Raw genomic sequence first — 101,762 nt, forward strand, 5'->3', positions numbered from 1 at the left:
GGTTTGCACTATTTTGTAAATTCTTCAAGCAAACTAGTTGACTACAGAGCAAAATTAGATAAATGTATCTTAAATTCTGCTATACTATGTTATATATATTACTATATGCTATATATAAACTATTATACTATTATATATTATAGACTTTAAAGATCTACATTAACAAAGTTTATGGCAAAGATTCTAGATTTGTATACATGATCCTATTACCTGATCATATTACCTTTCTAATAAATTATATAAATGCTCACTGCTGATAAAAAAAATAATGTTCACCAATATGTCATATGCATGGTTAGTGTTTTATTCTTTGAAGAGTGGTTCTGAAACATCACACTAAGTCAGGTTGAAAGGAAAAGTTTAAAATAGTTTTATAAGGATATAACATATGTACTGACTGTTCACTCTACAAAATCTTGATCATAGAGCTTATGATACACCTAGTTAGCAGTAGCACCCAGGTTTTCCAGATAGTCATTATTTCTCTCTTGTTTGCATAGACTTCCTCTCATTGGCTGCCTTCTGCTTTTGTTGCATGATCTCAGAGTCCCTATAACGGGGAAAAAGGCTGTAAGTCGTTACAGAAAAATTATGTTCTCCCTTGTATTCTATAATAATCCATTCAGTATCATAGAAGACAATTTAAAAGAAGACATACAGTTTCATGTCTTTCCATTTTCATGGGTGGAGATGGAATGAATGGGAAGGCAAAGAACAGAAATGCTTTGAAGTCTTATTTTGAATACAATTTGTGTTCAGGTATGTGTGTGTGTCCTTATGTTTCATATATACCACACATCTACACATCATTTGACAAGAGGCAGTTATATGCAGAAATAATGGCAGTTATTCTTGGTTGTCAACACAGTTAATTCACTCTAAATTTTTTCATGAAAGGGGCATTTCAGAAGTGTTCTAGGTATCTTAAATGATACCTAGGATTAGGACATAGATGTCATTATATTAAGCAATTCAGTTTCTTACAAGCCAAAAGCCAAATAGCTAGTGATGAAAAATGGATTACACTCAAGCAGGATATTCAGGGCATTTTCTTAACCCTTTGTGTCTCTGGTTGAACAGCAAGTACTAAGAACTAAGACCAAACTACCTGGGCTGGATGGTCCATGAGCCCATATTAAAAACATATTACACCACTGTATATTCAACAGCTCCAATGTGCCAGGCATTTTGCTGGCTCTGAATTAAATCCCACAACAACTTTGAGTTATTGTCTTTATGTTTCAGGTTAAAAAGTTAAAGGCTTAGAGCTAACTCATCTGCCTCAAATCATAAAAACCAAGGTTTGTCCAGTTTCAAAGTCGAGGCTCTTTCCTATATTGTCACTGCATATTTCATATTAGGCTTTAATTCAGGATAAGTAGCTCTGTCCGTGTCATTAAGACATTTCTGTAAAGCCAATAGCAAAAATAAAGAATGAGAAGGAAGGAAAAACAAGACAGTTACCCAAAAAAAATGAGGTATCCTGAATAAAAAGTTACTTTTCTGTTTGTGACCAAACTCTGCTGTGTTTGCTGTATGACACTAGTAGTGTTATTGAAGTTCAGAGCCTCACTCTCTCATTGCATGCATTGAGGCTAATACTGCTTTTCATGATTGTAATGAGTAGAGGTTGATATAGAGCACCTAGCACAGAGCTTTGTAAATAGTGGGTAGTCATTACGCAGTGGCTATCACTAAGCCACGCTGTACTAGGTCTCCCAACAAAAATATGATTTCAGCGTTACTGACCTGTATCACTCCGCTGATTAGTTCACCTCTACTCCTATCTAAGCAAATTTAAAGCAAAGCTTATCACTTTAACAATAAATGTCACAGAAAATGTGAAGTGGTAATTAAGGGATTCAACCTCATTAAACTCTGGCTGTATATCAGAATCACCTAGGGAACTTTTAAAGTCAGGTTTAACTTAAGTATAATAAAATGTACTACCTAGAGCACCTTTCTGGGGGCTCTGTAGCATGGTGGCATACGGGATCTTAATTCCAGGGCCAGCACAGAGTCTTAGCCACTGGACCACCAGGGAAGTCTCCCTAAAGCACCTTTTAATGTCCAACCCCAGACCGATTAAATCAGGACTGGGTGTAAGGCACAGGTTTGAGCAGACGTGAAGGTTTCCCAGGTGGTTCTAATGTGTAGCCAGGCTTGAGGACCGCAGAGAAGCCATAATGAACCCTGTGTCATCAATTATTCACCTGATCTCCAAGTTTCACATGGACAACAAAATTTGATTTTAGAAAAAAATTAAATTTTGCTAACTTTTTTTTAGAAAAATGAATGATTTTCCTAAAAAACCCTTAAGCTGTAAAGTATTTCTGTAGCAACTTTATATTATTTGTCATTTATAGTCATATATCAAGGCTGTATATCTGCATTCTCTCCAATTCAGTGGCTTCTGAAGATATAACTACATATACTTTGTATCTTTTTCAAAAGAGTTATCAATATAATTGGTGACCTGTCATACAGACAAGTATAGGCAGGTTGTCTGCTTTGAAAATGTTTATCCTTAGCACCTAACAATGCTTTGCACACAGAAGCTAAATGAAATTCTTATGGTTGTTGTGGAGTTGAATGAAATTCTCTGCAAGACAAATTATAGCTTGAGAGCTTCAAATTCTTCATCCATGAGTTGGGATAATGACTACCCTACATAGTTTTAGTATGACTGGCACATAACCGATAGGCAACTGTTACCTGTTCCTGCAGGTTAGGCCTCATTCTACTAAGGACTTAAAAACTGCTTTCCATTCTTCAGAATGAAAACTTCTGTGACTTGAGAATTCCTTCACTATCACTTACCGCTGCTTCCTCTGAGAGGTAGTCAGGCTATCCTCTTTTCTTTTTCCCTTACTAATTTCCTGGGATTTCTTCATGTTTTTCTGGCGGGCAAGTTCTCGTTGATTTCCACCTACAAAGAGAAACAGCCATGTTATTTTTCCATCTCCAAAATTGATAATTCCATTCTAGGGCTCTTATTTAAAAGGATTTGAAGTTTGCCTTTGACAAGATGAGCCAGCAGAGTACTGCATGGAAAGGTGTTTAGGGATCTGACGACAAGAAGGAAGCTTAAAGGTAAATACTTAAGGTCTTAATAATATTATGGTACCCCTTAAGGTGCTCCCTGACTATAAATACCAGACCTCTTAAAAGAAGCATTCCAATGGTCTGTCTATATGGACCAGTATCCTAAAATAAAGTCTGGCTTTTTGAGATGAAGAGAGAAAGATCCATACCACAGATCATATCTCGCACACATTTTGTTATTTTTAGTCGCTCATTTGTGTCCAACTCTTTTGCGACGACTGTAGCCCGCCAGGCTCCTCTGTTCATTGGATTTCCCAGGCAAGAATACTGGAGTGGGTTGCCATTTCCTTCTCCAGGGGATCTTCCAGACCCAGGGATCGAGCCTGTATCTCCTGTATTGGCAGGCGGGTTCTTTACCGCTAAACCATCAGAGAAGCCCTCGCATAAGTTGGCCCATTGTAATTCAACCGTTAAGCGAGCAAATACAGCTGCTTCCAAGACAGTACCTTCCAGAGCCAAACAAAGAACTAGAGAGGAGACCCAGTGCTCGTTAGGCCTCAGGACTTTAAGTAGTAAGTACCAGCATAAACCACCTCCAGACCTAGGACCTCGCTCCCTGGGATCTCCACACACCTCACCTCCGGGGAGGGGTTCCTTACGTGTCAACTCGCCCCAGTGAGGCGGACACCTACCTGCCGGACCTTTCAGGCCGGACCAGACTCCAAAGCCCCTCTCCCTCCGCGGACTAAAAACCTGGTCCCCGTAGCTGCTAGACCGAAGGGGTTTCACCAGCCCGCCCCTGCCTCCTCGCCCGCCACGCCGCGGAGCTCGACTTCCTCGCAGGACACTCCCCGCCGCTTTCCCTACCCGTCCGCACACTCACGGGCCATGATGACAACCGGACCGAGCCTGGAAGAGAGCGACTCGGAAAAGCAACGACCGCCTCGCACGCTCAGCCGCCGTCCCCACCCGTTGATCTGGAAGACTAAGCCCCCGCCGGCCCCTCGCCGGGATACGCCTGGGCTCTGCCGGCGGCCCCGCCCACCGAGACCCGACAACAGCCGCCGGCGTGGCCGGCGAGCGACTGCGCGTGCGCGGCCAGGGGGGCGGGGCTGTGCTCTGCTGGGGCTCCGAAGCCGCAGCTGCCAGAGTAGGGCCGTAGGTCGGTCTCAGGGTTCTCTTTGGCCGTGCAAGTTTGGTGGCGTCCTGAAAGCGGGTCCTTGAGTCTGAGAGATGTATAGGCGTTTGGGGATTTCCCCCTCTGTATCCGGGGCACTGGGGCTTCACTAGCCCCCATATTTTTGGTAAAGACGTAAACACAACAGTATCTATAACTTTTTCGACAAAGAACGTTAGTTTTTTTGTTGTTGTTTCACCGCATCCCATTGTAGAGGCCGAACAGAGAGAAGGGGGACAGAACAGGTTGAAGGTTAATTGTGAAAGGCAGTGTTGGCCCTTTACATCTTTTCCTTCTTTATTCACGCACCAAGCCTCAAGGTAGGCTTGTGCTGTGCTGTGCTTAGTTGTTCAGTCGTCTCCGACTCTGCGCCCTCAGGGACCGCCATGGGATTCTCCGGGCGAGAACACTGCAGTGGGTTGCCATGCCCTCCTCCAGGGGATCTTCCCAACCCAGGGATCGGATCCAGGTCTCCCAACATTGCAGGCGGATTCTTTACCATCTGAGCCACCAGGGAAGCCCAAGGTAGGCTTAATTCTCATTTTAGGAAAGAGGAGCCTGAGACTCTGAGACCAGAAGCGCAGACCTAATAAGTAGGGACTGATAGAAGTGAGATTCAAATTTAAAAAGGACTCTCAAAGTCTCTTCATTTCCCATTTGATCCCAGTGCGCTTGTCACGGTGGATAGTACTTTAGAGTTCTGTGGATCTGTGCTTGGGTTGTGTGATGGGGAGAGAGTGCTAGGGAATGCAGTCTTATCACGAATTCAAAATAGCCGAGAATGTAAGTTATGACCAACCTAGATAGCATATTAAAAAGCAGAGACATTGCTTTGCCAACAAAGGTTCATCTAGTCAAGACTATGGTTTTTCCAGTAGTCACGTATGGATGTGAGAGTTGGACTATAAAGAAAGCTGAGCACCAAAGAATTGATGCTTTTGAACTGTGGTGTTGGAGAAGACTTTTGACCGTCACTTGGACTGCAAGGAGATCCAACCAGTCCATTCTGAAGGAGATCCAACCTGAGTGTTCATTGGAAGGACTGATGTTGAAGCTGAAACTCTAATACTTTGGTCACCTGATTCGAAGAACTGACTCATTTGAAAAGACCCTGATGCTGGGAAAGAGAAGGGGATGACAGAGGATCACCAACTCAGTGGACATAAGTTTGGGTAAAATCTGGGAGTTGGTGATGGACAGGGAAGCCTGGCGTGCTGCAGTCCATGGGGTTGCAAAGAGTTGGACACAACTAAGCGACTGAACTGAACCTAAACTTACATAAAAGCCATGGAGCATTTGCCCGTGCTAGAAACAGACATGGATGATTGGTGCTTATTTTCTTTGTTTGTTCCTCTATTTCAAACTGAGAAATGTGTAGAGTTTGTCTGGACACCCTAAAATCACCCTATTTTTTTTTAAGTTTTTAATTTGGAAGTTTTTTAATTTTTAAAGTTTTTAATTTTAATAATTCATATATATATGAATATATATAAAAAAGTATAGAACATACCATGATGGACCTCTAAGTATATATGACCAAGCTTCAACATTTTTTATTTCACCTCATAAAAACTACTTTTTGAGGGTTCTGGATGTGGAATGTCTGGATATTGAAAGCCCAGCTTTCCCAATGAGTAGGTGTGTGAACTTGGGAATGTTATTTCATTGCATTAAAGCTTTCTTACCTAAAAATTGGGGAGGTAATTGTGCCTCCTTCACTCATCGAATGAGTATATGTGAAGTGCTCAGTGCCCAGCACGGGAATGCACTCACATGTTAGTTATATTTGTCATCATTCTTTCAACCTCCCAGAGCCTTTCCTGCTTACCATTGTCCCTGAATCCCACTCGTCCTCCTCAGTACTCCTCACAGGCCAGGTGTCTGTTTCCACGTAGAGTCCTCTTCTGCAGTAACTTGAGCAGGGGGAAAGAATGATTTTTCTGGCACTTTATAGAGATAAAGAGATCATCTAAAGAGGAAGGGAGGGGAGTTTGGGATTAAAGTTAAGTGGTAGAGTTGTTTCTGTGTGTGGTCTTAAGAGTCTAATTGAGTTTTTTCTTTGTAGCTACAACTATAGTTATTGAGCTGCAGGGATACACATGGTATATACTATGTATACAAGTAATATGTGTGTCTGCCAGACAAACCTGGGGACTTTTAAAATTATAATACTGATAAGACTATACCAACTTTGATATGTAAAAATATCTTATGATTTTATCTTAAATAGTAAAATTGAATCTGACTCTAGTCCCATCTCTTTACAAATAGGAAATTAAATCCTAGTCATTTTTTACTTCTTTACCCGCAGAATTGTGTGAATACCATAGACTCTGAGGTGAAACAGAACATTAGGGGAAAGGTCTGGTGTCTTCAGTGTATACCAGAATATGCTGTCCAAAGCTGTATGGTTCTGGCGGTAGCTCTAAGATTTTTGAGATATCTTCAGCAGGGGTTATTTTTGTCAAGTCCTTGAGCTGTCTTTCAGGATTTTCCACAGTTTATTGTGAGCCACACAGTCAAAGGCTTTGGCATAGTCAATAAAGCAGAAATATATGTTTTTCTGGAACTCTCTTGCTTTTTCGGTGATCCAGCGGATGTTGGCAATTTGATCTCTGGTTCCTCTGCCTTTTCTAAATCCAGCTTGAACATCTGGAAGTTCACGGTTCACATATTGCTGAAGCCTGGCTTGGAGAATTTTGAGCATTACTTTACTAGCGTGCGAGATGAGTGCAATTGTGCAGTAGTTTGAACATTCTTTGGCATTGCCTTTCTTTGGGATTGGAATGAAAACTGACCTTTTCCAGTCCTGTGGCCACTGCTGAGTTTTCCAAATTTGCTGGCATATTGAGTACAGCACTTTCACAGCATCATCTTTCAGGATTTGAAATAGCTCCACTGGAATTCCATCACCTCCACTAGCTTTGTTCATACTGATGCTTTCTAAGGCCCACTTGACTTCACATTCCAGGATATCTGGCTCTAGGTCAGTGATCACACCATCGTGATTATCTGGGTCTTGAAGCTCTTTTTTGTACAGTTCTTCTGTGTATTCTTGCCACCTCTTCTTAATATCTGTGGAAATTCTGAAAGAGATGGGAATACCAGACCACCTGACTTGCCTCTTGAGAAATTTGTATGCAGGTCAGAAAGCAACAGTTACAACTGGACATGGAACAACAGACTGGTTCCAAATAGGAAAAGGAATACGTCAAGGCTGTATATTGTCACCCTGCTTATTTGATTTCTGTGCAGAGTACATCATGAGAAATGCTGGGCTGGAAGAAGCACAAGCTGGAATCAAGATTGCCGGGAGAAATATCAATAACTTCAGATATGCAGATGACACCACCCTTATGACAGAAAGTGAAGAGGAACTAGAAAGCCTCTTGATGAAAGTGAAAGTGGAGAGTGAAAAAGTTGGCTTAAAGCTCAACATTCAGAAAACAAAGATCATGGCATCTGATCCCATCACTTCATGGGAAATAGATGGGGAAACAGTGGAAACAGTGGCAGACTTTATATTTTGGGGCTCCAAAATCACTGCAGATGGTGACTGCAGCCATGAAATTAAAAGACGCTTACTCCTTGGAAGGAAAGTTATGACCAACCTAGATAGCATATTGAAAAGCAGAGACATTACTTTGCCAACAAAGGTCCGTCTAGTCAAGGCTGTGGTTTTTCCAGTGGTCATGTATTGATGTGAGAGTTAGACTGTGAAGAAAGCTGAGTGCAGAAGAATTGATGCTTTTGAACTGTGGAGAAGACTCTTGAGAGTCCCTTGACTGCAAGGAGATCCAACCAGTCCATTCTGAAGGAGATCAGCCCTGGGATTTCTTTGGAAGGAATGATGCTAAAGCTAAAACTCCAGTACTTTGGCCACCTCATGCGAAGAGTTGACTCATTGGAAAAGACTCTGATGCTGGGAGGGATTGGGGGCAGGAGGAGAAGGGGACGACAGAGGATGAGATGACTGGATGGCATCACTGACTCAATGGACGTGGATTTGGGTGAACTCCGGGAGTTGGTGATGGACAGGGAGGCCTGGCATGCTGCGATTCATGGGGTCGCAGAGTCAGACACAACTGAGCAACTGGACTGAACTGAACTGAGCTCTCTGAGGTGTGTTTGAGGTCTTGTTCCCTCTCCAGAGTACTGGAGGGAGACCATGTCAGACCTTCATTTCCTTCTCAGTCTTAAAGGAATCTCTTCTGATTTTTCAGCCTTGTTTTCCTACTCTTAAAAACACTTGTCTCTTTTCTTTCTGTTTCTGGATGAACTAGCAATCTCTTTAATCAGTTCAGGATTTTTTTCCTTTGACATTTTGTTCTTAATGTAGTAAGATGTTCTTATAGAATTTTCTTCTCCTTCTAAGAAGGAAGTCAGGTCTTTGTTTTCCTCCTATGAGTCAGGGGACTTGTATAACCAGTTAGAACACAGGCCCACAATCTACAGAGTCAGTCTGTTCTCTGGACATTTTCCCTCTCATCATAGAGTACTTCCCTAACCACCCTGCATAAGGTAAGCCAGCCTCCTATTAACCTCTGTCATAATTTCCTTTAAATTTCTTTCATGGCATTTAATAATTCTTAAATTATCTTGTTCACTTGTTGAATTTTTTTCTCCCACCCAGTATTCCTTGCTTATTGCTCTATTCTTCCCTCTTGAAGCATATTAAGAATGCTCACATTAATTGACAAAGTTTAACTATAGTAACTTTTAAATTTCTTTTAATTTTTGACTGTGTCACAAGGTTTGTGGGTCTTAGTTCCGTGATCAGAGATGAAACCAGGGCCCTTGGCAGTGAAAGTGCAGAGTGCTAACCACTGGACCTCCAGGGAATTCTCATTAACTATAATAATTTTTGAACAGGGATTATATTCACGTTTAACAGTAAACAAGGTATACAATGAATGTTGTTCTTCCCATGACTTACTTCTCAGAAACACAGTTCCCTTTCTGGAAATTAACTGTTACCACTTTCTTCACACTTGAATTTCTAATCTACATTCTACTCAATTTAGAATTTTTTGGAGAACTTTATTTTTTACCTTATTTGTTTGTTTATTTATAGCTGTGCTGGTCTTTGTTGCAGCTGGTGGGCTTTTTCTCTAGTTGTGGTGAGGCAGGGCTACTTTAGTTGCTGTGCAGGGACTCATTGTGGTGGTTTCTCTTGTTGCTGAGCACAGACTCTAGGACCCAAGGGCTTCAGTAGTTCAGCTTGTGGGCTCTAGAGTTTGGGCTCAGTAGATCTGGTGCAGGGGCTTAGTTGCCCCTTGGCATGTGGAATCTTAGTTCCCGGACTAGGGATCAGACCCATGTACCTTGCATTGGATCAAGGATTCTTAACCACTGGACCACCAGAGCAGTCCCTTCAATTTAGAATTTTTAAGCCTTAGGACGTGGTGACGAACAGACAGTGTTCTACAGGACCCTCTAAAAATGGCCGGTGGCTCAGAGAATAAAGCATCTGCCTGCAATGTGGGAGACCCGGGTTCAGTTCCTGGGTTGGGAAGGTCCCCTGGAGAAGGAAATGGCAACCCACTCCAGTACCCTTGCTGGGAAAGTCCCATGGACAGAGAAGCCTGGTAGGCTACAGTCCATGGGGTCGCAAAGAGTCGGACACGACTTTGCCACTTCACTTTCACTAAAAATGTCCAGTAGTTTAAAAAGAATTTTTTTGGTCACACTACCTGGCAGGTGGGTTCTTATTTGCCCAACCAGGGATGGAACCAGTGCCCTCTGCAATGGAATCACTGGATCATCAGGGAAGTCCCAAGGCCAGCAGTTTTAATAATTTCCGTAAAAGTGTGGGCTGAGGGATTACTACTTCCTTCTCCTCTTTTGAACGCCTCCTAAGGACCCCTGGAGAGAGAAGAGCACACTGCCACAAGTCTTTCTTTCAGTATTTCCGGTTCTCAGGTAACCCAGGCTCCCTAGCTTGACAGTTACCATGGCTCCGGTCGCTGTACGTCATTCTCCGGCGCTGGATGATGACGTAATCAGTTCCGGCGCCCTCCGAGGGCGGGGGAGCAAGGTATAGGAGAAAACTTAGCTTTTAGTGTAGCAGGGTCATGAAGAAGAGGCGGCGGCGGGAGATCCCGGGCGGTGGCCGGGGCGCGAAATTGCGGTAGCTGGCCGCTGGGCTGGTGGTGTGGCTTTGTGAGAAGGGCGTAGTTCTAAAGCCCTCTCCGGGCAGCGGCCGGGGCTCGGGGCTGCGAGCGGCCCTGGGGCCGCCTCCCCGGGCCCCCTGGCTCCGCCATGTTCCGCAGGGCACGCCTTAGCGTGAAGCCGAATGTCAGGCCCGGAGCAGGCGCCAGGGCCTCCACCGCCCCCAATTCCCAGCGTGAACAAGAGGTTCCAAGGCCGCAGGAGCCTGCCGCGGCCTCTGCTCCGAAGCCGGCGGAGTCCACAGATGTGCCCCCGGTGGATTTCGGGGAAGCGCAGCCCCAAGAAAAGACTCCCAAGAGCAGGTAAGTGCTCGCAGAGGGGAGCATTTTCATTTGCCCCTGCCTCTCCGGGCGCGTCACCTGGAAGCTGAGCAAAGAAAGTTTACCGTAGAAGTACTCCCTCGCTTGCACTAAGCCTGACAGTTGAGGCCCACGAACACGCTGCCAAGTGCAGTTGGTCCCTCTGACCACGGTGTGGCAGGTGTGGGTTTTGTTACAGGGTGTAGATTCTCGGGGAGAGGACCATGTCTTCAAGTGGTGGTGGGAGGAATCCCGGTCTAACCGTCTTCGGGAAAACTCACACGTGGTACTATTCTTTAGAGCCTGTAGGTTACCACTGTTTTCATCCTTTTGAAGTACATTGTAGGGGTAAGTGTGTAAATTTGTTTGTTTTTTTAATCTTGAAAACACTTATTTTTAAAAGAAAAGCAGTGTTATTTTGATTCTGCTGATTTATGTCAGTGGAAAGGAAGTCTGGTTACTTGTTTTGATTTGTGGGTGTGCCCCTTTAACTATGGTGAATCTGTTGTCTGAACAGAAAAGCATGTATCATGTACCACAGTTGGATTCAGGATTCTTCTACTTATTTTACAATTTATAGACTTTGCTCAGGCAGAATTTACTCATCTGCAAAGTGGGGATAACTCTCACTTCAAGAGTTATTGTGGAGATTAGAGATAACTGATAAAAACTGTCTTGCACAGGACATGCGGAATAGTTGCCTATCTTTAGGTGTTTAAAGGTGAGGCAACAAAGTAGTTAAAGTGAAGATATGTTAAGCTAATAATGATCTCTGTTTCTATACTATAAATGTGAGGGGACCAATGAAAATCAACCCTATTAAATAACAGTGAGATGGCATAAATTTCTTTTATATTGTGACAGGAAGGTGACAATTTATTTTTTATTCCTTTTTTTGGCCTGACTTCTGTTGATCTCAAACTGGTACTTAGTAATTTCCAAGTTTTTTACATGAATTTTTTTCAGAATTTCTCCCAACAATGGAATACAAATAGCAGTTACTGTAGTGTTGGGACCAGCTGCAGTTGGCAGTGTTCCTGGGCTTCAGCTGTTAAATTAATAAAGTTCACAGAGATAATGTACATGTGATGCATGATTATTGATAATTTACAAAATTACTCATTCTGTAGTCTTGATCTGTTTAAGTTCAAGAATACAGCTTGACATTTTGGGAATATGTGTGTTTTTTATCATATATTTCCTATTTTTTGGGTGGGTCTTTGCTAATTGTAAGAGCCCATAGATTGTATGTTCTTCTCCTTATGGCAACCTCTGTTTAAGTCATTGATTTTTAATAAGTGATTATGATTTTAATAATCCAAAAGGCTTTGCTGTTTTGAATTTTTGTCAGACTAGTACTAGAATGTTTCAAAGAAGATCCATAATACCGTTTTTTTTCTTTTTAAATATCAACAGTGTTGAAAAGACTGATGATGGGAAGGATGTTGAAGAATCCAGTAAGCCTTCCTCTACTGTTTCACAGAGAAGAAAGCGAATACCAACTACTTCTAGTCTGGTCAAACCTAGTGTCAGTGTTCCTTCAGAACCTCATCCATTATCTACAGTTAATCAAGAAGCTCCACAGCCAAACCCTGTTCCAACAAAAGAGAAACAGCCATGTTCAGACAGATACCGAATATACAAAGCCCAGAAACTGAGGGAAATGTTAAAAGAAGAATTGAGGAAAGAGAAGGTATGATAGAAAAATCAGAATTTTGACTGTTGCCTTCTAGGTTTCTGTTTTTATGTTAGTCGACTTGTCATTTGGAGGAAAAATAAGCATCTGTAACATTAAAATTTTTTTTTATTTGGCTGCGGTGAACCTTGGTTTGATCTTCGCTGCAACTTACAGGATCTTTAGTTGTGGCATGTGGACTCTGAGTTGTAGCATGTGGGATCTAGTTTCCTGACCAGGGATGGGACCCCAGGCCCTCTTCCTTGGGAGCAGAGTCTTAGCCACTGGACCACCAGGGAAGTCCCAAGCATCTATAGCATTTTGATGTGGGAAACAAAACCAAATAAGATCCCTCGTATTAATAGAGTATCTCCCTTTGTTGAGAGAATGATTGAGAAGCACAATGGAATTATAAGCTATTTTTGCCCCGTATTAATTTTTCTGTATTTTATTCATCTGTATCTTTCATTCTTTTTGGTGGAGGCCACAGATAGAAGTTTCACATTTGCACACTCACATATACAGATACACAAACAAATGTATTTATAAACTAATCCTTCAGTGAGATTTTTCGCGAGGATGTCCAATTGAGTTAGATTCATTTGAATTATGACACGTGTAGTTGAGCAAAATGAATTAGTAATATTTTCTAAATTGCTGCTGCTGCTGCTGCTAAGTCACTTCAGTCGTGTCCGACCCCCATAGACGGCAGCCCACCAGGCTCCTCCATCCCTGGGATTCTCCAGGCAAGAACACTGGAGTGGGTTGCCATTTCCTTCTCCAGTGCATGAAAGTGAAAAATGAAAGTGAAGTCGCTCAGTTGTGTCCAACTCTTAGCGACTCCGTAGACGGCAGCCCACCAGCCTCCTCCGTCCATGGGATTTTCAGGCAAGAGTACTGGAGTGGGGTGCCATTGCCTTCTCCGTTTCTAAACTGACAATATGGGAAATTATGAATGGGGGAAATACGTGTGTATATGTATAATAGAGTCTGCATTCTTTTTCTGAGTGCAATGTAACAGAGTAGTGAAACATGTAACCTCTAGAGTTTGATACTTAAGGGCTGAACTTTAGAGTCCTCCCTTACTATTAATATGTGATGTTGAACAATTTAAGTAATTTTCCATGTCTGTTTTCTCATTTGTAAAATAGACTGGTAATAGTGTCCATCTGCATTGGAAGGTTGTGAAGCATAAATGAGTTAATATGGGTAAAACACATTTAGACTAGTGTCTACCAATTAGTAAGCCCGGCAAATGTCAACTTTTATTATTAGTTTGTAGAGTGCCTCCCTTTTTAACTAAGAGAAAGGCCCTTATCTTGGTGCCTTTTTTTTTTTTTTTTTTGGCCACGCCTTGAGGCTTGCTGAATCTTAGTTTCCTGTCTAGGGATTGAACTCTTGCTCTGGGCAGTGAAGCGTGGAGTCCTAACCACTGGCCCTCCAGGGAAGTCCTTCCTTGTGGTTTATGTCTATCTCATTCAAATATCTCAATTGTATGAAATGGCTGTCACTATTTATTTAGGAGGAAATAAGCTCCGAGAGGTTTTATGTGCTACAAGTTTTTGATCAGTTTATAAAATTTTTCCTAAAATTAGGCATAATTGTTATGGGAATAATACACTCAATAACACACTTGCAATGAATGTAGTAAATATATACATCTAAAAATCTCTTTTTAAAAGTATTAAAAATTTATGTATTTTTTTTGGCCCCCAGCAGGAATTGAACCGTGTCTCCTGCAGTGGAGGAAGCACGGAATCTTAACCACTGGACTGCCAGGGACTTCCCCTAAAGCTCTTCTGTATTTGTCAAATAACAGTGCATGTCTGTGTGTTTGTGTATCTAGAAGCAATGGAAAAACAAGTATGCCGTAAATGAAACTCAGAGGCCACTGGATCGTTCCAAAATGACTATGAGAGACTTCATATATTATCTACCAGAAAGCAATCCAATGACGTAAGTAATCTTTATTTCTATTTTACTTTCTTTGAGTGTGTAGTGATTTAAGTATCACTTTTAGAGTTCAAGTTTTCCAAAAACATGTTGATGAAATGTTTAGCACGTGTGATGTCCATTTGGATAAGAATTTTATAACAAAAATTAGTGTTATTTCAGGTAACTATTTTCTTGGGATGGTAAATGATGACCTTTACCTCTGAGATTAAAGATAAATTTCCTTTGTTATATTACCAAGATGCAGTAAAAACCAACTAAACAGCTTTTCTCTAATCTGGATTGCCATTTATATTTCTTACATACTATAATGTGGTCTAAAGGGGTGATCTAACTTTTATACCCTACCTCCTAATTAAACATAGCAACATTTGATTAACCAATCCTACAAGAACAAAATTTGTTTGATCAAAGTTAGTCTGGGGAGGCAGAGAGATTATAATACACCTGCTCATTGTTGTGTTGTTGATGGGGTAGAAGGTGAATGTAGGAGTAGTGGCATATTTTCAGTGTAGCCTGTTTCACATTCAGCAGGTCTTTGACCTACTTGAGGGAAGGGCTGGAAACCGAGATTTTGAGTTGTTTGACATCTAGGAGTTGGAAACAAGCCACCGAGTTTGCTTCATGCTTTTGCTGAGGAATTGAGGGAACAGTGTTTCCTTCTTAAGGCCTAACAAATTATTTATATTGATAACAAAAGTTCCTAAGTGAAAAATTGAGTGTAGGACCACACCATCATTAGTGTTAGTGTTATGGTATATCATAAAAAAAATTGCAAGGTAAATTATTTGCTTCTTGCCTCAGATGGAATTGACAAACTGTAAATTACTTGTTTATTAAAAGGTATGTTTTAATTTGTGATTGATAGTTCTTCACTGGAGCAGGAAAAGAAAACTGAAAAATCATCAACACCAGTCCGAACACGAGAGTAAGCATCTCATCTGTTTTGAATATATTCTGTTATGGGTACATTTAAAAAGAAATGAAATCAAATGATTCTTCCTATTTTAGTTAAATTACACGTGATAGGAATTTTTAGACCCACAACAAGAAAAAAAGCTGCTTGATTTAAATCAATATGGAAGCCTCACACTATGTATTTGTACTTTGTGTGTTACATATATAAATAGTATTATGATTTTAAAGTTTTTAGACTTAAAAAGGTTTTCTTTTAGAATAATGATATTCATATGGTACAAAATTCAAAAGGGACTAAAATACTGAGAAAATCTTTCTGACTTTGTTTTCTGCCACCTAATCCTTCTTTCTGAAGGCAACAAATGGTCAGTTCAGTTCAGTTCAGTCGCTCAGTCGTGTCTGACTCTTTGTGACCCCATGAATTGCAGCACGCCAGGCCTCCCTGTCCATCACCAACTACCACTCTTTAAATGTATCTTTTTAGTCTAGTCTGTCTCTCCCCAAGCAAACCTATTTTTTTCTGTTTCCTTTTCTTTTCTTTGTTTTCCATTTTCTCCTTTTGCCTTTTCTTTTTCTATCTTTCCATTTTTTTCCCTTAGCATTCTGTATATACTGTCCTTCAGTAGGTATAGTTTTGACACAACTGCAGAGTCCCTTTTTGCATACAAGCTTTCACTGTTATATATATTAGTTTATTCCTAAGAAATGTCTGCAAAAAGGACTTGCCTGGTGGTCCAGTGGGTAAGACCCTGTGCTTCCACTGCAGGGGGTGTGGGTTCAATCCCTCGTCCAGGAACTAAGATCCCATGTGCCACACGGCACGGCCCAAAAATAAAGAAGAAATCCCTCCAAGACACTGGAAGTTATTGTGGACTTGTAATTGTGGAAAAATAGCAGAAACATTGGAATTTTGTGGTTATTATTTCAAGTAAGAATCCTTAAGTAATGATTACTTTTTTTTGGAGTGGGGGATCATACCACGCAGCTTGTGGGATCTTAGTTCTGTGACCAGGGATTGAACACAGGCCAGGGCGGTGAAGTGTGCCGAGTCCTAACCACTGGACCGCCAGGGAATTCCCTGTAATGACTAATCTTTTTCTTAGAATCTGCATTGTTTTATTTTTTAATGAATTAATTATTTTGGCTTCCCTGGGTCTTTGCTTCTCCCTGGGCTTTCTCTAGTTGCAGTTGAACAGGGGCTACTGTTGAGTGCAGTGTGCGGGCTTTCTCTTTGTGGTGACTGCTCTTGTGGAGCACAGGCTCGGCGGGCAGGCTTCAGTAGTTGCAGCATGCAGGGTTAGTAGCTGGGACTCATGGGCTTAGCTGCTCTGTGACATGTGGAATCTTCCTGGACTAGAGATTGAACTCCTGTCCCTTGCATTGGCAGGTGGATTCTTATCCACTGTAGGGAAGTCCAGAAATGGGTTTTGTTTTTACAGATTTATAGGTTATGCCTCTTTCAGTAAGACCTTAAAGTGATAATCTAATTGAATGGAAAGTGTATGGAGTTTGGAACCATTATTTGGAAAACTGTGTTTGGCTTCTTGGTCTACTCTTATTGTTGTGTAGTCTAGAGCAACAGTAATTTATCTTCTCCAGACAACAAATGGGTGTGAAAATCTAACCCCCAAGGATTGTTCTGAAGAGGTAATAAAATGATCTGGAAATTAATCCTGTATGGATTAATTTTATTAATTTTATAATATCTGTATGGTTTACTCCAATGCTCTATTGAGATAGAATAGATGAGCATTTATTTCTCTTTTCAAAGAGAGTAAAGACTCCTATGAAATGCTACTAGATACAATTTGAGGAAATCTTATAGCCATGGTCTCAATAACATAGTATTTTCAGTTAGGTTATAGCAAAAGTGGGAAATAGCTATTAACAGAAGGTTGAAGGTGCAGTAGTTTGTTTTAGAAGTTCATAGTACTCAGGGGATGTCTCTGATGGCTGTATGAACTAACCTACCTTGACATTTGGTAGGCAAGAAAGCAAGACTACTCCTGATGGTGAAGATAACGAAGAAATAGAAGAAGAGTTGGATGATGGGCCCTTGCTGGTTCCTCGAGTAAAAGTGGCAGAAGATGGTTCTATTATTTTGGATGAAGAAAGGTAAGTTAAGAGAGAGAGAGATTGTGGTTTTGAGAACAAATGAGTTTTGTCTAATGAGCGAGATTGAATTTCCGTATTTCTCACTGTCACTTTGACTGATATTTATATTTGCGTAATAGATGTTATAAATAGAAGGGTGGGTTAGATTTGTTTATAATTTTTAGCAATTTTTTATAATTGTGTCCTTTACATGAGAAGATGGTACTGCTGACCTGCCGCCCACTAACCTACTACCATTGTTTTACTAATTTTACTGGTAGTTGAAATGAGCTATTGAACTAATCACATACTGTCCGCAACTAAGAATACATTTCAAAGATTAATTCGGCCTTGATGTCAATATTTATTAACTATTACCATATTCTGGTGTGTGGTGTTAACTGTTGAAAATTCAATGAAACATATTTTATGGTTTTTAATTAACTTTCTGGCTTAATTTCTTAGTTATAACATTAAATTTCTCAAATTTGGCAGTGTGAAACTTACTTGTCTTTCCAATGTGTGTTTCTTTAAAAAAGAAGATAAACTAGGAAGAAAAAAAAAGAGATGGAAAGTCTCCTTACAGTTTAATTAATAATAAATTGGTTTACAGGATATAAATTCTATGATAAATGAAAATATAATGCTGTTAATAATAATTGTTTATGCATGTTGTTTTGCACTATTTTGTGATGATGATTTTATTGTTAAAAGCATTACTTAACTGCTTTGTGTGCAGGAATATAAAATGTAAATATAAAATGCTTATATTTCTCAATATCCCCTATTGGGTATTGCATGATAAGCTATGTTAAATGTAGGAGACATGCAGAAGTCAGTAAAAAAACAGTTATTTAGGTGGCCCAAAGATATTTTACAGATTTTATATTTCTATTAAGGATTTTAAAAACAAGTTGGCATTAATTTTTGCTCCCTGGCAATCACATTTTAAGTGAAAATTGGCAGATTCTTAGAAAATATGCATACTTCAAATGTATATTACTTTTTTGTTTTGTGTATTATACTTTTGATGTGGTTTTTGGCATGGTAGATTTCAGAATATAACTATTAAATCTCATTTACTGTTTGTTTCCTTACATGTTTAGTGTGGATCTATTTAAAAATGTTTCTTTCAGTTTAACTGTAGAAGTTTTAAGGACAAAAGGTCCCTGTGTGGTTGAAGAAAATGACCCCATATTTGAGCGTGGTTCTACAACTACATATTCCAGCTTTAGGAAAAGCTACTACTCTAAACCATGGTCAAATAAAGGTAACTGATTTTCATTTTGAATTATGTAGATTATTTATTGGAAATGAAGTGAATTTGTTTCTTGGTTTCTGTGTTATGCCAGGTATCCCCTGAGTAAAAAATAAATAAATAAAATGCAAACCAGCTAGTTTTTTCTGTAGCTAATTTTATTGGCACCTTTCCCCTGCCCCACCATAGAACTATGCCTCTGACTTTACTTTCGACATCTTTTTAGGGGTTAGCCTTATGATCATTTCAGCTGGAATATTCTTCATTGTCAAATCCTTGTACAGCAAACATCATTTTAATGAAAAATTACCAATATTTTTAGTGCTCATAATAATATTCTACCTCACTATTGTATAATACAGTCTTTAATGATAAAAAGTACATGTAAAAAAGCATATATTACCTACTGCAGGCTGTTGTTTGTTTTACTTACTTTTTATTATAAAAATGGTACAGTTTGTTTTGGGAAAAAATTCAGACACAACAGAGTAATACAGAATGAATTTCTGACTTCCCCAGCCCTGTTCTCTTGAGGCTAGTTCTGTTCCTGAGTGTTTTTCTAGCTACTTTTCTTTTGTGTACTACTTAGCACATCTTAGTTGCTTACATTGCAGCAATATACTGGTTCTTTTTTTTTTTTTTTTAATGTACTGGTTCTGACTGAAAGTTTTCTTCAAGGCATTTGAGACCAGATAGGCAGAATGTCTTTTTAAAAATTCCAGCTACTTTGATATGAACATGCAAATTTCTTAAACCATATTTTTATATAAAAGTTTAACGAAGGTGTTTTTAGATCCATGAGGCTCCTTGCAGTAAAATTGAACTGTCTATGTGTTCATAGGTATATTTCTATGATTAAAGATTTGATGGACTTTAATAAAAACTTCAGTATTGTCAAATTTACTTTTAACTCAAAATACATACTTACGTAGGGCTTCCCTGGTGGCTCAGACGGTAAAAAATCTGTCTGTGATGCAGGAGACCCAGGTTTGATCTCTGGGTCGGGAGGATCCCCTGGAGAAGGAAATTGCAACCCACTCCAGTATTCTTGCCTGGGAAATCCCATAGACAGAGGGGTTTGGTGAGCTATAGTCCATGGGATTGCAAAAAGTCCGACACGACTGAGCGACTTAACACTTTTATATACTTGTGTAAAATTTTTTTCCTCTGAAATATTTATAAGATTAATTCTCAGTCTTTCTAAATCTTTTATTTTTACAGAGACAGATATGTTTTTTTTAGCCATCAGCATGGTAGGAACTGACTTTTCTATGATTGGACAGCTTTTTCCTCACAGAGCAAGAATAGAAATTAAGGTAAAGTAAACTCATTACATTTGTTGATTGAAAAGAGATTAAAAATTACTGTCTTTTAAACCTTTGGTTGAAATCTCAGTCCATCCTTTTTTGCTACTGTGTTTTTGGTACATCTGTCCTTTATCATTCAAAAAGTAGTGTAATATAATATTTCTCAGTTCTAAAATGAGTATTGTCTCTTTAACCCTCAGTATTATATGTTCTTATTTATCTTTTTCCACTTCTATAAGGGATTTGAGGGCGTACCAACAAAGCCAATGAAACTGAGATAAAAGTACAGTTAGATAATGAAGAGGAATAAATGTACCAGAATTTTGGGGTTAAGGATAGATTTTGAACACAAAATGTATCTTTGAATTTTCTAGGAAAAGAACACGCTGAGTTATGTAGTTCTCTGATTGTTGCTTTCCTAGGCCACTTTAACTTTGAGGACAACCAGTGATACTAATTTTTGTTTTTTTTTAAGTGATACTATTAACAACAGCAATGATGTTTATCAATTAGTGCTTAAATATGCCTAAAAGAATGATCTTTCTCTGTCGTATAGTTCTTTTTGTTGAGAAACCTCATCATAAGTTTCCTGTGTTGGAGTGCATTCGAGTGCACACTATGTTGCTATAATGCATTTCTAATTCATAGTGAGATTTTTATGTGACCATGGGCTTTCTTTTTCATTAATTGAAGGGACTATTAGGAAAGTTAGGTTTGTTTTTTTTTTTAAATAGATCAGGCATAGACTGATTTACTGGGAACCATTGTATAGCATAATGGTCTTTCTATTTCTGTAGAAGATGAGGGATCTTTTATATTCTTTATGTTCCTTTTTGAATATTGATCTCTGATACAATGAGAACAAAATGTTAAAGTGTTTGAAGGCTAGAAGTTGATTGTTTAGGGGAGCTCTTGGATCTGAGTATTTAATGATAAATTTGTCACTAGACTGTTCATGGAGTTGCAGAGTCGGATACGACTGAGCGACTGAACTGAATTGAGACTGTTTCTCTTAAAAATAGTTTAGATTCTTCCCTTAAAAATTTAGTGTGAAAAAAAAAAATTTAGTGTGGTCCCAGCAAGTCTTTGGGCAAAGTACAGAAAAGTAAAAATGGACTAGTAAATTATATTGAGTTTCAAATTTTGAACCAACATTGCGTTGCTGTGATAAATCCCAGTTAGTCATACTGTATTCTTTTTATATGTTGCTGATTTTTAATATATTTTCTTGAGGATTTTTTGTATCTTTTGTTCATGACAGTATTGGTCTGTAATTTTCTTTAGTGTCTTTGTGGTTTTGGTACCAGCATTTTGGTTGTCGTGGAAAATGAGTTGGAAAGTGTTCGCATCCTGAACTCTGAGAAACTTTATTTAGGATTAGTATTATTTCTCCTCTTAATGTTTGATATAATTTACCAGTGAAATCATTTGGGCCTATATTTCCTTTGGACGAAGGGTTTTCATTATAAATTCAATTTCTTTAATAGAGATACGGGTATTTATATTTTCAGTTTCTTCTTGTGTCAGTTTAGATGCTAAGTTGTTGAATTTATAGGCATACAAATTTCATACTATTCACTTACCGTTTTAATGCTTGTAGGATTTATTGTAGGATGTATCTTACTGATTGATGATTTTTCTTTCTCTCTTTTTTTCCCTTGTCTTGCTAAAGGTTTTTGACTTCAAAAGTCTTTTAATGAACCAACTTTTAGCTATGTTATCAATTGTATGTATGTTTTCATTGTTTTTTTTTTTTAAAGTCTAGCATTTCCTTCCTTCTTCAGGCATACCTCATTTTATTGCACTTCACACATACTGCAATTTTTTTTTTAATTAAAGGGTTGATGATGGTTTGTATTTTTTTTTGTATTTTCTAACAATGAAGAATTTTTAAATTAAGTATATACGTTGTTTTTCTAGACATAATGCTATTGCACCCCTAACAGACTGTCTCAGTGTAATGTAAATGTAAACGACTGTTTTTTGCACTGAGAAACAAACGAAAATCTGTGACTCGCTTTATTGCAATATTCACATTATCGTAGTGGTCTGGAACTGAACCTGCAATGTCTTCAAGGTTTATGCCTATACTTACTTTGGGTTTAATCTTCTCTTATTTTTTTCCCTTAGCTTCCTTAGATGAAAACTTAGAATGTAGACTTTAAACTGTTCTTTTTTTAATTGAAGGCATTTAAAGCTATATAGTTTCATATGAACTGTAGATTAGCCTATAATATCGATAAGCTGTTTTCATTGTCATTCAGTTAAAACTGTTGTCTAGTTTCCCTTGTGATTCCTTCCATGACATACCAGTTGTTTAGAAGTGTGTTTAATTTCCAACGTTGGGACATGTCTTAAATATCTTACCGTTATTGTTTTCTTTGACACTGTGAAAGTCACAGGACATAATCTGTAAGATTTCAGTCTTTTTGAAATTTGTTGAGATTTATTTTAAAGCCTCTCGTACTCTCATCTCGATGAGCATGCACTTGAACGTGCATTCTGCAGTTGTTGGGTGTGGTGTTGTCTGAGAGAAGAGTTGATGCCTCTAATCACAGTTATAGATTTGTGTTTCTCCTTTTAAATTGATCAGTTTTGGGTGTAATTTGAACTTCATGTGTATTGAAGTTCTTTTATTGGGTGCATTCACATTTTAGCTTGCTGTTGAATTGATCCTTTTATTAGTAGGAAATGTCCCTATTTATCTTTGCTATCATTCCTTGTCCTAAAATGGGGGTTAGGAGTCCTGATCCTCCTTACAGTCAAGAATATAACTTCTGGTTGGCCTTATGTATCTGTGTTCCCTGTTTCTGGTACTCCACTTATATGAGTGAGTTTGTGAGACATTGTACTAATGCTCTGTCCATTTTTTTCCCAGTCTTTTTTCTTTATTTCAATTGGTTAGCTTCTGTTATCATGTTCATAGGTTCACTGATCTTGTCTTCGGCTGTTTTCAATCTGCTAAGTCCTTTCAGTGATGGTTTCATTTATGGGATTTCAGCTTGGTTATTTTTCTTAGTTTCCATTCCTCTGCTGAGATTTCTGTATCTGATCATTCCATATTTTCCTTTGAATTCTTGAACATATTTATAACAGCTGCTTAACTTTCTTGTCAGCTAATCTCAACATCTGAAGTCTGTTTCTGTTGACTCTTTCCTTGACCATGCAGCACCTTTTCCTATCTTTTCTCATGGTTTTTTTTTTTTTTTTTTTAATTGCAGGCTGGACATGGTGGATAATGTGTTACACAGTGTTTGGATTATGTTTGTTTTTATTTTTTCCTTCAGAGTGTTTATGTCTGTATTGTCAGCTCTCCTTATTCTTATGAAGTCTTGGTTTTAGGCTTTCTTAAGACTGATCCTTACTCTAGGTTTCTCATCTGAATTACAGAAGATAATTTGAGTTACTGTTTTCTGATTTTTCCAAGAACGGTCATGTTATACCATTCTAGATATATAGGGAAGAAGATAATTCATTACATATAGTAGGTCCCTTGGGGGCACTGGGGCGTAAATCTCATGCTACAAACCTGTCTGAGAAGGTTGCTCTAAGGTGTGACCCTGTCTCTAACTGGTGCTTGTTCTGATGTCTGAGGTAAATGTGTGGGTGTTAAACAAAGTCTTTGCGTTCAGGTATGATGAACCCTGTCATCTCCCTATGTTACGTGGCTTCTAGGATCTTCTTTCTGCTCCCATCCCTATAGTAGCTATTCTCTACTAGACTTCATGCTCAGGGCATACGGAACCCAGATGTGGACCAACCACCTATGGAATACCTCTACCAGATCCGTGAGACTCCTTTTTAAATAGCTCTCTTCTCTGTAGAACCTGCCTATGAAGGTACTTTACTTCCTCAGCTCAGTGGGATCTCTGGGCTCTGTTTGGCCTTTCTCTCTCCGTGGTTAGGAAATTTAGCCCAGGCAGAGAGTCAGGGCGAAAGTTGGTATATCTTTAGTGTTCCCCTTCTTTCTGAGATTGTGGAATTGTGGTCTTGCTCTCCCAAGATTGTAGTCTTGTCCAGTGCTTAAAAATAGTTGATGCGTTTGTTTTGTTCAGTTTTAAAGGTATTTATGATGGGTTGGATGTGTGGAACAAGTCCATTACCAGTTACTTTGTCAAGGCCAGAAGTGGAAGTTATGGGGTTTATTTTATGATCATGGAATTTGGCTTACAATGATTCCTGCATGGATTCAGTGGCTAATATCAGGGAATTCCCTGGTGGTCCAGTGGTTGGAGCTCTGTGCTTTCACTGCTGGGGCCCAGTTTCGATCCCTGGTCAGGGAACTAAGATCTCACATGCATGATGAGGCCTAAAAAAGAATGGTTAATATCAATACATCTTAAAAGTTTTAAATTGTTCTGGACTATATTCTCAATTAGATAAAATATGCTGTAGCCGTGTTTTAGAATTGAATAATGCCTAAAGCCTATTGGCATTCTTCAGGATGTTTAGTGATTGTAGCCTGTCACTTTTTATGTAACTTCTGTTATGTGAGATATGACTTTTGTTAACTTTTGAGGAAATATTTAAAGAATAATATCATCTTTAAGGGAGAAAGATGATTTTCTTTGGAAACTTCTATTTTACTTGGTAATAAGGGTTAGGAAGAATGGAAAAGAGGAGTAATCTGTAGATTGAAAAATGTTAGTCATATAAAAAATTGTGTCCAACTCTTTGCACCTCCATGGACTGTGACATGCCAGGCCTCTGTCCCTCACCATTTCCCAGAGTTTGCCCAAGTTCATGTCCATTGCATCAGTCATGCCATCCAGCCATCTCATCCTCTGACGCCCTCTTCTCCTGCCCTCAGTCTTTGCCAGCATCAGGGACTTTTCCAGTGAGTCAGCTGTTCATATCAGATGACCAAAATACTGGAAAATATAGGAAAGGTTAGACTATAGAGCCTAATGGTGTACCCTTGGATGAGAAACAGTAAGGAAGTGCAGGAAAGTGATTGCTTTAAAGTCAGGTTAGCGGGTGGTTTCTTTTGGAGGGAAGAAGGGGTCAGTGAAGAGGTTATTGTGTGTGATTTCTCTCTCTTTTTTCAATAATATGATTTTTGTATTCTTAATAAAAACTTTTAGAGCACTGATCTGTAAAGGGAGAGACTGGCTAATCATTCCCTCCCCTAGGATGTGTATGTGTATGCCCTCAGACTTTCTGAAGGTCTTGGGATGCATTGAACCTTAAACCTTAACCATCTCCATCTTAAAGGAGGTTGTTTGGAATAGAATTGGATCTTAGGATGCGTTGAGCCTTAAACCTTAACCATCTCCATCTTAAAGGGGGTTATCTGGAATAGAATTGGATCTTAGGATGCATTGAGCCTTAAACCTTAACCGTCTCTATCTTAAAGGAGGTAATCTGTAGTAAAATTGGGAATGGGGCTCTTTAGTGCTCAGGAAAGCATTAGGGAATAAAGAAGGTTCTAAAGATAAACTTGGGCAGCTTCAAAGTTTTTCTCAGCTGTTTTTGTACAGTCTCCCCTTCATGCTGTTAAAAACATTAGAATAATAATGTAAGAAGTTTAACTTGATATAAATATATTAATTTTTAAAGAGTTAATACTAGTTAGCTTAATTGATCACAGTTTGATCTATTCCCATGCTAGTCAACTTTATTTTTTATTTTCTGTCCTCGTAAATCCAGCTTCCATTGCTAATCCATGTTATTGATCTTGAGAAGCACAGAGCTTAGTAGAAATCTTTCATCTCTATTTTTGAAAAGCTAAGGGTTTAAGTAATTTACCTATTAGCAAGTTATTTATTATTCTCTATTAGAGAATCATATGTTATAAGAATTTTACTTTGATGTAATTTTTTAAACATAATCTTCACTTGTTTAACAGGAGAAAATTACCATAGGGTTTGTTTTGTTTTGTTAACAGAATAAATTTAAACGTGAAGAGAAAACAAATGGATGGAGAATAGACAAAGCATTCCGTAAGTATTAACGCCTCTTTAAGAATGAATGGTTTGAAGAGCCTGGCAAATGACCAGTATTTTGTCTTTGGTTTCAGTGTGTTTTGGGTTTGTTTTATCTCCCTATATTGTCACAGGAAGAGTAGCACTGGAAATTTTTCTCTTTAGCAGTTCAGGTCTGGCAGTTGATATAGTTTATAGGCAAGGGAGTAACTAAAACATCAAGAACTAATTAAGCAGGTTTCTGAGTCCCAAGAAATTAGAGGGACTGAGGAAACCATTTCTATATGCTGTTTATTCTGGGGGAATTGTATTGAAGAAGTTCCTTGTTTCTGGAAGACACTATTAAACGATTCCTTACAATGGTAAGTCCATTATTCAGTTGGTAATGCAGACCACCTGCCCTGCCCCAGCTACTGTTGTAGGCTCTGAGAATATCATGGTGAACAGGACAGTTGAGAATCCTGCTTTTAGAGCCTTAAGTCTAAGTGGGTGGGGGAGGAATATAATTGGTAAGCAGGATAATTTCAGATAGTGTAATTTCTAAGAATCAAAAAAGAGGGAGTTTGGATATTCAGGGAAGGTCTGTCTAAAGGTGTGACATTTGAATTTAGACCTGATTTGAAGAAATGATGTATACCTTTCAATTTTTAACTAATAACCTCATTAAAATGAGGCTGTTAGTTTCTCTTTAAGTCCAGAGAAATACATCAAGGGATCTGTAAAGAAAAACAGAATTAAATGTACTGTTTGAAGTAGTTCCTGCATTCTTTGTTTGGAAGATAATCACCAACATTTCATGATAAATGTGTTCTACGTTCATTTGCTGTAGTGCTAATCTTAGAAACCAATTCTAAAGAGAGGTACTTAGATCGTGTAGCTCTGCACATTTATTTCCTGAGTATAGGCACAGAGGTAGTTGAGTGGGCCCCACACCTTGTCAGTGTGGTGCTGAGTGCTCAGGAGAACCATTCCCAGGAACGGCTCCTGGGGGGCCTGGAATGCTGTAGTCCTCAACTCTCACCATTTTAGAGAAGTGCTCTTGAAACTTTTCATTATATTTAATCAGAAAAGAATCCATAAATCTATGAACAGTCTTTATGGGGTGTGGAGTCTTTGTTAGACCATTCTAAAACCTTTAAAATTCACTGTTTGGTGCTTTATAGTAGAAATTATTTTACTGTTAATGGGTATTTAGTGGAATGGTCCTAATTAATGTTCATTTACTTCCTCCTTTGTACTTCCTCCTTTGCTGATATTTGAAAGAGTAGAGTTAATAGTGAAAGGTGGTAATAAAGTGAGGACATGAAGTGGGTGGTAGGCTTTTGAGAACTTCTTAGTCATTCCATTATTTTAAAAAAGTTTATTTATAACTATGCACAGTGCAATTTATAGTTTGACTTTTGATAAATAATTCACCTGTGTAACCACCACTTTAAATAAGCCATGAAACATTGTCATCACTCCAGGAAGGCCCCTCTTTTCCCTTTCTAGTCAGTCTCCACTCCTAATCCCAACCCAGGCAACCACGTTTATTTGAATCATCATAGGTTAGTTTCTCTTGTTCTAGATGTCTTTATTTTATTGCTCAGTGGGATTCTGTTATGTGACTGTACTATAGTGATTAAAGTTGTTTGTTCTCTTGCTGACAAGATCATTTGCTTTTGATGTTACTTAAGAAAAATTAAAACTTGGAAGTTCTTTTCCTTTTTTTAAAAATAAAAACTTGAAGGTTCTTTTTTTTTTTAAACAGAGGAAAAGCGCCCTTTTGACTTCGATTTTTTTGCTCATTTGCTTCAGAAAGTTCTTGCCGAAGAAGAGAAAAGAAAACAAAAATCTGTTAAAAATCAGAGTTCAAAGGAGAAGAAGTCGTCTAAATCACGGAAAAATGCAAAAGGTATTTATTGAAAAAAGTTATTTTACTTAGTAAGAATAGACTTACTGTATTGTGTCTAAAGTCTTAGGGCGTTCACATAGTTCAGGCAGTTGAGATCATTAAGACATCTGATTGGAGGGCATTGGTTTTTCTTCAGTCTTCTAGTTAACTGGCCACGAATAGCAGCTCCCTTTGTAATTTTATAACTGGTGTAACTGGGCTGTTAGCATTTTTCTTGCATCTGGGGCATAGTTGTAGCTAATAAAGGAGAGTTAGAATCGTGAGCTGTCATGTTTGCTTACTTATTATTTTTCTCTGTAAATCAAATCTGGCTCAAAAGTCGAATATAATGAAAAATGGAAGTCCAATACTTTGAGCTTGTGACTAAATTGTATTGTTTGAGCACAGCTTATTTCTGAGGGACTTATACCAGGTATATGTGGGTATTTCTATTTTTAGGCTTATATTTTCTTAACTATTTGAATTTTGATCTGAGGACAATGTTTAGCTATAATCTTATCATTTAAAGGATCTTTGAACTATAGGGAACCTTATGTGTTAGCTGTACATCCCAGCCCCTTTCCTTTTGTTTTAATAACCCAGAAATAACCTCAGAGATCCTCTCATTTTTTTCTTAACGTATCACAGTGTTAGTAGTGACAGCAGCAGAACTCAACCTAGGACTGTGAGAGTCTGTGATGGGGGACCCCAAGAGGACCCCCAGATTCAATTATTTGCTAAGACTCATAGGATTCAGCATATAGTTGTACAAATAGCTGAGATTTATTGCATTGAAAGAATGCAGAGCAAAATTGGCAAAGAGAGATGGCACAAAGGTCAAAGTCTGAGGGGACCATGTGCAGGTGTCTACGAGCCACACGGGATGCGCTTAATTTCCCAACATCATGCAGGAATGAGACGTGTAAGGGGGTCCAGTGCTTAAGACTCCGCCCTTCCAACGCAGGGAGCATGAGTTTGATCACAGGGTAGGGGCTCAGATTAGAGAATCTGCCTGCAGTGCAGGAGACCTGGGTTCGATCACTGGGTTGGGAAGTCTCCTTGGAGAAGGGAATGGCTACCCACTTCAGTATTCTTGCCTGGGAAATTTCATGGACAGAGGAGCCTGGTGTACTACAGTCTATGGGGTCGCAGAGTCAGACATGACTGAATGGCTAACACACTTGGGGGAAATAAGATCCCACATGCTGTGTGGTATAGCCAAAAAATAAAAAGTAAAAACTTAAAAAAAAAAAAAAATTGTCTACCAGGGAAGCTTGTTACCCAGTCAGCACCCAGGGTTTTTCTTTAGAGGTTGGTCATGTAGACACCATCTTCCTGTCATGTACCAGAATTCAAAATGCCCAGAAGGACAGCAGTTGTTCAGCGTAAACTACATTGTTTAAACAGTTTAGATACAGTGAGCCACTTTTGTCATCAGTTAGGCTAATGGAACTCTTCCCCAGACCCAAGTTTCCAGACACAGCCCATGGGCCAACCTTTTATGCAGGCGTTTCAAAGGAGTGCAGTGAGCCCTGCTTTGTTAACTCTTTTCTGCACAGAGCCAATATAGAACTTCTTTCTCTAGAGCATAGTTCCCTGTCTTTTTAAACATAGTGTTAAAGACTGCAAAGTCGTTTCATTCTTTAGTCAATTTTTTACTTTCTTTAGCCCTGGGAAACTAAAATAAATATACTAATCTATCAATAATCTTGTGATTACTATGTTACAGATGATAGCATAAGTACCCCCATTGTAACTTAATGTGAGAACTTCTCAGGTATTTTGTTACAGGTCAGCATTTAAAAATTGCTGATTATTATTCTGATAAGAAAATAATCCAGAGTATTTTCTTAATTTTAAAATCTTGTTTGACTTTTTTTGAATAAAATTGGGAGACCTGGGTTCAATCCCTGGGTTGGAAAGATGCCCTGGAGAAGGGAAAGGCTACCCATTCCAGTGGAAGATCCCTTGGAGAAGGGAAAGGCTACCCACTCCAGTGCAAGGAGATCCAACCGGTCCATCCTAAAGGAAATCAGTCCTGAATATTCATTGGAAGGACTGATGCTGAAGCTGAAACTTCGATACTTTGGGCACCTGATGGGAAGAACAGACTCATTTGAAAAGACCCTGATGCTGGGAAAGATTGAGGGAGGGAGGAGAAGGGACGACAGAGGATGAGGTGGTTGGATGGCATTACCAACTCAATGGACATGAGTTTGAGTAAACTCTGGGAGTTGATGATGGACAGGGAGGCCTGGCGTGTTGCAGTCCGTGGGGTTGCAGAGTTGGACACGACTGAGCGACTGAACTGAACTGAACCCACTCCAGTATTTGGCCTGGAGAATTCCATGAACCGTATAGTCCATGGGGTCGCAAAGAGTCGGAGACGACTGAGCGACTTTCACTTTCACAAATGACATTGAATTTTATTGTTTTTGTTTTTTTTAATGTAATTTGTTATTTTATCTTTTTTTTAATATTCATTTTCTTTTTTTTTTTTTTTACTTTTTTTTTTTTTATTCAATTTTAATTAAAAAAAAATTATACATGTGTTCCCCATATTTGGCTGTGCTGGATTTTAGTTGTGGCACTCAGATCTCCTTAGATCTTTAGTTGCAGCATATGGGATCTAGTTCCCTGATCATGGATCAAACCTGGGCCCCCTGCATTGGGAGCGTGAAGTCTTAGCCACTGGATGACCAGGGAAGTCCCCATTATTTTACCTTTTTGATATAGTTAACTGTTAATATGTCTTCAAAGAAAAGCACTAGAAATTGTTTAAAAATCTTTGCTAATAAGGTTGTTCATTGAAAAACAAAGAATATAGAAAATGAAATTCTTGAACTCTCTCTCCTACCTTGCCCTCAAGTCAAATTCTTCAGCTTTCTTCGGGATAATTATTAGTAAATAATGAGTTAGTATGAAGGTGAAAAATGCTCAGTTGTGTCTGACTCTTTGTGACCGCATAGACTGTAGCCCTCAGATTCCTCTGTCCGTGGGATTTTCCAGGCAGGAATACTGGAGGGGATTGTCATTCCCTTCTCCAGGGGATCTTCCTGACCCAGGGATCAAACCCAGGTCTCCTGCATTGTTGGAAGATTCTTAACCATCTGAGCCACCAGAGAAGCCTTTTAGTTAGTACAGTAACTCTTTTCTATAATATGCCTATATATGTTTGTGTCTTGGAATATATGTAATTTTTATCCTTAAAATAAAAATGAGATGATACTGTGTATATTGTTCTGCAACTTGATTTTTTAAATGCAACAATAATTTTTGAAATCTTATATATTACTGAATATAAAGCTACCTCATTATTTACTGCCTAGATTTCTATTGCATAAATGTATTATAACTTATTAGTCATTCTCTATTGGACAGTTTAAGTTGTCTTTAAATTTTTGCTAAGACATCCTTAAGTATTTATCTTCTCCACCTTTAAGCATTTTTCTATAGGTTGTTTTTGTAGTTACAACAATTTCTCTCACTTTCAGTGAAAAAAGTTGCTAATGATGATCGAGATGAGTCTGTGAGCACTAAAATTTCAAACCCAGGAAGGTCGCAAAAGGATGCTCAGACAGTTGAAGAAGAACTGCAGTCTCTGACTTTATCTGAACAGGATTCAGAACAAAATGCATTAGGACTAGATGTAAATCAAAAGAAAAGAAGAAGAAAGAATCAGGGTGAAGGTAGTGAACAAGAAGTGCATCTTTCAGGAAGTGCCACTGTTCAGCCAGGCTCTTCTAAAGGAGAAAAACACAGAAGTAAGTTTATTACATATTTTAACAGCCCCTATATTACTTGTGAAGACATGTATAACTTAACTATGCTTCCTCTGAATAATAGCAACTAATGATGAGTATTCATTGGTTCCGTATTCATGGTACTGTATTAAACCCTTTTAATTTAAAGAAAAAATAGTTTATTATTTTAAAAAAATGAAGTGAAATGAATTTTTTCCTCTCAATTTGTCTTTGAGAAGTGTTACCTCTTAGGTACTCATATTAACAAGGTTCCAAGTCATGTTTATATAGTTAAATGTATACTGTATCTGTTAATAAATCACGGATTTTCATGTCCTACGTCTACAGAGCCCCTCTATGAACCCAAAGTAAGTTGTTTAATTTGTGTAAAAGGGGTGTGTGTATGTGTTAAGTCGCTTCAGTCGCTCCAGGTCTTTGCGACCCTATGGACCGTATAGCCTGCCAGGTTCCTCTGCCCATGCGATTCTCCAGGCAAGAATACTGGAGTGGGTGGCCATGCCCTCCTCCAGGAGATCTTCCCGGACCTCAGGGATTGAACCTGTGTCTCTTACGTCTCCTGCATTTGCAGGCAGTTTCTTTACCACTAGTGCCACCTGGGAAGCTCTACTGAAATAAATATTCCTCCATTTTTTCTTTTGTTGAACTCCCTAGAATGTAGACATTTTGACACTTCTCAGTTCCTGGAGAATGAGAGCTAAGAGTTAAGGGACATCTTAGTCTCTTTCTTTAAGAGTTCATATATAGATTACTATATATGTGAATACGTATATATAGATTTCTGTATCTAAGTAATACAGATTACTTAAAGCAGATAACCAAGTAAGAGAGGAGGAAAAGATAGTAGCAGACTAGAACAATCTTTCTGTAGAATTTAAATTTTATGTGGTTCAGCTTCACCAAGATTTTAAGTGAATACTGATAGGTAATATAGTGTGATTTATAGGCATCATAATATTATGCTGTTTTGTGGCTTACGGTTAAAGATATTACATACGAAGGAGAAGAGCTCAACTATCAAGAAATTGCACTTTAGGCCAGTTTCATAATCCTTACTTTATAGGGTTGTATGTGAATTCCTTTGTGCTTTTTGAAATGTTTTTGCTATCATTTTTATAATAATATGCGTTTTGTATTAATAGATAAAGGCCTGTCTTTAAGTCCTGAGATTAATGAAGATGAATCCAGTAAGGAACAAGAGCTTCCCTGTGTACAGGACACAGATGACCTTGTGGATTTATCCTCTAGTGAAGACGCTGAGCAAAGAACTGACCCTGTTCTTTCACCAAGGTATTTTTTGTATGGTTACTCACTTTGTCTACATCTTCTCAGAGATGCTGAAGGAGTGTGAAATCTCCACCTGTAATTGTGAATTTGCCTATTTCTCTTTCCAGTTCTGGTTGTTTTTTCATGTCTTTTGAAGCTCCTTTGTTAGGTGTGTACATTTCTAGGATTGTTGGATCTCCTTGGTGAAATCACCCTTCATCACTTGTGTGATATCATTCTGGTCCTGCTCTTTGTTCTGATGCTTGCTATGCCGCTACAGCCTTCGTGTGGTTAATGTTTGCATAGACTTATCATTTTCTATAAATATTTTCTCTTAACTTTGGTTTTCAGCTGTTTGAATGTGATATATCCTGCTGAGAGTTTTTTGTTTGTTTTTACTCCCAGTAAAAAACACATAAGATGAGATCTACTCTTCTAAATGAGTTTTTAAAATGTGCAATGTTGTTAACTATGCACACGACTGAAACTATCTATTGAGCAGTAACTCTGTTTCCTCCCCATCTCTGGCCCCTGGTAACCACTCTACTTGCTGTTTCTGTGAGTTACTTTAGATACTTCAAATACGTGGAATCATATAATATTTGTCCTTTTATGAGTGGCTTATTTCACCTAGCATAATATTTTCAGGGTTCATCCATATTAAAGCATATGACAAGATTTCTGTTTTTATGGTCAAATAATATTCCTTTGTAGGTATATATCACATTTTCTTTATTTGTTGGTCTGTCCGTGAATATTTACAGTGTTTCCATCTTTTGGTTGTAATGAATAATGCTGCAATAAACATGAAATTGAAGAAAATTCTAAGAGCTCTGTTTTCAGTTCTTCTGGATAAATACTCGGAGAATTGCTGGATCATATGAAAATTCTTCTGCTTTAAATTTTTTGAGGCGCCTTCATACTGTTTTTATTGTGGCTGCATTTTACATTCCCACCCACAATTCATAAGTATTCCAGTTTTTCCACATTCTTACCTGCATTATTTCATTTTTAAAAAACTAATATATATTTAATTAATATATTTTAATTACATTTAAAAAATTAATACAATAGCTCCTAATAGGTGTGAGATGATAACTTATGGATTTGATTTGTATTTCCCTGATTATTGTGATGTTGAGCTCTTTAAATGCTTAAATACTTGTTGGCCATTTGTATATCTTCTGTGGAGAAATGTGTATTCAATTCCTTTTCCAGTTTAAAAAAAAAATGTTTTATTTTCTTTCTTTCTTTTTTGGTTGTACCTTGCAGCCTCCTGTGGGGCCTTAGGTCCCTGGCATTGAACCCCTGCCCCTGCAGTGGAAGGGCGGAGCCTTAACTTCTGCCAGGGAAGCACGCTTTTCCAGTTTTTTAATGGAGCTATTTGTTTTTCGGTTACTAAGTTGTAGAAGTTTCTTATCTATTTTGAGTATTAAGCCCTTGTCTGATACATAGTTTACATATCTTTTCTCCCATTCAACAGTTTGCCTTTGACTTTTGATTGTTTCCTTTGCTCTACAGCAGGTGTTTAGTTTGACATAGTCCCACTTGTCTATTTTTGCTTTTTTCACCTGTGCCTTTTGTGTCATGTCCAAGAAATCATTGCCAGTACCAATCTTATGAAGCTTTCCCCCTGTTTTCCTTTAGCTTTATCCTTTAAGGTGTTTTATCCGGGTTCTTTACGGTTTAAGCACCTTAAAGCACCTTAAAAGGTGTTTTACGGTTTCAGTTGTATCCTTTAAAGCAGTGGGCCTGGGTTCAGTCCCCAGTGCAGGGACTAAAATCCCACAAGTTGTGTAGCGCAGCTGAGAAAGGGGAAGAAAAAATGTTACCTTTAAATCTTTAATACATTCTGAGTTAATTTTTGTGTGTAAGATAAAGGTCCAGTTTCGTGTGTGTGTGTGTGTGTGTGTGTTTCTAGCTTTCCCAACATAATTTGTTGAAGAGATTATCCTTTTCCTATTGTGTAGTTTTGGCACCCTGTCAAAGATCATTTAATCATATATGCATGGGTATATTTCTGGGCTGTTTTTTCTGATCCATTGGTCTCTGTATACCCTTTCTGAAAAATCTGATGAAAACCACTTACTGTCATGTAAAATACATGTATGCACATGTGCCAATTTACTCACACAGTTCAGAAGATTAATGGTTTCTTTGAAGACAAGCCATAGACCTCAGGTCTTTAACTTGCTGGGTGACAAATATCTAAATTTTCACCTCAGACACGCAACTAACTTCATAGACTATGCACAAAACAATACTAATGACTTTTTTTAAGGGGGGAAAACAACCCTGTTATGACTGTTTAAATCCCATTGGTTTTGCAAAACAGTGAGCTGATTCCATAATTTTTATGTCCCTAAGAGTGAAGGGTCATGAATGGTAAAGACAATTTTGGAAAACAACTCTGGAGATGAAATGTATTGGGTTATTCTAAAGCTAGAGTAATCAAAAGTGTGGTTGGTACTGGAAAAGGACAAGTTGACTGAGAGGAACTGGATGTAGAATCTAGGAAGAGAAATTTAGGAATCTGATGGATGTCAGAGGTAGCATTAGCAGTTATCTCCCATATACTATGATAAACCATATGGAAAAGAATATTAAAAAAAGAATGTGTGTGTGTGTGTGTAACCAGATCACTTTGCTGAGTAACAGGAATTAACAATAAGTCAGCTATATACTTCAATAAAAATAGATAAGAAAAAACAATGTACGGTAAAAAAGAGATTAGCAGGTAAAGATTGAATTAATCATTCATTAAATGGTGTTTAGATATGAAAAAAAATGATAGTAGATCCCTATTTTACCTATTTACCCTATGCAGTAACTTTCATAGATTAAAGATGACATATATAAAGCAAATCTTTAAAACTTTTAAGAGAAACTGTATAAAAATATTTTTGTGATGGCAAGGATTTCTTAAGACATAAAAAGCACAAAGTTTAAAGGATAAAACTGATAAATTCAACTGCAGTAACGTTAAATACTTTTATTGACAAAAGCCTCCACGAAGTAAAACTCAAGTTGCTGATTATGAGGTTTTACATGTAACATCTAACCTGAAAAAGAATATACAAGGAGCACTGGGAAAAGAAACACCCAGTAGGAAAAAAAGCAGCAAAAATAAAGCATGGCTAAATGTGAATTTGTGTTGAAATTGAATGCTGGCCACTAGCTAGTCATTGTCTATATTATCCTTAGTTGAAATGTTTCATGATGCAGCAGTCCTCTCCTTCCGTGGTGCTCCGTGAACTGCAGCTTGGTATTGGAACTGCGTCCTTGATCTCCATGACTCTTGGGTAATGCGGTAGTACTGTGTGAAGGACTGCCGATAATAAATTTTAATGAGATAATTCCCAAACTTTACACATACGTTTGGTTTGTGAACCCCGTGTAGTTAAGAGTTGTTCATTTTGTAACTTGTTGAGCACTTACCCTGTTCATTGTGGCTGCTAATTGTCTCCTAAGGTACAGTAAGGAAGGACGGTGCAAGGAAGGATCTCAGAGAAACCAAAATACCCGTTTTGTTTATTCCATGATATGAAGGATCACCTTCCAGAATTTTGACCTTGTATATTTTTAAAAATCTTTTAAATGTTTAGTAGAAGATGTAAATTACTAAAAGGTTCTTTTCCCAATATATTTTCATTTCCTTCATAGTCAACAAGATGTTGTATCAGTAGCAGCTGAGACTGCAGGATCAAACACTTCAGACTTGCTTTCATCAGAAGGTGGAGCTGGAGCATTGTGTGAGGTGAACAGTGCTGAGAGTAGTCGTACAGAAGAAAGAGATGTTGACCTAAAAGATAAATCACTGTAAGTATTTTACATGGTAGGATTTTAAAATTTGTCATTAAGAAATGATGATAATGTTGTATTCTTAAGGGATTAGGAGGGTACTATAGACCATTTAGTATGTAATTGTACTGTGGCCTGAGAGACATCAAAGGTTTTTACTTTTATATTTTATTACTGAAAGATTATCTTTTATATCTGATATATAGTAGTGATAGGAGTTATAGCAAAGTGGTAACTTACAATGAAATTCTAAAATAATTTGGAAACCTAAATATTTGCTATGAGATTTAACTTTTACTTGGTCTGAGTTATTTTTCATACCTATTGTCAAAGTAGTAGATTTTGATATTGATACTTTAAAGAGATTATGTGTTATGCTTGCTAGTGTGAAAATAGTGGTTAAATTAATACCTTCAGTAAAAACAATAAAAGCACCACAAGACTCTTCCTTTGAAAAGATATCTCAGAAATTCAGATTTCCTTTTTGTCTCCTTTATAACTCCTCTGATGAGTTTAAAACCTGTTTAGTTTATGAATTTTTATTTTCAGTAAAGCATGGTCACATTGAGAATCAAATTTATTTATTTTTTAAAATTGGTTTTGGCTGAGTGGCTTGTGGGATCTAAGTTCCCCGGCCAGGGATCAAACCTGTGCCCTCCACAGTGAAAGTGCAAAGTCCTAACTACTGGACTGCAGGTAATTCCCAAGACTTATTTTTTTCCAATAAAAATAGAAACTAGTCTTTGGAATAGGTAATATATTCTTGGGGTTCAAACATTCAAAAATACAAGAAGTTACACAGTGAAGTCTCTCTTCTACCATGGCCCCATTTACCCTAACAAGTAAACAAACAGTATTACTTATTTCTGACATTCTTTCAGAGATTAAAAAATTAAAACACAACCCCCCCCCAAAAAAAAACCAAAAAACTGACATTAAAGCCAATACAAATAGACAAAGTACATAATTTTTTTTTTTACTCTTTTCAAAAACTTAGTGGTAGCATAGTATACTTGCTGTTTTGCAAGTTTTTGTCCTATATCCTCATATCTTTACGTAAAGGCCTTCTCTATTCTTTTTATAGTTGCATACTGTTCTGTTGTATGGATGAATTACAGTTTATATTATCCGTGCCCTGCTGATGACTCTATGTTGTTTTTACAGGCAGTGCTTAGAAACTTAGGCCTCTGCCCTTTCACCTTTGTGCAGTGTATTTGTAGGTTAAGTTTCAAACATGAAATTGCTAGCCCAAAGGATGTATTTGTATGTGAGTGTGTGTACATTTGTGATTTTAATAGATACTTCCAAAATGCTCTTCCTAGGAGTTACTCTAGTTTATATTTCCACTAACAACATAAGAAATGTCTCCCTTACCAACAGTGTTACAAACTTGGACTTTTGCCAGCCTTGCTAGATAGTAAAAGAAAATAGTGTCTCAGTATGATATATCTCTCCTCCTCCTTTTTGACCAGGCGTATATAATTCTATTATTTTTTTCCCCTTCAGTTGCTTATTTAAAAATTTTCTGTACCTAACGAAAAGTCAAACGAATGGAATAATGAACATTTGTATATGATTCCCCTTAGAGTCTCTGATTCTTAATATCTTTTCACATTTGTCCTTACTTGCTCTACTTTTAATTGGTATTCAATACGTTTCTCATTGGGAGTGAAATTGAGCATCTCTTCACATTGCAAACCTATCTTTATTTTTATTTTTTTTTTTTTCTGAGTTCATACCCTTTGTCCAGTTTTCTGATGAGTTATTATTGGTGTATTTTGTAGGAGGTATTTACATTTTAGAGAGGTTAGTCTTTTACTTTTATTTTTTTTTTTTTAGGTTAGTTTTTTAATAAGAGTTGTAAAACATGCCTTGGTTTGTAGTTTGTCTTACAACATATCTTTTGGCCATGTAAAAGCTTTTTATTTTTATATTGTCAGATTTCTCTCTCCTTCTTTTCTTTTTTTTTCCTTTTATGGCTCCTGATTTTTTAATCAAGTTTTAGAAAGGCTTATCCTATTTCAAATTTATAAAATAATTGATTCATGTTTTCTCTGTGGTTTCACTTAAATCTTTGATTCATTTGGAATATATTGCAAGTACAATGCAAGGGATGAAACTTATTTTATTTTATTCCCAGTATTACTAGTTTTCCCGTCACCATTTAATTGAATATTTATTAAAAAGATATATTACTTCTGTGTTCATTTCATTCTATTTTGAATTGCTAACTTTATTGTATACTAAAATCATATGTATTTTCAAGTTATCTCAGTTTTTTTTTGTTTCAGTTATCTGTTATTCATGTATTAGTACCACAGTATTTTAATTATCGATGCTGAGTATTGTAAATATCTGATAAAACAAATTAATAATCATTCATTGCTCTTCTTGTTCAGTTTTCTTTGCTACTTTTATTGTAAGTAAGCTTAAAAGAGTTCTTTTCTAGCTCTAAATGAATTTTTAAAGAATTTTCCAGAATTTCTTTTGAATATGTCTGCATGTTGGTAAAATTTGAAGGATGTTAATTTTCTAGGGAAACTGATCAAACAGAAACTGTTAAACCAATGACAAGAGGACGACTCCAGAGACCTAAACCCAATTTATCAAGGGCAGTTGGGAAGAAATCAGTTCTTTCACGAGGCAAAACAGATGCAGAGAACAAGAGTTTGCATAAAGAAACTCCTATTGAAAAGGTATGGAGTAAGAGGCATAATGGAAATTAAAATTATAAAACTTTTTTCCTAAGTAGTTGGGAATAAAAATGTTTAACTTGTAATTGTAAAGTAAATGATAAAAAGCCAAGATATAAGAAATTCACACATTAATAAATTGTCTTACTGCTACTGCTGCTAAGTCGCTTCAGTTGTATCCAACTCTGTGCGACCCCATAGACGGCAGCCCACCAGGCTCCCCTGTCCCTGGGATTCTCCAGGCAAGAATACTGGAGTGGGTTGCCATTTCCTTCTCCAATGTATGAAAGTGAAAGTGAAGTCGTGCCCGACTCTCAGCAACCCCATGGACTGTAGCCCACCAGGCTCCTCCATCCATGGGATTTTCTATTTTCTTTAGAATATCTGATATATTTTGAACATCCTTAGTCGTGATAAAGCTATCTTCTGTTTACTTATATAAGATTTTATTAAAAGTATTTTTTAAACCAGCTATAGTGAAATTATACCCACAACTCTCTTTTCTAAACACAGATCTATTCCTTTGTCTTTCCTTTATAGATTTTCTCTTTTTATGAAAATAAACATTTCTGTATTTTTTAGTTATTACATATATTACATTTAAAACTTTTTTCTCTGAAACTATTAATTTATACTCTCTTGGGGGTTAGTTGATCTTTTTAATAGCTGCTTCAGATGAACATTATTATTACTTTACCTGCCATTTCTCTGATGTTTAGGTTGTTTCCATTTTTTTTTTTTAACTCTATTAAGTAAAAGCAGTTTTGTAAATAGCAAAGAATACATTTCTAGAGGTGGTAGGGATTACTGGGCCATAGTATTTAAAATGTATTTTTGGCTCTTGTTATGTATTATCAAACTGACAGTCAAAAAAAAAAAGAATCTTAGGAACTCGCTGGCAGTCCAGTGGTTAGAACTCAGTGCTTTCACTGCCTGGCTCTGGATTCAATCCCAGGTCAGGGGATTAAGAACCCACAAGCCATGCAGCACCCCCCCCCCAGCCCCCCAAAAAATCTATTTAAATTTCTGTAAGCATTATGAATGTTTGCTTCATTATATCTTTGCCAGTATTATATTATTAAAAATGTTTTATTTTTGCTAAAATAATTCTTTGAATTTTAGTCTGCTTTTTTCCTCTTACGTGAAATCTTTCCATACTTTTTGTAATGTAGTTATTATATTCTCGAAGATATTTTTAAATTCTAGAAAATTGGGAAAATACAGACTTATGTAAAAATTAAAATAGAAATTAATTGTTTAATCCACATGCAACCAACTGTTTTAGGATATATACTTCCAACTTTTTTTTTTTACAAAGTTGAGTAGTATTGTTAATTCAGTTTTGTATACTTTGGTATTTTAACGTTTCATAAATTTTTTTTCACATCATTAAATGTCTTTTGAAAACATGATTTTTAGTGACTTCATAATTTCATAATATTCTATCAGTGAGTGTAACTAAATTTATTTAACCGTTTATTCATTGTTGGATATTTGTCAGTTTATAGTATTTGCTGTTTTGCATAGTGTTTCAGTGACCATCCTTGTACTTAAGTCTTTGTCTAAATATTTTCTTAGAGTAGCATCTAAGAAATGATATTACTGGGTCAAAGAATATGAACATTATTAAAGCTCTTGATAGATATTGGTAAGGATATATCAATTTGTGCTTCTATTAGTAATGTATGAGATTATATGTTTAAAATGTTCTCATCCGTGTTTATGATTTTAACAACTCTCTTCTAATAATTAGGTAAGTACAAAAAAGATAAATTTTATTATTTCCACTTATTTATTTATTATAAAGTTTTTATGTTAAGTAGATTAAATGTAAAAACTTAAATTTGTAGAATCCCATGGAAAAGGATTGTATTTCTGGAATGGAGAATACAGAGAAAGGGAACCCAGAACCTGAGACTGTATCTAAGTAAGTATTTAGGAACTAGAATAAAAATAGTAACTCTTAGGAATGATTGTAATGGATTGTTTTCTACTTGCTAATGTCTGAATTTTATTTTCAGCTAGTGTAATTAAGTCCATTTTTAATTATATGGATTGTTGAAACATTTAATAATGTTATTTATGCTTGGTATTACAAGCATAATAAATACACTTAAATAAATTACGGTGTGGGTCCACTAGTTAACCAAATTTTGTTAGATACATTAATGGTTAAGATGTTTGATGATGGGTAATTTTATTTATAGCAAGGGGTTTCAAAAGGGCATATTTAGGGGAATTCCCTGGTAGTCCATGGTTCAGGCTCTGTGCTTCCCCTGCAGGTCACACATTCAGTCCCTGGTTGGGGATCTGAGATCCTACATGGCTGCTCGGTGTGACCAAAAAGAAAAAAACAACAGAATATTTAACACGGAGTGAGAATTATAATAGGTCTTGGTCCAATATAAACCTGAACCAGTGGATTCAGGACTGTATATTTATGCCATAATCTGTGTCTAGTGCCCTGAAGATGTATGTTACACAGTGCTATCCTGAGTGGGTAATAATATTCCATATTTGTCGGGTATAGATTTTTTCCAATTTTGTGGTGAAAATTTGATTTAAAAATTTTTTTTATAGTCATGCTTCTAGGACTGTGTCTGTTCTAGAGAGTTAAGGTATTAAGAGGTATGTGTATCTTTGCAGGTGTTCTTGACACTTGTGACTTATTTTGTATTTCCAAATGGTTTAAAATAAGTCTCTCTGTGATATATGAGTAATTATGTGACTTCAGAATAACCACTGATTTTATTCCTTTGTAATTACTCTAGTTTGAGTGAAAAAACTTGTGTGCAGGAAGATGATCAACCAAAGGCTTTCAGACCTGCACGACTAATGCGGGGCTTACTACAAAGGCCAAAACCAAATGTAGGTAAAGCTGCTGAAAGAAAAGAAACTGTTACATCACAGGAAAAACCTGGTGCCAGTATAGAAAAGAATGAAAACGAATCCTGTATCAACAGAGATGTAAGTATTCTGATGCCCTCCAGTGTTTTGTTAAACAAAACATAAGCCTCCTTTCATCTCCCGTTTTAAAACATCAATATTATACAATTATCTACACTGTTCTTTAAATTTAATGCCTGTATGTCATAGCCAGAAGCTTTGCTAATTGTGAAGTCACTTAGCTCTCAGCTCTGTGGATTTTAAGCATTTATATAATGAATCATCTGCTTTTACCTTATGCATGTTTGGACTTGCCTTCTTCCCCCATCACTCAGCAGGTATGATTACACTTCCCTTTTGAAGGGAATTACAGGATTATACTTCTCTTTCAAAAATATAGGTAGGTGTCTGAATTTTAACACTGATTTAAACAAATAGAATGTTAAAAGCTCCCTACTATAATATTCCTTCAACAAACATTATAAACTTTAGATATTTACATAATAACTGGTCTTTGTGATAAGAGTAAAAATTGGTATGGTTTGAAATTGGAATTTCTTTTGTAGTAATTCCCAAGGTCTATAATGTGATTTTAATAATCCAAAAGATTTAGAAAGACAGAACCCAAGGAATAATTTTAACAGATTACTTGCTTTCTGACTGGGAAGGAAAGAATAAGGGCTTTGAGATGAGATAAAAGGTGTGGCTTATGAAATTTTCTATATCTTAAGAAAAAACATTAAAAAGTGCCTCTTAGGAAATTCCCTGGTGATCCAGTGGTTAGGATTCTGTGCTTCTGCTGCTGGGGGCCTGGGTAAGATCTACTAGCTGTACAGCCCAGCCCAAAAAGAAAAGTGCCCCTTGAATATCATTTTACAGTTTTGAAATGTTTACCATTTTCCTTGTACTCAAATTGTACATAATGAGTGAAATCTTTTATAAATGGGTGTTTCATTCTAAGACCTAAAACTTTTTAAAAAATGTGTTTGTTTTATTAAGACTCCTGAACAGCTAGAAGATCAGTCATGTGAAAATTTTGAGTGTGAAGACATTGCATCACAATCTGAAAAAAAAGACAATTCCTTTCAAAATGTGCAGTCAGATGACCCCAAGGCTGTTAATGAATGTCTGAGGTAAGCATCATCTTATTGATGGTATAATATTTTAATTATATGTAAAGTTTTAGAAATCATCAAACATTTTTTAAAAACAATAGCAAATCAGATTGATTTGTTATCTGTTTATCAAGTTACATAGTTATTTGCAAACATACATTCACCTTTCAAGGCAGTTTATCTCACTGCCTTCATGTTGATTTCTCACTTATTGGTATTTTGATGAATTTTACCCATCACAAATTAGACCTTGAGTTATTAATAACATGCATAGTTACTAATATCACTTGACAAGCATATTAAATTATATGTCTATATCCAAATGTGAAAATCCTACTTACTTTAGTATTTGTTTCTTTAGGCTTAGATTGATCACACATATGTAGATCGTATATAATACTTATATATATAAATTGATACCTTTTTACAGCCAGAGTTCTCTGTATTTGTTATTTCCCCTTTGGAGGATACCAAACTAGATCGACAGAGCTATTAGTTAGCTTTAACATTTTTTTTCCTTTTGGGAATATTCAGTGCACAAAAGTAGTGAGAACAGAATAACAGATTCCTGTGTACCTACTATCGAGTTTCAGCAGTTATTCATATTTTACCAATCTTTGCATTCACAGTCTGGCCTATTGTATACTTTAAAGCTATATGAACCCATTTAAATACTACCTAACCTATGAGTCGGAGAAGGCAATGGCACCCCACTCCAGTACTCTTGCCTGGAAAATCCCATGGATGGAGGAGCCAGGTGGGCTGCAGTCCATGGGATCGATAAGAGTCAGACATGGCTGAGCGACTTCACTTTCACTTTCACTTTCATGCATTGGAGAAGGAAATGGCAAGTGTTCTTGCCTGGAGAATCCCAGGGACGGGGCAGCCTGGTGGGCTGCTGTCTATGGGGTCACACAGAGTCAGACACGACCTGAAGCGACTTAGCAGTAGCAGCAGTAGCAATAACCTATCAGTGAAAACTAAGTTTCCTGAACTACTCAAAAGGTCTCTGTTAGAAGACAAAAAAATTCCTTTATTCCTCTCTTCTTTCTCTCTTCCTTTGCTTCTTAACTTCCCTCTCTGTATCCTCTCCCTATGCCCCCAACCTATTTCTCTGCTTTGCCGTAGAAATCCCGCGTAGAACCTTATACATACAACTGCATTGCTGCTGCTGTTTAGTTGCTAAGTTGTGCCTGACTCTGCTACTCCATGGACTGTAGCCCACCAGGCTTCTCTGTCCATGTGATTTCCCAGGCAAAAATACTGGAGTGGGTTGCCATTTTCTTCTCCGGGGATCTTCCTCACCCAGGAATTGAATCTGCGTCTCCTGCACTGGCAGGCGGATTCTTTACCACTGAGCCACCTGGGAAGGCTGTACAATTGCATTATTACATAGCTCTGATACAAATATGAATTACAGCCTGACACTGTTGAAAAAAATCTAGGGACTGAAAAAAAGAGGAATATCCCTACAGGCAAATGCCCCAGGAAAGGGCAAAAATGTAGGTGAAGTGGAGACAGATTTGAAACTGGAAGAGAGATTTCCCCAAGGGAGAAGATACTGGAGTTTATTGATGCCACTGAGGAAGTAGATTTAGAAGAGACTGAAAGAAGAGAAATACCTACACCAGAAAAGGCCTAGGAGATCAAAATATTAACCAGTCACTCGGTGGTTTTTCATTCAGTTGTATATTTTTATTGGCTTTACCACCAGTATGATGATAAAGTGCACAGCAGTGTGCTGCTGCTTTTTTGGAAAATAAGGTACTTGGAGTAGATAGTGATAGCATTCAGCAGACTGCACGATGTTGTTTATTTTCTCTTTTGTTTCATTCCCAGTTTATATTATGAAATCACAAGCTTTTAGAGAAATGACTGTATAGGAAATCTCAAATTGAATTGTTTTTAAAAAGTGAGGAGGGGTATACTTAGTTTTTAGTCATAAGACTGTATCTTATTCAAATTATACCTCCATCCAACTATTTGAGATCTTGGTTAATTCTGGCCATATAAATGAGTTCTTTAACTCTTATCCAGGCATGTGTCTGGATAAAGGGTAGTAAGGGTGAAAAGGTAGAAATAGCAGATACAAATTGATTTAACTCCAAGTTGAGAATGGAAGAGTCTTTCTCAGTAGGTATTTGCCAACACTGATGTGGATGACAATTAGCGAGAGACTATTCAGGCCCAATTTGCTATTATTCTAATTGACCTAGGGCTGCTGTGGTGACTCAGACAGTAAAGAATCCACCTGCGAAGCCCCTGGGTTCAATCCCTCGGTCAGAAAGATCCCCTGGAGAAGGGAATGGCTGCCCACTCCAGTCTTCTTGTCTGGAGAATTCCATGGACAGAGGAGTCTGGCGGGCTGTAGTCCATGGGGTTGCAAAGAGTTGTACACGACTGAGTGACTAACACACTTTCACTCATTGACCTTATTGATAGATTTAATTATTTTTAAAATTTACTGTAATTTCCAAGGATGGAGTTTTTTTTCTCTCCTTTAATTTTTAAATTTGGCCCAAAGAGTCCTGGTGCTCCATTAATTTTTTTTGTTAATTTGAGAGTTCCTGATTTTTCAGTAGTTATTTCTTAACAATCACATCTTCAATTGACAGGTTTAAAATTTGATTGTGTGTGTGTTTTCTTTCTTTTTTTTTTTAGTATTCAGGAGGATAATAGAGCAAATAAAGATGTTCGAATTCCAAAGACTCGATTTCAGAAACCAAAGCCAAATATAGGAAGGAGAACTGGAAGAAGAGGAATTTCCTCAAAGGAAGAGGTACCAAAGGAGGTAATTGCCTCTGAGGCGATGACAGCAGCTTTGAGAGAAACTGCAACACTGGAAACCTCACTAAGGGAGAAGGAACCTGTGGAGACTAATACTACTGAGGAAATGGAGTCAGATTTAAGAGAAATTGGAAGAAAAGACATCTCTTCCAGGGATATAATGCCAGAAACGAGTGATGTCACTGTGGAAATGGAGACTGATTTGAAAGAAACTGAAGAAAATGACATCTCTCCCAGGGAAAAAATGCCAGAAATAAGTGATGTCACTGTGGAAATGAAGACTGATTTGAAAGAAACTGAAAAAAATGACATCTCTCCCATGGAGAAGATACCAGAAATGATTGATGTCATTGCAGAAATGGAAACAGATTTGAAAGAAACTGGAAAAAACGACATCTGTCTCAGGGAGAAAATGCCAGAAATGAGTGATGTAACTGCAGAAATGGAGACAGATTTGAAAGAAACTGAAAAAAATGACATCTCTCCCAGGGAGAAAGTGCCAGAAATGAGTGATATCATTGCAGAAATGGAGACAGATTTGAAAGAAACCGGGAAAAATGACATCTCTCCCAGGGAGAAAATGCCAGAAACGAGTGATGTCATTGCAGAAATGGAGACAGATTTGAAAGAAACCAGAAAAAATGACATCTCTCCCAGGGAGAAAATGCCAGAAACAAGTGATGTCATTGCAGAAAGGGAGACAGATTTGAAAGAAGCCAGAAAAAATTATATCTCTCCCAGGGAGACAGTACCAGACATGATTAATGTCACTGCAGAAATGGGCACAGATTTGAAAGAAACCGGGAAAAATGACATTTCTCCCAGGGAGAAAATACCAGAAAAGATTGATGTCTCTGTGGAAATACAGACAGATTCGAAAGAAACTGGAAAAAATGACATTTCTCCCAGGGAGAAAATGCCAGAAATGAGTGATGTCACTGAGGAAATGTGGACAGATATGAAAGAAACAGAAAAAAATGACATCTCTTCCAGTGAGAAAATACCAGAAATGATTGATGTCACTGCGGAAATGGAGACAGACTTGAAGGAAACTGGAAAAAATGACAACTCTCCAAGGGAGAAAATACCAGAAACAAATGTTGTCAGTGTGGAAATGGAGACAGATTTGAAAGAAAATGGAAAAAATGACATCTCTCCCAGGGAGAAGATGCTAGAAATGAGTGATGTCACTGCAGAAATGGAGACAGATTTGAAAGAAACTGGAAAAAATGACATCTCTCCCAGGGAGAAAATACCAGAAATGATTGATGTTGCTGCAGAAATGGAGACAGATTTGAAAGAAACTGGAAAAGATGACATCTCTCCCATGGAGAAAATGCCAGAAACGAATGTTGTCACTGCAGAAATGGAGGCAGATTTGAAAGAAACTGGAAAAAATGACATCTCTCCCAGGGAGAAAATGCCAGAAATGAGTGATGTCACTGCAGAAATGGAGACAGATTTGAAAGAAACCAGAAGAGAGATTTTCCCAAGGGAGGAGATAACAGTGGTGACTGATGCCACTGAGGAAAGAAAGACAGATTTGGAAGAAACTGAAAGAAGAGAAATGTCCCTACAGGAAAATGCCCCAGAGGAAGTTGATACTATCGGGGAAGTAGAAACAGATTTGAAAAAAACTGAAAGAGAAATTTCCCCAAATGAGGAGATAACAGAGATGCCTGATGCTGCTGAGGAAGTAGAGACAGATCTAGAAGAAACTGATAGAGAAATATCTACACAAGAAAATGCCTCAGAGGTCAAAACTGTAGGTGACGAAATGGAGATAGATTTGAAAGAAATTGGAATAGAAACTTCCCCAAGGGAAAAGGTATTAGTGGGGATCAGTGCCACAGGGGAAAGAGAGACTGATTTGGAAGAAACTGGGCAGAGAGACATTTTCCTGATGCGGAAAGCATCAGCAAAGGTGGCTGCCGTTGAGGAAATAGAGGCAGATTTGAAAGACACTGGAAAAGAAATTTCCTTGACGAAAAGCAGATCAGAAGAGATTGAGAAAAGCATGGCAGATTTGGAAAACATAGAAGAAATAGACATTTCTCTAAGGGAAAAAGATCCAGAGGACACTGGGACCTCAAGTCAAGCTGAGGCAGATCCTTTGCAGACCAGTAGTGATGACTCCAGCACTGTGTCTTCACTGACTAATAGAGTATGTATTTTTCTGTCCTTTAAAAATATCTATGAATAGTTTTTTTTGGAGAAAAGTTATCAAAGTAATTCCAGGATTATTGGCCTTAAGTCCAATAACATAAAATCACTAAAATTTTTTAATTGTGGCAAAGTTACTGTTCTTAATGTCAATTTAAAGTTACTCTTAGATAAAAGGAGTATAGGAAATTGGACTGAATTTGTGCTAATGCTCGTATGAACATACAGTGAAATTGTTTCTTTTGACCGTACCTGTATCAGTTTTTCTCTTTATTTCCTGCCCCACCTCATTTCACTTTACTTTTAAAAGTTCCTTTTATTGAAAGTTTCCAGTTCATTGAAGTTGCAGATATTCTAACATTTTCTAGTTTTCTAACTTTTTTTGGATAGGTAATGGTGTTTCTAGTTTGGAAAAAACATAATGTACAATATATAGAAAGACTTTCCTAAATTCTCTGTTTCACCATTTGTAAATTAAATTTAATTTTATTTAAAAATGAAAAACCTCCAAACTTCCGTATTTTTAAAGACAATAGAATATGTAGGCTTTTGTTTGAAATGTATGACATGGCCAAGAAGTTGATTTCCGTTTTACCATAAGCTCTTTTCACATAGAAAAATCTGAATGAACTTTTTGGCCAACCCAGTATATGTGCCGATTTATTTCCAGGACTTGGGCAGGGAAGTGCTGTCCGTGGTTCATACATCTGTAGAAGAAAAAAATTCTGAAAAGGAAGTGTCAAATCAGTTGAGTCATTTGAACATTTCTTCGCAGTCTTCGGAACTTGATAAAGTAGAAGACCAGAGGATGCGACCTCCAAGTGTTCCAGAGCAGTTTTCAGATATTAATTTAAGGTACAAGTATATAGGTCTGTGTGCTTTTGAAGAGAAAGATATAAAGTTAAATTTGCAGATTATGTTAAACTAAGGTTTTAAGACATACCATCTGTAGCACAGTGTTGAAAATTTTAAGCTGGTTTGGGGGAAAACTGGGAGAGGTTTGAGGTCATTTTGACAGTAGATTGTGAGAATCACCAAACATACAAAATTGTGTGCAACACATACTTTTAAGTCATTACAGGTGTGACAAACCTGTATTTTCTTTGTGCAAAGATACTATAATTCCTGGGCTTATTCCTGGATTGTACCACTCATGTTTTTCAGGATCTACCAAATAGTCTGATTTGTTTTCCTGTTAAGACTTAGAATTAAATATTTACTGCCAGTCTTTAAGGTTGTCCTAAGACTCCACTCCCACTGCCCCTTCATTTCATCCTAAAGCTTGATAATCCTTGTTCCAAAAGCAAATCTCTTCCTCAAGAACAGACGCCATGTGAAATTAAGCTGACACCTTTTGTGAGAAGTAGATTCAAAAGACCTAAACCAAACTTAGCAAGAGCAGCTTCAAAAAGAGAGACTACGAAAGCAGAAAAGCATGCACCTGGGAAGGAGGCGGAAGCTGATAAAACAGAGACGGTTGTGATACAGCAGAACTGTGAACAAATGAGTACTTTCCCTTCTCAACATGTGAGTGTTATTTAAAATGGAGGTTTTCTGTCTTAGTTATTACAATTATTAAAGTAAAACATTTGGAGTGAAAGTTTGCAAATATTTTCTCATGTTATTTTAAAAATGTATTTGTTTGACTGCATTGGCTCTTAGTTGCAGCACGTGGGATTTTTGTGGGCTTCTCTTTAGTTACAGTGCATGGGCTTAGTTGCGCCAAGGCATACAAGGTCTTTGCTCCCTGATCAGGAATCAAATCTTGAGTTCCTTGCACTGGATGGTGGATTTGTAACAACTGGACCACCAGGGAAGTCCTTCTCACGTAATTTTTACTGTGTTCGAGATTATTGTTGCTGAACTTAATGTACCTCATTATTCCACATGGTTTTTGTAAGAATCTCAAATCTCTGATGATGGACAAATATCAGGGGAAGGATTTTAAGAGGCCCCAGCTGTAGTTCAAGTTATTGAGCTACATTATGTGACCTAAAGTTCATTATGTGACCATAAGCCATATAATGCAGCCACTTTCTTCACAGGGAGATTGAGAATGACAATCCATCTTTATTTCACTCTGTTGTGAAAGTAAAATAAAAAGTTAAAAAGCTTGATATGAGTTAAAGGAGATGATTTTTATTTACTTGATTAACGTAGTCTATAAGAGATCAAGAAGTATGATACAGCATCAGAAACCTTGAAATGAAACGTTCACACTAATAAGTTGAGTGCTGTAAATGTACAAAGTACTTTTTTGAATTAAAGTTCTTTTACAGCTTAACTTAATTCTTACTATACTTGAATATTTGTGCTTTTTCCTCCTAATCTTATATTTAAAAAAGATAAATCATGGAAATACCCTGGCAGTCCAGTGGTTAGTATTCTGTGCTCTCACAGCTGAGGGTCTACGTTCAGTCTCTGGGGAACTAAAATTCCATAAGCTACATGGCATGGCCCCCTCCTCAACCCTCTAAATCACTTTATGTTGATTATTTTATCCAATTATAAAAATTTCAAATTAAAAAAAATCATCTAAAAAGTTAGTCCTTTATAATGTTCCATCTCTTCCTCCCAAGTTAATCCCAAGTAGCAATTTAAAATATGTCTATCTAAATTTTTCTGTATAGATACTTATTTATATAAATAATAGAATGTGTTGGTATTTTCATTGTTTTCCAAAAATAGCATCATATCTTATAATTTTTTTCATGTACAATATTGTGAACATCTTTTTGGATCAGTATATACAAGTTAAACTTCTTTTAAGTGACTGTATTATTACATTGTAAAGAAATTATAATTTATTTATTCAGTTGCCTACTGATTTGTCTTATTTCCAGTTTTTTTTTTTCTTTTTTGGGGAGCTAGCAGCAGCAGCAGCATTATATTGCTACAATAAATATCCTTGTTAAAAAAATAAATAAATAAATATCCTTGTTATAATTTATTAGATCCTTATTTGAGTGCTTTTATAAGATACATTTCTAGAAGTAGAATTGCTGGGAATTAAAATTATTGATTGATACTGCCTTATTGTCTGCAAAGACTATATCAATTCTAATCGTTTATAAAGTTCTTATTTCCCTATACTTTTACCAACCCTTGATGAAGTTTTTTTTATCTACCTTCTAGGATGTGGCTTCTCTAATGAAATCAAGAGAAAAAGACAAATTAGATCACGGTCCAGAGGAGACTGTGATATTACCATGTGTGCAGACCGAAAAGGACCTTTCACCTTTGAGTTCTTGTGAATCTAAAGAGGAGTCTCAGTCCACACAAGCCCAGGAAAAGGAATTACTTGTTTCTATGGGGTAAAAAGTGATAGTATTTTAAAAATCTAAAATAGAATCATTTCAAGTATTCATTTTTTTTAAGATGTGTTAGTGTAGTTTAAAAGTGAGTATCAAGAGTAGTTGGTTTATTTTTTATTCATGTGGCAGACTGCCTAAAATAGAAAATCAGTTTTACTTCAACACGTTTCAACACTTGCCTGCTTATATTCACTGTTAGCTGCTTAGAATCTTATGCAAAGCAATGAATTTTAAAAACATGTGTGTATAAGGTATGTATTGATTACCTCTTTAAAAATTTTAGTAAGGTACATATGGGCTTCACCAGTGGCTCTGGTAAAGAATCCACCTGCCAACAATGCAGGAGATGCGGATTTGATCCCTCAGTTGGGAAGATCCCCTGGAGAAGGAAATGGGCAGCCCACTCCAGTATTCTTGCCTGGAAAATGCCATGGACAGAGGAGTCTGGCGGGCTGCAGCCCATCAGGTCAGGGAAGAGACAGGACTTGGCGACTAAACAACAACAAAGATACATATAAAATTTGCTATCTAACCATTTTTAAGTGTATTGTCCAGGGCCATTAAGTACATCATCAGTACACCATCACCACCATTTATCTCCAGAACATTTTCTTCCCAAACTGAAACTCTATACCCAGTAAAGAAGAACTTCCCATTGCCCCTTTCTCCAGTCCCTGGCAGCCACCATCGTACTTTCTATTACTATGAATTTGGATATTGTAGGTAACCTCACTACCTTTTGAAAATTGAAATAACTTTTTTTTAATAAAATGAGTTATAATCAGAAAGTAATTTAATTTTCCTTTACTGTACAAAATGTTTTTATAGTTTTATTAGATTCAAATTTTATATTTTTACAGTAATTTTCATTTTTTACAATCAAGCTTTCTCTTTTCTCCTGTCCCCTTATCTAGGACTCATAATATAAACACTTTTGAACAAGGAATAAAGGAAAGGGTTATCCAAACTGCTCCACTAGTAAGGGGTCGACTTCAGAGACCCAGACCAAACTTAAGAAAGGCTGGCCAGAGACAAGTAATAGAAATTAGTGAAACCAAAGAAACAACTAAGGAAGAAAAGATGCTACAAAAAGATGAAACTGGAGAGAAATTCCTGACTGTGGTGAGTTATTGCTGTGTAATTAAATCAAGCCCTTTAATGCATATGAGAATATCAAATGGTAGCTCAGACTTGGCTTAGAATATAAGCACCTGATGTTTACTCTAGTTAATTAATACATAACATATTTACTTTTGTTTCAGATTTACTATTGTGGATTTTTTTTTTTTTTAATGAAAATAGATTCCCCCTCCCCCCCACTAACCTATTCATTACAAAAATGTTCAGAATGGGAGAAAATAATAGCAAATGAAGCAACTGACAAACAACTGATCTCAAAAATATACAAGCAACTCCTACAGCTCAACTCCAGAAAAATAAATGACCCAATCAAAAAATGGGCCAAAGAACTAAATAGACATTTCTCCAAAGAAGACATACAGATGGCTAACAAACACATGAAAAGATGCTCAACATCACTCATTATCAGAGAAATGCAAATCAAAATCACTATGAGGTACCATTTCACACCAGTCAGAATGGCTGCGATCCAAAAGTCTACAAATAGTAAATGCTGGAGAGGATGTGGAGAAAAGGGAACCCTCTTACACTGTTGGTGGGAATGCAAACTAGTACAGCCACTATGGAGAACAGTGTGGAGATTCCTTAAAAAACTGGAAATAGAACTGCCTTATGATCCAGCAATCCCACTGCTGGGCATACACACTGAGGAAACCAGAAGGGAAAGAGACACGTGTACCCCAATGTTCATCGCAGCACTGTTTATAATAGCCAGGACATGGAAGCAACCTAGATGTCCATCAGCAGATGAATGGATAAGAAAGCTGTGGTACACAGTTATCAAGACAGTATGGTACTGGCACAAAGACAGAAATATTGATCAATGGAATAAAATAGAAAGCCCAGAGATAAATCCACGCACATATGGACACCTTATCTTTGACAAAGGAGGCAAGAATATACAATGGATTAAAGACAATCTCTTTAACAAGTGGTGCTGGGAAATCTGGTCAACCACTTGTAAAAGAATGAAACTGGACCACTTTCTAACACCATACACAAAAATAAACTCAAAATGGATTAAAGATCTAAACGTAAGACCAGAAACTATAAAACTCCTAGAGGAGAACATAGGCAAAACACTCTCCGACATACATCACAGCAGGATCCTCTATGACCCACCTCCCAGAATATTGGAAATAAAAGCAAAAATAAACAAATGGGACCTAATTAACCTTAAAAGCTTCTGCACATCAAAGGAAACTATTAGCAAGGTGAAAAGACAGCCTTCAGAATGGGAGAAAATAATAGCAAATGAAGCAACTGACAAACAACTAATCTCAAAAATATACAAGCAACTCCTACAGCTCAACTCCAGAAAAATAAACGACCCAATCAAAAAATGGGCCAAAGAACTAAATAGACATTTCTCCAAAGAAGACATACAGATGGCTAACAAACACATGAAAAGATGCTCAACATCACTCATTATCAGAGAAATGCAAATCAAAACCACTATGAGGTACCATTTCATACCAGTCAGAATGGCTGCGATCCAAAAGTCTACAAATAATAAATGCTGGAGAGGGTGTGGAGAAAAGGGAGCCCTCTTACACTGTTGGTGGGAATGCAAACTAGTACAGCCACTATGGAGAACAGTGTGGAGATTCCTTAAAAAACTGGAAATAGAACTGCCTTATGATCCAGCAACCCCACTGCTGGGCATACACACTGAGGAAACCAGAAGGGAAAGAGACACATGTACCCCAATGTTCATCGCAGCACTGTTTATAATAGCCAAGACATGGAAGCAACCTAGATGTCCATCAGCAGATGAATGGATAAGAAAGCTGTGGTACATATACACAATGGAGTATTACTCAGCCATTAAAAAGAATACATTTGAATCAGTTCTAATGAGGTGGATGAAACTGGAGCCTATTATACAGAGTGAAGTAAGCCAGAAGGAAAAACACCAATACAGTATACTAACGCATATATATGGAATTTAGAAAGATGGTAACAATAACCCTGTGTACGAGACAGCAAAAGAGACACTGATGTATAGAACAGTCTTATGGACTCTGTGGGAGAGGGAGAGGGTGGGAAGATTTGGGAGAATGGCATTGAAACATGTAAAATATCATGTATGAAACGAGATGCCAGTCCAGGTTCGATGCATGATACTGGATGCTTGGGGCTGGTGCACTGGGACGACCCAGAGGGAGGGTATGGGGAGGGAGGAGGGAGGAGGGTTCAGGATGGGGAACACATGTATACCTGTGGTGGATTCATTTTGATATTTGGCAAAACTAATACAATTATGTAAAGTTTAAAAAAAAAAATGTTCAATCAATACAAAATAATACAATAATTACCCCAAAGTCTCACCACTCTGAGGCAAGCACTGAAAACCTTTTGATATGCATGTGTGTGTGCATACTTACATAAATTTATATAATAAAATCATTGTATGCATATTGTTTTGTGACTTACTGTTTTTCGCTTGTTATACTAAGTGGTTTTCTATGTCATGAAATAGGAAGTTAAATAATTTTTAACTGCTGGGTAACATTCTGCTATTTTGAATGACAATTTAATCAATCTCTTATTAATGGAGCTTTTGATATTAGAAAGAAATCTTAAGCAGTTTAATGCCCCATTTCAACAGATCTTGTTTTTCTGTTCTTTTTTTCTCTACTAAGGGAAAATCTACATTTAAAATAAAGTGAATGTAATCCTTATTTGCTCCCTCCCCTAATTAAAACCAAATGTATTGAACTCTTTGGGAAGGAGAGTCACAGTAGTTGATTATTGTAGTTTTTAAAGCGTTACACGAATGTATTACTGCAATAATTGAAAATTTCTCTGAATTGGCAGTTTTGTTTTGGGCAGCAAAACATGAACATTGCATACACAAGTTTGAGATTTCATTTTAAAAACCTAAATACCTTTCTTAATGATGGAAATATTTTAGGAAGTATGTTCTGTTGCTTAAAAAAAAAACCCCAAAACAACTAATATAGTTTTGTCATTTCAGCCGAATTCTCAAATTGCAACCGAAACTGAAGTTGTATCCTCTGAAGTGTCAGAAGGCAGAGTGTCTGAAAACCAGAGCCACGTTCTTTTAGAAAACCTTCATATTAACAAGGTAGATGTTTTAGGTGAAAAGATGAGGTGAGTTTGCTTTTAATTAGAAAATCGTAAAACCTTTCAAAGATAAAGGTTGGATATTTGAATAATTGGTTTTATGTAATTTCACATTTCATAAGTTTTATGAAAGAAAAATAATTAAGGAATTAGAATATTTTAAATCTGCTTCTTGGGACTTCCCTGGTGGTGCAGTGGTTAAGAATCCTCCTGCCAAGGCAGGGACACAGGTTCGATCCCTGGTTCTGGATCCACATGCTGCAGGGCAGCTAAGTCTGTGCACCACAAGGACCAAGCCTGCGCTCTAAAGCCCACATGCCCTGGAGCCCGTGTTCCCCAACAAGAGAAGCCACTGCAGTGAGAAGCCTGTGCAGTGTAACTAGAGAGTAGCCCCTGCTCACTGCAACTAGAGAAAGCCTATGTGCAGCAGTGAAGACCCAGCACAGCCAAAAATAAATAAATAAAAATTTTAAAAATCTGCTTCTTCAAATACCGTAAGAATTACGTGACTGGTGTTCTCTTAGTTTATAACTTAGCTGAGAAATTTGGCAATCATCCTCATTTTTAAAGTAAACTTTTATGGGAGAGGTTCTTAAGTTCTTTGCATCTTTAGAAATTTACAACCTACTGATAAAATTCATAAATAGGAAGTGCTGTAAAATACTTCCTATGTGCTGTCCTTGAAGTTGTGTCCCATGCCAAATGATAAGAATGTTGTGTTTTAAATGGAACACTAGATGGTTGAAGATATTTTAGCACTAGTCGTTTTATTTATCACTGCAATCTACTTCATTATTGATACAGGAGCCCCTGGTGGCTCAGACGGTAAAGAATCTGCCTGCAGTGCGGGAGACCTGGGTTCGATCCCTGGGTTGGGAAGATCCCCTGGAGAAGGAAATGGCAACCCACTCCAGTATTCTTGCCTGGAAAATCCCATGGACAGAGGAGCCTGGCAAGCTAAAGTCCATGGCGTCGCAGAGTTGGACGCAACTGAGCAACTTCACTTTCACTTTCTTTTATTACTGATGATGTTAAATTAGGATTTGTTAGTTTCTTCTTTTTTAATATGTAAGGAAAATTTTTAAATCTTCCCTTTCCAGATATGGTTCATGGTCCATCTAATTTTAGTTTATTACACTATTTTTGTAACTAGGTCATGTTTTAGTGAATATTTATTAGTTTTCCTCCAGAATGTCTTCAGCACTTGCAGATTGACATTTGAACATTCTAGCTTTAATTATATGGAATTAACTTGATTTTTGGGAAATGAAAAAGAGATGGTGCTGTATCATTTTTTCACTCTCTGAAGCTGTAAGAGTAGGATTTGGGCATGATGTCATCTGTTTGAACAAGTTATGCTATTGATTTAGCTTAACTTTATACAGTCTACTTTCATTAAGGCATACTTCTTACATGAAGCACTTACTGTTTTAGTATGAATTTCTGTCATTTCTTTTGTTTCCCTTTATGTGTGTGTATGTGTGTCTTGAAAAGCCTTTTTATATTTGTTTTTCTTTTAAGACTAAGTCTTTAATTTAAATTAGCAAGTGATAAGAGAATGCTTCATTGCAAGAGTCCCCTTGGAGAAAAGCCCTAAATGAAGTGCAGGAGCAAGTCAAGGGATTTGTGGGGAAAGAGGGAACAGCAGTTGAGAAGTACTTCAGGCAAAATCATGTCTGACATGTTTGAGGGCCAGCAAAGGGGGCCAAAGTGAAACGGGACGAGAAAAGAGGAGCAGTTACATGAAAGGTAAAGACTGAGCGGGAGAAGCACAGGTTATGTGGGGCCACTGTCAGGATTTTGAGTTTTACTCTAAATGAGCCTTTAAAGACTAGTGACCTTTGAGTTCAGCCTTTCCTAATACCTCATTTATGACTGACTGTAATTTATAATAGACCAGAGGATTTAAATGGCTTGCTCAAAGTAACATTGGCAAGTTAGTTTTTAAACTTAATGTTTTTAGAATTTATGACTTTTAGACTAGCAGATTCCTTTTTACACTCAGCCTTCATATTTTTTAATGAGCTAGATCAAACTTTCAAATGTGGATATGGAAACCCCTTCCTCACCCACCCCTTTTAGTTTGTTTGTTTAGTGTTGGCTGCGCTGGGTCTTTGTTGTTGCTGAGAAGGCTTTCTCTGGTTGTGACGAGTGGGGGTCACTCTTCACTGCGGTGCTTGGGCTTCTCACTGCGGTGACTTCTCTTGCTGCAGAGCACAGGTTTTAGGCTCGCAGGCCTCAATAGCTGTGGTGCATGGGCTTAGTTGCTCTTCAGCATGTGGAATCTTCCCAGACCAGGGATTGAACCCAAGTTCCATGCATTGGCAAGTGAGTTCCTATCCACTGTACCGCCAGGGAAGTTCCCCACCCTCCTTTCCAGCTTTTAGCTTTACCATTACTGATACTTTCTTCAAAGTATGTATTCAGTCTAGTTTTAAAGTTAGCATATTCTTACGTCCAGCAGTTTTTTTACCTCTTTTAACCCCAGTAGCAGATTGAGCTTATATATATATTTAATAATCAAGTACCTTTGTAGAATCACATTTGACTGTAAGTTACTTATACTTGAATATATCATGTTTTCCCAAATACCTACACTGGTAATGCCTACACTGGAATGTATTAGCTAGCATCATAACCTTGTTAGAACATCTTATGAAGTTCCTTGGTGTTTCACTGCTGGATGAACTTAGCAGGATTGGAACATTTAGAAATGTAACTACTTTGTTTTCTAGGTAATTTATTAGAAATATTACTTAAGATTAGTCTTTAATGCAGCTCTTTCAGAGGACTCACGATCGATACTTACATATCCAGTTTTTCTTTATCCAGATTGTATTAGTTTTAAACTTCTTAATTCACATGGTTGCCAGTTATTAAATATTTCACAGGAAACTTTAGGATAGCTGTTTGTGTTGCCTTGGGATCTATGGCTACTGTATTGAATGTTAAAACCTTGTCTTTCTCTGACTTGGCAGATAGATATGGGTTTATTTTGATTTTTATGACATTGCTGTCAATAAACCCTTTTCTATGAGTTGACAGGCATGTGGTGGGAGAACAGACTCTAGCTTTCAAATCTGCTTTTGAACTAGAAGAATCAAGGTTGTTGGGACCAGTGTATATTTGTTCATGCTTCAGAGCCCAGTTGAGGGATTTGTTTTAAAGTGTCATTATGAAATCCATCTTCAATTACTGGCATTTTTGTTTTGTATCTAGTTATTTCTCTGAAAATTAAAGTAACATGAAGCCACACTCCAGAATCAATGAATGAAAGCTAAAAAAGATTGAATATTAATATATTAATGTGAAACTATTCTTCAAGCTAAGTGGAAGTTCTAAAAGCTTTTAATGTTCTTCATATCAGCACATGAGGTTTCATTTTATATGTTTAGTTTTATAGCCTATTTATGTCCTTCGAACATAGAATTGGTTTGTACCCAGAATTGTTTAACTGCACTTGCATCAACAGGAATTCTGATTTTGGTTCTTCAACATGATTTGTATTTCATTCTAGACATGGACATGAAACGTATGTTCCTAGTCCACCGCAAATGATAAGAAGACAGTTCCAAAGGGCTACGCCAGACTTGGGAAGAGCACAAAGTAAGAAAGAAGCATCAGACATAGAAGAAGACAGAGCAGATCAGAGGAAGGCAGGGAAGCCAGAAGACAGTTTGTCGCAGCATGAAGATTCTGACAGCCAGCTTCTTCAAAAAGTAAGTTTGAAAAAAAAATTTTTTTATTAGTGGGCTCTGTTGTATCTATGTTATGAAAGAGAACATTTAAAAAATAATTTTGCTTTTTGTATTATAACTATTTTCATGAAAGCTGATTGACTCCTAATATTTTGATAGTTTAGAAACCAATCAGTTGCGTATACGTATGTAAGCGCAGCGCTTTAAACCAAACTACCAAACCAAATTACCATACAGATTGTTTCCATGATAATATCAGCTGTTTATTCTTAAATTTAAGGGAAAACCTGAGTTTCTGACATCTCTGGAGGTTTCAGCAAGAAAAGATTCTGTAGGTTCCAAGGAGACTGAATTGGCAAAAAAAGATGATCAATCAGAAGTTGAACCATCTGGAAGTGTTGGAGAGAAGACTGGAGAGGATAATTCTGTGTGTGCAGTTGTTGAAAAGCAGTGTGTCAGTAAACCAAGGTAAAGTTTTATTTAACAAGTGCTTTCAGAATAGTAAATACAAATAATATTCCTTATGGATGTCCTACTCTAATTTATTGATAAGAGTAAAAAGATTTGTTAACAGAAGTGTGGGTTGTTTTTTACTGACAGGTCTGTTTCTTTCCCACTTTTGATTTTTATTTACTCAAATTTACTTTTTAAAAATAATCTCTGAAAGATTTTTCTTTCCTACATTTAAAATTTCTGGGTATTGAGTATATTAGGCATGAGCAGGAACCTGACTAAAGAGTAGTGTGTATTGCCTAAATAACTAGGATGCTAATTTGAATGGAGTCACAAACACAAGTGAAGGGTATCCTTTTCCCATAGTTTTCAAGGAGAGTGGAAGGGAGCCTGAGTTCTAAAAAAACATTGCTTTATTGGATTTCCATCTTTTTTATTTTAACCTAATCTGTTTACCTAGTAAGATAAACCATATGACTTTTTGATCTCTTATTTTGTATTTATTGGCCCAATGTTCTTTATCCTTTTTTCTTCTAATAATTTCCAGTCTTGTATTTCATCATCGCTTAAACAACAAGGGGAAAAATGGCTCACAATTAAAAACTTACTGTGAAAAATTTGTAGGTAGATAACTAAGATTTAACTCTTGAGTGAGAAACTAGTAACTGTAAATTCCTCTCATTCTCTTCACAGCATGTGTTGACAGAATGGGTGGTGAGCATTTTATATTAATGGCTTGAATTGAGATTTCACTTTAAAAGTTGAGATTTCATTATAATCATCCTTGTGCACGTAATGACTATGTTGCTATTTTGATTAAACATCCAGCTCCCCTCAATTGTTAAAAGAACCAGATAACTCTAAAATTGCTCTGGATCGAAGAAGAGCGCTCTCTTCTGCCTCTGAGCGTGAGATAGATCGTAGTAGAAGGAGAGTACGTCGAAAGGTTAAACCCAGCGTCCCCAAAGGGCGTGGCTCAAAACGAAGCCGGACTAAGACTTCTAAGAAGGAGCCCAGAGCTTCCAGGTCTGTGCTGGTGACTCTTCGAGCTTCCCAGGAAGAAGACGAAGATGATGGTGAAGACTTTGACTATGAAGAAGAAAGCTATCATCTTGCTCCTGAAGAAGTAAACAAGGCTCCAGTGTTTGTACCTATTGGTCTCAGATCTCCCGAACCCGTTCCTGTTCAGATTGAGGAAACTATGGAAGAGGTAGTTTGACTTTGGAATCCTTGGAAGTTTATCTTACTTGTTTTTTGCTTTTGGTGGATCATTATCTCTTCTCTTAGCGATATTAGAATCTGAGGATTACTAGTGTAATTTGTTTGGGGCCTAAATTAGTAGAAATAGACTTGTGTGACCCCCTGTGTTTGCTCAGCCCCTGCAGCTCAGGCCCAGCTCAAGGTAGTGAGTATAACAGCACTAAGACAAATTAATTTCACTTGCAGGCAGGGACCAGCTTGTCTTACTGAGCTATGTATTCTTGTACCTATAGCCTTCTCGTTTTTAGGAAGCATTTCATAAATGTTGACAGACTGATGAGAGAAATTGTGGGAAAGTAGGGACAAGTTGGGGATCATGGAAAGTAAAATGCTGGTTACTAAGAAAACTAGCTCTGGATGTTTTGCTTACCGTTTGTCAGAACCACAGACCCTTCAAAACCCTTAAATGTTTCATTTTTGCCAAGATGATGTCAGTCAATAAGAATTACTGTATTGTAGGTTTTTAAATTGTGTATGAATGTGAATTATCTCTTCAGTTTAATATTTTATGATTCGTTTTGTTTTCCTGTGATGGTATGCCAAAATGAAATAATGAAACTTTTCATGTTGGCAGCTTGTAATCCCCACGAATGTCACAGATGAAGGATGCATAACTGTTGTTGAACATCAGCTTTCATCAAACATAGATGTGATTCCTCAAGAAATGAGACAAGAAGAAAATTTGAATACATTATCAGTTGTAAGCATCCGTTTTATTATGTTTTACCTCTAATTCTTTACTTTCAAAAGACTCAGTTTATTTTGAAAGCTGTAGGTTTATAGTTAGTTCCTAACTTGTATGATTGGCATTATTATTTCTAGGAGCTGAAAGTGTAAATGGTAGAAACTAGTGAATAATTTATAGATTTTATATTTGACTTGAAAAGAATAGATTTTTGTGTACAGGAATAGCTCTTAATGTTAAAATTCTGATGCATTAAATATAAACTAAATTTCAGTTATCTAAAACATACTTAGTTGCCTTTTGCTTGGCGCACTCTTGCTCACTTGCTTGGTATTTAACTTGTTTTTGTAAATGAAATCTTATAACTTTTAAAAAAAACAGCTTTATTAAGATACAGTTCACACACCATTCAGTTCATCCATTTGAAGTATACATTTCATTGGTCTTTAGATATCGGCATAGTTGATTTTAGAACATTTTTGTCACCTCAAAAAGAAGTCTTGTGCTCATTGATAGTTGCTCCTCATTTCCTTCCAGCCTTCCCCAGACCTAGGTGACCAGTGACCTATTTTTGTCTCTATAGATTTCTCATTCTGGACGTAAACACACAGTATGGTCTTTATTCATTCATCTCTTCATGGACGTATAGATTGTTTCCATCTTTTGGCCATTATAAATAATGCTGCTATGACCATTCGCATCCAAGTTTCTGTATGGACATATTTTTCATTTCTCTTGGGTACATTCATGGAAATCTAATTGCTGTATTATATGGTAACTTTGTTTAATCATTTGAGAAACTAGCAGACTGTTTTCCAAAGTTCCTGCATCATTTTATATTCCCATCAGTAATGTATGAGAATTCCAGTTTCTTCACATCCTGACTTTTTTATTTTACTTTTTGGATCTAACTGTCCTAGTAGGTGTGAAATGATACCTATCATTATGGTTTTAATTTGTATTCCCTAATGATTAATGATGTTGAGCATCTTTTCATGTGCTTTTATTGGCCATTTTTATATCTTCTTTGGAGAAAATGTCTGTTTGGAGTCTTTGCCTATTTAAAATTTATTTTGGTCCATTTGTTTTTTTTTGTTTTTTTGAGTTGTAAGAATTTTTTTATATTCTTGATACAAGTTCCTAATTGTATATATGGTTCTCAGATGTTTTACCTCATTCTGTGGGTTGTTTTTTATTTTCTTGACAGTTTTTTAGAGTACTTGGAGTTCCATTTATCTATTTTTGTTGTTGTTGTTGCTCATGCTTTCACTGTCATATCTAAGAATCCTTTCCCAAAGCTAAGGTCTTAAAGATTTACTCCCGTTTTACATTTAAGTCTTTAATCCATTTTGACTTATTTTTCTTTTTTTGGCCATGCCATGTGGCTTGCGGGATCTTAGTTCCTTGACCAGAGCTTGAATGCGGGTGCCCAGCAGTGGAAGCACCAAGTACTAACCACTGAATTGCCAGGGAGTTTTCCTCATTTTGAGTTAATTTTTATATGGTGTGAGATTAGAGTCCCAGTTCATTGTTTTGCGTATGACTGTCTAATGGTTGCATCATTTCTTTGAAAAAACTGTTCTTTCCCCGTTGAAGTTTTTTTATTTTTGTCAAAAATTAGTTGGCTGCAGATACGTGGACTCTCAATTCTATTCCATGGACTTATTTGTCTGCCTTAATGCTGGAGAGGCTCTATTGTTTTTTGTTGCTCTGTAATAAGTTTGGAAATTTAAAATAGGATGACTTATACTTTTTTTCTGTTTTTAGGATTGTTTTGGCTATTGTGGGTCTGTTGGAATTCATATGAATTTTAAAATCAACTTATCAGTTTCCATAAACATGTCAGTTGAGATTCTGATTGTGATTACATTGAATTTGTAGATCAGTTGGAGGAACAGGTATTGCCTTCATAACAATGTTGAGTCTTTCAGTCAATGGACATGGAATATATTCCCATTTACTTAGCTCTTCTTTGATTTTTTTTGACAGTGCTTTGTAATTTTCAGAGTATGAGCTTTGCGCTTCCTTCATTTGCAAGTATATTTTTATTTTTCATGCTATCATGAATGAAATTGTTTTCTTTAATTTCAAATTTGGCTTGTTTATTACAAATTTATAGGACTGCATTTGATTTTTGTATATTGATCTTGTATCCTGCAACTTTGCTGGACTCATTTATTCTAACACTTTTTCAGTGGAGTCCTTAGGATTTTCTACATACAAGATCATGGCATATATGAATAGAGGTAGTTTTACTTCTGCCTTTCTGTATTACTTTTGTAGGGCTACTGTAACAAAGTACCATGATCTGAGTGGCTTATTCTGTCATAGTTCTGGCGGCTAGAATTCCAAAAGCAAGGTGCCGCTGGTGATGGCAGTTGCTGGCAGTCCATGCCATTCCTTGGCTTGTGGCAACACAGTCCAGCCCTGCCGCCCTGGCCCATGATGTTGCTCTCCCTGTATGTGTGTCTGCTTTTCTTATGGGGACAGCAGTCTGACTGGATTAGGGCTAACCCTAACCCACTATAACGTCATCTTCACTTGATTATATGTAGAAGACCCTGTTTCAAAATAAGGTCACATTCGCAGTACTGGGGGTTAAGACTTCAGCGTGTCTTTCTGGGGGATATAATTCAATTTATCACACATTCCAGTCTGGATGTCTTATTTCTTTTCTCGCTTTAATTACCATGTCTAGAATTCCAGTACAGTCTGAATATAGGAAGGGAAAAGCATCCAGTCTTTCACCATTAAGTTTGATGTTCAGGTCAGTTCAGTCGCTCAGTTGTGTACGACTCTTTGCAATCCCATGAATCGCAGCACTCTGCGCCTCCCTGTCCATCACCAACTCCCGGAGTTCACTCAAACTCACGTCCATCGAGTCAGTGATGCCATCCAGCCATCTCATCCTCTGTCATCCCCTTTCCCTCTTGCCCCCAATCCCTCCCAGCATCAGAGTCTTTTCCAGTGAGTCAACTCTTCGCATGAGGTGGCCAAAGTATTGGAGTTTCAGCTTTAGCATCATTCCTTCCAAAGAACACCCATGGCTGATCTCCTTCAGAATGGACTGGTTGGATCTCCTTGCAGTCCAAGGGACTCTCAAGAGTCTTCTCCAACACCACAGTTCAAAAGCATCAATTCTTCGGCACTCAGCTTTCTTCACAGTCCAACTCTCACATTCATACATGACCACTGGAAAAACCACAGCCTTGACTAGATGGACTTTTGTTGGCAAAGTAACGTCTCTGCTTTTGAATATGCTATCTAGGTTGGTCATAACTTTCCTTCCAAGGAGTAAGCGTCTTTTAATTTCCTGGCTGCAGTCACCATTTGCAGTGATTTTGGAGCCCCAAAAAATAAAGTCTGACAGTTTCCACTGTTTCCCATCTATTTCCCATGAAGTGATGGGACCGGATGCCATGATCTTCTTTTTCTGAATGTTGAGCTTTAAGCCAACTTTTTCACTCTCCTCTTTCACTCTCATCAAGAGGCTCTTTAGTTCCTCTTCACTTTCTGCCTTAAGGGTGGTGTCATCTGCATATCTGAGGTTATTGATATTTCTCCCAGCAATCTTGATTCCAGCTTGTGCTTCTTCCAGCCCAGCGTTTCTCATGATGTACTTTGCATGTAAGTTAAATAAGCAGGGTGACAATATCCAGCCTTGACGTACTCCTTTTCCTATTTGGAACCAGTCTGTTGTTCCATGTCCAGTTTGATGTTAGCTCTGGATTTTTCATAGGTGCCCTTTTCCAAATTGAAAAGTTCCATTCTGTTCCTACTTTGTGTTAAGTGTTTTATCATGAAAGACTGTTGGAATTTGTCATATGCTCTTTCTGCACCTCTTGAGATGATCATCTAATTATTATCTTTTATTATATTGATATGATGTAACACATTGATTTGATTTTTGGATGTTAAACCGAAAAATTGCATCCCTGGGATAAATTCTTCTTAGTTATGGCATATAATTTTTTTATGTTGTTGGATTCAATTTGCTAGTATTTCATGGAGGATTTTTTTTGTCCATATTCATAATAGATACTAGTCTATTATCTATGATAATCTGGTACCAAATTTTTTGTGATATCAGGAACTGAAAGCCCTCCAGCTGTGGCCCACAGGGAGAAAGGTCCCAGTTTTGTTGGTTGCAGCAGTCTGAGGTAGAGTTTCTGCCTCACTGAGTTGAAAGGAGGGAGAGAACAGTCTTAGTTCAAATAGGACGGACTTTCACCTTTGTTACTGAATTTTCAACAGTTTTTCAAACATATGAGCATCTTATGCCTTTAAGATCTAGAGGCTTTAAATGGTGGCTCTTTAATAAATGTTGCCAGTTTCATTGGGGAGAGGGCCAGCAGAGCTCCTCATGTTGCCATGCTGGGCATAAATCCTGTAACTACTTCTCTCTCTCTCTTTTTTTTAAATTTTAATGCATTATTTATTTATTTAAATGATTACTTAATTTATTTTGGCTGTGCTAGGTCTTGGCTGCTGCACTGACTTTCCTCTAGTTGCAGAGAGCAGGGGCTACTCTAGTTGCAGTGTGCGGATTTCTTATTTTGGTGGCTTCTCTTGTTGCATAGTAGGGGCTCTACGGCCTCTGGGCTTCAGTGGTTGCAGAATGTGGGCTCAATAGTTGTGGCTCCCAGGCTCTGGAGCACAGGCTCAGTAGTTGCAGGGCATAGGCTTAGTTGTTCACGGCCTGTGGGATCTTCCTGGATCAGAGATTGAATCCAGGTCTCCTGCATTGGCAGATTGATTCTTTACCACTGAGCCATCAGAGAATCCCCTATACGTTCTTAATTTGCTAAAAGTTTTTAAAGTTTGAAGCCAACTAGTAGTATAAAGAATTCATGATATTCTTCCGACCTTGGTTTCCATTGGGTCAAAACTAGTAGCAGGTATGACTAAAGTTGAAGGATTATGAAAGTGAATAAGAAAGGCAGATGCTTGTTACATATGACTACAGTTAAAATTTGCATATAAGGAAAAGGTAAAAGAAGGAGCAAGAGTTGAAAATATTTGACTGTTAAACTCCATTTCTGTTGTTTTATGAAATGTTATAAATAATTATAAATTTCTACTCCATTGTAACCACAGGCACTGAAAGACCTGTAAAATGTAGTGCTTTTTGATATACAGAACATGTATTTGGGAAAATACATAAGATATTATTAATGGTTTTCTTTTGCTGTTTTAGGAAATGACCGTAGGTGGACATTCCCAAGCTGAAACAGGTAACTGTTAATAAGGAAACTGCTAAAAATTCTTGGTTAACCCCAACAAGCACAGTGATTTAGCAGTGGTGATAGTAAATGAGTCAGTTTGCTGAAAAGTTGAAGGAGAAGATTTAGCAGGTGAATGTATTATTTCTAGGAGAAACTTGGATTCTTGGAATGCTGGTTTAAGAGTGATTAACTGTTTAATAAAGGAGTATGTATTTTCTCTGATAATGCACAGATGTGAATATTTCCTTTGAAGCTATTGAGTTATTTAATGGGAAGGAGGCACTTTCAGTGGGTTAAAGTCAACAGTTGTTAACTTTCTTTATTTGTAGTATATAAACTGAATGAAACACTACCCTGGTAAGGGGTTAGTGGTATGGAAACTTGTTAATAGAGGGTAAACATCTACATTGAAATTCTTTTCTAAAGAAACAAACTTAATTTTCCAGATTCATTCTTCTATTAATGTTGGTTTGGTTTTTCAGAAAGTACCAACGATGGGAGCACTGAAGCTGCCATAACCCTACTGACTATGGGAGATCTGGTGCTGCAGTCAGAGATTAGCCCAGAACAGAGTGATGGTAAGAATAAAAGAGAAGTCCTAACAAAAGAAGAAACCTTTAAAATCCAGTGTTTAAGAGATTATACTCATATTTGAATATTAAGTGACTATCTGCCTTTTTATATTTGAAGTTAGTGTCACTTTGTTATTTTTCTAGAAAAGGTAATATGTATGTATATGATCCCTGGGTTGGGAAGCTCCCCTGGAGGAGGGCATGGCAGCCCGTTCCAGTATTTTTGCCTGGAGAATCCCCATAAACAGAGGAGCCTGGCAGACTACAGTCCATGGAGTCGCAAAAAAGTCAGACACAACTGAGCGATTAAACACACACACGCACACACACACATGTATTGATCCATCCTACCTACTTGGCCCTCCAAATGTAGTGGCCTCCGTTTTCACGTAGTGCACTGGGTTTACTAAGGATAATAGGTATTCATGGAATAGTTAATCTGCTGAATCCTCTACCTTTATCAATACCAATAAGTATCATTGGTCAGCTAAGTTCATTGATCACTGATCACTCTGTGCATGTTTCTTTGGTGGAGAAGCTGCTGCTTTAGATAGACGTCTCAATTCCATGACAGTCAAATACAGTGTGGAGGATGGTAGCAGTCACAGAGATTATTTAGACTATTATGTTAGTCTAAATATGTGTCAGCCAAGACTTTTAGTATTTTATTTTAGCCTGTGGTCTTTACTGTCAAAGTACCTTCTACTTTGTGTGTGTGTGTGTGTGTGTGTGTGTGTGTGTGCGCGCACGCATAGGCGCGCGCACTCAGTTATGTCCAACTCTTTGTGACCCCGTGGACTGTAGCCCGCCAGGCTCCTATGCCCATGGAATTTTCCAGGGAAGAATACCGGAGTAGGTAGCCTTTTCCTACTTCCCAGGGATCTAACCTGCATCTCTTGGATTGACAGGTGGATTCTTTTCCTCTGTGCCCCCTGGGAAGCCTGCCTTCTACTTTAAGTATATTAAATAGATAATTATGTTAATTATGCTGCTGTTAATTATTTTAACTGCAGGTTACTCTTGACGAGTAACCTGCCATTGAAGTGTCAGCCTTCTAGGCCTATAACTGTATAATTATCAGGGAAGTCTCTTGATTTGTGTTCCCTGTAGGACCCCTTTTTCAATGGGAAAGTATTGCATTGCAACCTGTCACAAATGTCTAGCACGTAAAATACTGGTTTTAAAAAATCATAAATAAAGATAATCCTGTCTTGAAATTCATCTGAGGTTATATAGTTACTGGAAGTAACAAAAGGATTTATTTATAATAACAAAGTTTCAGTCTGTAAGAATTATTAAACTTAGAACATGTCAAGTTGCTAGCATGAGATATGAGGTCATAAATTTAAACTTGGAACCAGAAAGAGCATACTTTAAAAATAATACAGATATTTAGTTTCTCAAATGTGTTTTACCCATTTTATCATTCCTTCAGTCCTATCCTTAATGAATTTAATAAATCTTTAACACATTGTTTACTCAAAAAAAAAATATTAGGGACTTCCTTGGTGGTCCAGTGATTAAAACTGTGCTTCCACTGCAGGGGATACGGATTTAGTCCCTGGTTAGGGAACTAAGATCCAACATGTTGTGCAGTGTGGTGGTGGCCGCACTCCCCTGCAAAAAAAAAAATTAAAAAAAAAAAAAAAATTTGGCAGTTGCTGCATGTTGAAGGATTTATTTGGACATCTATTTGTGTCAATTTTAATTTTCTGTTTTTTTCTGCAATAGGAATATGTATACTTCCTGATGCTCATTCAATCGATCAAAGCCATATTCCTTTTAGGCCAGATAATGTAAATCTCAAAACTGTTCATGAATGTCAGGAACCTTCTTCATCTGTCCATAGTACATCTCCATCAGTAGAAGAAAACAAGATTGTATTGGATGTGGATAAACAGAACACTAAAGAAGAAATTGGTTTGACAGAAGAAGTAAAGGAAAATACTATATCATCCAGGTTTATTTTGCTTTATTAAACTATTACTGTTTTTTGAGCTTTACAAAATAAATTATAGTGTTCAATTTATAAATATATATAAACCAACCATCAGCTTGGCTAATACCTTTGAGTAATAATTAATTAAATGTAAAGTGGGCAGTGCTAGTTTTTCACCCTTTAAAAGTAAGGATTAGCTGATTTTGATTTTAGTTTAATGGTTTACATATTAAAATTAACCACAGTGCATGTTTTAAGCTTTAAAGAAACCGTCCTATGTAAATATAGTTCCCGTTTTACAGACCTGGTCCAGATTCTCTTCTTTTCTCAAAGCTTTTAGATATTTCTACCATGTAATAATTTTAGCATTAAGATATAAACACCCTAGATGATGTAGCTCCTGAGAAGATGGCATTTAACTGTACCAGTGCTGGATAGAGGGAATCAATGTGAGAGAGAGACTTTTTCCACAGTTGATCAGTTTCTCTTCTCACCTGTTTCTAGGACTACAACTTCTGAAGTGACCAATAATTTGAGAAAGAGAAGTAGATTTGCCAAGCCCAAGCCAAATCTTAAGAAGATTTTAGGGACCAAGAGATTTGGTGCTCATCAGAAAGTTCCTAGTTTGTTTGTAACTAAAGGAGAAGAAGTGGAAATTCAAAGAGGTAAACTTTATTGTTCCCTTAAAAGTTACAAAATTACTTTGTCACAAGAAATTTTATTGTCATTTCAAATGGGATATTCAGTTGTTGCAATTATTTTAACCTGACTATTAAAAAGTTAAAACATACAGAAAGTAGAATGAGCTATAAAATACCCATAAATCCACCAACTAGTTTCAGTAGTTATTACCCTTTCCCTATATTTACTTGATCGAATTTTCTCTTTGTGTATATATATATATGTATGTGTATATATATATATATATATTTCTCTGTGTCTGTTTATATGTCAGTACTCAAGCATACATCTCTTAGGCATACATGCATGTGGCAGAAAACAAGACGGTACCCAAAAGGGAAAAATTTTTTAAACCCCCTCCTTTCTTGGTTTCCCAGTCCCCTAATCCCATTTCCAGTATCAGTTTTTATTATGGACTTCCAGGAATGTTTTCGAGAAGGCAATGGCACCCCACTCCAGTACTCTTGCCTGGAAAATCCAATAGATGGAGGAGCCTGGTAGGCTGCAGTCCATGGAGTCGCTAAGAGTTGGACACGACCGAGCGACTTCACTTTCACTTTTCACTTTCATGCATTGGAGAAGGAAATGGCAACCCACTCCATTGTTCTTGCCTGGAGAATCCCAGGGACAGGGGAGCCTGGTGGGCTGACGTCTATGGGGTCGCACAGAGTTGGACACAACTGAAGTGACTTAGCAGCAGCAGCAGGAATGTTTTATGCACATGAGGATCTAAATAAGGGTGTATGTATATACACACATACACACATATATGTACACACATGTATATTCCTTTCAGCAAGAACAAAAATATATGCATATTATATCTACTGTCCAGCATTTCTTGAAGGTGGTGGTTTTGTTGAGATAACTCATATACCATAGAATTCACCATTTAAAGTGTACAATTTGGGAATCCCCTGGCAGTCCAGTGGTTAGGACTGCATGCTTCCACTGCATGGGTTCAATCCCTGGTTAGGGAATTAAAATCCCACAAGCTGCGCTGCGTGTACCCCCCGACCCCCTGCCAAAAAAAAAAGTACAGTTCAGTGGTTAGTATATTCACCTTTTGGATTTTATAAATAATGCTGCTAAGAACATTCGTTTATGTGTTTGTGTGGGCTTGTGCTTTTATTTCTCTTGGGTTTATGCCTACAAGTGGAATTGTTGGGTAATCTTTTGAGATACTGCCAAATTTTCAAATACAGCTACACCATTTTATATTTCCGCCAACATTCAGTGAGGGTATCAATTTCTTTGTATCCACCCAAACCTTTGTTAGTATTTGTCTCTTTGAGTATAGCTATCTTAGTGGGTGTGAAGTCCTATCTTGGTGGTTTTGATTTGCATTTTATTTCCCTTTTAACTAATGATGTTGAGTATCTTTTTATGTGCTTATTTGCATATCTTCTTTAGAAAAACGTCTCTCAAGATCCATGCTCATTTTAGAATTGAGTTGGTTTTCATTATTGAGTTCTTTATGTTAGTGCATTCCATTTTTAAAGATTGAAAAAAATATTTAAATTTAAATTTTTAATTATTTAAATTTTAAATAGTGAAAAAACATCTTTCCATATGATTGCATAGTGCTCTTGTTCCATTTTTTCAATTTAATTTATTCAGTTTTTTCAATGGCCTTACTATATTGTGACTTACATGTTGAACCCTAGTCCCACTTCCTTTTGCATCTGCCCTTCTTGTCAAGGTCTCAACCCCCTAGGGTACTAGTGGGAGCAGGAAAAGCAGTGGTAGGCTGCCTAGATTGTATTCAGTCCTCTCCATATGTAGAGGATCTGAATATTTAGCATCATTTTCCCCCTGTTTGGGGGTTCCTGGTTTCTGATATTTCTTTTGAGCCAGCAGTGCCTGTGATTCAGTTAGTAAATTCATTTCTTTGGCTTGAGCAGTACCCAGAAGATCCAGTGTGCAGGGTCCAGTTACCTCTTTATAGTGACATCATTGTCTTCCTATTTGTGACATTGTTCTTTACAGATCAGCTCTCTCCCCAACACTTCCCCTAGGGTGGACAGCCAGACTTCATGAGTACCCACCTCTAAACCTCTTTGTATGTGTGTTTCTGATTATACTGCTGTTATAATAAAGTAGAAATATAGTTGTTGGTGATGGACAGGGAAGCCTGGTGTGCTACAGTCCATGGGGTCTCAAAGAGTCAGACATGACTGAGTGACTGAACTGAGCTAATAATTGTTGTGGCTGCCAGGAGTGAAATAGGTGCAGTGCAGATGCATTAATTATCTCATTTACGATAAAAAGTGTAACTGGCCCAGACCACCTTTCTGCCACGTGAAAAAGCTTGCTTTTTGGATTAAGAGAAGTTTGGAAGAGCCACTGTATGGTAATCTTTGAAAAAAGAATATATTTCTAATTTTGACTTTACTATTTTATAAAGTCTATGTTTTAAATGTGTTTTTTATTTAAGAAACTGAGAAAAATGCTTCTCAAGAAACAGCATTAGAAGATAAAAACCTTGGGTCAGTTACAGCAACAGAGAGTACAGAGCAGAGCAAGGTGGCATCTGTACATGGTATTGAAGAGACCAGTATTTCACAAGAAACACACCTAACTGAAAGGTAAGAGAGGAAAGATGTTCTGGGATTTGCTTCATATTCTGGGTCAACTTTGACCATAAGCAGTAGCTGTGAAAATTTGTTCTATTGCATTTAGTATGTCTTTTTTTTTTTTTTAATTGGAGGCTAATTACTTTACAATATTGTATTGGTTTTGCCATACATCAACATGAATCTGCCACAGGTGTACCCGTGTTCCCTATTCCATCCCTCTGGGTCGTCCCAGTGCACCAGCCCCAAGCATCCCGTATCCTGCATTGAACCTGGACTGGCAATTCGTTTCATATATGATATTATACATATTTCAATGCCGTTCTCCCAAATCATCCCACCCTCGCCCTCTCCCACAGAGTCCAAAAGACTGTCTATACATCTGTGTCTCTTTTGCTGTCTCGCATACAGGGTTATCATCACCATCTTTCTAAATTCCAGATATATGCGTTAGTATACTGTATTGGTGTTTTTCTTTCTGGCTTACTTCACTCTGTATAATAGGCTCCAGTTTCATCCACCTCATTAGAACTGATTCAAATGAATTCTTTTTAATGGCTGAGTAATACTCCATTGTGTATATGTACCACAGCTTTCTTATCCGTTCGTCTGCTGATGGGCATCTAGGTTGCTTCCATGTCCTGGCTATTGTAAACAGTGCTGCAAGGAACATTGGGGTACTCCTTTCTCTTTCAGTTCTGGTTTCCTCAGTGTGTATGCCCAGCAATGGGATTGCTAGGTCATAAGGCAGTTCTATTTCCAGTTTTTTAAGGAATCTCCACACTGTTCTCCATAGTGGCTGTACTAGTTTGCATTCCCACCAACAGTGTAAGATTTATTGCTTGTAGACTTTTGGATCACAGCCATTCTGACTGGCGTAAAATGGTACCTCATTGTAGTTTTGATTTGTATTTCTCTGATAATGAGTGATGTTGAGCATCTTTTCACGTGTTTGTTAGCCATCTGTATGTCTTCTTTGGAGAAATGTCTAGTTCTTTGGCCCATTTTTGATTGGGTCGTTTATTTTTCTGGAATTGAGCTGCAGGAGTTGCTTGTATATTTTTGAGATTAGTTGTTTGTCAGTTACTTCATTTGCTATTATTTTCTCCCATTTTGTAGGCTGTCTTTTCACCTTGCTTATAGTTTCCTTTGTTGTGTAGAAGCTTTTGATTTTAATTAGGTCCCATTTGTTTATTTTTGCTTTTATTTCCAATATTCTGGGAGGTGGGTCATAGAGGATCCTGATGTGATGTATGTCGGAGAGTGTTTTGCCTTTGTTCTCTAGGAGTTTTATAGTTTCTGGTCTTAGGTTTAGATCTTTAATCCATTTTGAGTTTATTTTTGTGTATGGTGTTAGAAAGTGTTCTAGTTTCATTCTTTTTCAAGTGGTTGACCAGTTTTCTCAGCACCACTTGTTAAAGAGATTGTCTTTAATCCATTGTATATTCTTGCCTCCTTTGTCAAAGATAAGGTGTCCATATGTGCATGGATTTATCTCTGGGCTTTCTATTTTGTTCCATTGATCTGTATTTCTGTCTTTGTGCCAGTACCATACTGTCTTGATGACTGTGGCTTTGTAGTATAGCCTGAAGTCAGGCAGTTTGATTCCTCCCGTTCCATTCTTCTTTCTCAAGATTGCTTTGGCTATTCGAGGTTTTTTTTATTTCCATACAAATTGTGAAATTGTTTGTTCTAGCTCTGTGAAAAATACCGTTGGTAGCTTGATAGGGATTGCGTTGAATCTATAGATTGCTTTGGGGTAGTATACTCATTTTCATTATATTGATTCTTCTGATCCATGAACATGGTATATTTCTCCATCTATTAGTGTCCTCTTTGATTTCTTTCACTGCATTTAGTATGTCTTAAAAGTTGGAAAACCATTAAATGAGATGAACCTTGACATACCAGCTCTAAATATTATTCTGTGGCTGTCTCCTTGATTTCAGATATATACTAACCTGTCTTTCAGAGGTGAAGATCAAGAACGGAGATCTGAAGAAGTTCCGATATCATCAGTTGCTCCAGCTGTTTATTCTGAGTCAGGGCCCCATACATGTGGTTTGGGCATGGGTCTTGGTGAGAGTTCTGTTGAAGAGCCTCTGGGAAAGGACTTTAATGGAGACCCTGTGCTTACACTAAATGTGCCAAAGGTAAAAGGATGTAAAATATAACAGGGAGTGGCTAGCTAGTTCTAATTTACGCACAATAAATTTCACCCTTTTTAGAGTATAATTTAACAAGTTTTGATAAACATATATCATTATATAACTGATACATAAAAAACATATATCATTATATAACTGATACATAAACAATTCCATCACTTTCAAAATTTTCCAGTGTCCTTTTTTAGTCACTCCTCCTCTCCACCCCCAGCTTCTGACAGCGACTAATCTTTTCTTCTTTCCCTATAATTTTCCTTTTCTGAGAATGTATGTGGTAGAATTTTTATTGAGTGTGTTTTTAGTCTCTGGAACATAGAGATAAAATAACCAATGGCTAGCTTTGTGTACAAGTTTTAAAAAAGGAAGTGTTTTATACAGAGAGAATTCTTGCTTCAAGTTCCTGTAGTTATTCTAATGTGCATCCAGCTCTGAGCAAATCCTTAATCTGGAAGAACAAGTATGAATTAGCCCGGTGAAGGGAGAGGAACGTGGATGAAGAACAAGTGTGAAACAGCATGACATGCTCTGGGACTATATAAATAGTTTTGAGTGGAATATAAATGAAAAAAGTGCTTAGAGATGAAGTTAGGCAGCCTGGGGACATATCATAAAAGGAGTTTTTATGGCTTGCTAAGGAGTTTGGGTTATATCCAAAGTTACTGAATTTTCCCCTACTGCCCAATTTTTTTAATTTTTACTTTTTATTTGGAAATAATTTCAAGTTTAGAGAACAGTTGCCAGAATCTGACATAGAAATCTGTTAACATTTTGCCTCATTTGCATGCATTCCTGGCTATAAACATTACTTTCTCTGTGGGTTGCTGTCCATCTTGGTAGATACTTTAAAAAAAACTAAACCATTTGAAAGCAAGCTATAGACATGAGCCTTCACCCACAAATACTCCACAGTTTCTATAAGACCAGGGACGTTTCCTTACAGAGAAATGATAGTACTATTATCACACTCAGTTCCAGTCAAGCCTTTTACGTTGCATTTAGCTGTCGTTTCTTTTTACTCTTATAATCTAGAGTTGTCCTCCTGCTCTTTTTCCTCTTTTGTGTACTTGACGTTTTAGAAGAGTCCAAGCTAGTGTGCAACCTGGATTTCTTTTATTGCTTCCTCATTATAGACTCAAGTTATGTGTCTTTTGGCAAGAGTTACTATAGAGGTGATGTTTTACTCTTGTGTTGCAGTCCATGGGGTTTCTAAGAGTCGGACACGACTGGGCGACTGAACTGAACTGATCATATCAGGGGACACATAATGTCAGTTTATCCCCTTATTGGTGATACTAACTGATCTCTGGGGTAGAATGGTACCCACCAGATTTCTCTGTTAAAATAGCACCTTTTCCATTTAGTAATTTAGTTTGCATTGATGATTCTTGCCTGAATCAATTAACTGACATTGTTGGTTGCAAAATGAAAGTTTTAAGATCTTAAGCAGTGGAGAATTATAATTGGAATTGTATTTTAGAGAAAACGGTGTTTACAGTTTTGTGGAAAACAGATTGGATGGAGCCATGCTGGAGGCAGAGACCAGTTTGCTTCTATATACATGTCACCTCCTAGTGGTGCGGTAGCTGCTGAGATGGGGATAGAGAGAAGGTTGAGCGGTTTGTGTCTCCCTTTTCTATTACTTCAAAAATCGTTTCATATTCTACACATACTTAACAATTTATTTATAATTCCTTTGTGTATATATGTGTATTTATTTAAATTAATCAACATTTTATTGGTACATCTGAAAGTTTCAAAACACCTGAAAAATTCTCTGCTTAGGTTAGCTAAGTTGTTGAGTTTTGAAACAGTAGCTGTTCACATTGTCAGGAAATCTTTTTAAAACTTAGATTTGGTTAACCTTACTCTTTTATTTAATTTTTTATGGCAGTGTATACCAACTGGTATTCCAGAAGTCCAGCAAGAGAATGTAAACGATCTTCAAGACCTAACAGGTATGATAATCTGCTTCAGTGGTATTGTAGAACTTAATAGTATGTTTTTTACTTACTCCCCATTTGACTATAGAAAAAAAAAAAGCAGTTTTATTGGTCTATGATGGCCTTAAATTTTTTTTTAAAAGACACTTGAAATATTTTGTATATAAGCTTTGTTATTCAGAATTATAATTCTTATTAAAAAGGAATTGTAAATCTTCTCAATAGAGAATCATCTTTATCCTTTACGAAATTACTCTTTATTTACTTATTTCTTGAGGGGTGTAATTTAGTTTTTTTATCCTTTGGGATAAATTGTCATGAGACTTTTCAGAAATGAAATAAATTAGTGATTTTCTGTCACTTCACGGTTCAGCTTTTCATTTCTAACTTTGAAACTTTGATAGTCAATCTAGTTAATGTACATCAGGATGGTGAGGATGAACAAGCTTTCATTTTAACTCTGGTGGAAATCCCAACTCATGCAGTAGAAGAATATGCTGATAGCACTGTGCAGTTAATGCCAAATCCTTTACTGCCGGCGCCCATATTGGTCAAATCAGCGAATACAAAAGAAAGAGAAGACACGAGGTAATGAATCATCTGACCTGTTTTTGCTAGGAGGAAGGGATGCTTTATGAATTGAATAGTATTGATTGAATAAGCCATTCACCAACCTTATTTGTAATTGTCATGGAGATCTTATTTAGTAATTATGTGATAAGTTAGAGAAAAATTACTGATTTTATATGATAAAGTTGCCATTTAAACGTATAATACTTTGTGTGAAACTTTGTTGGTATTTTAAGTATTTTGAAAGCTAAAAAAAATTAGCAATGTGGATCATAAAATATCATCTGTTAAAGATGTGGCTACATTGTATACATTTACATATATTTTAAATTCTGAAATAAATATACATTCACAGAAATTTACAAAAATAGTACAAAGAGGATGTACTTTAAAATATTTGAGATACTCATTTTCTTTGCTGTAAAATTCTTAAGTTGTATTTTAATAGTCATTGGTTAAGATGCTTAATTGTCTATCAAGTAACATCTGAAATTGAAGCCTTTCATATTAGGAAGAAATACTTTAGACTAAAATTTAACTTTACTGACAAAACATTTTGATGCCTCAGATTTAATTCAGTATTATGGAATTTAAGTTGTGAGATCTTAAGTATGAATGGAGCTGAAAACTAACATTTTTGTGATCGTGGCCATGTATATATTAGTTATTTAGAAGTTTCTTTGGTAGTTTTCTTGAGAGTAGCTCAGCCTTTAACATCATTAAGTAATTAATTTACTGTGTGTGTATTTTCTATGCAGTATCAGTTTTCCAGTAACTTCAGTTGGTCAAGATGACGTGTGTTTATCTAATTCTGAAAGAGATGGTTCAGAAAACTCTGCTGCTAATTTGGATCTTGTATCTAGGAAGAGATATCATTGTAGCCTTGATGAAAGTGACCATGTGCCTCCTGCCAAAAAAACTTCACTCACTTCAATAGATGATTGTCAAAAATATACCTCTGAGGTAAGAGGAAATCATTAAACAAGTAAGATGGCCATATCAGTGGACCTATTTCTGTTCTTCATTTAGACTCTTTATATAAACATAGTTCTAATAGTTTCTACCATAAATAATCCAGATAAAACTGGTTTTGGACTTTTACTTTCTACTAGTTCTAGGTGGAAATTGATAGATGTTACTCAGGAAACCCATTCCCAGTTCATTGTCATTGGCTAAAGATAAGACTGAAAGCATCATACAGATGTGGATTTTGGCTGTACCAGTTAAAAGCTGTGGGATCTTAGGAACGATACTGAATGAGTTCCCTATTGTGTAAGATGGTAATAGTGATCCTACGTGTGTGTGTGTGTGCGCGTGCACGCTCAGTCATGTCCAACTCTTTGCAACCCCTTGGACTGTAGTCTGCCAGGCTTCTGTGTCCATGGGATTTTCTAGGCAAGTGTACTGTAGTGAGTTTCCATTTCCTTCTCAAGGGTATCTTCCCATCCCAGGGATAAAACCCACGACTCTTGAATTCCTGAATTGGCAGGCGGATTCTTTACTACTAGGGCCACCTGGGAATATCATCACTACCATTATCATAATGTTTAAAGCTTCCCATTGCTCTTAGGAATAAAACCAAACCTCTAAGGCCCTGTTTGTTTATTTGGTTGTTTTCTGTGTCTAATCTCATCTTGTGCTGGTCTCTGCCTTACTTTGGCCATTTTTCAGTTTCTTGAGTACACCATATTTCTTCATGTTCCAGGGCATTTCTTTTGCTCTCTTTTCTTTTTGAAATGTTTCCTTGCAAAATACAGACTTCTTGAGCTCAGTCGTAAACCTCAGGGATGCCTGACAGTACTGTGCAGATTCAGTTACCGGCCTCTGTGTTGTAGGTTTGTTAAGCATCCTCTCTGTTTTTGTTTCTGGTACTCATCATAAGGTACTACAGTATGGAAAGATTAGAATCTATATTCTCAAAAGAATGGTTGAAGACCAGTAGTCCTTAGATTATAGCAGAGAACAGAAGTGGTATAGTCTTCTATATCTAATAGTTTAAAAAATGGTATTCCAGAATAATTTTTAATTTCTCTTAGTACGTGTAAAGTTGAACATCTTTTCATATACTTAGGGCTTCCCTTGTGGCTCAGCTCGTAAAAAATTTGCCTGCAATGCAGACCTGGGTTCGATCCCTGTGTTGGAAAGATCCCCTGGAGAAGGGAAAGGCTACCCACTCCAGTATTCTGGCCTGGAGAACTCCATGGACTGTATAGTCCATGAGGTCGCAAAGAGTTGGACACAACTGAGCGACTTTCACTTCACTTCATATGCTTAAGATCCAGTTTTATTTCCTTTCCTGTGACATGACTGTATTCTTTACCCTTTTTTTAATTTGGTTTGTTGATCTTTATCTTATAGATTTAGAGGAACTGTCTATTTTGAATATTTGTGTATGAGTTGCAAATTTTTTTTTCTTAGGTTGCTGTCTTTTTTTTTGGCTGCGCTGGGTCTTCGTTGCAGTGAGGGGGCTTTTTCTAATTGCAGCTTGCGTAGGGCTTCTCTAGTTGTGGTGTGCGGGCTGAGTTGCCCTGCACGTGAGTGTCCCTGTGGTATCTAGTTCCCTGACCAGGGATCGAATCCTCAGCCCTTGCACTGGAAGGCAGATTCTTAACCACTGGACCACCAGGGAAGTTCCTTCAGGTTGCTGTCTTTTAATTCTACTTTTTGTGATTTTCTTCTGGAGACTATTTTGCTTAACTTTTTAATGTGGCAGTCTTGAAATTTTTAAAAAGGTAGTTGTTGTCCAGTTGCTAAGTCGTGTCCTGCTCTTTGCAACCCTGTGGACTGCAGGACACCAGGCTTCCCTGTCCTTCACTGTCTCCCAGAGTTTGCTCAGACTCATGTCCATTGAGTCGGTGATGCCATCCAACCATCTCATCCTCTGTCGTCCCCTTCTCCTTTTGCCTTCAGTCTTTCCCAGCATCAGGGTCTTTTACAGTGAGTCGGCTGTTCACATTAGGTGGCCAGAGTATTGGAGCTCCAGCTTCAGCATCAGTCCTTCCAATGAATGTTCAGAGTTGATTTTCTTTGGGATTGACTGGTTTGATCTCCTTGCAGTCCAAGGGACTCTCAAGAGTCTTCGCCGGCACCAACAGGTCGGAGGCATCAATTCTTCAGTGCTTAGCCTTTGTATCCCTATGTATCTGTCATCCAGTTTCAACATTTTGTCAGCATTCTATGCAGACATTGTTTCATTTTGTTTTAAAAGTATATTTAATGACATGGAAAAAAGACCATAGTATATCATTATATGCAAAATTATGCCACCAGTTTATAATATTCCATTTAACAAATGACAGGCTTCCTGGGTGGCTCAGTGGTAAAGAACCTGCCTGCCAATGCAGGAGACATGAGAGACTTGGGTTCTGTTCCTGGGTTGGCAGGATCCCCTGGAGAAGGAAATGGCAACCCATTCTAGTATTCTTGCCTGGAAAATTCCATGAGCAGAGAGGAGCCTGGCAGGTTATAGTCTGTGTAGTCACAGAGAGTCAGAATGACTGACCATAGCACACATGTTAAAAAATGATAGCTGTACTTTGGAGTGACTAAATCTTAAAAAAAAGAATGTATAGTGTAGTGTCTGTTGGGCCTATTTGAGAGTTTTATTTTCTGAAAAGTCGAAGTTATAATTTCAAATTCTAGAATGTATATACATTACACTTAGATATACAAATGATTTTTATTTTTCTGTAATCAAATTTATTAGCCTTTTGGGCTATTCCCTGATGATCCAATGGTTAAAACTTGGCGCTCTCACTGCTAGGACCCAGGTTCAATCCCTGGTAGGGGAACTGAAATCCCACAAGCTCAAAAAAATTTTTTTCTTTTAATTAGTCTTTTTATGTGTGCCTGTGGAGATTACGTTATATACTGAAAGTCTACCTTGAAATTAATATAAATTCTTCTGATTAATATCATTGATTTGTTTAGAATTTATTTTGGTTTTAAGAACAGTGGAACCAACTTAATTTTCCCCAGATACGTATCTGTTTGTCCGAGCATCATTTATTGAAGAGTTCATCTTTTCTCCACCGATTTAAAATTCCACTTTTGGGGACTTCCCTGATGGTCTGGTGGTTAAAACTCCATGCTTCCATTGCAGGGGGCATAGGTTCAGTACCTGGTTGGGGAAATTAGATCCTGTATGCTGTACTGCGAGACCAGAAAATAAAATAAAAGTGTAGTTTTGGAGGAAAAAAAATATTAAAAATTAAATAAAATTCCCATAAATATTTGGGTATATTCCCAAATTTCCCTTTCTTCTACATTGATTTACCTGTTTGTTCTGGGGCCAGTTTCACACTGTTTTAAAATCATTGTACCTTTTAAGTGCTTTAATATCTTAAAGGGACAGTCTGTTCTCCTCCCTGACCCCCAGTACAATTTTATTCTTTTTCCAAGATCTCCCTAGTTGCTTATTATGTTTTAAAGTTTATATTAATTTTAGCATGTGCTTATCTGGAGCTTAAAAAAAAATCCCTGTTGGTACTTGTGTTAGGATCGTGTTACCGTGACAGATTAACACAGAGAAAACTGACATCATAAATGTGATGCTGAATGTACTATTCAGAAACAGTGTATCTTTCCATTTCTTTAAGACTTCTTTTGTGTCTGTCTCTTAATGCTGTTTTAAGTTCTTCTTCATATAAATCTGGTTTATTTCTTACTGGGGTGTATCTAAGAATTTTATCTTTTTTTTGTTGTTGTTAGTATTATCATTAAGTTCTTTTAATTTAGAATGCTTTACAGAATTTCCCTCATTGTGTGTAATATTTTTTCAGTTGGTTCTTAAGAGTTTTCTAAGTAAACAGTTATATCATCTGCAAATATAATTTTAATTCTTTTCTTCTTTTTACACCTTGAATTTCTTTCTCTTTTTCTAATTATATTGGCTGATATAACTTTAAAAAAGTCAGAAAACAGCCCTGATATTGGACATCTTTTTCTTACTCCTGACTTCAATGGGAATATGTCCAGTGTTTATGAAATGGGATGCCGGCTTTTGGACTGCAGTAGTTAATATTTTATATTGTTAACAAAATACCTGTCTATTCAATTTTAGTTTGTTTTTTTTTTCCCCCAAGAATGAATACTATTTCATACTTCTCCTGCAAATAGAGAGATGAGACTATTTCTCTCTTCAGATCAGTTGATTTGTATTAATGTTTTAAAATACTGAGTCATCTTTACATTCCTGAAATAAACTTCTTGGCTGTGCCAAACAGATTATGCGATGTTGGTCCCCCAACCAGGGATTGAACCCATGCCCTAGGCAGTGAAAATGTGAAGTCCTAACGGGCTGCCAGGGAATTCTCAAACTCTGTTTGATTATGATGTTTTAGTCTTTTGATGTGCTGCTAAATTATGCTGGTAATACTTCATTTGATGTTTTTGCACTGATGTAAAACTGCTTAGTTGGATCAATATTACACTTGATTTGTAAAAGGCATTTGGAAGCTTTTCCTCTTCTGTCACGCTACAGAATAATTTAAATAGTAGCTGCAGTGTTTGATAGAAGCATCTATCACAGTGTTTTCATAATGTTTGATAGAAATCCTGTGAAACATGTCTGATCCTAGTGCTTTGTAGGAGATCACCAATTTCTTTACTTAAGAAAGAAAGAAGGAGGACTTCCTGGTAGTTTAGGGGTTAAGACTCTGCACTTGTGCTGCGGGAGGTGATGGTTCATTCCCTGGTCCAGAAAGTTCTACATGCCTTGCAGTGCAGCCAAAAAAGTAAAAAAAAAAAAAAAAAGTTGAAATTTTTTTTTTAAAGGAAGGAAATAAAATCAATTTTGACAACTGTAATATTTTTTTGTAAATTTCCTTGAAACAGGTGTGTTCAAAGGAATTAACAGATGTTTTGGAGGAAGCAGGTGAGTGAAGTGATTGCATTTTGCTTAGTACCCCTCATAACTATTTTTTAAATTTGGGATAGAAGATGAGTCTTGCTCATTTTTCTCTAAGAGTCAAGCCTTTATTGTTAGAGGGTGTTTTGTTTTGTTTTGTTTTCTTTTTGGTCCCTTCTGAGATCTTAGGTTTAGCACTTTGATAGCCCTAAAAAGCTACTTTCATCCTATACTTAGTAAAAAACCATAGAACTCCAGGATTTCCTGTAAAAGCTCAACAGTTACATTTAAGGAATTAGGAAGCTGTGTATAAGGGGGTTTTTATAGGTCCTTAGTTAGCTTTACCCTTTTTTGTGTTTAATTTTTATTGAAGTACAGTTGATTTACAGTGTTGTGTTACTTTCTGTTATACAGCACAGTGAATCTGTTATGCGTATACATATATCCACTTTTAGATTTTATTCCCATATAGGTCATGACAGAGTATTGAGTAGTGTTCCCTATGCTGTACAGTAGGTTATTATTAGTTATCTAGTTTTATGTATAGTAGTATGTATGTGTCAGTCCAAGTCTCCCAATTTATCCCACCCCCCATTCCTCCTTGGTAAGCATAGGTTTGTTTTCTATACCTGTGACTTTTACTTCTGTTTTGTAAATAGGTGCATTTGTAGATTGCACGTATAAGTGATACCACGTGATATTTGTCTTTCTGTGTCTGACTGACTTCACTCAGTATGACATCCCTAGGTCCATCCATTTTGTGTCAAGTGGCATTATTTCATTCCTTTTAATGGCAGAGTAATATTCCATTGAATATAGGCACCATATCTTTGTCCGTTCCTCCATTGATGGACATTTAGGTTGCTTCCGTTTCCTGGCTAATGCTGCAGTGAACACTGGGGTACACATATCTTTTCAAACTACAGTTTTCTCTGGATATATGTCCAGAAGTGGGATTGCTGAATCATATGGTATCTCTATATTTTGTTTTTTAAGGAACCTCCATACTGTTCTCCATAGTGGCTGTACCAGTTTACATTCCTACCAACAGTATAGGAGGTTTCCCTTTTCTCCACACCCTCTCCAACATTTATTGTGTGTAGATTTTGTGGTGACTGCCGTTCTGACCTTAGCTTTACCCTTTGATTAGAAAGTGATACTTTTTCATTTTGCTAGTTCAAGAAGTATTTATGTAGAAAGCTTTTCTAAGTCAAAATATTGATATATTGATATAACTATTTTATATCTGAACGTAGAAGCTGTTCCACAGCTTTGACCTATTATAATATGCCTGGGACTTCCCTGGTGGTCCAGTGGTTGGGAATCTGCCTGCTGGTACAGGGGACACAGGTTCGATCCCTGGTCTAGGAGGATCCCACATGCTGAAGGGCAACTAAGCCTTGCATCACAACTGCTGAAATCCAGGCACTCTAGAGCTTGCATGTGACATCTGCTAAGCCCTAGTGCCCTAGAGCTTGTGCTCTGCGTGGAGGGGCCACTGCAGTGAGAAACCTGTGTGCTGCAAGTAGATGGTAGCCCCTGCTTGCCACAACTAGAGAAAGCCTGCATGCAGCAACAAAGACCCAGTGCAGCGAAAGATAAATAAAAAAATTCCTAACAGTCCAAGTAACTTGACTAATTTTTAATTTAGCTTATCAAAGTAGGTTCACGATAGAATAATCATGGGTTTTCTTCTTCAGATATTGCAGAATAATTGAATATTAATTTCAGCATATGTGCTTACCATTTTTTTCTTTTTTGAAGGGGAGTCTTACAAGGGACAGGATATCTTCCCTACCTCAGGAAACATACAGACAATTTCAGAACCTCAGAAAGAGCAACTTGAACCAGCTTCTCAGAGTATCAGATCTGGATCTCTTGATAAAATAACAGATACACAAGAACAGAATGCATCTCAGTTACCTCAGGATGAGACAATGGTGTCTGATAAGGAAGAAAGAACTTGTACTGCTTCTGAGTCTGAACAAATGGGTAGCATCACATCGTCTTCAAACCGCCCCCTAACCAGGTATCATGAGAAAGTCTTTGATGTTTCTTTTCTCTCCACATTTTGCTCTCAGTGGATAAATTAAACCTATATGGAATAGGTGTAACATGTATAAACACTAAGTCCAATACTAAGGATGGTGTTTTGTGAACATACCCCTCTGTCATTAATATAAAGGGAATGGGTGTCATCAAAGGAAATACAGTTAATGCCACACACTTTCAGAGGACGTTCCATATGACAAGAGCTTAACTTTAAGGTCAGGGCGTCCCTCGTAGCTCAGTCGGTAAAGAATCTTCTGCGATGCAGGAGACCCAGGTTTGGTTCGTGGGTTGTGAAGATTCTCTGGAGATGTAAATGGCAACCCACCCCAGTATTCTTGCCTGGAGAATCCCATGGACAGAGGCTCCTGGCAGGCCACAGTCCATGGGGTTGCAAGAGTTGGACATGACTTAGCAACTAAATGATGATGATGGATTTTCAGTACTGAAACTTTGACTTATAGATAGAAAATCTTTAGAATTTAGGATTGCACACTTTCTTTTTCAGATTGTTCATGGTTATTATTTTGATAATTATTTATTCTACCACACAGTAGCTCCCAGTGCAGATGTAGATGGTGTGAGGCATAGGGCTGACATCAGAAGTAGTCTGCTGCTGCTGCTGCTAAGTCACTTCAGTCGTGTCCGACTCTGTGCGACCCCATAGACGGCAGCCCACCAGGCTCCCCCGTCCCTGGGATTCTCTAGGCAAGAACACTGGAGTGGGTTGCCATTTCCTTCTCCATGCATGAAATGCATGAAAGTGAAAAGTGAAAGTGAAGTTGCTCAGTCATGTCTGACTTTTCGAGACCCCATGGACTGCAGCCCACCAGGCTCCTCCATCCATGGGATTTTCCAGGCAAGAGTACTGGAGTGGAGTGCCATTGCCTTCTCCATCAGAAGTAGTCTGGAAGTTGTTTTATTGAAGTCCCAGATAATGTGTGCATTTCTTTCTCTCTCTCATGGCATACCAAAGAGGTCAGCTTTGGCTTCTGCCTATAAGAGTAAGTGTGGAATTTAAGCCCCAACCAGCTTCTCCCACATTATGTCCTAGTACTAGAAGCCAGTCTGCTGGGTTATGGACGTCTATTGGCTTAGCAGCAGCATTCAAATCATCAGTGTGGTGCTGGTGAATCGAAGAGGGGAGGATACGTATCAGTCTCCACTAAAGGAAAGTGGGAGGAAGGACGGATATAACTTGAAAAAGCATATTTAACAAACCTGTTCTTTTTGTTATATAAACTACATCTTTTCTGGAATTAGGAATGCGCTTAAAATAGAAGGAAATGGCAACCCACTCCAGTACTCTTGCCTGGAAAATTCCATGGACTGAGGAGCCTGGTGGGCTACAGTCCATGGGGTCTCAAAGAGTCGGACACAACTGAGCGACTTCACTTAAAATAGAATGAAGGCAATGTCATGGGAGTTTGGGTTTTAGAACAAGGGTTCTATAGAACATTATATATTACCTTGTGATTATATAATCATATATATATATATATAAACAAATAAGCATGCTCTGTTCCAGTGAACTTATATAATCGGTTGGTGGACTGCATTTGGCATGTGGATCATAGCTTGCTGACCCCTACTCTGGAGTCTTCCTACTCAAAATGTGGTCCTGGGACCAACAGCAGGGACATCATTTGAGAACTCAGTAGAAATACAGAACTCGGGCCCCATTCCTCTTCAACTCAGTCAGAATCCTCATTTTAATAAGCTCCCCAGGTGATTTGTGGGCACTTTTAAGCTTGATAAGTACTACTCTAGAGAAAGCCTTGACGTTCATCACAAGTATGTGCCATGGCATAGTGATGTTCAACGCCTAGTGGTGTCAGTGCTTAGATCTGTGCCGCTCTTGTGCTATCACACGTACCAGTTTAGCATTCGTGGAAAGAAGCTGGTACCAAGAATGTGTCTTCCTGGGACTTCCCTGGCATCCAGTGGTTAAGACTCCAGGCTTCCAACGTAGGGAGCGTGAGTTTGATCCCTGGTGTAGGAACTAAGATCCCAATGGCCGGGCAGCAGGCCAAGAGAAAAAGTTTAATTATACAGGTATTGATGTTGGCCTATAAAATTTTATACATTCCTGCTTTTAGTTTCTTTAATAATCTGCCTATGAAAAATTTAGTGACTATTAAAAAGAAAAAAAAAAGAATGTGTCTTTCTGGATATTCTTGAACATCTTTACATTTGCATTTCTAGACCTGGCAGAAGACCCCTGGGATTTTTGTCTTTAATATGTTCGAAGAATAGCTTGGACTCTGATGAACCTACAGTTCATAGTAAGAAACGCCTAAAACCTGTTATACCTGTATCAAGACAAAATTTGAAAAGATCTAATTTGCCTAGTGTAAGCCAGAAAAAAACTCAAGAGTCCTCTGATGTTCCATCTCCAAGTGTTGTTGACAATACTCAACCTACGAATAATGATGGTTCAGCAACTCAGGTATGTGATAACTGTTCTTTGTTTATTTGTATAGGATGGATTGGTTATCAGGCTCAACTAGGAAAGACATGGTAATTGCTTTCTTCATCTGGATGTCAGAAATTATTGCAGGGCAACTCCAGTCCATCTCCTTGCTCTCCTACCCTGCTTATTAGAAGAAGATAAGGTGCTGAATTAGAAAGTTACAGCTAGTTTAGTACAGAGCCGTTGAACTAACCATAAATGAACACTTAATTGCCAGTCCTTTACTGCAAAGATCCTTCTGACCTTTTTGCTCCTTTTGTGGAAGCAAAACAAAGCAGTGCTTGCATTTTATTTCCTTTAGGAAAAACGTCCTGACACCTACAGGAATTCAAGGAATGGTAAAATTAGAATTTGCTTGCATGTTTCATTTCTGTGCATTCTAAAGCTGTCATAGTAAGTACTAGGGCACAAAAATCTGGGAACTTATATCAAAGACTTTGGAAGAATATTGGGGTGACTTATCTCAACAAAGAAAAGGCTGGTGACTATTATTGGATAGCATGGAGCCTCAAAGGAAAGAGTATTTTTGTAAAGAACATTTTTAACATTTTAAAGTATTTTATGTTATTTCCTACAATTATATTCTGAGACCAGAATTTTATGAGTCTTTATTATTGTCACCAAATTCCTTTGGAGAATAGTAATTACCAAGTGTAACCGTGCCAGTTTGGTCCCGTCTTTACCAGCCTGAGATATTACTTTTCAAAATACACTTGTTTTTCTTATTTAATATAGTGGTGGAGGAGTGGAAATGTAATTTCATTTTCTGAAAATTAGGTATGTATTTATTTCTGGCTCTGCTGCGTCTTTGCTGCAGTGTGAGGGCGTTCTCTTGGAGGCCAGCAGGGGCTACTCTGTGGTTGCCGTGTGTGGGCCCCTCTGTGGTGCAGCCCGGGCTCCAGAGCGTTGGCTCAGCAGTTGTGACATAGGGCTTAGTTGCCCCAAGGCACTTAGGATCTTCCCAGACCAGGGACTGAGCCCACGTCCCCTGCACTGGCGGGCAGATTCTCAACCCCTGGACCACCAGGACTCCTGTCATTTCACTTCTAAAATTTGCATTTCTTCAGTTATTAGTGAGTTGGTTTTTTTCCCGCTTATATTTACTAGATTCTGTTTCTGTCTTTTTTTAAATTGCTGTGTTGTTTTTGCTTGCTGATTTATAGCTTTTGGAATCCCAGTAGTTTTCTTTTGTATGAGTTCTTTATGCATGTAAATAAGCCACATACCTTTTAGCTCTTTACTACAAGTATTTTTTCCAAGTTTATTTGCTTTTTAAAATTTTGTTACACCTAACTTTTAAATGTTTAGTTAAATCTATTACTCTTTTCTTTGTAAGTTATTAAATTACTTTTATGACTAAAAGTTTTTCTCCACAGGTATAAAATTTTGAATAATCAGTTTTAAAACTTTATTCATGGTTATTGACGTTGGTATATAGTGTGAGGCGAGGATTTAATCTAAATATCATCCTCAACTTGCTGCTTTGTTTTTTTGACTAACATATTCCACATGTTTTAAAATGCATAACCTACAAAAGAGAGTTTATAGTAAAATGTTTCCCACATCTGTCCTTTAGCTTTGTAGTTCCTCCTTTCTGCAGGTGTGTCGTGTTATCAGATTTTGGTTTACTTTTCCAGAGACTTTTTAATATACACAAATATAAACATTTTTCTTCTTCTTTTACATAAATAATGGCATGTCACCTCTTCTTTGCTTTTCACGTGTAGCAGTGTGGCTTTGAGACATTACAAAACAGTAGATAAAAGGCTTCCTTCTCTCTATTGCTCTTTCTTTTTAAAAAAAAAAGATATTTACTTTTACTTATGTATTTGTTTGGCTGCACCAGATCTTTGTTGCAGCACGCGGGATCTTTAGTTGTAGCATGCAAACTCTTAGTTGTAGCACGTAGGAACTAATTCCCTGACCAGGGATCAGACCTGGGCCCCTGCATTGGGAGCAGAGTCCCAGCCACTGGACCACCAGGGAAGTCCTTTGCTCTCTTTAAAAAAATTGAATTATTAACTTTTTATTTTGAGATAATTATAGATTATCATGGAGTTATAAACAACCATATGGAGGGATCTCATCTATCCTTCACTCAGTTCTCCCCAGTGGTAACATCTTATGAAACTCTCCTCCAGTATCACAACCGCTATACTGACATTACGATAGTCAAGATACAGAACAGTTCTGTCACTAGGGGGATCTTTTGTTCAGCCCTTTTATAGACACACCCACTTCCCTGCCACCCCCACTGTCTCCTTATTTTCTGGTAACCTGGTTTCCAGTAAATGTGTCTTTTTGGGACTTAACCTGGTGGTCCAGTGGCTAAGACTCTGTGCTTCCAATGCTGGGGGTCCTGGTGCGATCCCTGGTCAGGGACCTAGATCCCACATGGCACAATTAAGAGTTCACGTGCTGCAACTGAAGATCCCGTGTGCCGTAACTCAGACTGCTGCTACTGCTACTGCTGCTAAGTCGCTTCAGTTGTGTCCGACTCTGTGCGACCCCATAGATGGCAGCCCACCAGGCTCCCCCGTCCCTGGGATTCTCCAGGCAAGAACACTGGAGTGGGTTGCCATTTCCTTCTCCTGTGCATAAAAGTGAAAAGTAAAAGTGAAGTTGCTCAGTCGTGTCCGACTCCTAGCAACCCCATGGACTGCAGCCTACCAGCCTCCTCCGTCCATGGGATTTTCCAGGCAAGAGTACTGGAGTGGGGTGCCATTGCCTTCTCCGATAACTCAGACTGGGTGCAGCCAAATAAATAAGTAAAATAATTGTATATTTCTCTTTTAAAAAGTGTGTCACCCCAAAATGTTTTATAAATGGAATCATGGCTTTGGGACTAGTGTCTCTTCAGTAGTGAGTCATCCAGACGGTTTTACATATCAGTAGTTTATTCCTTTTTGTTGCTGGATAGTATTTCCTGGTGTGGATGTGCCAGCTTTCTTTATCCATTTACCCACCAAAGGACATCTAGTGGTTTTCAGAGTTTGTTATTATAAATAAAGCTGTGAGCTTCTGCATGCAACTTTTTGTGTGGACATAAATTTTCCTTTTTTTTTTTTTTCAGGAATAAGTGCCCTCATTGTTTTTATTTTTTTTATTTTTATTTTTTTTCCCTCATTGTTTTTAATGATTCTGTAGTATTGCATTGTTTGGGGGTACCATAGAGCGATACTGGTCTCACACAGGCATTTAAGTTACTCCTAATTGTTTGCTATTTCAAACAGTGTAGTAACAACTCATATATAAATAGACCATTTTTCACATTTTGGGTTAAATTCCTAGAAATTGAATTGCTGGTCTAAAGAAATGATTTTTCTTTTGACAGACACTGCCTGATTATCCTCCATAGGGATTGTATCAGTTTCAGTTCATAACAGCAATGTATGAGAGAGCCTTTCCCCTCACAATAGTATATTATTAATGTTGTTCATTTTTTATCTTCTTCATAGATTTAATGAACACATGTATCTGTGATATAGGTTGCAGTTTTTTGTCCCTCTGTGGCATTTATCTTTTGATTTTGTATATGGTGGTTTGTGCCATGCAGGTATTTTTTATTTTTATGTACATGAATTTATCAATCTGCTATGATTTCTGGCTTTCATGTCATTCCTTCACACTCTGTCCCCACCCTAAGATTATAAACCATTTTCCTATGGTATTTTACAGTAGATTGTTTTAAAACTCAATTGTAGTTTTGGCGAGGCTGCACCTTTGTTGCTGCACAGGGCTTTCTCTGGTTGCGGCGAGCGGGGGCTGCTCTCTAGTTGTGCTGTGCGGGCCTCTCACTGTGCTGAGCTCTTGTTGCAGGGCACGGGCTTGGAGTGCATGGGCTTTGGTTGTCGTGGTGCGTGGGCTCGGTGGTTGTGGCATACAGGCTTAGTTGTCCCACGGCATGTAGGTCTCACTGGACCAGGGACTGAACCTGGGTCTCCTGCACTGGCAGGTGGATTCTCTACCACTGAGCCACCAGGGAGCCCCTATGGTCGATTTTTAAAAATGTTTTTACATTTAAGTTTATTGATCCATCTAGAACTTGTAATGGTGAAGTATAATAGGTCGGATTTCCTTTTTGTGAGACAGTTATACAGTTGTCCAGTATTATTTATTGGATTATCCACCTTTTCTCAATTTTTTTTTGAAATAACACTTTTATCAGGACTAAATTTCCATCCATATGTGTTAGGGATATTTCTAGTCTATTTCACTGATATGCATGTCTGTTCCTGTACCAGTACCATGCCGTCTTAATTTTTCTAGATTTATAAGTATGCTAATTTTTGATAGAATTGCTTTGATTTGTGATATTTCCTTATGTACCATTCTGTTTCATGGGTCCTATTTTGGTCATTAAAATGTTTTCATTTAGATTTAATAGTGTTATATTTTCTGTGTTATTAATTTTTTCACAGAAATTTGAAGTAATAAACATGTACATTACAGTTAATCTAGTTATGTCTAGTATTGTATATTTGTTGGTTTTATTATTGTAACTAATGCTGCAAAGGTTATCTCTTACTATGTTTAGGATTATTTCCTTAATATAACAGCACAGAAATTAAATTATTGGGTCAGTGGGTATAAACATATTTAAAGCTCTTATAGTGATAAAGAATCTGCCTGCCAGTGCGGGAGACACAGGTTCTATTCCTGGGTCAGAAAGATCCCCTGAGTAGGAAATGGCAACCCGCTCCAATATTCTTGCCTGGAAAATTTCATGGACAATGGAGCCTGGTGGGCTACAGTCCGTGGGGTCGCAAAGAGTCATACATTGCTGAGAGACTGAGTGAGTACTTTATTGCTATATTGCTTTTCAAACAGGTATCAATTTAGACTACCACTATCAATATAAATGTTATACTGCATACTTAATTTTATTATCTTTTTAGGTTTCTCATAATCGTCCCTTACCGAAAGGAGAATGTAAAGGTGGCCAAAACCGGGTGCCTGAAGAGGAGCCAACCACAGTCTCTGAATATTTCTTTAACGATATCTTTATTGAAGTGGATGAAACAGAATAGAAAATCTCCTTTTTTATTTTCTTTTTAAGTCTAGGATTTCCAGAATCAGTTATATCAACAAAGCAGTATTTAGAAAGAAGCATCACTGGCAGTTTTTCTTTAGGTTGATTTTGAGTATTTATTCAGCTTGATTTGAAGCTTTTATAATCAGTGAAAAACATTGCTGGGGTCCTTGTCATTCTGATTGGCTCAGCATTTTGGAAATATCAACCAGTTAAGACTGCTTTCTCAGACAGAAATAACAGGTCTTGTTTACATTTTGACTCTTTCTGTATTGAACACACATGAACATCCTCGAATGTTGTGGATAATGTCTGTGTAAGTCACAGTGCTGATGTATTTGGAAGTGGATTGTATTTAACGTTTAGCGAACCTTTTGTGAAGGTTTTTTTATGTTTGCGTAGGGTTTTTGTTTTTGTTTTAGGATTTTGGGGGGTTTGGGTGTTTTTTTTAATTTTTATTTTTTAGTATGGTGAAAGCCTTTTCATTTGCCTCTAAATATATGAAAGGAAATTGTGAAACTCCAGTTTAGTATGGTAACTGTTAAAAACTTTTCTATTATCATCTATTTGACTGAAAAATGTGTATTTTTCTAATTCATATTGATGTAACATTAGTCCTAATTGAAGAACTAGTATTTAAACTTACTATTTATAAAGATAAAACATCAAAAAGCTTATTTATTTTTAAATTTTTTATTTAAAAGAATATTCAGTTTTAATTTTTTACCCCTGAGATTATGGGTAAAGAAGGCATTAACAAATTTATGTTTGTCTCCTTTCCCGCTTTAATTTTAAAGATATTTAAAGTGATATAACTAAAGTATTTGAATAGTATATATGTTTGAATACATTTTTTTCTCATAGTTCAGTATATTGACTTTGTACTGTGAATTTTTTGTTTTTCTTATTTCTTAGATAATCTCAGGATTTGTATGGGAAAAAAAAACCTTAACCTTATTTATGAGGCAAATTTCCATACAAAACTCAGTCTCCATTACATAAACATATGCTCACATACACACATTCCTTTTTTAAAAAACAATTTCTTGTTTTCTTTCCCCCATTAAATTCTCCTTAAGGACCTAAGTATGTAGGTCTTTATGGACAGAGCATAATTGAGATGTTAAAAACAGAAAATAAGATCACAATAAGCGTTTATTAAGTCAGTGATTATCATCAATATGAATTTATGGGTTGGGTTTAAATTTTGAGATTTTGTGATTTACGTAGGTAATTCCTTTATCCACCCAAGCAAATCTTTGTGGTTCAAATTAAACTTCTGAAAAAACAGAATTATTCTTTTATATGAAAAGCCCTCTGGGTTGATAATGCCTTGGATCAGGAATCAGAAACATTTTCTGCAAAAATATTTTCGAATCCGTGGGCCAGATGCCTTCTGTGGTAACTACTCGACTCTGCCACTTCAGTATGAAAACAGCCACAGGCAATACTTACACGATGGGCATAGATGGGTTGGCCCCTGTATTAGACAGTAGTTTTCCTATCTTAAGGTGCTGATGTCATTACCTATGAGATATTTGTCCCGAAATGATGAGTTGTGCCTAACAAAGAAAACTGTTGATTGCATTATGAAATCAGTATTTCAGTTGGGAAGATATTCTAATGTCTAATTATGTTTGTAAATTGAAAATTATAAAAAATGGTGACCAGTTTTCAGGTTCACTAGTAAAACTGGATTTGGCTTGGCAAGTATAACAGTAATCCTAATGTATTAAAACAATTGATATTAGAACATTTCTTATTCATTGCCTTATAGTGAAATTTACAGTTTAAACTTTTTTGTCATAAAGGAGGATTTAGAAGGAAATTCTCTATAGATACGCATTTATTTATTTCATGTGATTAATATGTTACAAAAACCATGGTCGTAAATCACATTGCTATTTTAAATGCCATTTTTATACATTTTAAAAGTCTCATTCTGAAAAAGTTTCTTTAGTTCATGTTAGTTTAGGTGTTAGGTTGTCATAGCTAAACTATGATTTTATCCCTTGTTTAATATAACTTTAAATGTGTTAACATCTGTCTCTTGTTCATCTACAATGAGTCAATTTTGTGGAAGATGTAACTTCTTACTGTATAAAGGATAATTTTATCTTTGGGCATTCATTGCATTAGAGAATCAAGTCAGCTAAATTCTCCTACTGTTATATCCTTAAAACTACTCTTAGAAAAAGAAAATCAGTGTAATTTACCTTACAAGGGGGAAAGACTTGTTCACACCTGTGTTTAATCTGACTCATATAAAGATCATGTGAAGAATTTGTATTTTATAAATTTTCAAAGAGATATGATTAAAGGTCTTTATTTTTTTCTTGTCTTTTCCTCCTGAACACTTATATCTTAGCAAGTGAGCAACATGATGACTTAAAAGCCTAATTGTTGGTAAATGATTGAGGCACAGATAAAAATATGATATCCACTGCTTACCACCATGTTTTTTGAAATATAGGTCACCATGTATATTATCTTGCTTAAAGAAGTCTTTGACAAAAAGCAGTATCTGTCATTGTAAATTTTCTTGTTCTAAAGAAAGCAGTTATATTCTGTAGGTGTAAATTATGTAAATAAAAGTTATTTTATATTATTTGTTGTGTCCTTTTTTTCAAATGACAATAAAGATATTAATGTGTTAGTGAACGAAAAATAGTCTTAGAAGTACAGTTTACACTTCCACAAAGATATAGTATAATTGGAAGAGTTAATTTTTTCTTTCATTTATGCTGTGAAGGGTATTATTTTGATTTTGCAAGAGTAAAGAATAGATTTTCCCCACATCTGGGACATATGAAAAGTTGCTTACTTTTTTGTTTATTTGCTCCTCATGCAATGAAATTTTAGATAAAAGAACTCAATCTCTTTTACTTTTTTTTTTCCTGGAGAGAAAGGCAAATGGGAAACTTCAGTTATGGATATAAACCTAGACTTCTGACAGTGTCTGACCAGACTTTTAAACTTTTTGTCTGGCATAAAAGGATTTTTTATTTTCTTAAAACTCCTCCCCACTCTTCTCCTGCTTTCTCCCAATATGTTAATCAAAACTGGGTTTTCATATTCAGTATTTGTATGGTATTAGTGGAAATTATTCACTGCTCTACCACCTGATGAACTTAGATGACATTTCCTTTCTGGTACAGCTCCTTGTTTTTCTTGTTTTTCTTCATTTGCTTTGGGTTTGTTTTTGAACCTGTAGCTTAACCTTCACACCCTCCAGCAAGTCTGGTTATACTTTATATATAAGTTTATACTTTTCGACATGGTCAAGTTGTCAGATAAATTATTTCCTTCTTCTTCCCCCTCCTCCCCCACCCCCCTACCACCCGACTCCTGGAAAACTTACGAAAATCTTCCTTCCTGCTTTCATCTCAACTGAGTCTTCACAGGTCTCCATGTGCAGCACAGTTGCCATGCTGGGTCTTCTCTTGTGAGTCCACTACCCTTCTTTGGTGGTTTGGACTCCCTATTTCTGGAGCCCATGTCTTTGTTTTTCTTGATTTGATTCGGAGAAGGATATCTTCCCCTATTTACTGCAGAAGGGTATGTGGATGATACTGTAACTTGAGACTTTACGTGTCTGAGAGTTTCTTTTTTCTATTCTCTCACTTAGTTGGGCTCTATGTGGAATTCTTGAGTAATTTGAAAATAGTTTCCGCTTCATTTCAGAATCATCCTCTGATTATATTCTGGTCTTCAGTGTTTAAAAAAGTCTGCTGCTATTCTGATTCCCTGTCCTTTGAATGTGGGCCACTGTTTACATGTTTTCTGACCCTGGTACTCTGCATAGTGGGCTTCCCTGTGGCTCAGTGGTACAGAATCTGCCTTCCAAGCAGGAGACTCGGGTTCAGTGCCTGGGTCAGGAAGATCGCCTAGAGAACGAAATGGCTACCCATTCCAGTATTCTTGCCTGGAAAATCCTATGGACAGAGGAGCCTAGTGGGCTAGTCCCTGGGGTCCTAAAAGAGTCAGATATAGCTTAACAACTGCACCACCACCATGGTGCACGATAATGTGCCACCCCCATCGCTTCCTGCCCCCACATGTCATGGGCCTTTTTAATATGGAAACCCATTTCCTTCCCTTCTGGCAAAAGTTCTTGCATTATTACTTTGATAATTTCTCTCTTCCGTTTTCACTGTCTGCTACCTGAAATTCCTATGAATCAGATTTTTAAATCTCCTTTCAGTCAGTTCAATTCAGTTCAGTCGCTCAGTCGTGTCTGACTCTTTGCGACCCCATGAATCACAGCACACGCCAGGCCTCCCTGTCCATCACCATCTCCCGGAGTTCACTCAAACTCACGTCCATTGAGTCGGTGATGCCATTCAGCCATCTCATCCTCTGTCGTCCCCTTCTCCTCCCGCCCCCAATCCCTCCCAGCATCAGAGTCTTTTCCAATGAGTCAACTCTTCGCATGAGGTGGCCAAAGTACTGGAGTTTTCAGCTTTAGGATCAGTCCTTCCAAAGAAATCCCGGGCTGATCTCCTTCAGAATGGACTGGTTGGATCTCCTTGCAATCCAAGGGACTCTCAAGAGTCTTCTCCAACACCACAGTTCAAAAGCATCAATTCTTCTGCGCTCAGCTTTCTTCACAGTCCAACTTTCACATCCATACATGACTACTGGAAAAATCATAGCCTTGACTAGACGGACCTTTGTTGGCAAAGTAATGTCTTTGCTTTTGAATATGTTATCTAGGTTGGTTGTAACTTTCCTTCCAAGGAGTAAGGGTCTTTTAATTTCATGGCTGCAGTCACCATCTGCAGTGAATTTGGAGCCCCCAAAAATAAAGTCTGCCACTGTTTCCACTGTTTCCCCATCTATTTCCCATGAAGTGATGGGACCAGATGCCATGATTTTCGTTTTCTGAATGTTGAATTTTAAGCCGACTTTTTCACTTTTCTCTTTCACTTTCAAGAGGCTTTTTAGTTTCTCTTCACTTTCTGCCATAATGGTGGTGTCATCTGCATATCTGAAGTTACTGATTTTCTCCCAGCAATCTTGATTCCAGCTTGTGCTTCATCCAACCCAGCATTTCATGTGATGTACTCTGTATATAAGTTAAATAAGCAGGGTGACAATATACAGCCTCGATGTACTCCTTTTCCTGTTTGGAACCAGTCTTTTGTTCCATGTCCAGTTCTAACTGTTGCTTCCTGCATACAGGTTTCTCAAGAGGCAGATCAGGTGGTCTAGTATTCCCATCTCTTTCAGAATTATCCACAGTGTGTTGTGATCCACACAGTCAAAGGCTTTGGCATAGTCAATAAAGCAGAAATGTTTTTCTGGAACTCTCTGGTGGTAAATTGTTTGTCTGCAATGTGAGAGACCTGGGTTCGATCCCTGGGTTGGGAAGATTCCCCAGAGAAGGAAATGGCAACCCACTCCAGTACTCTTGCCTTGAAAATCTCATGGACGGAGGAGCTTGGTGCAGGCTACTGTCCATGGGGTCGCAAAGAGTTGGGTACGACTGAACGACTTCACTTTCTTTGTTTCTGGAACTCTCTTGATTTTTCGATGATCCAGCAGATGTTGGCAATTTGATCTCTGGTTCCTCTGCCTTTTCTAACCAGCTTGAACATCCTAGAAGTGACTTTGTTGGTCACAAAACCCATAGAGAGAAGGCCAAAAGTCGATGCTTCAGACTAACAAATGTGCACAATTAAGTCAAAATCTGAGTTCTTCTTTGACTTAGTTCATAATTTTGAATCAACAGTTTTTTCCAATGAACATTTTTAGGGCATAATTTGCATTTAATAAAGTACATAGATCTTAAGTATTCAGTTTGAATACTGACAATGTATACAGCTGTGTTCAGTTCAGTTCAGTTCAGTCGCTCAGTCGTGTCTTGACTCTGCGACCTCATGAACCACAGCACGCCAGGTCTCCCTGTCCATCACCAACTCCCGGAGTTTACCCAAACTCATGTCCATCGAGTCAGTGATGCCATCCAGCCATCTCATCCTCTGTCGTCCCCTTCTCCTCCTGCCCCCAATTCCTCCCAGCATCAGAGTCTTTTCCAATGAGTCAACTCTTCTCATGAGATGGCCAGCGTATTGGAGTTTCAGCAAAACAATGTTTTCATCCTCCCAGGAAGTTCCTTTAAGCCCTTTCCCCACTGCCACCCACCCAGGTTACTTCCACCTGATCTTGAACTTTATATTATGTATTCCTTTGTATCTGATTACTCTTGCTCAACATGTTTTTGGGACTCACTAATTTTGTAGTGTGTTAGCAGCTCCCTGTTGTTACTAAGTTGTATTCCATTTTATGCCTGTTCCACATATGAATATACTGTAGTTGTCTATCCATTTTCCTATTGATTGTTTCTGAATTTTACCTCTTGAATAAAGCTACTGTAAATATTCTTGTATAAATCTTTTGGTAGACACGTTTTTATTTCTCATGTGTAAAAACCTAGATTTATTTTTCTAAGTACTTGATGTTCTTTGACGTGTTTACAAATGGTATTTTTAAATGCCTATTTTTATTTATATGTTTATTGCTGGAACTTAGAGAAACAGTTGATTTTTGTATTGCAATTAAGATTTTAGCAAATGAGGATTCCCTGGCAGTCCAATGGTTGTGACTCTGTGAAAGTTTACTGTTAAGGCCATGTGGCAAGGCCAAAAAAAAAGATGTTAGGAAGTGTATTTTCTATACATCCATTCACAGTCTTACCTAGCCTTTGGAGCTATTAAAGCAAGCCTTTAAAAAAATATATATATATATATAGGAATGCTATTTGTTCTTAGAAAACAGACTTAGAAACTCAGTTATTGGGACTTCCCTGGTGGTCTAGTGGCTAAGACTTCTAGCTCCCACCTCAGGGGGCTTGGGTTCCATCCTTGGTCAGGGAGCTAGATCCCACATACCACAACCAAAAATCCTGAGCGCTGCAAGCAAAAATCCTATATGCCCTAACGAAGATAGAAGATCCTGTGTGCTGCAGCTAGGACCTGGTGCTGTCAAATAAATAAATGAAACTCACTTATAATAAGATAAACAGAATAAAGTAAAATTTTAAGTAATAAAATTTAATGCTCCTGGGAAACATTTGCTAACTTCTCATTTATTTAATAAATTTAAAGGGTAACAGAGTATCTTACCTCTTTAAAACCTTGTTTTCCCATCCTTTTAATAATTTCTCATTAGGGAATTCCCTGGCAGTCCAGTGGTTAGGACTCTGTGCTTCCACTGCAGGGGGTACGAATTTGATTGCTGGTCAGGGAACTAAGACCCCACATGTTGTGGGGGCAACTAAGCCCAGGCTTGCAACTACCCTGGAGCCTGAGCGCCACAACTAGAGAAGCTCATGTACCACAAGGAAGAGCCCAGGAGCCCTGCACGCTGGGACAAAAGGCCCCGCGTGCCACAGGGAAGGTCCCACGTGCCACAACTAAGACACGATGCAGCCAAATATTTTTTAAAAATCAGTTGCATTTCTATGTGCTAATAATGTACAAACTGAAAAGGAAATTACAAAAGTAACTCCGTTTACAGTAGCCTCAAAAATAACAAAATAGAAATTAACCAAGGAGGTAAAAGACTTGCCCAATGAAAACTAAAAAACAGTGCTGAAAGAGATTAAAGAAGACATAAATAAATGGAAACATCCCATTTTCATAGATGGGCAGACTTTAATACTGTTAAGATGTCAGTGCTACCCAGTGTGATCAATAGATTCAGTGCAGTCCCTATCAAAATTCTGAGATTTTTTTTTTGACAGAAATAGAAAAATATACCTCTAAAGTTAATATGGAATGTAAGGGATCTCAGATAGTCAAATAAATCTTGAACAAGAATAAAGCTAGAAGACTTAACATTTAATGATTTCAAAACTTACTACAAAGCTACAGTAAAAAAAAAAAAATTGTGGTTTTAACATAAAATACAGACGTATAGGACCTAGAATATAATACAAAGTCAGAGATAAACCACTGCGTATGAAATAATTTCTGACAAGCGTGCCAAGACTATTTAATGGAGAATGGACAGTCTTTATGACAAAAGATGTTGGGAAAACTGGATATCCACATAGCAAAGAATGAAGCTAACATTGTGTACAAAAATTATCTCAAATCTAAGACTAAGTGGACTAAGGAAGATAATTTTTTTCTCATTTTCCAGTGTGTGAGAAATTGTGAGGAAGCTCAGATTGTTGTTGTTGTTTCTCAGCCACTCAGTTGTGTCTGACTCTTTGCGACCCCATGGACTGCAGCACATCAGGCTTCCCTGTCCTCTGTTTCCTGGAGTTTGCTCAAACTCATCCGTTGAGTCGGTGATGCCATCCAACCATCTCATTCTCTGTCTTCCCCTTCTCCTTCTGCCCTCAATCTTTCACAGCATCAGGTCTTTTCCAATGAGTCAGCTCTTCACATCAGGTGGCCAAAGTATTGGAGCTTCAGTATCAGTCCTTCCTATGAATACTCAGGTTTGATTTCCTTTAGGATTAACTGGTTTGATCTCCTTGCTGTCCAAGGGACTCTCAAGAGTGTTCTCCAACACCACAGTTGGAAAGTTCTTTGGTGCTCAGCCTTCTTTATGATCCAACTTTAGCATCTGTACATGACTATTGGAAAAACCAGTTTTGACTAGATTGACCTTTGTCGGCAAAGTGATGGCTTTGCTTTTTAACATGCTGTCTAGATATGTCATACCTTTTCTTCCAAGGGGCAAGCATCTTTTAATTTCATGGCTTCAGTCACCATCCACAGTGATTTTAGAGCCCAAGAAAATAAAATCTGTCACTGTTTCCATTTTTTCCCCATTTATTTGCCATGAAGTGATAGTACTAGATGCCATGATCTTAGTTTTTTTTTGAATGTTGAATGTAAGGCAAGTGCGGAGAAAAAGAAAATGAAC

The 101,762-nt window shown here is 37.3% G+C and overlaps 2 protein-coding genes across 6 annotated transcripts; one reads left to right on the forward strand and one right to left on the reverse strand.

The window, feature by feature from the left end:
• Positions 1-283: 283 nt before the first annotated feature.
• SERF1B (small EDRK-rich factor 1B) lies at positions 284-7,394 on the reverse strand. Of its 2 annotated transcripts, none has more exons than XR_015148955.1 (3): positions 3,913-7,394; positions 2,821-2,929; positions 284-550 (listed from the first exon to the last, which is right to left on the reverse strand). XR_015148955.1 is itself a non-coding variant. In XM_086362102.1 (3 exons), the coding sequence occupies exons 1-3, from the start codon at positions 3,933-3,935 to the stop codon at positions 478-480; spliced, it is 189 nt and encodes a 62-aa protein (XP_086218228.1). In that variant the 5' UTR covers positions 3,936-4,104; the 3' UTR covers positions 284-477. The 2 variants fall into 2 exon arrangements, 1 of the variants encoding a protein (XP_086218228.1); XM_086362102.1 differs by having other exon boundaries at positions 3,929-4,104.
• Positions 7,395-10,248: 2,854 nt separating this feature from the next.
• BDP1 (BDP1 general transcription factor IIIB subunit) lies at positions 10,249-95,487 on the forward strand. 4 transcript variants are annotated; one of them, XM_086362103.1, is made up of 39 exons: positions 10,249-10,695; positions 12,109-12,385; positions 14,214-14,323; positions 15,189-15,248; positions 17,225-17,353; positions 18,439-18,602; positions 19,812-19,906; positions 25,785-25,839; positions 27,572-27,715; positions 31,189-31,458; positions 32,598-32,745; positions 36,385-36,540; positions 39,059-39,218; positions 41,066-41,142; positions 41,987-42,182; positions 43,101-43,234; positions 45,878-48,167; positions 48,837-49,021; positions 49,471-49,693; positions 51,302-51,480; positions 52,395-52,602; positions 55,601-55,737; positions 59,228-59,429; positions 59,689-59,876; positions 60,690-61,071; positions 61,696-61,821; positions 67,004-67,040; positions 67,514-67,609; positions 69,335-69,563; positions 70,047-70,207; positions 72,661-72,811; positions 74,772-74,952; positions 76,859-76,922; positions 77,312-77,495; positions 78,236-78,440; positions 83,313-83,352; positions 85,090-85,354; positions 87,580-87,823; positions 92,746-95,487. In XM_086362103.1, exons 1-39 carry the CDS (start codon positions 10,484-10,486, stop codon positions 92,875-92,877), a joined length of 8,496 nt encoding a protein of 2,831 aa, XP_086218229.1. In that variant the 5' UTR covers positions 10,249-10,483; the 3' UTR covers positions 92,878-95,487. The 4 variants fall into 4 exon arrangements, 3 of the variants coding, with proteins under 3 accessions (XP_086218229.1, XP_086218230.1, XP_086218231.1); XM_086362104.1 differs by having other exon boundaries at positions 18,469-18,602; XM_086362105.1 differs by lacking the exon at positions 92,746-95,487 and adding an exon at positions 88,149-89,025.
• The last annotated feature ends 6,275 nt before the right edge of the window (positions 95,488-101,762 follow it).

Source organism: Bos grunniens, chromosome 20, assembly GCF_055505025.1.
Source record: "Bos grunniens cultivar Pamir isolate PY7600 chromosome 20, Bosgru_T2T1.0, whole genome shotgun sequence".
Taxonomy (NCBI): domain Eukaryota; kingdom Metazoa; phylum Chordata; class Mammalia; order Artiodactyla; family Bovidae; genus Bos; species Bos grunniens.

What these genes read in the sequence shown, in the direction of transcription:
- SERF1B (XM_086362102.1), bottom strand. An exon ending in ACCTCTCAGAGGAAGCAGCG is followed by an intron (nt 551 to 2,820) that starts GTAAGTGATAGT and finishes TCCCCGTTATAG; the next exon opens with GGACTCTGAGATCATGCAAC.
- BDP1 (XM_086362103.1), top strand. Translation starts at nt 10,484, where the DNA reads ATGTTCCGCAGGGCACGCCTTAGCGTGAAGCCGAATGTCAGGCCCGGA. An exon ending in GTTTTAGGTGAAAAGATGAG is followed by an intron (nt 55,738 to 59,227) that starts GTGAGTTTGCTT and finishes ATTTCATTCTAG; the next exon opens with ACATGGACATGAAACGTATG. An exon ending in AAAGAAAGAGAAGACACGAG is followed by an intron (nt 77,496 to 78,235) that starts GTAATGAATCAT and finishes TTTTCTATGCAG; the next exon opens with TATCAGTTTTCCAGTAACTT.